General features: G+C 45.9%; 3 protein-coding genes across 15 annotated transcripts; 2 read left to right on the top strand and 1 right to left on the bottom strand.

Annotated features, from left to right (window-relative positions):
• Positions 1-1,495: 1,495 nt before the first annotated feature.
• Positions 1,496-57,691, bottom strand: MRRF (mitochondrial ribosome recycling factor). 3 transcript variants are annotated; one of them, XM_059073162.2, is made up of 7 exons: positions 57,363-57,691; positions 52,345-52,556; positions 45,186-45,341; positions 40,854-40,972; positions 33,361-33,452; positions 11,917-12,076; positions 1,496-2,051 (listed from the first exon to the last, which is right to left on the bottom strand). In XM_059073162.2, exons 2-7 carry the CDS (start codon positions 52,526-52,528, stop codon positions 1,974-1,976), a joined length of 789 nt encoding a protein of 262 aa, XP_058929145.1. In that variant the 5' UTR covers positions 52,529-52,556; positions 57,363-57,691; the 3' UTR covers positions 1,496-1,973. The 3 variants fall into 3 exon arrangements, 2 of the variants coding, with proteins under 2 accessions (XP_058929145.1, XP_066896887.1); XM_067040786.1 differs by lacking the exon at positions 57,363-57,691 and adding an exon at positions 54,906-54,923; XR_010841868.1 differs by lacking the exon at positions 33,361-33,452 and having other exon boundaries at positions 57,363-57,638.
• RBM18 (RNA binding motif protein 18) lies at positions 57,165-78,309 on the top strand. Of its 2 annotated transcripts, none has more exons than XM_059073165.2 (6): positions 57,165-57,584; positions 60,260-60,388; positions 67,307-67,433; positions 70,663-70,749; positions 72,436-72,521; positions 76,264-78,309. In XM_059073165.2, exons 2-6 carry the CDS (start codon positions 60,276-60,278, stop codon positions 76,421-76,423), a joined length of 573 nt encoding a protein of 190 aa, XP_058929148.1. In that variant the 5' UTR covers positions 57,165-57,584; positions 60,260-60,275; the 3' UTR covers positions 76,424-78,309. The 2 variants fall into 2 exon arrangements, with proteins under 2 accessions (XP_058929148.1, XP_066896888.1); XM_067040787.1 differs by having other exon boundaries at positions 57,241-57,584; positions 67,260-67,433.
• Positions 78,310-88,477: 10,168 nt separating this feature from the next.
• Positions 88,478-112,740, top strand: LHX6 (LIM homeobox 6). 10 transcript variants are annotated; one of them, XM_067040792.1, is made up of 10 exons: positions 88,478-88,683; positions 90,544-90,615; positions 91,012-91,194; positions 91,549-91,670; positions 100,561-100,781; positions 102,938-103,038; positions 103,255-103,350; positions 103,568-103,742; positions 107,554-107,657; positions 110,521-112,734. In XM_067040792.1, the coding sequence occupies exons 2-10, from the start codon at positions 90,547-90,549 to the stop codon at positions 110,539-110,541; spliced, it is 1,092 nt and encodes a 363-aa protein (XP_066896893.1). In that variant the 5' UTR covers positions 88,478-88,683; positions 90,544-90,546; the 3' UTR covers positions 110,542-112,734. The 10 variants fall into 10 exon arrangements, with proteins under 10 accessions (XP_066896893.1, XP_066896891.1, XP_066896895.1 ...); XM_067040794.1 differs by lacking the exon at positions 88,478-88,683 and adding an exon at positions 89,148-89,388 and having other exon boundaries at positions 90,463-90,615; XM_059073126.2 differs by lacking the exon at positions 88,478-88,683 and adding an exon at positions 89,206-89,388 and having other exon boundaries at positions 110,521-112,740.
• The last annotated feature ends 1,693 nt before the right edge of the window (positions 112,741-114,433 follow it).

Raw genomic sequence — 114,433 nt, forward strand, 5'->3', positions numbered from 1 at the left:
CCAGTACAAAGCACAGGGAGAAGCGCAACCCCGATTGCCTCTCGCACAGGACAGAGTCTGAGAGGCGTCAAACAGCAATGATAACTTCTTGGATGCTGCTCCGAAGGAAGGCAGCCAGGCCCTGCTGCTGCCAGAGTGGGTTCCTTTCTAAAGGCAGACATCTGGGGCTTCCCTGGTGGCGCAGTGGTTGGGAGTCCGCCTGCCGACGCAGGGCACGCGGGTTCGTGCCCCGGTCCGGGAAGATCCCGCGTGCCGCGGAGCGGCTGGGCCCGTGAGCCGTGGCCGCTGAGCATGCGCGTCCGGCGCCTGTGCTCCGCAACGGGAGAGGCCACAGTGGTGAGAGGCCCACGTACCGCAAAAAATAAATAAATAAATAAATAAATAAATAAAGGCAGACATCTGGCAGAACTGGAATAAACTTCCTACCTTCCACCCAAGACATCAGACAGCAGCTCAGGCCAGTGGCCATGCACCTCTCAGAGACAGGGGTCACATCTCACCCATCTTTGTATTCCCAGCACAGAGCACAGCCCCTGGCACAAAGCTGGTGCTCACCGTTTGTGACAGCAGCAGGATGAAGTGGGAGGAGCACGACTGAGATCAGGCCCCCACGTGCCCCCCAGGTCTGCCAGTTGCTAACTGTGTAACGCCAAGCAAAACAACGTAACCTCTCTGAGCTCTCCCCTCTCTCTGGAATGAGACTGACGTTGAATAAGGAAACCTCTAACACTTTGGGCAAGTTATCTAATATTGTCAAGTCTTAGTTTTCCTGTTTGTAAAATGGAGATAATACGCATCTTGTGAGTTTACTGTGAAGATTAAAAATATTACCTAGAACTGTATCTAGCTCATGATGGGTATATTATGAATGAATGAATGAACAAAAGAACAAAGGAAAAAAATTGCTGGGGGGGGACACCTAACTTAACCTACCTAGTACCCAAAGATGAGCCACAATAAACCACTCGTCCATCCATAACAGGTAGGCCCCGGGGACAGGGATCGCATTACCAAGTAAATGTTGAGGACAAAGGGAAGAGTAGAAAATGACAGAACAACCGTGTTAAGACCAGAAAGAAAGGGAAAAAAGCCAGCATTTGTTGAGTAGCTACTATGTGCAATTCATTCACAGCACATTTGAACGCCTACTATGTTCCAGGCGTTATGCTAACTTCTAAGGAAACTAAAAATATACAGACTAATTATCAAAAAGAACAATTAAGGTTCAGATAAAAGCAATGGACAGTGCTAGAAGAGCCAATAACAGGCGTCCTAGGTTGGGGGAAAAAACAAAGACTTCCTCAAGGAAGTGCTATCCAAGCTGACAGCCAAGGCTGAACGGGACCAGCCAGGTGAGGAGTGGGAGAATGGTCCAGGCAGAGACAAGAGCATGTGTGATGACTCAGAGGCAAAAGCACTGCTCTGGATGCTTTACACATAGGTACTTAGAGATCATTAACTCAGACTGATTCCATCCTTTCCTTTGCAGTTGTTATTCTTTCCAATCAATTTATTTAGATTTTATTGTTTGGTGAAAATGTGCCTCTAGCAAAGGTATCCAGGCACAGGTGAAGGCCCACATTGTCCCAAGCAGAGTTCAAAGGTGGGGACAGGGCCTGACTAATTGTTTGAAAAGGAGGCTACCAAGATGAGGAGCAGGCAGTGCTAAGCCTGCCAATGGTCCTGACAGCTCGGGGACGTCACAGTCAAGGCAAATGACCCAAGTAAAGGCCCTCTGTCAGCAACAGAGACTCTCTGAGGGCCAGCCAGGCCAGAAGGTCCAGAGCAGATGGGGTGGACAGGGGACAGGAGGAAGAGAATCAACAGTGTGTCACTGGAAGGCTGGGCTTTCCACGGACTGACAAGTGCATGGTGACAGCCTTCCGTGTGGATGGGGTAGAGAGGTGCCAATTTGCCACCCATGGGATCCACTAGAAACTGGGCTTGGGAGTACTACTGGCCCCTGGGGGTTTTCATCCAAGGAGTTCTTTGGTTTTCACTGCCAGATGTCTGTCCAGCTCTGCCACTGTGTCGTTGGCCATTTGGCTGATCTGCAGAAACACAAAATGAGACAACCTGATAACTGGGGCTGAGAAGGGGAGGGGAAGAAATATTCCAGAATTATGAAAGGTTATCTGGGAAATAATAATGGTGACAAAAGCTCACATGAATTGCATCCCAGCCAGGCACTGTACTAAGAACTTTGTATACATACCCTTATTGACTCCTAACGGCAAGAAATAGAAACCATGAGATAGTATTATCATTCCCATTTCACAGATGAGGAAACTGAGGCGGTTAAAAATCACTTGTTCAGGATACACAGCTAGAACGCAGCAATGACAGACTTTAATCCCAGGTAGTCTGACTGCACAGCCCAAAACAGTTAACTATTATTACAGAGTGCAGAGAAGCCAGTCTTATCTGTCCCTTAATGAACATCTAGAACTTCCTACACCTCAGACACTCTGCCATATAAAGCCCTCATACCAATTAATAAGGAGAATATTAAGATCCCAATAGACAAGCAGAAAAAAAGTACTGAAAAAAGATGAAGTACCTCTGGTTAACAAACATGGAAAATTCAATAGACACTGAAGAAATGCAAATTAAAACAGGATATAATTTAGTTATCATAGTTAAAAAATTTGATGTTGTGGTTTTTAATTATAATATTCAATGCCAGAGCTATGGTGAAATGGACAAACTCACATATCACTGATAGGAATTCAAATTGATGCAAATGTTCTTATTACCATTTTTTAACCCCAAACTCTCTCAACTGGGAAATTACCACATAAATGGAATCCGAGAAAATGTTCTTAAGTTCTATATGCAAAGATATATACCAAAGCTTATAATCATAAATCAGAAAATTTAAAATGACAGCACATGTAATTGAATACATACAGACGTTAAAAAGGGTTAAGACTGTCTATTTCTCATGGAGAGGGTATAAATATAAATAACATTCCAGTATATAGCTCTGAAATGTCTGTTTTATAACAAGCCTGGATTGCTTTTGTAATCAGAGAAAAAGAAATAATGTTTCAAGATATTATTTATAATATCATGGAAACATGCTCATGTTACCCTTGAATTAAAGAAAAAGCAGAATACAAAATGTGTATATACATAGTAGAAATGATCTCAAATATGTTAAAAATACACATATTTTTTAAACTAAAAGAAAATGTGTCAAAATGTTAATAGTGATTATCTTTTAGTGATGGGAAGACAGGAAATGTATTATTCATGTCGGTATCTGTCACATTTAGCATAAAACTTAGTACATAGCAAGTGCTCAGGAAATATTTGCTAAATGAATAATTATTAGTTTTCTGTGCTTTTCTATATTCTCCACATTTTCTGCAATAAACATATACTCCCTCAAAGAATGAAAAACAAAACACAGTACAAAATTTAGTGAGTGTTGCAGCCTCCCTCTCACGTGTAAAGGGACCTCAGGCAGGAAGCCTCAGGCAGGAAGTTCTGAAGGGGGCTGCGTGGTGCCCAGGATCTGTGTGCTCAGCAGCGCAGCGGCTGTGTGACATCTTTATTTGCAGACCACAGGCCCTGGCCAGGAACTGGGAAATAAATGCACTGGAAAGGATTTGGAGCAATTGGTCCCAGGCAGGGAGACAGCCAGGATCTTGCCATAGCAGCAGCTGCATATTTTGTAGTGGGGAGAGCTGGGGCTGCTGGGCACTCCAGAACAGGACCAGCTTGAAACAGCCGCTTGGGCCTCCTCACTCAGCCGACACAAGCCCTTGGCAGGCTTCTTGTGCCCCCACCCCAAGCGGCCGCCTTGCATGGGGTGTGGCGTGGTGCCCAGCAGCACTTCAGCACCTGCAGGGTGGCAGCCTGGGATGGCCAGGAACGAGGGCTGCAAGCCTCCTCTGGAAAAATGGTGTTTGGAGACAGAGACTGGGACTGGGGGGAGGGAGAGTACCTACAGGAACAATCTGATAACATGGGTCATGGGTTAAATTCTCAGTGGGGTGACAATGCGCAAGTTTCCACTTTGAGTCTCAGTTTCCTCATCTCTCAAATGGGGATGCTAGTCCCTTCCTCAGAGAGTAACTGTGAGGGTTAAACAAAATCATGAATATACAAGTACGTTTAAACTGGTTATTTGCTATGTAAATGTTGCTTGTGTTACTCTGATTTTTACTATCATTTTCTGATTTCTTTTCAAATTAATCAATTGATGAAAACATTTACTAACTCTGCCATAGTATGGGCACAAAATGCGCTTGGGACAGTCCACCTGCAAGTTCATCTTTTCCATCTTAAAATAACGATGATTAACAACAACAAGGATACCAACAAGAGCATCTATTTACTAGGAGCCAAACACTGGGCTAAAAACTTTACATCATTATTTCACATAATCCTCAAAATGTAAGATATATTATTATTATCTCCCTTTAACATACTGTGAATATTAACGATTTCACCTGACAGTTGCACAGTAGTTCACACTATGCAGAAATGTTTTGTCCTCTGTTACTTCGTTCAAATCCAACAATGTTACATACCTATACTATAAGGCAGGTGGGGCAGGTGTTACCCCATTTTACAGAGGAGTAGACCAAGGCAGAGGATGTTAACTAAGCGGCCCAAGATCACATAAAAAGTCAGTGGTATGACGGAGCCAAGAACTCACCCTGATTGCCAGTTTAATGCTACTACTCCCTTTGCGGAGCCCACAGAACCTGGCCTAGTCCTTCCTCATTCAAGGGAGGCTGTGCTAGACTCATTAAAACAGTTAATCCCATTCCCATATTCAAAGCCATAAGGTTGAGAGAGAGAAGACTAGGATGGACAAAGACGGCAATTACTGAAGACCAGCAACCATACTAGCTACTTGAAAGTATGTTGTGTCATTTGGTCCTCTTACCAATCCTGTGAGATAGGCATTACTCCTCCCACTTTACAGATGAGGAAACAGGCCCAGAAAGGTGAAGCCATTTGCTGACCTTAACAGCTGAGAAGTGAAAGAGCTAGAATTCGAATCCAGCCCGGTCTGACTCCAGAGCAAGAGCCCTTTCCATTACAACACGCTGCCTCATAAAGACGACGACGTCATCACCAACACCATCGTCACTGTCATGGTCATGATCATCATCGTCATCACGTTGGCTCCTTGTATGTTCAGGAAAATGAAAGGCAGAGGCAGAAAAGGGAGCCCCTTAAGAGCACACAGGACACCCCTGGCAGGGGGCGTGGCCTGCGGAGCAAAGCTCGGAGCGCCCACGGTGCCAGTGGGTGCTGCTCCCACCTACTGCCCCACTCAGTCCAGCCTGCCTGCCTGCCTGCCTGCACAGTCTGCTAGGAGCCCTTCAGCCCCACTAGCACCCAGCTTCACTTCAGAGCGGCTCTGTTTCTCAGAAAAAAGCGGCAGTGAAAGGATCTTGGCCGGATTTACCGGTGGTTTCTGCCAAGTGCTTTCATGTTCAGCAGACCCATTTATAGCAAACTAAAGTGAAGGTGAAACAGCAGGCTGACAGATGTCAGAGTCCCAAGTGGGAAGACCCCGGTCCTTCTTCAGCAGAGCTGGCCTGGGCTGGGGGTTGGGAAGGTTGTAGAGGAGAGGTGGGGATCAGACATGACTGCAGGAATAGGACCTACAACTGAATCCTTTTATTCTTATACACCAAAGATGAAACACCTTTTTTTTTTTTTTTTTTTTTTTTGCGGTACGCGGGCCTCTCACTGTTGTGGCCTCTCCCGTTGCGGGGCACAGGCTCCAGACGCACAGGCCTAGCGGCCATGGCTCACGGGCTTAGCTGCTCCGCGGCATGTGGGATCTTCCCGGACCAGGGCACGAACCCGTGTCTCCTGCATCGGCAGGCGGATTCTCAACCACTGCACCACCAGGGAAGCCCGAAACACTTTTATAATACAGTTTTTAAAAATCTGACTCAAAAGAATTTTGGAAATTTAAAAAAAAGGAAACTTCACAAAGAATAAAATTACAATTGTTCATAATCCAAATGACCACCATTAACATTTTGAAGTAAATAAGCTGCCAACTTTTTCACATACATGATACTTTTTCATTATAAAAATGGAATATTATAGTGTAACCGACCTTAAGAAAATACATTCCAAAAGCAATTACTGTATCTGTAAAGTATAACTGTCTATATATAGAGATTCCAGGGAATGGATGTAAAACAAGCTATTTTCCTACTATCAGAAATTTAGACAGTTTCCAGTTTTCTATTATACATAATACATCAATGGACACCGCTGTAGATAAGATTCTCGATAACTTATTTTAAATAAATCCCTAAGTCAATGAATCAGAAATTGTATGGGTTTTGGTATATACTACCATATTATCCTCTAGAAAGGTTTATGGATTTATAGAAAGAATAACTAAATATTTTCTGCAGAGTGTGGAAGTAAAAACAATACTTCTAAGATGAGCAACACTTTAAGTTCACATTAAAAATTCTAGGTTCAAATGTTAGGGATTAGAAAGGCAAAAAAATTTAAAAATACACATATTCTAAACACCCTGCAAGTGATTTAGACAGCACGTATCAAGAACCTTAAAAATATGTGTTCCCTTTGTGCATTAATTCCACACATGAGACTCTACCCTAGGGAAGTCATTTCAACAAAGATTTATCTATAAAAATATTCACTGCAACCTTATTTATATCAAAAAATGTTTAAACAAACTAAATGTCCAACAAGAGGGCTTATGAAAGTGAATTATGGTATAACCACAAGATGGACTATTTTGTAACCGTCAGAACGTGGCTGTTTACAAGGAGTTTTTTTAAGGAAAAGAAAATGCTAATAGTCAATGCTAAACATAAAATAAAAACCCGGATACAAAATTGTATGTAAACTGTAAGTTTTCAATCATGCTAAAAACTATGTAGTTAAAAAAAGGGAGGGGGGAAGGAGAAATATCCCCAAATGTGGGACTATGGGGTGAATTTTTCTCCATTTTTAAGACAGTCTTCTGAATTCTCTACATTTTCTACAATGAGCCTACACTGCTCAGAAACAAAGTAAACAAATACATTTACAAAAACTTTTTGATAAAGCAACAATCAGCCCCTGCCTTGCTTATTTAAAAAAAATAAATAAAAAATAAAAACAAAAAAAATCACACCCCAAACTCCAGATCGGTGCCTTCTGTTGGGGAAAAAGAACAAAATGAAGCGTGCAAAGACAACACACACACACACACACACACACACACAAAAGGATAACCATCGTTACAGTGGCTTTACTTAGATATGTGAAGGGAAAAAAAAAATCCATAAAGGTTAGACATAAAACGTATTCCCTCCCTCCCTCCCTCCTTCCCTTTCTTGGCCACACCACATGGCTTGCAGGATCTTAGTTCTCCGACCAGGGATCGAACCCAGAACCTATAAGTGAAAGTGCCGAGTCCTAACCACGGACCCCCAGGAAGTCCCAACTGAGTATTTTTCTTGTGCAAACTTTTAACCATATCACGGTAAATAAAGTTATTAACAACAATGGTAAGAACTAATATTTAAGTGATAATATCTTAAATAATAAAGATTATTGCACTGGATATATCATGTAGTATATATAGTATGATCCTTTTTCATGTAATATTACATATGTGTTTACAGAGATAACCTGAAGGCCTGCAAGTAAATGTTAACAAGGGTAATCTCTGGGTGATGAGATTGCAATTACTTTCTTCTTAATTTTTTAATATACACTAAACATCTATTAATTTAGTATAAGAAAAAAACGAATAAAGTTGTTTTCATTTTGGAAAATAATAATAATCAACAGTAATAAGCACGGAATAAAAAAGTCTAATCTGAAGAGGAAGGTGAAAAGGCAGGTGATAATGAGTGAAGGCTTCGGGTGAGATCTTTGTCAAGTAGGTTTTATCAAGAGTGCTGGTATAGGGCTTCCCTGGTGGCGCAGCGGTTGAGAATCCACCTGCCGATGCAGGGGACCGGGTTCGTGCCCCAGTCCGGGAAGATCCCACATGCCATGGAGCAGCTGGGCCCGTGGGCCATGGCCGCTGAGCCTGCGCGTCCGGAGCCTGTGCTCCGCAACAGGAGAGGCCACAACAGGGAGAGGCCCGCGTACCACAAAAAACATAAACAAACAAACAAACAAACAAAAAAGAGTGCTGGTATAGGGGCTTCCCTGGTGGAGCAGTGGTTAGAAATCCACCTGCCAATGCAGGGGACACGGGTTCGAGCCCTGGTCTGGGAGGATCCTACACACCGCAGAACAACTGAGTCCGTGTGCCACAACTACTGAAGCCCGTGTGCCTACAGCCCGTTCTCCACAACTGGAGAGGCCACCCAACGAGAGGCCTGCGCACCGCCAACGAACAGGAGACCCCGCTCGCCGCAGCTAAAGAAAAGCCCGCGCGCAGCAGCGAAGACCCAACGCAGCCAAAAATAAAAATAAATAAATTTAAAGAAAAAATAAAAGAGTGCTGGTATAAAAAAATAATAAAACTAAAAACCCAAAAAACAAAATTAGTGAACAAATCAAACAAAACAAAAACAAGCACACAGATAAACAAAATGGATTTAGTAGTTACCAGAGGGAAGCGGGGTGGGGGGAGGACAAAATGGGTAAAGGGGGTCAACTGTATGGTGACGGGTGGAAACTAAACTTTTGGTGGTGACCACACTGCAATGTATACAGAAGTCAAAATATAATGTTGTATACATGAAACATATAGTATTATAAATCAATGTTACCTCAATAATTTTTTTAAAAGTACAAGAAGACAGATCACAACAAAAAGAAAAACGAGACTGCTGGATATCTGATCATTCTTCCTTTTTTCAAGGAGCGTGGGCTCTGGTCCCTGAGGCAGATGCCCAGACTTGCTGAGTGAGGAGTGCCTGACAGGCCCCAGAGGTCCACAGGCTCACCACCGGGAAGCAACACAGAGGCCAAGTGTCAACTGCAGCGATGGAATTCCCTGGGAGATAGACAAGGAGCTGCCCCAGCTAGACTCTTACAAGGCCTGGGCAGTGCTCAGAAAAGGCTGGCCTAGTCTCTGAACCTCACGCAGGCAAAGAGGAGGGAACAAAGAGGTCAGGAAGGGCGCTCCGAGGGGCTAGGTGTCACATACTCTAATGGTACTTCTAGCATCCCAGGGCAACCCTTCAAGGGAAGAATTACAAATCCCTTTGTACAGGAGAAACAGAGTCCACGGAGTCAAGTAACTTCTCCAAGGTTATAAGACATCAAGTGCGGAACAACCTCTTTCTAACACTGGTGCCATTACAGGGGTATCGCTGCAATGCTTCCAGGTCACTACATTTCCTGTCTGCTTTCGCGTGCGTATCTGGGAGTTCTCTAAAAATGCACATTCCTGGGCTTCCCTGGTGGCGCAGTGGTTGAGAATCTGCCTGCTAACGCAGAGGGCACAGGTACGAGCCCTGGTCTGGGAGGATCCCACATGCCGTGGAGCAACTAAGCCCGTGAGCCACAACTACTGAGCCTGCGCGTCTGGAGCCTGCGCTCTGCAACGAGAGAGGCCACGATGGTGAGAGGCCCGCGCACCGTGATGAAGAGTGGCCCCCGCTTGCCACAACTGGAGAAAGCTCTCACACAGAAACGAAGACCCAACACAGCAAAAATAAATAAATAAATAAATAAATATATATATATATATATATATATATATATATTTTGGTGGTACGCGGGCCTCTCACTGTTGTGGCCTCTCCCATTACGGAGCACAGGCTCCGGACGCGCAGGCTCAGCGGCCATGGCTCACGGACCCGGCTGCTCCGCGGCATGTGGGATCTTCCCGGACCGGGGCACGAACCCGTGTCCCCTGCACTGGCAGGCGGACTCTCAACCACTGCGCCACCAGGGAAGCCCAAAAATAAATATATTAATTAATAAACTCCTACCCCCAACATCTTCTTTAAAAAAAAAAAAAAAAAAAGCACATTCCTAGGCAGACCTACTGAATCAGAAAATGCAGGAGCGGGCCAGGCATCCATCTAAAATTCTCCCTTGGGTGACTGTTGGGCCTGGTCGACGACTAGCATTCTAACTGCGAGTCTAAGAGAAGGGAGTAGCAGCCAGTTTACGGCCTCCTCCTGATGACCCCCTAACGGCTCTCCTAGCCTCCCGCATCTTCCCTCTTTACTCCCCATCCTGGCCACACTCCTGTTCATTCTTCCTAACATAATGCTTTTACTGTGGACGAGGAGGCTTTGGGAAAGCCCTTTATATTATGCTAAACATTAAAAACTCTATCTCCTCAAGACTGGTAAATTCATCTTCCCGTCTTAATTCCACTGGTACCACTCAAGTTCAGGCCACCATCATTTCCTGGTTGGAGTTCTGCAACAGCCTCCGGGCCTCCAGCTTCACCCTTTACCATCCATTTTCCACCCAGCCACCACAGCCATCTTTTGAACACAAGTGTGAGGCCCCACTGTCTGAAAAAATAATCGTTCAAGGGAGCTCCTGTTTCAGAATTACCTGGGGAGCATTTTAAAATGCATACCCCTAGGCCCCCCCCACCCGGCCTCACTGACTCAGTCTCTGGTAGTGGAGGGGGAGGGGAGGGGAGGATATACTTTTTTTTTTTTTTTTTTGAGGTACACGGGCCTCTCACTGTTGTGGCCTCTCCCGTTGCGGAGCACAGGCTCCGGACGTGCAGGCTCAGCGGCCATGGCTCACGGGCCCAGCCGCTCCGCGGCACATGGGATCTTCCCGGACCGGGGCACGAACCCGCGTCCCCTGCATCGGCAGGCGGACTCTCAACCACTGCGCCATCAGGGAAGCCCTCTATACATATTTTTATTAGGTCCTCAAGTGACTGGAATGCTGTGATGATAGATTAGATTATTGTTCAACAAGTATTCACTCCTTCCCCCAGGCCTCCATGAACATATATACTTCCCTGCCCCGGTGGTGCCGGGGTTGGCCCATGAGATTTGCATGGACTGTGGGTTGTGACAAGAGCAGGTGCTTAAAAGGTACTTGAGGAGCTGGGATTATGCTCTTGGCATCTGCTGTTGCCATGAAAAGATGCCCTGGGAAGCTTGTTGACTCCAGAAGATTGGAGAGATGTACAGCAGACTTGAGCCCCGTCCAAGATCTGAAGGCAAGTACACTGAGCCCAGCCTAGAACAGCTACATCCCAGCTGACCCACAGAAACAAGAATAAGAAATAATGCTTGATATATAAATCACTGAGTTTTGAGGTACTCTGCCACACGGCATCCTTGTGGCCACGGATGACTGATAAAGATGCACAGCCAATGTGGGAACCTCTGGACGTGTCTTCTCTGTCCATTCCCAGTGTCACCCCGGGTTCCAGCTACGGTTATCTACGTGAATGGTGTTCTTTTCCATCACCATACCTGTACACACGCTGTTCAACATTTCCCCCTCGCCTCTCACTATTTCACTCCAGTAGCTCCTTTAGGACTTGTTGAAGTACCACTACTCAGCACACTAAGAACAGTGCCAAGTCCCCGATTCTCCACACCCAGACAACCGAGCACAGACAGGAGAGCATCAGAGTATAGCCTCTGAGATCAGCTGCTGGGTTTGGATCGCACTGCTGCCATTTACCAGCAGTGTGACCTTGGGCAAGTTATCTACCTTCTGTGGACCTCAGTTTCCTCACCACCCACCTCACAGCTTTGTAGTGACGAGGATAAATGAAGTGCTGTAAAGCGTTCAGCTTAGAGCCTGGAACACAGTGGAAGGTCAGCAGCTTCCTCTCCTCCTCCTTATTCCCAGGGTCCAGTGAAGGGCCAGGTCCAGAACAGAGACTCAGCCAATACTGATCACATCAGTAAAAGAACTAGGAGTATTCCATTTTCATTCTCCTCACTTCAGACATGAACAAGTGACCTTCTGGGTCAGATACATAAGCACTACATGTGTTGGCAACGGTACCTGTTTCTCTATGAGCCTAATGGTGTCCTCCGAGGTCTTGTCCTTCGCCTTCTTCAGCTTATTAATTGCGTTGGTACGAACCTTCCGTAAAGAGTCTTTGGCCTTGTTGGTGTTCTGTTTAGCCAGTTTCACCAGCATTTCCCTGTGCTCCCTGGTTACTCTGATAAAAGACAAAAGAACAATCAACAAAATCATCCCACACGTTAACAGCCAGCCAAGAATTCAACATCACTTTGTCCACTAGCTCAGCAGTTTGTAACTTTACTCTCTGCCAGTGGAGGGTCTTCACTTTCCTGACACACGCCCACGGGGATGCTCAAGGTCAAGAAAAGTTCCTGGTGAGACAGCTGGGAACAGCCAGTGAGAAGAGTGTTGCTTAAAAGCATGAGCCAGGGAGTCTAGGCCTGAAGTCAAATCTTGGCCATGGCCCTTACCAGATGCCTAGCTGACTTCCCCTCCTCAGAGTTCCCATCTGTACAATGGGGATAGTCCGTCCCTGACTTAAATGGGTGGTGTGAAGATTATGCGATGATGCGTGTATATTGTTTAGCACTGACCTTGGCACATTTGAAGTGCTCAATAAAAGGAAGCAACTGTTAGCTAGAATTCCACCCCTTTGTCTCCAGCTAAAGAAAGCGGCGCCAATGGATGATGACACTACAGAAATAGCATCATCTCTGTATCTCTAAATCACCCAAAGCAAATAAGCAGCAACCTTCAGAATCTTAACTATTATTATAGCAGATGACTTGTGAATCACCTCAACACTGACCCAGACACAACATGTGAGAACCACTGCACCAGTTAACTTCCATAAAGTACCCAGGAGCGTGTCTGGCACATTAAAAATGCTTAATGTCAGTTATTTTTATTATTAATATCCTCATCATAATAATAACAAGCACATTGAAGGCCTATTATAAACACCTGCGACAGGCACTTTATACGTTTTTGTAAGTTGACCCTTACAACAACTGTATGAAGCAGTTATTATTCCTAATTCACTTTTAATCATCACAACAAGCCAGCAAAGTAGCCTAGCACGTTTGTCCTAACTTCATTTTTTTGGTCGTGTACGCGCTGAGTGCCTACTACCTGTCGGAGTGCTGGCTGTACAGAGTGTGCTACGATGAAGGTGACAGACCTCTGTCCTGTTCTGAGGGAGCTTAGCTAGGGAGAGAGCTAAGTAAACAGACCTTTACAATACAGCGTGTCTGAGTTTGGGGAGGGAAGACTTTCCTGAGGAAATAATATCTAAGCACGGTAGTCATTAGGTTTGTTCACTAATATTCTGGCTTTTATTCCTTCCAGTAGGAATGCACTTTCCCATCCCCTCTGAAGTTTGGTGTGGCTGTGCAACTCGCTTTGGCCAATGAGATGCGGGCAGAAGGGGTGTCGCCTCAGGGCAGAAGGTTTATAAGCCAGCGAGAGCAGTGCAAGTTGGGAGGGAGCTTCCATCAGCTTGGGCCCCAGAGAGACTATGGTGAACAGTGCCCCATGCATCACGAGCAAGAAATAAATTTGTTGTTTTAGCCATGGAGATTTGGGGGCTGCTTGTTACTATAGCACTACCCATCCTATCCTGACTAATATACCACAAGGATCTCAAGAATGAGGGCAAAGTTGCCAGTACAGGTAGGGATCTCCAGGAGGAAGAAAGAACATCGTACAAAGGCTTTAAGTTACAACGAGATCATGTGCATGTGAGGAGCTGACTGGAGCACAGATAACAGAGAAGGGAGTAACAAGAAAAGAGGCTGGAAAGCTGTATCACAGAGGGTCTTGTGAGATCACGAGCTCCATTTTATAGATGAAGAAAATAAGGTCCACGGGCTTCCCTGGTGGCGCAGTGGTTGAGAGTCTGCCTGCCGATGCAGGGGACGCGGGTTCGTGCCCCGGTCCGGGAAGATCCCACGTGCCGCGGAGCGGCTGGGCCCGTGAGCCATGGCCGCTGAGCCTGCGCGTCCGGAGCCTGTGCTCCGCAACGGGAGAGGCCACAGCAGTGAGAGGCCCGCGTACCGCAAAAAAAAAAAAAAAAAATTCCTCTCCCTCCTGGGTCCTGAATTGGAGATCACTGGCATATGGTTCCTGATCCTCAAATCTACGTGGTTTTGGTTTAGTAAGGATAATCCCAAGTTCTGGGTATATGTTCCGTGTGAAACAGTGACAAACAGGTGTTAAAGATTTAGTGGCATTTACCTGGTATTTTTTTCCTGATAGGATGAGAAAAAAAATTAAAGAATTTTGAGAAAGAATAAACTCTGAGGACAAAGTGGACAGCTATGTGATAACTAAATCCTTCTGGATCCAGCTATTTGAATTCTCAAAATTCTCAAATTCTTAAAACATTCTCAAAATAAAAATAATCCTGATTACTACCATTATTGAGCCCCTCAATGCCAGATGAGTACTTTACCTCACTGAACCTCACAACTTATCAAACTAGATTCTAAAATCGCCATTTTCCAATGAGGAAATTGAGGTACACAGATGGGCCTGAGTGACAGACCTGGGATTCAAATCCAGAATTTTCTAGCCTGTATTCTTCCCACTACTCCATGCTGCCTACCCCTTGCAATCTATTTCAAATAAATTACGCGCTGCTGCCGTAACTTCTGCTTCTAGGCACAAAGCTTTTTTCAAAGTCAGTAATATGAATCTTGGGACTGAAAAGGACAAAACCACCATGTCAGGAGTTTAGGGATTTGGATCAGATCTTGTTACTTTTATGGTTTTAAATTCATTGAACAAAAATCATGCTGACATGTTTAGGTCTCTTTTTTGTTCTGCCAAAGCATATGTCAGTATAAGGAAGGAACAGGAAAATTAAAACTTGATCCACTGATTCAAAAAACTTAATCCTGCTGAAATACTAGGAGGGGCAGAAAATAAATGCATCTAAGTCTGTAAGAAACCTTTTAACTTCTCTACAGAGAAGTATTTCAATCTTATGTTTCATATGTAACTTGAAATAGGTAGCCTGCCTTTTAGACAATCCTTAATAAAATAAAAAATTTATCTAACCAACTTCTTTTTCACTACATTGTTATATTTATATTTTACATGGAGAAATAAAAATCACACATTCAAAAATACATAAACTGGGACTCAAAAAACCCTTAAGAATAAATGGCTATATAAAGAAAACAAATTCATAATATATGTAATTTGGCCTTAATAAAGTGTATTTTTAATATTTATTAAGGTAATTGTGACCTTACTACACTATTAACACCAGTTTCCATATATAATAGTATTCAATTATTGACACTGACAAAAATATTTCAGTTTCAGGATGCAAATACAGAGGCACTATTCTAAGGAAATGGACAGGGGAGTGCAGTGGGGGAGGTGGGGGGAGGAGGGGGAGGGGACACCAGGCACAGGAAGGGCTGAGAGGAAGACAGGCATCTCTGCATGCTGGTTCCGGGTGTTGAGCTGAACGTGTCCAAATTCCAAGATCAGAAGCAGTCAGGATGATGGAAAGGCACTGGTTCTGAAGTCAAGACAGACATTCTATTCCTGTATCTATCACTCAGAAGCTGACTATCCTTGGGCAAGCTAATTAATCTCTCTCAGCCTCAGTTTCTTCATCTCTAAAATGAAGGTAATAAAAACACCTAACAGGGTGATTGGGAGATGCACACACATTATATAAAGTACCAACAATAAAGATAGCAACATATAGTAGCCTTGAATAAATTTGATCATGTTTATGAATGTTTTAATCAAACACAATTACTTTCTCATGAAACAACGAGGGCACATCTGTTTCAGAAAAGAAACATACTATATTATGCAAATATTTTAATTCCTTTCCAAACCAGTGATTAATACGTCTGATCATCTCCATCTCGCACTCACAGGGTTCTGTGAGCACAGGCTAGCTGTATTCCAGGCTCCGGGCTCAGCAGGTTGGTTCTGAGCACCGGCTCTGCACTTGGCATGCATTCACTCATCAAGCACTGGCTGAGGCCCTGGGGTTCCCTGCCAGATCCCGGGCTGGGCTGAGGAGCTCCGGAGACGAGGCAGGCCTGGTCCAACTTCTCCAGAGGCTCAGTCCAGCAGTGCAGACAAACTTGTCAACCTCTCCTTATGAGGAGACTGGCATGGAAGGCAGTCATTAAACAAACACACGCACAATTAATCAATAAGTTACAGTGGTAAGAAGCATAATAAAGACATGTTGAGCTCTATGAAAATAAGCGAGCAAGCTCTCCTGTGGGACTCCATAAGAAAATGTGAAGATATTTAAGTTAAGGGATATTCAAGTTAAGATGAAGAAGAGTGGAGAAGCTAGGGAAGATCATTCCCACTAGAAGGAATGGCCCATGTAAAACAAAGGCCTTTTTCCAGGTAAAGTTCTGGGGGAACTGAAGAAAGGCAGTGTGGCTGCAGCACAGAAAGCAGAGGAGAAAGAGTGTGCCCAGTGAGGAGGCTGGCAGGGCTGGCAAGGGCAAGACTAGTACACAGGCCCTTCAGTGCCGTATTCAGGCTTAGTAGATCCACTGATGGATGAATGGACACATAAATGGGGTAGGAACACACAGTGGACCACCATTCAGCCTTAAAAAGGCAGGAAATTCTGACACAGGCTACAACATGGATAAACCTTGAAAAGATTATGCTAAGTGAAATAAGCTAGAATCAAAAGGAAAATATTATATGATTCTGCTTATATGACGTACCTGGTATAGTCAAATTCATAGAGACAGAAAGTAAAATAGCGATTATCCCGGACCTGGGGGGTCGGGGAACGGGGAGTTGTTGTTTAATGGGTACAGAGTTACTGTTTTGCAAGACGAAAAGAGTTCTGGAGATTGGCTGCACCACAATGTGAATGTACTTAATCCCACTGAACCGTACATTTAAAAATAACTGAAATGGTAGATTTTTAATGTATATCTCACCACAATAAAAAGAAAAGAAAAAAAGGTGAGAAAAAGAGTCTTAGTAGTTTGTTTCTAAGAACAACATGGGATATCACACACGTGTGAGTGAGGCCGAGGAAACGTGATCAGACTTGTATTTTGTGCAGAAACCAATGTACGAACCAGATCTAAGGATATGGCGAGAGTCTGCCCAGAAGCCTCTAGGCCCGCGGATGGGGAGCTCAGGGCCTAGCCTGAAGCGGCTTCTCAGCTGGGTGGTGAAGACAGTAGCCTTTTCCGCCAGGGTCAGAGAGCCTCCCTGCATAAGGCAGGGGTTTTGGCTGAGCTGGGAGGGTCACACTTTGTTTGTACAAATTCCATCAGGCGGGTCTTCCAGTAACATCCTGGATGGGGGCTTCCTGCAAAATTCCTTGAGCATGTTCCCACGAACAATGAGCCGAGGGGCATGCCCCTCTGGTAACTCACAAAGCAGAGAGTCCCCCCGGCTGAAATGATACTTCCTATGGTTTCAACGAGAACGGGACACGTGCAAAGCCATTCATCAGGTGTACATCAGAGGAAGCTACGCTCAGTGTGGCAACTGCAGTAAAAACCAGTTATTGGGCTAGCCAAAAAATTTGGTTGGGTTTTCGTGAACATCTTACAGAAGAGCCCAAACGAACTTTTTGGCCAGCCCAGTATAATATGTCAGACTTCAAACGGATCTTTGGTCACTTAAAGGGGACCTAAAAAGGTAGAACGGACCCGTGTTAGAGCCAGGAAGACCTAAGTTGGCATCTCTGCCACTTGTTAGCTTCAGACCCGTGAGCGTGCTGTTCAACTTCTCCTGACTCAGTCTCTTCGTGTGTAAAATAGAAGTAAGAATATTACTAAGAGGGTGGAAGCAAGGGTTAAGTGAAATGATGGTGGCAAAGGGCTTGGCACATGGCCAGTGTGTATGCACTGCAGCAGCTCAGTACGGGGTGGCCGCCACTTTCCTTACTACAGAATCTCCAAGGCTGGGGGACGACAGGATGCGCGCGTTCGGGGAGAAGGCAGTCGAAAAGGATTCAGTCACTAGGAACTTAGGGTGCTGAGTGGCTGGTGGGCAGCGGGGGGCAGGACGGGAAGAGCACGAGCGGGCATGGGGGCCACGGGAGGCAGGAGGCTGAGGGAGAAGGGTGCCCCACTTGCAGGGAACAAACAGCCCGTGGAAGCGCATCTCTGACAGCTCCACCAAGAGCAAGCCTGCTGCCCGCCTCCGCACTGGGCTGCTGGGAGACTCCCGGCCAACAGCGCTTTGGCCTGCAATCAGCAGCAGACACATGCTCTGCTTTATTGTTTGCTGGTGGGCGCTGCCCAATGCCTTGGGGCCGCTGGCCCCGAAGGAAATGTTTTTGTTTGTGTAGCCCAGCCAGACTTCCTATGCTCCTAGGGACACAATTCTCCCTCCCCTCTTTCCTCACCACCTCCCCCATCCCCCCCCACCCCACCCCCCGCAGCTCACCAGCCTGTCTTACATGTCTCATAAAGACACGAGATGTCCTTCTAGCCCAAAGGAAATCATACACACACTTTGGAAGGATTTCTACCATCAGCAGTACCTTCGGTTTTCTCTGGGGACACAAGTGGGCACCTGCTTTCAAAGGCCTGTCCTATGACTGAGGCCTGGCTAAACCAGACATGCCATCCTGAAATACAGCCCAGCATGATGGAAAGAGAGACGAGGTTGAGGTCAGGGTCACAGCTCCACATTCCCAGCTGAGTGACCTTGATGAAGTCACTCACGTTCTCCTTCCCCGTCACCACAGAAGGCTGGAAACCCAAGTCCAGGGATATGTGGAGGTCACTCTTACCTCAGCTCTCGTGTACAGGACAAAGAGCACAGGTTGGGCGGTCAAGGCAGACTTGACTTCCACTCCCAGCTCTGCCACTTAGAGGCTGGGTAACTGTGGACAATTAACTTTTCCTCCCTAGATCACAAAGAAGGGTGTTTACTGAAGTGTTTAGGAGAACAGTCTCTGAAGCTAGGCTGCCAGCGTTTGAGGCCCAGATCTATCTATCATTGCTTAGACCTATGACCCTGGGCGAGTACTTTTACCTCTTTGCCTCAGTGTTCCCGTCTGTCAAATGTGTATAATACCACTAAGTTAATGGGATTGTTGTAAGGATTAAAAGAGTTACTAAATGTGCCGGTCATGGTGACATGCTCAAGAAACACTATCTGTTATTGTTTGCTCACCTGTGAATGGGGGCGGTGTGGGGGGGGTAGGTAATAAAAATGTTACCTTTCTTCGTCCACAGTTAGTGTTAAGAGCGAATGACAGATCATGGTTAAGGAATTCTGCATGTGTAGGTTCTGACTATTTTAAAAGCTGTCAATCAGATCAGTAATAAAAATAATAGTGAAGTCTCCCACTAGAGAGAGAGAGTAGAGCAGAGTGGCCACAGGCCCAGGCCCTGAGAAAGACGCCTGTCCTTCCCCTTACTAACCGTGGAACACTGGGCACAAAGAACTGCCCCCCCACCGTGACTCAGCGTCTTCATCTGTGAATAGGGGCAGTGACATACCTACCTCAAAAGATGGTTATGAATATAGCAGTTAATGTACAAATAGCGCCTGAAGCGGCAGTGGGCACACTGACTGCATATCGTGCTCACTGCACGCTGGCTCCTGTTTCAGGCTCTAGGGATACAGCAACGAACCAAACTGACGAAGCTCCAGCTACTCACATTCTTTTTTTTTGTTGTTTCACAAGCACACACTGTATTTTATTTTAACAGGAGATAAATAAACTGGCCTAGTCACATGCTAGTGAAGGAGAGAAGGAGTACACGTAAGTCTATAAACCGACACGTAAGTGCTGTGAAGAAAAGAGAGCAAGATAGGGAGAGAAGGAGGAAACATCCTGATCGCAGCAAGGGCCCACGGGTAAACTGCCTAGTCCTCTAGTCCCAGTGCCACCTGCTCCCCTTCAATCAGAATAACAATGACCAACGTTTGCGGAGCTCTTCCCACACGCCAGGCTCTGAGATGACGCCCACTTTGTGCATTAGCTGAGTGAACCTTCACATCATTCCTGCGACATCAGTGGTCTTAGTACCTGGTGTTTGCACATTAGAAAAAGGAGGCTCAGACAGATCAAGTAACCTGCCCAAGGCCACACAACAAGCTCCTGGTAGACCTGGGATCTGAGCCCAGTGCAGCCTGACTCGTGAATTCCAGGTCTCCCTGCTGGGGCTAGACAAATCTAAGCAGCTAATCTTACTAGCCGCAGTGACGTGGGGGGCACCGCTCGTTCACTAAGGCCTGCTTAGACACACAGTTCACTGCTACCCCTCCGGCTCCCCTACAAGTCTAAGCACAGTGGGGAGAAAGGAGAAAGTGAGTCCCTACAGGTGGACAGTAGAACAGTGAGCTGATCGCCAGCGGCCAACTGCCAGGTTCTGTAAGTAGGTGTAGGACACAAAGGGTGAAGACAGAAGAGGGGTAGCGGGAGGAGGAGCCTGTCCTTTTGGGCACAGCTTCTGCACAGGTGTTGACGGCAACTTTCTCCGCAGCCCATGCTCCGCTCTTGATTCCTGATTGCACTTTCTTGTGTGTTTCAGACAGAACATCTGTGCAGGGAGGGGGCCCCCATTCCACACACTTGGGACCTGAATGGTAGGAGGCTCTCCTAAAAAGCCACAGGCTGGGTGAAGAGAAAGCAGCCATCCTAAAACTGCACGGAGGCTCGCCAGGCTTGGAAGTCGAGAGAAACAACATACTGCCCTGGAAGTCCTCCAGCAGAATGAATGAATGAACGGCCCTGGAAAGCCGCAATGGCGAACAGGCGGAGGGCACGAAAAGGGCTGGAAAAGCAGCCACAGTTGCTCAAACGCAGTTGGTGGCTGCCCCAGCCCAAATGAGGTCATTAGGCGGTCTCTTCCGATTTTTTTCCTTTCACTATCACTAAAGGTTTATATGTATGTGACTTATGGAAGAAAAGGGTATTATCAATATTTCCTAGAATGTGCACCTTATACACACTATCCCTGGTACGAGATCCACAAAGCGATACAGCAGCTAGACAAAGAGGCCACCGAGCTGGAAGGAGGGAGGTTCCAGGTCAGCAGCCCGAAAAGCAATGTGACAGTGTGGCAGGAACGTGGGCTTTGGAAACAGATTCGATTTGAATAATGACTCCTCTGCTTATTAATCTGTGACCCTGAACAAAGTACTTAACTTTCTGAACCCCAGTTTCCTCATCTGTATTATACCCATCTCAAAATGGTACTTCTCTGCAGGCACAGAAACAATGACATCGCCATGAAAAGATGTACAGAAGAGTCTGTTAAGACAAAAAAAGCAAGTTGTGGCACTGCAAATACTTAATCCCGTTTATGTAAACTAAATATGTGTGTGTGTGTGTGTGTGTGTGTGTGTGCATGCATATTTTCTTTTTTTTTTAACATCTTTATTGGAGTATAACTGTTTTACAATGGTGTGTTAGTTTCTGCTTTACAACAAAGTGAATCAGTTATACATATACATATGTTCCCATATCTCTTCCCTCTTGCGTCTCCCTCCCTCCCACCCTCCCTATCCCACCCCTCTAGGTGGTCACAAAGCACTGAGCTGATCTCCCTGTGGCATGCGGCTGCTTCCCACTAGCTAGCCACCCTACGTTTGGTAGTGTATATATGTCCATGCCACTCTGTCACTTCGTCACAGCTTACCCTTCCCCCTCCCCATATCCTCAAATCCATTGTATGCATCTTTTCAAATCTGGAAGGATATATATTAAACTTACCAACAGTTACTTATGGGAAGAATATTTGGGGAACAACAAAATAACTTTTTATTTTTCTGTAGGATTTGAATTTTTGCAATAAATGTGTATTATTTTTATAATTAAAGAGATGAAACTCATATATCTGATAAAAGTCTAGTATCCAGAACATATAAAGATCTCCTGCACCTCAACAACAAAAGTACAAACAACCCAGTTTAAAAATTGCGTGAAGGACTTGAATAGACATTTTTCTAAAGATGTGCAAATGGCAAACAAGCACATGAGAAGATACTCAACATCATTAACATTAGGGAAATGCAAGTGAAAACTACAATGAGATACCACTTCATACCCACTAGCATGGTAATAACAGTAACAACAATAAGTACTGGCAAGGAGATGGGGAAATTAGAAGCCTTAAATATTACTGGTAGGAATGTAAAATGTGTGGTCCCTGTGAAAAATTTTGGCAGATCCTCAGAAAGTCAGACTTATCACATGGCCCAGCAATTCCACTCATATGTATATACCCAAGAGAACTGAAAGCATGTTCATAGCAGCATTATACGTAATAGCCAAAAAGCGGAAACAACTCAAATATTCATAGCTTATGAAAGGATAAATAAAATGTGGCATATCCACACAATGCAATATTATGTGGCAATAAAAAATAATGAAGTACTGATACATGCTACAACATGCATGAACCTTGAAAATATTATGCTAAGTGAAAAAAGCCAGTCACAAAAGACCACATACTGTGTGATTCCATTCATATGAAGTGTTAATAGGGAAATCTATAGAGACAGAAAGCAGACTAGCAGTTGCCTCGAGCAATCCCTAGGAGGGTGATTTGGGGTGAAGTGCGGAGTGACTGCAGGTCCAGGATGTCTTTGTGGGGTGATGAAAAATGTCCTAAAACTGAATGTGCTGATGGTTGCACAACTCTGAATATACTAAAAACCTTTGTATTGTGCACTTTAAATGGGTGAATTATATCTCAATAAAGCTATTAAAAGATGCCATATGCCTATCTGGTTCTCGTCATTGAACAGTACTTGTCTCCTAGGTGGAAAGCTTAACGGCAGGTAGCATGTCTCGATCTCCTCACCTGTGGGATGGCAGTAACTGCTTCCCCATAACAGTTAACAATCACCATGCAGAAAAAGTCATGGGAACGCTCAGCAACAACAGTTAACTTGATAAGGAAGATTTTAAAAATAACATTATTTCTCAGTTAGTGAATTTCTTTCCTTTCTTCACTGGTATCAGACCTGCATCCCGGTCTAAAGGCTCTCCTTGTCTACTCCTGCTCCCTCTCCCCTTTATCCTCCACAAGAGTTTCTCCCAATAACTTTTCAGAAAAGTAAATATTGCTACTACCGCATTTTACAGATGAGGAAACCGAGACTCAGAGAGTTGAAGCGACTAGGCTAAGGTCACACAACTCATTTCACTGGTTCTCTTATTCAAGTTGTTCTGACTGTAACCCTGGCTCCTCCAGGTATCAATTTCAGCTCTCCCTGGCTGCACAGCAGCTACCCCTCCCTGTTTCACGCAGCCTGGGGGCCCTGCTACCCTGCCGTACCAGCTGCTCTCCCTAGAAAAACCTGGTCATCATCCATGAGAGACTGTACATCAGCATGTGCTACGAAAAAACACCTGTGAAAGAGAATCCAGCCTAGGAGAACCACAACCCAGGGCTTTTTTTTTTTTTTTTAATTAAAGAAGATGTTGGGGGTAGGAATTTATTAGTTAATTTATTTATTTTTGCTGTGTTGCGTCTTTGTTTCTGTGCGAGGGCTTTCTCTAGTTGTGGCAAGCGGGGGCCACTCTTCATTGCGGTGCGCGGGCCTCTCACTATCGCGGCCTCTCTTGTTGCGGAGCACAGGCTCCAGACGCGCAGGCTCAGTAGTTGTGGCTCACGGGCCTAATTGCTCCGCGGCATGTGGGATCTTCCCAGACCGGGGCTCAAACCCGTGTCCCCTGCATTAGCAGGCAGATTCTCAACCACTGCGCCACCAGGGAAGCCCCATCCCAGGGCTTTTAACTGTAATCTGGTGAAACTGCCTGGTCCGATCCCAAGGAGAATTCCCCTCCATGCTGTCACCTTGGAACAAAGTCTGAGGGCAGGAGCCTGGCCTAGACATAAGGTCTATTGTCACTAACAACGCCTGAAGGAAAAGTGGGAGTCAATGATGGCAATTATCCAACAATTGTGAGGCCTTGGGGAGCAGTTCAGTCGGCTGAGGGTGTCAAGAAGAGCCAAGGTCCCTTGGCCTTTCCAGAAATACTACACAAATCTCACACCACAGGCAGGACTAGTCATCGGATTTGCTTCTTTGGGATATACCTTCCAGGGGCTCTTGGTCACCATAATTCATATTCAAAGAACAAACCAAGTACTCAACAAACAAACTACAATGTTCCCGAGCAACTTAAATTCCAAGATAATTACAACATAATGACTCAACTCCTCCCACCCCTAAAAATGGAGGAAAAGATAGGGAAAAAAAAAATGAACATGGGGCTGGGGGAGGGGGTTAGTGAGGAAGAGAGGGAAAGAGTGTTAAGGACTGAAAGAGCGGTCAGCAAACAGAAAGAAAATATCGTTGGCTTTACTCCCAAATAACCAGAAAAAGAATGTTTCCAAGAACTCCTTAACCAGGAGAATTAGATAATAACAAATACTATAAGAAAAAGGAATTTAAATTTATGACACACCAGGCCTCACACTAGGAGTATCACGTATAACATCCCATCATTCAAAAAAAATCACAGAAATAACGCCCATTTTACAGATAAGGAGGCTGAAGCTTGCAAAATTTAATGACTTGCCCAAGGTCACTACAGTGAGCACATTCCCCAGGCCACTGTCAGCCAGTGGCCGCCCGTGGCACAGGGACTCCTCTGATGCGCAAGCTTTGCTCAGGAACGCCCCATCAGCTCGGCTGACCTTCTCAGAAATGCACTGCAGTGTGAGGCGTCTTCCACCCAGTCCTCCTCTTTTCCTTTCTTCACCAGTGGCAGACCTGCACCCTGTCTCTTTCACAGGCCATTCTGCCCATAAATCTCTCGCACATCTAATCCTGTCCTGGCATCTGTTTTCAGAGGACCCAAGCTGATATACCCAGAGAATGAGAGAACAGGGATTTGAACCTAGGTCTGTCTAACCCCAAAGCCCTTGTGCTTTCCTTTATACCCAGAGGTTAACTGATAAATAAATCATGTTGCTAAATCCGATGATCAATTCTTAGACTTTCTCTTCCTTGACCTGTCAGCGATATCTGGTGTAGCTGTTGAGTCCTTCCCCTTTAAAACAATTCCTTTGTTTCCAGGACCCCACACTCTCCTAGTTCTCTGGCCACTTAGTCTCTTTTGCTGGTTCCTCCTTATCACCCTGACCCATAAACCTTGATGTGGACTGTCCAAGGCTCAGTTCCCAAACCCTTCTTTTCATTATCTGTATTTACTCTCTAAAATAATCTCATCTAATTTCATGGCTTCTTCTACATGTTCATGCTTCCCAGATTTCTCTCTTGAGCCCACACCTGTCACCAGAACTCTAAACTTACAGACCTAACAGCCTACTTGACCTCTCCACTTGGATGCCTAGTAGAATCTCAAAATAAATATGGACAAAACCTGCTCTTCCCTCACACCCAGCCTGTCCTCCCACATATGCCCCATCTCAGTAAATGACAACTCCATCCTTCCAGTTGCTCAGGCCAAAAACCTTGAAGTCATCTTTGAGTTCCTTCTTCCTAAATTTACAACCAATCTGTCAGCAAATCCTGGCAGCTTTTCCTTTAAAATGTACCCAGAATCTGACCACTTCTAACCAACACCATTACCACACTAGTCCAGGCACCATACCTAGATTACTACAATAGCTCCTAACCAGTCCCTGTTTTCACCCTTGCCTTCCTACAGTATAATTCTCAAAATACCAGGCAGAATGACCCTTTCAAAACCTAAATCAGATCATGTCCCTCCCCAGCTCAAAATCCTCCAGTGACTTTCCATTTCATTCCAAGTAGAAGCCAAAATCCTTATAAGGGTCTATTAGGACTATGATGGTTAATTTTATATGTCACAAGCATACCCAGATATTTAGTCAAACATTGTTCTGGTGTTTCTATGAGGGTGTTTTTGGATGAGCTGAACATTTAAATCAACAGACTGAGTAAAGCAGACTGCCCTCCCTAATATAGGCGGGCCTCATTCAATCAGTTGAAGGCCTGAATTAAAACAAAAATAATAGAGAATTCCCCTGAATAAGAAGGAATTCCTCCTGCCTGACTGCCTTCGAGCTGGAACAATGGTTTTTTTCTGCCTTCGACTCAAACTGAAACATTGGCACTTCCTGGGTCTCAAGCCTCCTGGTCTTTAGACTGGAACTACACCATCAGCTCTCCTGAGTCCCCAGATTGTCTCCCAAGACTGCAGATCTTGGGACTTGTCAGCCTCCATATTCACATGAGCCAATTCTTTATAATAAATCTCTTTATACACACACACACACACACACACACATCTACATATAGGTATGTATATACGTGTGTGTGTATAGATATATATATATATATCCTGTTGGTTCTTTTTCTCTGGAGAACACTGACTAATAGAAAGACTTTACATGATATTGGCCTCTCCATTTCACTCTGACCTCATCTCCTATTTCTCTCCCCTCCCTTGTTCTGCTACAGACACATGAGTGCTCTCACTATTCCCTGAACACCCTAGGTGGACTCTCACCTCAGGGCTTCTGCACTTGCTGCTTCCTCTGCCTTAGTGCTGAATATAAGCCTAGTCTGCTCTCTCATGTCCTCAGTTCTCGGCTCAGTTATCACCTTCCCCCGAAGCCTTCCATGAACACACTACTTAAAACTGCACCAGCTCACTACCCCCATCTATGACACCCTTTCTTTTTTTTTCCACTGCCTTGTTTTTCTCCACAGAGAGAAAAATATGGCCAGCTGACACTCACACTGCATGTGTGTGTTACTGTCCATTTCCCCAGTAGGAGTTCCACAAAGGCAGAGGCTTTGTCTAGCTTATTCACTGCTGTGTCCCCCATGTCTAGAACTATGCCTGACACACAGTAGATGCTAATAAATATCTGCTGAATAAATTTACAAATACCCTAGAAGTTTCACATTTCAGCATAAAAACTTTATATTCTCATAAATGCAGTTAAGTGGTCACCTGGGGCCACAGGACTTGCAAAGGGTCATGGGGAACTTTCAGGATGACTGAACTGGTCTATATCTTGACTGAGATAGTGGTTACAGTCAAGATATATATTTGACCTATATTTGTCAAAATTCATCATCATGTACACTTGAAATGGGTTCATTTTTTTATATGTAAGTTACACCTCAGTAAACTAAAAACAAAAACAAAAACAAATACTTCATATTCCAGCGTGCTTCTCACACCAAAAAGTGGCCATAAATTCACTTCAGATTATGCATCCTTATTTGAGCTTTGGCAATTATGCTCCACATGGTTTGGGTTGGTATATAATTAAATTTTAAAATACCAATTACTGCCCCTTATTACAAAAAGAAAAAGTGCTCTCAGAGGTCCATAGACGTTAAGAATAGACTTTGATGTCAAGCAGACCCATATTTAAATCCTGCACAACTCTATCCTTATTAGCTAAATGAACTTGAACAAGTTATTTAACCTCTCTCAGGCTTACTTAGCTCATGTATAAAAAATAGAGAATAACAGAATGACTTAAATAACATAGCATAAGGCCTAGAATATAGTTTGCATTCAGTAAGTAGTCACTTTGCTTAATATTATTATTGCCATGCAGTGAGCCAGGAAGGCCCTTCAAATATCAATGGGGATTCCTAAGACAGTGATGTCAAGTTTGGCTCTGAGGACGACTGGAGGGGTCACTCGGGTGTGTTGCAGATGGTTGTCTGGCCCTGAAGTGTCCATGTCTCCAAGAAGCTCAGCAGTATGCAGCGCACTGGTGCAGACAAGCACCGAGACAATCAAGGAACAAAAGCTACACCAAGGCCCCCACATTCCATTCACTTCTTCCCCAATTACAGTCCTGCCTCTACCACTTCCCACTCCCAGCAGAAGAACAGGAAGATCCTTAGGAGATCATTATGACACAGTTAGTAAAAGAGAAAAAATTTTAAATGACCAAGGTATTCAATAATTGAGAACGATTTAATGTTATACGTAACATGCAAGCACTACATATCCCTTAAAAAGAGTAAGGAAGAACTCTCCTCAGAGAGAGCAATGATACATTAAGTTAAAAAAAGGAACTGCAGGGACTTCCCTGGTGGCACTGTGGTTAAGAATCTGCCTGCCAATGCAGGGGACACGGGTTTGAGCCCTGGTCCAGGAAGACCCCACACGCCATGGAGCAGCTAAGCCCGTGAGCCACAACTACTGAGCCCATGTGCTGCAACTACTGAAGCCCAGGCGCTTAGAGCCCATGCTCTGCAACGAGAAGCCACTGCAATGAGAAGCCCATGCACCGCAACGAAGAGTAGGCCCCGTTCACTGCAACTAGAGGAAAGCCTGCGTGCAGCAACGAAGACCCAACACAGCCAAAAATAAGTAAACAAAAAATAAATGTTTTAAAAAAGAAAAGAAAAGCAACTGCATAAGCGTGCGCGTAATATATTCCCATGCCATTATAAGAAAGATGGAGAAGGAGATTTACACGTCTGAAGTTGCACAGAAAAAAATCTGGAAAATCACGGTGCTAAAAGTAATGCCCTATGGAGAATAGGATGGAGGTACTTTTAAATTTAATCCTACTTAAAGTAAAACCAACACAGACACTGACAAGAAATAATGAAAGAGGAGGACGATCCAGGAAGGATGCAACTTCGCGAGGGAATGAGTCAATCATAAGCACTTTCATTTCTTCGGTGAATTCACGATTCCTTACAGCTTTCTTTAAAGCCAGACATGAACTCAGTGCTCTCAAACCAAGGCACCCTCATTCTGCTTTGTGTGGTTTTCTCATCAATATTTGGTAAAACAGTAAGTAAGGGACTATTTGTTTGTTTGCTTGGGAGCATAAGGAAGATGTGAATGGGGCGGGGCCTCTGATCAAAGTAAACTGCTCAGAACGTTTCAGGGTCCCTGATTAAGAAGTGGAAGACTGACAGACCAGAAAAAGCTGCTATCTGGAGGAAAGACCAGGGAAAAAGGCAGTAAATGAGACGTGAGTTCCAACGTGCTTCTGCCCCTTGGTAGCCCTATGACAGCGGGCACTGACTCCTGGGAGCTTCATGTCTTCCATCAGGCAAGTGGGCATAAGAGCGGTCTCCCAACCTCAGAGCGGTGGTGTGAGAATTCAGGGAGAAACCCTCAAGCATTCAGCACAGTACCTGCAGGCATTACACCTATACTGCAGGTGGCTTATAAATGGGACCCAGAACTTGATTACATAAATAAGAAAGAAAAATAGAAAAAACGATTTCAGTGAATCTTGATTAACAGGAATGTTCAAAGAACCCGTCCGGTTGACGGACTGCTCTAAATGGAAGAACACACTGGCCAGAGAAGAAAACAAAAGCTATACACAGTGTCACTGCGGACGAACGTAACCCAGAGCCCGTAAGGTCCAATGTCATTTTACGGAGGACAGCCAGGAGAAAAATGTGCACACAGTCACACACACAGCTGGATTCGCAAAGGCTCTGAAAAGAAGGCTTGGTGATATGCACCACCCAGGCTCCAGAGTTTGACCTGTTATGGCTTTAGGATTTACTCTCCGCCTACTTCCCAAAATGATCGGAGGCAGATTATAGGAAGAGTCACGTACTCAGCAGACTCATTTAAATAAGAATATAAGAATCAGAGGAGTGTGATGAGGGTGAGGTACCAGCTGAGATCTGTTGCAACTGAAAATACAACTTAGCTCTGGGCATCATCCAGAGTGAAGGCAAAAAAGCAAACCTGCAGACTACCATTAGGCACAGGAAGAATCACAATCAACCAGGAAAGGTAAATTTTTATAGAACTAAACTTGAAATTGTAGCATCAGAAACGGATCATGGGAATTTATGCTTCTGATTCCCTCCCACCTCCCAAACTCCTAACATAAGCTTTAGTGTGTTATCTTCCTCCTTGCAGCTTTGCCAGTTACCAGCTGTGTGAGCTGGAGCCAATGCCTCACCGCTTGGAATCTCAGTTTCCCCATCCTTTGAAGGGAGGGATGCGCCTATCTATTTATGAAAAGGAATGAAGGAACATTTGCTAGCATTAACTGGGTGCTTGCTAAACATTAAAAGCTTTGTGCACATTATCTCACTGAAATCTCCCGATAACTATATAAAGCCAGTCCCATAAATATTTTACAGAAGAGCTCTCTGAGATTCAGAGAGGTAGAGACAGTTGCCATTGTCACACAGCTAAAAAGCAGAAGAGTCAGAACGCAATTTCATGCTTTTGTGATACCAAGGCACAAATTTAACCATTAGACTTTTCCACTTTTCCTGTATATGTCAAGCACCTAACAGTTCCTGGCACATAGTAGGTACTCAACATATCAGTCCCCTTCCTCACTCCTTTTCTCCTAAAGTAAAATTATGTATATATGGAAAAATTTATGTCTACTGAAATAATATTAGTATCTTACATTTATATAGCTTCTTTCCTCTAAGGAGATCACGCTACTTAATCTATTTTCTCTGCTACTCTCACCAAAGCTTTAGCTATCATTATGTATTATTTCATTTATTTCACAAATAAGGAGCTAGAAGGCAGCAAGCTGTTAGGGTGACATGCCCAGAGTCATATGGAAGTCACTGCCAAAACCAAATAAAAACCTTGGTCCCCTTTACATCTAAATCAGCCTTTATCCTCTCACATGACACAGCCTCCATAATAAAGAACAGATCATTCATTTTTTATCTGGAAAACTACCAAATGTATAATTCAGTGAGGGGCCTCATGACCTTACCACCTTGTCAAAGGGAAGAAAGTATATAAAAAATGAGGTTTGCAGGAGCAGACGGTTTTGGTCCGTCAACTTTCTCTTGGATTACACCCATTAACCAACATAAAATAATGCAAAATATAATGTAACAGATCCCCGTGTCTTTGGAAATTCAAGTTAAACTCACTGATCTTTCAAACTTATATACAACGCACAAGGGCAATCGTTAACTCGTGTGGGGCTCCAGAGGTGCACATTATATCAACGGGCTCTTTGAAAGAAACATATGATCTACAATGGGCCACTCTAAGAAGAATCCAAGTCAGCAATGAGCATTTAGTGGCATAAATTCACAGCATCACAGCATTCTGGAGCTCCAGAAGGGACCCGGCACACCACGGAGAGCAACCCCTCCATCCTGTGCATCAGGAACCCGAGGCTCAGGGAGGTTAAGTGGCTTTTCCAAGATTTCACGGACAGGAGAGCAAGAACGAAAAAATAAAGCTGCTGACTACTATCCATTCCACTTGCAAGTCTTGCTTCTGATATCCATGAGTACACTTGGCACTTTCCAGAATTACCCATCTATATAGAGAGTGCAGGAGAAAGAGCCTGGACTATGGTAACAGAAAAACTAGGATTCAAATCCTGACTGCTACTAACTGGCCATGTGATCTTCAGCAAGTCTCTTAACTTCTCTGAATTTCAGCTTTTTCATCTATAAACTATGGGTAAGAGCAAATTCCACAAGTAAGCTGCCAGTAATATAAACAAGGGGCCCGGCACAGCCTTGAATTCCACAAAGGCAAACATCAGGTCCACACACATCCTCAGCACCCAGCACAAAGGCTGGAACATTACACATTTGTAGAAAATTTGCTAAGCGAATCAATGAACTAACCAAGCAAACAGGTACTGGACTTGAACTCAGGTTTATTTGCTTCTTAAACACTAGGTTATATTGCTCCCAGTTAACGTGATTTCAAAGCAGAGTGTTAATTCTGACTTACAGAGTACCGAGTACACAATGGAATAAGGAGGCCGTTTTCTGGCCATAAAGCAAGAAACAAGTTCAGTGAGAAAGTTCCTGGACTCTCAGTGTTGGTATTAATTCTTGTTGCTAGCATGGGTACATCATGAGGCGTTAGAATCAACTAAACCTGGTTTAGGTCTCAGCTTCAGCATAAGCTGTGTGACCTCAGAGATATTACTTTATCTCTCTGAGCCTAAATGTCCACACCTGGGGAAAAACCTACTTTACAGAGATTGCGTGACAAGTGAGGCAATCTATATAAAGGAATACAGCATGATGTGTGGCACACAGTGACTCAACAAGTGTCACACTCCACTTCTCTTCCAGTTATTTGGAAGCTTCATTCATTCATTTCACTTAGGTCTCCGCTCCAACGTCACTTCCTTCCTGAACCTTCCTGCCTACAATAAAACCCCCAACTCTCTCTATCTCCTTAGCCTGCTTATTTTTTCTTCATAGTCCTTATCACCACCTGGCATTACATTATGTATTTATTTGTTTTTCTTTTTACTGTGCCTACTCGACAATAAAGAAAGCCCTGGGAGGATGGGGACTTCTTGTTGGTTGTTTACTGCCCTATCTCAACAACTAGGGAAGGGCCTGGCATGTAGTTAGTGCTTAATAAATATTGGTTGAGTGACTGAATGAATGAATTCAACACTTAGTTGGGACTTGCTAGATGTGAGGCACTGTGTAGGAAGAGGGGTTTGGAAACAACTAAGAAATGAGATTACAGAAGGAGAAACTGATTCTGCCTGCTGTGGAATCTGGGAAGATTTATATCTCACCGGGCCTACGGCAGCGGCCTCCCGACTGTGCTCCCTGCGTCTGCCCTGTCTCCCTCCATTCCACTTGTTAATTGGCAGCCAGAGAGACCTCCAGAAGGTCACCATCAGATCACATCACTCCTCTGCTTCAGTGCTCCCAATGGCTTCCCACTACAATGAGAGCACGGGCCACACTCCTCACCACAGCCTGCAATGCCTGAAGCGTTGTCCACTAGCCCATCAGCCCCAGCCCCACTCTTTCCCGCCCTCACTGAGTTTCAGACACACTGGCTTTCTCTTCGTCAAATATACCAAGGTCTTATCATTTCTTTTTTTTTTTTTTTAAAACCTTCTTTCTTTTTTTTTTTTTTTTTTTTTTTTTAACATCTTTATTGGAGTATAATTGTTTTACAATAGTGTGTTAGTTTTCCCTTTCATTTCTTTTTTAATTTAAAAATAAACATACATTTTATGCATCTGAAACTCTAAGTTCTATATGTTTACATAATTAACAATATTCTGTTCTTATGCCTAAAATTCTTCAACAAGTAAGGATTAATGGGAAAATGACTCTTCAAGGAACTTGGGTTAGAGATTTACAAGTGTCGAGATCTTTCGGACTCCGGGCCTTTGGGCTATCTGTTCACTCTGCCTGGAAAGCTCTTCCCCTAGGCTGGCTCTTCCTCATCATTCAACTGTCAGTAAAAACGTGACTTCCCTTAGGAGTCCTCCCCAGCTAAAGCTGTTCCTGCCACCATCACTCTCATCAAGGCACTCTCTACTGGATCACATTGCCTCTTCTTTCCTCATAGCATTTCATTATTTGGAATGACTTTCTCTATTTATGTGTCCTATCTTCCCAATCAGAATGTAAAATACATGAGGACAAGAACTTTGTCAGATGCTACATCTGAATAAGTAAACCAGATCTCAGAAGATGCCGGAGTCTGCCAGGATGAGACGTACAGGTAAAGTACACTATCAGTCTAACAGGATCATAGAGTGTTGGTTCCCTTCCAAAGACAACTGCCCCATTACGTCAAAATATGTGAATTTCAGCCAGACGTACTTGGGAATGGGTACTCGAATTAGCGTCTCTTTCACTTCTGGGTTCAGATTCATTCCACTTTCTCTTATAGCCTTGATAGCTGCAGCTGTACACTGAAAACCAGATCAAAAGGTAAACAGAATTAGTAAATAATTATTACCAGATGCAAGCCCTCCATCGATAACTGGCAACCCATCTTGGCAGAACATGGAAACATTTAGTTCTGTTACCAGTAAGATCAGGAAGTTACATTGGTGTAGAGTGCTTTGATCAAGCGGAATAGCAAACTATGTCCACTCCTGGTACTAGTGTACTGCAGGAGGGAAAAAGCAAAGAGAAAGAAAAAAGAAAAAGAAAACAGCTCTGCTCCTTTGAAAAGATTTCAATGGTTTGAGGCAACACAAATCAAAACCACAATAAATCCTCAAGGGAGGAGGGCTGATCTGTGCAAAGACTGGTGTAAAGACAGCTGAAAGATTTTATACGTTAAAAATTCCAGTTGACATTTTACACTCAAAATATACCAGTGCCGATTTGAAATGAGTAAATAAATTTAACTCATTCGCACCTATGCTCACACCAACCTCACTCATGTTTTGGCACGAGCAATGAATCTCTGCTGGTGTGTGCACCAAGAAAGGCAGCGTGAAAGATCTCAGCTCAAACCCCAGCTCCGCTAACCATGTGACCCTGGGCAACAAGCTTGACTTCTCTGAGCCTCCATGCTGTAACCTGAGACCCTGCGGTACTGTACCTCAAAGACGATTAAATGCGGTAACACGAGCCAAGCATCTTGTTCTGTGCCTGGGTGCCCGTAACACCCAGGCAAGGGGCGCTATTATATAAACATATTCAATAAATGAAGAACGCACAAAACCCCCAAATGATGACGAGCTGATATCATCACTTAGCTGATGCACTGCTGTCTTTTTGTTTGTTTGTTTGTTTGTTTGTTTGTGACCGCATCTCGAGGCATGCAGGATGCAGGATCTCAGTTCTCCAAACAGGGATCAAACCCATGCCCCCTGCAGTGGAAGCGCAGAGTCTTAACCACTGCACCGCCAGGGAAGTCCCTCTTTTTTTTTCCTTTTTTTTAATAAAATTTATTTTATTGAAGCATAGTTGTTTTACAGTGTTGTGTTAACTTCTGCTGTACAGCAAAGTAATTCAGTTATACATATTCTTTTCCATTTATGGCTTATTTCAGAATACTGAATATCATTCCCTGATGCACTGCTGTCCTGACATCCTCCAGCGTCTCTTCTGACACAGCCTTGCTCTCTAAAGTGCCAGGTGGCACACTGGTACACTGATCTCCCCAAGCGCCTCACCTCACCTCAAGCAACATTATAACCACACCTGGCCTGCGATCCTAAAGCATAGAAGAAAGCAGTGTGGAAGACAGATAATTTCACTGGCATGACAATGTGGAATTCATGAAAACAAGGCCTCTGACATTTTCAAAAGAATTTTAGGTTTGACCAGAGCCAATCCACATTGCTTGGATTCACAGAGCCAATTCCCAGCCTTGAGCTCCTCCCTAGACTTTCTGGTTTGAATAAATGGGGTCTGTGGCACACCTATTTTACTTTTCCAGGTTTTGTTTTGTTTTTCAAGCGAGGGCCTAAAAACCTCATCCATTTCATTTTTAAATGACCTGAATTCTACAGGGACATGACATGTTATCATAAGGTCAAAAAGACAAACCGGCATTCCACATGCAGACAAATCACCCCCTCGGGCTACAGAATTTACCAGCATGTCCACTGCTTAAAACTGTAAATTCTTAAAATGTACCTCTGACCATAGACTACTGTAGCTGGAAGGGACCTTGGACATAACCAGGTACAGCCCCTTCCTTACGAATGCAGAGACCTGCTGGTAAAGGTCACATCCCTCCTACAGAGATACAGTCCCTGAAAACCAACAGCAAGGGAGTGAAGACCTCGCCCATCATGCGTCCAGTTACCGGAAGAGTTAAGAGGAGACTTCACTCCTCAACTCTCCATCCAGTGATGTTACTTTGTCTCTGTTACCTTCCAGATCCCCTAGCTCAGTGTATTCAATAATTGTGGCACATGGAATCTGATTTTTTTCTAATAGCCAAACAGAATTTGGAACTAGGTCTGGTGTATAAAGGGTATGGCCAAGGTAAATAAAAGAGCTGGGTGAAGAAATGAAATTTTCCTCTGCAAGAAAACTGCCACCTTCCATAATAAAATGAAACACAGATTTCTAAAGTTAACAATAAAAGGAGAACGACCACTCTGAAGGAGCGGCCTGATTTCAAGTCTCCTAACCTTCCTTTTCCGAAGCTTCTCACTGACTGATAACTCAGCGGGACCATCCTACCACCACCACCACCCTCCGTTCACGCTCTGACCCAAGTGCTGCCACACAGCCTTCCCAGGCAAGCAAGGGAGCACCCACTGCTGCTTCCAAGCTGGGCAGGAACCAGGTCTCAGTATTTACATATTCCCAGTCCAAGGTTCGGGGCCTAGTGTGTGGTAAGCGCTCAGTAAAAGCTTGTTGAGTAAGTATATTATTAATGCACTGACTCAGACCTGCTAGAAGAATTCATCTCCTTACTTTCTACTTCATGTTTATAACCCCCCCATACGCACAAAACCCCTTATTTTATACTATTTTATACATGTTCTGTGTCCTTTCACATGCAGAAAAAATGTGAACCAAGAGAGGTTTCATTTGCAAAGAAATCTACTAAAAGAGGTAGTTCTAAAATACTCTAAACATGTATATTTTAGTTTGATATGGAAGGATTCAGAAACCCAGGGAATTATAGTCATTTTCCCAACATGACTTCTGAACTCTACTCGTGGTTCAGACAAAAAGGCATAGACTTCTGTCGCATTTCCCTCTCCTAGCTTTTATCCCCTCACTGAAGGGACGCCCACCAGTAGACTGGTCTCCAGTGATAACACTGACTCACTGGTTGCAGCGGCTTGGAGTACTGGGTCGAGAAAGATCACAGACCCCACCTGGGGTCAGACAGGCAAGCGTGCTGCGATCAATTAGCAATGTCTGCTATTACTGTTCTTAAACTAATAAATCTAACTCATTCGCGTCTATGTGCACGTCTGCGCTACAGGACGAAAGACGATGAAACTTTTGTAGACAGGTGAACAAATCCTTGAGAGTCTGGGTTTCAGTCAACAGCTGACTTGCAGGGACTCAAAAAATATTTGTGGAATAAACGAATGGATGGTGAAAGGAGCACAGCCTTTAGAGTCCAACAGACCCATGTTCAAAACTTGGCTCTACCACAACAGCGTGAACCTGCAGAAGAGATTCTACTTCTCTGAGCCTCAGTTCCCTCATCTATAAAATGGAATAAACTTTAATTTTAAAGAGTATCTGTAAAAGCTTTTGTACAGCAAAGGAAGCCATAAACAGGACGGAAAGACAACCCTCAGAATGGGAGAAAATATTTGCAAATGAAGCAACTGACAAAGGATCAATCTCCAAAATTTACAAGCAGCTCATGCAGCTCAATATCAAAAAAACAAACAACCCAATCCAAAAATGGGCAGAAGAACTAAATAGACATTTCTCCAGAGCATATAGAGATTGCCAACAAACACATGAAAGGATGCTCAACATCATTAATCATTAGAGAAATGCAAATCAAAACTACAGTGAGATATCACCTCACACCAGTCAGAATGGCCATCCTCAAAAAATCTACAAACAGGGCTTCCCTGGTGGCGCAGTGGTTGAGAGTCCGCCTGACGATGCAGGGGACACGGGTTCGTGCCCCGGTCCAGGAAGATCCCATGTGCCGCGGAGCAGCTAGGCCTGTGAGCCATGGCCGCTGAACCTGCACGTCCGGAGCCTGTGCTCCACAACGGGAGAGGCCACAACATTGACAGGCCCGCGTACTGAAAAAAAAAAAAAAAAAAAATCTACAAACAGTAAATGCTGGAGAGGGTGTGGAGAAAAGGGAACCCTCTTGCACTGCTGGTGGGAATGTAAATTGATACAGACGCTATGGAGAACAGTAAGGAGGTTCCTTAAAAAACTAAAAATAGAATTACCATACGACCCAGCAATCTCACTACTGGGCATATACCCTGAGAAAACCATAATTCAGAAAGAGTCATGTAACACAGTGTTCATTGCAGCTCTATTTACAACAGCCAGGAAATGGAAGCAACTTAAGTGTCCATCAACAGATGAATGGATAAAGAAGATGTGGCACATATGAACAATGGAATACTACTCAGCCATAAAAGGAAATGAAATTGAGTTATTTGTAGCGAGGTGGATGGACCTAGAGTCTGTCATACAGAGTGAAGTAAGTCAGAAAGAGAAAAACAAATACGGTATGCTAACACATATATATGGAATCTAAAAAAAAAAAAGTCATGAAGAACCTAGGGGCAGGACGGGAATAAAGACTCAGACCTACTAGAGAATGGACCTGAGGACATGGGGAGGGGGAAGGGTAAGCTGGGACAAAGTGAGAGAGTGGCATGGACATATATACACTACCAAATGTAAACTAGATAGCTAGTGGGAAGCAGCTGCATAGCACAGGGAGATCATCTCGGTGCTTGGTAACCACCTAGAGGGGTGGGATAGGGAGGGTTGGAGGGAGGGAGACGCAGGAGGGAAGAGATGCGGGGATGTATGTATATGTATAGCCGATTCACTTTGTTATAAAGCAGAAACTAACACACCATTGTAAAGCAATTATACTCCCGTAAAGATGTTAAAAAATAAATAAATAAATAAATAAATAAAATAAAAACACTTTTTAATGATAAATAATAATTAAAAAATAAAGAGTATCCGTGTTGATCACATGAAGCAAAACATGAGAAAGCAGTGCCTGGTCACACTGTAGACGCTCAGCACACATTTGCTTTCTTACTGCCACAAGAGCAATAATGGAGCCTGCAGAATTTTTTTTTTCATTTGCCTTGTTCAAATCATGCTGTGGTTTTTTTACTCCCTTCTTTTTTTCCAATCATTAACTCTAGCTGCAGGCAAGTTTATGGAAGGCAGCAATTGCATCATTTATCAAGCAGGAACACATGCTTAACAAATGCAATGCAGTTTTCTGTCCTTGATGCATCTGAAAAGATTCTGCATGTAAATCTGCATCATGTCTCTAGGGCATGACACAGAAATGCTCAGGTTTGAAAAGAAAGCCAACCGCATATGAAACAGAAAGGAATTATATAAACACAGTGAGGATTAGCTCAGCATTTTGAAGCTATAAACCTGGGTACTGCATGGACAGCTTCTAAACTGGAGGAAGGAAATGTTTAGTTAGAGCTATTTGTTTAATATATACACCAGATGAGATAAAGGAATTCAAAAGACAATGTAACTCACACTTCCTCACTCTGTCCTTGTAAAGAACCTCTCTAGTGAGATGACTGTAAATGTTTTTTTTCAAAACCCACAGAATTTCAACTTGGAGAAATGGCAAAGATGCTTTGCTTGAAAAATGAAGACATACTCCAACTTCCTAAGAAAAAATTAAGCTGTTAATACCTCCTCCTGCCTCATAAGATGCTCTGGTGGCCAATCAGGTGCTTCTTCTGTGAATGCCATTTGCTATTTAATAACAGAAGTGGCTGGCTCTGAAAAGCAATCTACCTGATGAGGTCTTCAAACTGTGTAATTAGGAGGCTATTCCCTAAATTGGCCCACAGTGCCTGTGGGATTAGATGAACAAGGCAGAGAGGCCTCAGTGGTTCAGAGGGGCCAGAAAGGGAAAGAACTGACAGTTCCCTTTTTGTCCATGACTCTGCTCCTCGGTAACACCAGGAATGAGTGTCTCCCTTCCATCAACCTAATGACAAGTATTCATCCATTTGAGGAAAATTTACTGAGTGCATCCATGTGTCAGGCACAGTGTTAGGCGTAAGTTAAAGCAAGTTAGATATGATTCCTACATTCCAAGCTTACAATCTAGTGAAAGTGAGCTGGAAAATTAAGATGTAAATAACTGTATGACTATTGATAATGACAAGTACAATGAAGAAAAAGAACTGTGCTGTATAAAAGTGGTAAATGTGGAGGAATGATTGAGATTGGGTAGATTAGGGAAGACTTCCCTGAGAAAGTAATATGTAAGCTCTGATCCAAAATATGAGTAGCAATTAGCCAGACAAGAGTGTTCCGAGCAAAGGAAAGAGCATATGCAAAGGCCCTGAGGATGCAAAGGGTTTGAGGAGTTGAAAGGCTAGCGCGGCTAGAGCCGTGTGCAAGGGTGACAGTGGCACAAGACTGGAGAATCTGCAGAGACAGGCAGGGGCCATTTCATGCAAAGCCTTCTAGGCCACAGTCATCTTTTACTTAAAGATTACTTGAAGGCACTGATAAACTCGGTGCCTGGGAATGACATAATCCAATAGATACCTTTACAAGTTTGCTCAGGCTGCAGTATAGAGAATAGATTGGTGGAGTAGTGAGTAATACCCCTCACAAATGTGCCCAGCACATCAGCTACAAGAGCCCTCCTATTTGAAACAGGCTGCTCATAGCAAGGGCTTTCTCTTACTCATATCTCTAACCCAGTTCGTCAAATCCAGCAGTTTCAACTTTGGTCTCTGTCTTTGGGCTAGAACTACTGAAACAGACCATCGGAATAGGGAGAGACTTCAGATTCCTTTACCTCATATTAACAGATGAGGAAATGGAGACCCAGAAAGTGACGCAACCTACACAAGGTCAAACAGCCAGCTGGCGGGACAGGTGGGACCAGATTCCAGGTCCTCAAGGATTCCCAATCCAGGTCAATTCTTACTGGACCAATAAGGAAAAACCCATTTACCTTCCTCAACCAGACTTAAAATCATAGCCTCCAGGTTGCAATGATCTAATGCAACCCACCTTCCAGCCTTGGAAGCACTGTGCTCTGTGCAATATTCTGCAATGGTCAGTCCAGTTTGAAAGGAATGTGAATTCCTGGAAGGTCTGCTCCAAATACTAATGCAAAAGTCACAGACTGGTGGCCCACAGAGCAAACGTGGCCCGTTAGGTTTTGTCATAGTCTTAAAACAAAACACACAAAAAAGGGAATTAGTTATCAACATTTAACAAAGATCTTACATAAAAATTTGGGTTACTGGCTTCCTCTGTAAACAAACATCTTGCACCTGGTAATATCTAATTACCAGGCCTGCATTTCTGCCCGGGAAGGGTCAGCAGGAGCTGGGCAAAGGCTGCTCCTTCAGACAGGGCCCGGGAGCTACAGTTTACCCCAGCCCTTCCCATCGCTGCACGGCCACTACCATTTGTCTTAGGTGGGGCCCCGTGTCAGTATTCAAATTACTTGCCTGGCCTCTATAGTGTTTGAGTTAAACAGAAAAGGAATTTACAAACAGGAAGAGAGCTTTTCTTATCCTTAAGTTCCCATTATTATGCCTTCTCTCTTGTTTCATCCCAAACTAGAGGGAACACTTTCTCCTGACCCGACTCAGCCTCCTGCATTCCAAAAGAGACCATGCAGAGGGACCCCTTTAGCAAGGCCACCTTACCTCTGGGAAGCTGGCCATATTCACCAAAATCAGCTGTGGCGACTTCATGGAGATCTGGCCAATCTGGTTTAGAGCAAGTTTCCCATCAGCAGTTACCACAGTGATATGATCAAGGGATCCTAAAAGAAAAATTAATAAAGGGTCTTCGAATTCAGAAGGACTTTAGTAGCCCCACATCTAAGTCTCTATCAATTCAGATTCAACTAATGTTTAGGGGTCCCTTACTAATGTGGCAAGATGGTTCAAGGCGCTTCCACTGGAGCCGTGGTGTCATGTGATGGAAAGAGCTTTGAAATGTTGACAAAACTAGGTTGTAACTGTTTACCAGCACCAGGGTAGCCAACAGTCCTGGTCTGCCTGGCCCTGAGCGGTTTCCCATGACACATGACTTTGAGAGCTGAGACTGGAAAGAGCTGGTCACCCACCCCTCCAGCAACACTGCCATTTACTAACATGAAACCTCAGGCAAGTTAGTCATGTTCTCGGTACCTCGGTTTCCAACTCAATTAAAAAATACTTTACAGGATTAAAGTGGGGATTATAACTAAATGTGAACAAGCAAGTATACCATAGGCGCCAAAAAATAAACATAAAAATAGTTACCACTTATTAGGCCTTTAGTTTTCACAACTAGTCTGTAACACTATCACTGTCTCCACTTGACACCAGAAAAAGAGACTTGGGGAGGTGAAATGGGCCAAATCACAGAGCTCACGAAAGGAAAAAGAGCAAGAGCCAAGCTCCAACTCAGGTGTGCTTACTTCCAGTGCTAATCAAGGCTCTTTCCCTTATGAGCGGAATTCAAATTTGCTTGTGCATCAGAATCCCCAGGGAGCTTTTCCACGTAGATCCCTGGGCCCCACCCCCAGAGAGCCTGATTCTGCAGGGGCTTGGGAGCCTGTGATTTTGGGGAGCTTGTAGTTTTTTTAAAGATCACCACATGATTCTGACATGCAGCCAGGTTTGGAACCGTTCCCTGATACCACCTTGATTTTGGCACTTAGATTCCCTTTAGGAAGAAACACAAACAAAAAACGTAAAACAACCCCCCACCACCAACAACTATTACCACTTCACTGTTATCCTGGATCTGATCTTTGTCTCTGTCTGAATTATGGAAAACCCTGGGCAAAATTTTCTCGTCAAGAAGGCAAGTATAGGGCTTCCCTGGTGGCGCAGTGGTTGAGAGTCCGCCTGCCGATGCAGGGGACACGGGTTCGTGCCCCGGTCCGGGAAGATCCCACATACCGTGGAGCAGCTGGGCCCGTGAGCCATGGCCGCTGAGCCTGTGCATCCGGAGCCTGTGCTCCGCAACGGGAGAGGCCACAGCAGTGAGAGGCCCGCGTACAGCAAAAAAAAAAAAGAAGGCAAGTATATAGTTACAGATGGAAAAGGGGTGTTATTCAAATTCCCTGATTTCCTATGCAAATGAAAACTAAGAGGAAACATTACCATTCACTTTAAGAACTACTCACAGATGGCTCATTCTGATACACAAAGAGTAAAGGGTTGGGGGCTGGAGGTCAATTTTTTAAACAAATTGGGAGTTGTCCCAGCAAATTGTTGTTAGAATAATGTAGTACCATACCATGGCCCAAAGATCTGCTTTGAAGCACAGTACGCAATTCACCATCACAAGATAGAAGGCTGTTGACACCACTGGCTTCAATCTGGAAAAGTCCACGATTCTGAAAACCAGTGACCTGGGTTCAAATACCAACCGTGCCACTTCCTGACTGTGTGACCTTAGGAGGGTCCCTTCAACCTTTTGGGTGTCTGTTTCCTGATTTCTAAATGGGGCATTAAAATCATACTTCTCTCACAGAGTTGTTATGAGGATTAAATGAAAGAGTTTATGGAAAGCACTTATAATTGTGTCCTGGCATATGTAAGTGCCCAATAAATGCTAACTATTATTATTACTTCTCAACTTTCTCCTATATTTTAACCAAACTAACCTACTTACAATTTCTCTAATACAGCGTGTTCTCTCTTGCCTCAGGATCCTTCTACTGAGGATGCCCTTTTCTGCTCAGATAACTCCTGCTCACTCTTTAACACTCAGCTAGGATTGTATCTAATCTCAGAAATCCTGTCTGACTGCCTAGGCTGGATTACAAACCCTTTATGAGCTCCTGAGGATCCTATGCACACTTCTACAATAATGGCAACCAATATTTACTGAACACTTCCCCTGGCAAGACAGGGTGCCAAATGCTTTCTGTAATTTATTTGCTTTCATTATCACAATAACCCTATGAGACAGCTCCACCATTTTACAGATGTGGAAACTGAGGCACAGAGTATAACTTGTGCAAGGTCACAAGAGCTCTTAATAATGGAGCCTGAATTCAAACCCAGGTCTGATCAACTCCAAAGCCATGGTCTTCACCACTTTGCTTTGCTATATGGTTTTACACATGTTGGTTTACTTGTCTATCCCTTCACATTAGGATCTAGGCTCTTGGAAGGTGGGGACAATGTCTTTTCTCTCTGTATCTACAGCATCTATTAATCAGCACAGAATAAGTGCTCAATAATGCTTTGATGAATAAATGAACGTATGGATGGATGGATGAATGAATGAGAGGATAAGAATGAACAAAGAAATAAACCTGTATTTTAGACAACTATTAAAAGCAATCAACTATCTTGGAGACAGAAACTGCTGGTAGATGGACGTGTAAGAGGAAACGTGCCTGCTGGTTCAGATAGTAATGAAAGATGGTATGGAAGAATCTGGCAAAAAAATAAAATAAAATAAAAGACTGGCTAAGTCTTTGGCCAGTCTTTATCCTGTTTCACCCAAGTCTCTTCATGGCCCCAATTTCCACACAGAACATTGAACAGACATAACCCTGGAGAGAAAGAAGCAAAGAGGAAATACCAATGGGAGGCCTTCTGAAAACGGATCTTAATTCAGCCTTCCTGATTTGCCATAAGATCCTTTGCCACAGAAGTCCCAACATGGGCTTTTCAGTACGCACTTGTGGTGGTTCCCATTCCCTAAATCCGTATCGACATAATGCATCAAATCCTTTTCCCTCAATCTGTCCCCAGCGAGAATCTCCCTCAGCCTCATTCCTGCCCCTCATTTTCGCAGAGGTTAACATTTAACAAATTACACTCCCAACCTCTTTCCAGGCCCATCATCTTTTTAAGTTCAACAAGAGTGGAGCTTGCTGGCTAATTTTAAGTATCACATTTCTCCCTGAGCTCCTCTCAAACTGCTCTCTGGTTTCGGCTGCAGAATGTTAACAGGCCAGAAAGCACAGGGGAGACAAAGCACTTTATCAGCTTCATACCTAAAATAATAAGCAAGTTTAAAATAAACAGTTGGGAGAGATTGAATGGCACGCTCTACTGTCAGCAAAGGCAGAAATGCCCCAGTCCAGGGCTGACAAATGACGGAATGGTCTTCTGGTTTCACACTGGATCTCGTCTCTGAACTCTGTATGTTTCTGCTGGTGTTTATAAATGAAGCCGTATACTTTTCACTTGGTTTTCTTAAGAACAAGTTCACGAAATACTTTCTAGTTTCCTTGTGAACTACCCCAAGCAAGATGTGAGTTGGAGCAGTGCACGCTCCCACAGATACTTTCCGAGGGGGTCCCGGGCTTGACTCTAGGATGATGACAATTTCCAAAAGGCCAATTTAACAGCAATTGGATTTTTCCTGCCTGCCTGCACCATTAGCTGACAACTCACTTCTTCCATCACATCTGCAAACAGTTCTCCTAGACAGTTCTGACATTTCCCACTTAGGAAAGCCACTTTCAGGAAGTTATTAACCCAAACGGAATCTTCCTGGTCAAGCTCAGGGGTACAGAAATGCCTCAGGTGGGCAGGTCTGCAGCCAGTTGGTTCCCAGTAAGCGATAAGAACGGCCAAATAGGACAAATTGGAAAAATCAGACCAAAGGTGTCAGTTACTGTGCGACTGAATACCTACAAGTGTGTAGAGTACAGCAATAATAAAATTTCCGTTTTTTGAGAGTATTATTCCATGAGAGCAAAGACCATACCTATTTTGTTCACTGTATACCAGCACAATGCCTAGTTCATAGCAGGCAAGTATTTGCTAAATGGATAAATGTAGTGTTAATATGTGCTGGGCACTGTGCTAGAACCATTGCACATGTTACCTCATTTATTTACCCATCCCAAAGCTAGAAGGTAGGAATTAGACAAGGAAACCGAAAATCAGAGAAGTCAAGTAACTGCCCATGGTCACCACTTAGTTAAGTGATAAAGCTAGGACTAAAATCCAGCTCTGCCAAAGCAATGTTTCTGCCACTATGCCCCTCTCCAAAACACAGCTTCAGTCACTAACCTGGTGAGGTCCTTATATTGACAGTCTTATTGAAATTATCCTTGAGCGCTTCTATCACCGACTTCATTTCTTTATCCACCTCTTCCAAGCTGATTATATCCTCAACCAAGGTAGTGTTAAGATTCATTCTGGTTTGGGACTGTCCTTTCCCTTTGGCTAGAAAGTCAACATTCAATGAATTAAAAAAACAGCAGCATAAACAGAGACAATAAACAATGAGTTAAGAAGTACCTACTATGTGCAGGGAAAAAAGCCAAGTGCTAGAAACTTACAGACCATTGTCACTGCCCTAAAAAAGAGCCTACACTTACTGTCAACCTGGGACCCAGCATCACACAAAGCACTTTCTCAGATATTAGTGAAGGCACAGGTTTTATAATGAGACACCCAGGTGAAAATATGGGTTAGAATGCATACGACCTTTATGACCTTGAGCAAGTTACTCTACTTCTCTGATATCAGGTTCCTTTCCTATGAAACAGGAATAATATCTATACTGCCAGGTTGCTGCAAGGATACAAATTAAGTAATTCAAATACCTAAAAAAGCACTATCCACATGGCAGACACTCCAAAAGTGAATGAATTCCTTATTTTTCAGAAAAATAAACAGAAGATGAGAAAGGTAGAGTGACTTTGCCTAATGTCACAAGGTCATGAAATAGTAAAGACAAGGTTTGGTCCCAGATGTGCCTAATTTTAAACCCATGAACTTTCCATTAAATTGTCTTCATAAAACGTAATTGGAGATACATAAAATATATTAATTCATTTAAAAATGAATCCTAAGACAAGGATATGCAAAGTATCTGATGGCTGGTACAGACAAAAAAAACAACGGTAGGTTAGCAACATTGAACACCGCCGGTAGTAGTGACAATGGCTTATATTTTAGAAAGCTACAGTACTGAGAACTGAATAAAAGTCTAATTTATATCTAAACCATCATAGCGATTTTTCATATGCATCTATAATGTGTATATGCATAGATCATTCCCGTGAGTATTGCAAATAGTCTTGCATTTCTTTAAGGAGGGTGTGGGAAGGAGAAAAAGAATAAAAATATTTAAATAATATTATCCTACACTAGTTCATTTATTAAGTATTCAACAAACATTTATTGAGATCATTCACAACAAATTTTATTGAACATCTACAGTGAGCTAGATCCTGAGCTATTTGTATACCATATTACAAGTTGCAATGCAATTTCAAGTACATTCTTCTTTTAGATATTCAAAGCAGCTCTTTGACGTAGGAAGAACAGAGATTATTATTGTCCCCGTTTTACAGATGAGAAATTTGAGGCACAAGCCATTTAAATGTTTTGCCCAAAGTAACCAACCAGTTAGCAGCAGAGTGATTTTTTTTTTTGAACATTTACTTGCTTGTATCACCATCTTGCTTGAAATCTCACTGGTCTTAAGTTAGCAGGCTAATGGCTTAGAATTGTCAAAACTGATGAAAGAGGTGAATCTTCAGATTTAGAAACACAAATTCCAAACAGGATAATAAAAGTAAATTCATACCTAGACATTTTGTGAATGCAAAAAACCAAGGACAAAGAGATTGTGAAAACAGCCAGAGAAAAGACAAATTATCCATAAAGGATCAAAATTTAGAATAGTGGTGACAATAGAAGCTAGAAATAATTTCCAAGAGCAACAACAGAAGCTAGAAACATGGAAATAATATCTTCAACTTTAGTGTTAGACCAAGTATGCATGTTAAAAATTTTAAGTTATGCCCATCAATATTAGAATGGATAAATATTCTTTATTGAATGAAGTACTATACAACCAGTACTATACAACCGTAAGAAGAAAAGATCTACAACTACAAAGAAGAATTTAAATGAATCTCACAAACATAATGTTAAGCAAAGAGGCTAGACAAAAGAATCCAGACTGTACAGTGCAAAATCCAGATACAATAACATATACTAAACGGTATAACAGACAAAACTATATCATTAGTAGTTAGAATAATAGTTACCTGCAAAGGGTAGAAGGTGGTAAGTTACTAAAAGGGAGAAAAAGGGCACTTTTGACATGCTGGGAATGCTCTGGTTTTTGGTTTGGATGCTGATTACATAAGTAAAAATCATATAAGTGAAAATTATCAAGCTATTTTCTTATGATAGCTGCACTTTTCCAGAGGTGTTTTATTTTTATAAAAACATAAAAAAGAAATTAAAAGTAACCACCAAAACAATAAGAAATAGAATGTATACCTTCCAAATCAGCAGAGATGAAAAAAGAATAAAGAAACTTGATTAATCCAATAGAAAGGAGGAAAGAAGAAACAAAGAAAACCTCAATAAAGAGGTAGTACAAAATAATAGAAACACAAGTACTCAGACCAAAGAACCAGTTAAAAGTTAGAGATTCTCAGTAAGATTTTTTGAATCTAGTCGTATATAATATATACAAGAGATTTTACAAAAATACAAGATCACAGAAAGTTTAATGTATGGGCATGAGAAAATAAGTGATAACCCTAGCAAATATGAATCAAAAGAAGGCTGGTGCAGTTATATTAATATAAGACAAGATTGACTTTACAACAAAATGCATTATTAGAAACAAAGAGGAGCGCTTCATAAAAACAGAAAAAATTCACCAGAAAAATATAACAATTCTGAGCTTCAAAACTACTTATGGACTGAAGAAAAATGCACAATGGAATTTTAAAATATTTAAAATGACAATAATAAAAATACTACACAACAAAAGCTTGTAGGAATTACCTAAAATTGTATTTATAAATTTACAGCCTTAAATGCTTACAAGAAAAGAAGTCGAAAATTAATGAACTAACTGTCCAGCTCAAAGGATATAAAAAGAACAAGAACATGGGAGGAAGTAAACAATATAGAACAGAAGTCAATAAAGTTTTTAAAAACAGAGATCAAAAAAATTAAAAGCTCTTTTTCTAAAAAGGTGTATAAAATGGACAAACTTCTGTCAAAAATAATTGATTAAAAAAGGGAAGTAGGGACTTCCCTGGTGGCACAGTGGTTAAGAATCCGCCTGCCAATGCAGGGGACACGGGTTCGATCCCTGGTCTGGGAAGATCCCACATGCCATGGAGCAACTAAGCCTATGCGCCACAACTACTGAGCCTGCGCTCTAGAGCCCATAAGCCACAACTACTGAGCCCATGGGCCCCAACTACTGAAGCCAGCACACCTAGAGCCCATGCTGTGCAACAAGTGAAGCCACAGCAATGAGAAGCCCACACACCCCGCAAGGAAGAGAAGCCCCCACTTGATGCAACTAGAGAAAGCTCGCGTGCAGCAACAAAGACCCAAGTCAGCCTTAAATAAATAAATAAATAATTTTTAAAAAGGGAAGTAGACACAAATAAATAATACTAAGAAAGAAAAAGGGGACACAGTCACCAAAACAGTAGAGATTTTAATAATCTTAAGAGACTATTATGGACAACTTTATGCCAAGAACTTCCTATAAACATATAATTTACTAAAACTCACTCAAGAACAAAAAGAAAATTGGGGAGTTCCCTGGTGGCCTAGTGGTTAGGATTCTGGGCTTTCACTGCCGTGGCCTGGGTTCAATCCCCGGTCAGGGAACTGAGACCCTGAAAGCTGCATGGTGTGGCCAAAAAAGAAAAAAATAAAAAAGTATTCCTATTCACCAGCAACCAAAAAGAACACACAATTTTTAAAAAGATATAAACTTAAAACAATGAATCTTGTATAAAATAATACAGAATATATTTATGACCTTAAGGTAGGGGAAAATTTCTTAAAAAGGAAAAAAAGAGCACTACTCGAAAAAGACTGATAAACTGGTCTACATTAAAATTAAGAACTTCTGTTCATTAAAAAAACACTGTGAAAAGGCAATTATTAACAGCAATTCATATATATATGCATAAGTCTTATCTTTAGAATACATTAAAATTCTTACAAGTCAATTTTTTTAAATGGGCAAAAGACTGGAAAGAGGATATCCAAATAACCAATAAACAAATAAAAGGCGCTCACCATCATTATCCATCAATGAAATATAAATTAAAACCATAATGAGATATAACTGCACACCCATCAAAATGGCTAAAATTAAAGAGGCTGACCATACCAAGTGTTCACAAGCATACAGTGGGTATTTAGCAAATAGAAAGCTAAAACACTCTGGGAAGGAGTGTAACCTGACATGACTACTTTGGAGAAATGTATGTTCTGAAACTGAACTGAAACTGAATATATGCATAACCAAAGGCTCAGCAATCCTCCTCTTGGTATACACCCAACAGAAAGGCAAACATATGGGCACCAAAATGCATGTTCATAGCAGCATTATTTATTTTAGGTCAAAACTGGAAGCAATTCAAATATCCATCAACTATAGAAAACACACATAAATCGTGGTATATGCATCACTCGGGTACTGTAAAGAAATAAAAATGTACCAACAACTACTACAGGCAACAACATGTACAAATCTCACATGAAGATTGCTATCAAAAGAAGCCAGGGGCTTCCCTGGTGGCACAGTGGTTGCGAGTCCGCCTGCCGATGCAGGGGACACGGGTTCGTGCCCCGGTTCGGGAAGATCTCACATGCCGCGGAGAGGCTGGGCCCGTGAGCCATGGCCGCTGAGCCTGTGCTCCACAACGGGAGAGGCCACAACAGTGAGAGGCCCACAAAGCACAAAAAAAAAAAAGAAGCCAGGCATGAAAGAGTACATCTTGAGTTCAAAAAGGGCAAAACAAATCTGTGGTGGTGAAGTCAAGAGAGGGGGCTGTCTTTTGAAGGGTGACAACTGAAAAGGACATGAGGGAAGCTTCCAGAGTACAAGTGACGTTCTATATCTTAATCTGGGTGAGGGTTACATGGTTGTGTTCACTTCGTGAAAATTCACTGAGCCATACACTTACAATTTATGTACGCACTTTTCTGTGTACATCGCTCAAAAATTTACTTTAGTAGAAAACATCATATACAAAAGTGACAAAAATGATGATAGCCTAGAAATAAATCTGATTAAAGAACTGTGCAAGATCTTTATGGAGAAAACCTGACAATATAAGTTTCATAGAGAAGAGCAAAAGGTCACGAAGAAGAAAAAGAAAAAGCTAGTGTGTTCTGAGGGGAAAGATTTGTACCACTAGATTCAAGACTTGTGATTCAGGCATTAAGGAATTTAGGGCAGGGAGAGATGAGTAGTTCAACACATCAAGAACTCAGATATAAATCATACATATAAAGAAACCTGACATATGACAGAGGAAGCATTACAAACCTGGGAGTAAAGAAGGGCTACTCAATAAGTGAGGTTGACACACTTATTACCCATTTTAAAAAGAAAGAAAATTAGATTCCCTACCTCACATCATATTCAGAAATAAATTCCATATGGATTAAAAACCCAAATGTGGGAAGTAAAAACCTTTAAAAGATTTAGAAGAAAATACAGAAGAATAGCTTTATGACTTTCAGATAGCTGAGGGTTTGTTAAATAAGACAAAAAAAGCACATATGATAAAAGAAAGAACTGAAAAATATGACTACATTGAAACTTATGTTCAATGAAAGACATCATAAAGTAAAAAGGCAAGGTAGATACTTGCAACATATACAATCAACAAAGGATTAGCATTCCTAATATAGAAAGAATCCAATAAATCTAAAGGAAAAAGTCAAACAACCAACTTAAGAGGCAATCAAAGAAGACAAAAACTGAATAGCCAATAAAATATGAAAAGATGCTGCTTACACGCTGCAGCTAACATCTAGTGCACTAGAAGACTGCAATGCTGTGGACATCAGGAGACCTGGATTCCCGTTCTGCCACTAACTCGACGTGATCATGGGCAAATGTCTTACGTAGGGACCTCAGTTTCCTCATTTGCAAAATGGTGAGATCTGTGCTTCACTAGGTAATTAGAAGAATTTCTTCACTGGATAATTACAATTCCTTCAATGGATAATTATGAGGATCAAATTAAATTATTAAATGTATGTGAATTTAAAAAAATATAACGCAACCTATAGATCAAAAGTTATTAACTGAATATAAGGCTTCTATGCATTAAAGCTCTTTTGGCAACTTGTTAATTTTCCTATTAACAGAAAAGGAAAAGGTCTGTATGAAACCATAAAAGAAAAGCAGTGGGAAAAATATTCAGTAGGGTATTTCAAGCACCATCCTTAGTTGTGGACTCCCTGACCCACCACTGCAAATAGCAGGTCTGCTTGACAATCTTCTGTCACTCATTCATTCCTTCAACAAAATTTTTTGATACATACTATGTGTCAGGCCCTGTTAGTTGCTAAACAAAAAGACATAGACCCCACAGGGTCCAGTATGGAAGACATAACAAACAATAATTAACTAATTAATGAGTGCTGTGCTTAAGTACATCAAAGGTAAAGTAACAGTGTGCACAAATGCAAGTAACAAGGGAGCTGACCCAGCCTAAGAGGTCAGGGAAGGCTTCCCTGAGGAAGCGACATTTAAGCTGAGACCTGAGTTCTATCAAGGTCTCATTCTTGAATGACACAAGCCATTAAGATCATCCATCGGGCTTCCCTGGTGGCGCAGTGGTTGAGGATCCGCCTGCCGATGCAGGAGACATGGGTTCGTGCCCCGGTCCGGGAAGATCCCGCATGCCGCGGAGCAACTAAGTCCGTGAGCCATGGCCGCTAGGCCTGCGCGTCCGGAGCCTGTGCTCCGCAAAGGGAGAGGCCACAACAGTGAGAGGCCCGCATACCGCAAAAAAAAAAAAAAAAAAAAGATCATCCATCTAAATCCACGGCTCTAATAGCTCCTCACCCAACAACCTTCTGCTTTTAATATTATTTCCAACACAGATCTTCCTATAAGAAGAAGGCAGGTTGATCCCTACCACAAGTATTCTGATTTGCTTGGCACTGACACCTCTAATTCTAAATCTAAAAGAAATCAGGCATTTTCTGAGCCATAATAACACGAGAGGCGGCATGGCAATGACAAAACAGGTTCTAATACCATCTCTGTCACTGTGACCTTTTAAGCCAATCAACAGAACCACCTGAGATACCATTTCCTCATGAGGCATGGGGAGAAATTCAGAACATCTCTGAGATCCCTTCCAGCTATGATAATTCAAGGGCTAAATATAAGACAGGGGTGAGGAGGTCATGCCTCTACCTTTGGCTTTCTTGGTAGCAAAGTGACGGATTGGTCCAGCTGGACAGGCCAGGTATTGCCCGTGGTCATTCTGTCTTCCACTCACTGTCCTCAGCGTAACTTCTGAAACAGGTCTGGTCAAGGCTGCAAGGGAGTTGCAAAAGGCAGGGTGGACCAAGCGGAAGCACCTTACACCCAAGGCCATGACTGAAGACAATTCTTGTGAACACCCACTAAAAAGAACAAGACAAAAGGGAGATCAGAGTAAAACAGACCCTATTACAACTTCGGAAAACAATCTGCACCAGTTAGCAAGCAAATCCTATCAGCAGAGTCTATCAATCAGTTTTGAGTATGTGCTAGGTAACTTAAATACATTATCTCTAATCCTCCTCCCAACATCTGTACAACTTAATATGATTAGCCCCATTTTATACTACGAAGAAACTGAGGCTCATGGAGATTTAAGTAACCTGCTCACAGTCTGTATGTAGGACTCCAAATCGCCATGCTCTTTCCACTACAGCAAATGCCCCTTAGCACACAGGGAACAGTTAAGTAAATGTAGAGCAGACTAAATCCTTAATGATGGTAATTAAACCCTTATAGGAGAAAAGGCACAAAATCTTGATAAAGTTATACTATAAAGAGGAAGGGCAGAGCACTGGAAGAAGACTTTAAACTAAATAAAATTATTTCAATAGGCATAAAATGACTGGAAAATTCACACAACAGCATTTAATTAAAATTTTCTTTGGTTCCTTATGCACCGATTACCAATTAGAATGCACTTTACTGTGAGTCTGAAGCACGGCTGAGGTTTGAGGTCTCCCATGTTGTAGAACTAAAGCTCTGGGAAATGCCACCCTCCTTGGTGTTAACGCAAGTTACACATTATACTTCTGAGGGCTTTGACCATGGAAAAGATGCTAGAGCCTACAGCTACCTCTGGGATAGAACACAGTTCTAGCTTACTGGCAAATGTAGCATTAATAGCTTCTGCCAGAATCTGGCTATTATTACTCAGCTAAAAATTAAGCACAATTAGTATCAAATACCTGGAAGCTACCGTCTTTGAAAAACAGCCCCATACCTCATTAAAAAAATAAAAAATCTCATCCTAAAATTTTGATGCAGTATAACAGACTGAATAAGAGCATGGGATTTGCAGCCAGAACACTTGGAATCCAATCCCGTCTCCACCACTGACTAAACAACAAAGATTGGGCTAGACAACCTTTGACCAAATGCCCCTGAACGTCTCTGCACCTTGATTTCCTCAACCGTAAAATGGAGATAATTATAGTTATTTCCTAGGTTTGGGAAGAATAAATAGGTTAATATAAGTAAAATACTTGGCACAGTCTCTAGCAGACAGCAGGAGTTTCCCAAAAGGGTACCTATTGACAGCTGTCACCTTTCCTTTCCAAGACTTCCATGCCAGGGTCGGACACAACAAAGAAATCGTACATGTCATTACTAAAGTACAAGGAAGCCTAGAGTCAGTCACATCTAGAAATAAATTTCAACTTTGGGCAATTCATTCCACTTACTGGGCATCATGTTCTCCATTTGCAAAATGAGAAAAATAATCCTGTTCTTAAAGTAAAATGAGATAGTGAGTGCATATTAAAAACCTAGTAGAGTGCCAGGAATATAGTACCTGTTCAATAAAAGCTGGCTATCACTATCACTATTTTTTTAAAGAAAAGCAAATGAGTTGCACAAAGGCAAATAACTTCTCCTGATGGAATTTTTAATAGCAAGAGATGCGAGATGTCAGTGATCAGTGTGTGGACGTCAGTAGACAGAGCTAGATTAAAAAAATAAAAAATGTTTCCCCTTTTACATTATTAATACCTACTATTAATGGAGGTCAGGCCTGGGTGGCCTGCTTTATCCATATTATTCATTGAATCCTCTCAAAAATGCCACAAAGAGAGTATAATAATCTTGTTTTTATAGATGTAGAAGCTGAGGCTCAAAGAGACTGTCACTGACCAAGGACATGGAGCTAATAGTTCTGCCCTGTAGCAGCAAAACTGTTCACAGAAATGTGCCTCTAAGTGAGGTTTCTATATCTAGGTTTTTGCCTAATACAGCCAATGCCTAACCCACACTTATATCCAAATATGGCTGTATAATATAGTGTGGGTTTTTTTAATCTACAGGGTCTCAATCTGGCTGTTTCACTAAGACAGGTTTCCTGGTATTTCTGTTGCAGGTCATAACCAATCCACAAAGCAACAGGAAATCAAAATGGGTTAGAAATAAACAACCTTTGACAGAAAACTCACCCAAAAGCAGACCCGGTACACGTGAACCGGAAGATGACTCTATAAATAAACCACACTGCTGAAATGCTTAAGGCCTAGATTTTAATTGCACAGAAGTCAGGAAACTTCAAAGTGGAAGGTCAATAAAGGCAATCCCTTGGACCCTTTACCTTAAGAACATGCATATTAACACTCAGTTCAGCAAAGAAGTAAGGTCGAGGAAAAGAACCATTATGGGAGCCCAAGTATTATACAACAAAATTAACCTACACTCAGAAAACAAAAATGCAGCAGGAAATATCTGACCTTTGGATGCGGTCTTGAACTGGAATCTCAGTTTGCCCATTTACTAGCTGTGTGACCTTAGGGAGATCATCAGTTTCTCTGAGCTACAGTTTCCACTGCATCTTTCTCATGGTGATATTAATGAGACTTTAAAAAGGTAATTATAACAATAATAATGAAACAATAGCTTATAATCATATAGTGGTAACTATGTGCCACAAACAATTCTAAGTGATATATTGCATATATTAACTCATTTGATCTTCATGACAACCTAGGAGATACGTACTTATTATTATACTCATCTTACGGATAAAGAAACAGAGGCACAAGATAAATAATTTGCCCAAGATTTTATTTCAGGCACTTTTGTTCCAGAGTCTGTGCTCTTAAACACTATCCTAGATTGTGTACATAAGGCAGTATAATTACTGGCATTATTTTCCCAACTGTTGAAACATTTTAAAAAACTACTTGAAGCACATATTCTTTATTCAAAGTCAAGGTTCTCAAAACTTGAATTTTCCTATTTTTTCATAGAAGGTGAACTTTAATTTTGTAAAGAAATAGATGAGGAACACAAAGTCCTGGTTTATCCACTGTCCCAGCAACCTCTACCAATCCAGCTGTATATTAGCTTATGATATGCAGACTTTTATAAATGTGGGTGTGCACACACGCAGGCCCTTGTTGTATATAAAATACTTTCATGTGTTAACCTGGTTCTCACAGTCACCAGGGTTGTGATAATCACCCACATTTTACAAATAAGCAAATTGATCTTTCGTTTCCTTGAATACTCTTCCTGCTCCAGGGTCTTCAAAAATACTGTTGAATCTACTTGGAATGATCTTCCCTCACCTCTTTAATGAACTCCTCACACTTTTCTTTCAGATTTCAGCTTAAGCATCACTTCCTCAGAGGATGCCTTCCTTGGCTATCTCCTCTAGCCCAATAGGTCAAATGTCCTATAGCCCACTTTTATAGCACCCTGTACTTTTTCATAGCACTTAACAATACCAGTTTAACAATACCAGTTAATATTTGTGTAGTTATTTGATCATTGTCTAATTCCCTCCATAAGACTATATGCAGTACAAGGACTAATCTATGGTTGTCTTGTTCACGGCTGCATCCCCAGAGTCCTGAACATAGGAGACACTGAATAAATGTAAAGAATCCACGAGCGAAAATCTATAAAGATTAAGTCCTTCCTCAAGGTCACAATGCTGGCACCAAAACTGAAATCTAAGCCTCAGACAGTAGGTCCTAGGCTCTACTTCCCACTACTTCCATTATCTCTTGGTCTGCCAGATTTTTCACTTAGAGATAACAGGGCATGTTCTCTAAATTCAGTGCCATGTGAAGGCATTTATAGTATCTGAGCCTATGCAGGATCATGTCCCTGGCACAGCCAAAGGAAGGATGAAACGCTTTAACAAGTGGAGAAAGAGCTTTTGCCTAAGAGCTAGGAGGGCTGGATTCCAATATTCCTATCTCATCACTCCCTGCCAGCCATCCTTGTTAGATTCATAACTACCTTGTATTCAAAAAGCACTTGTGTAAGCTCTGCTGATGACCTGAGACTTGTATCAAGTCATTTCTTCTACCTAGGTTTTCCTTCCTCAACTATAAAATGAAGGGGGTCAGACCTGGTTTTCATTCTTCCTAACTATAAAGCTCTCCAAGATTCTGAGAATGTGAGAGAGTGGGGTGACAGGAAAAAGACATCAAACTTAGAGAAGACCTGGGAAAGAGTGCTGGTTCCAGCACTTCTTAGGTATGTGACCTTCGATAGGTCAAAATCTCTGGGCCTCCATTTCATCTGTAGATGACAATAATATTTATCAGGGTTATCAGGACGATCGAATAAGATAAGAGCTGCAGAAGCACTCTGTAAATATAGAAGGGCTATTCAAACGACAACTGTTTTGCCACTGGGCCGCACAGAGTAATGGTTAAAAGTTGAGGCTTTGGAATTTGGGCGCCATCACTCACTAGCCACGTGACCCTGATGAAGTTATTTCTCTGAGCTTCCCTTTCTCCAGCATGCGGGATTAAAAATACCTACTTTCCTGGGAGTAAGGGGCGCGGGTTCGATACTTGGTTAGGGAACTAAGATCCCACATAACACGCGCCCCAAAAAATAAATAAATAAAGGGTCTGGACTTAATTCTATTAAAAAAAACCTACCCCCAAAAGATTGTTATGAAAATTAAATGCTCCAGCCACGTGGCAAGCTGCTAAGTAGCTGCCACTATTTAGTAAGCCCCGCCTCCCATCCTGGAAGTTCCTAGCAGATGAGATGAGCCCCGCCCCCAGACTCGCTCTGATCAGCAGGTCCCGCCCCCAGCTGTAAAGGTCAAGCCGGATTCGAATGGAACGCGTCCGGGTGTTCAGTCCCCCAGAGGTCCTTGAGTAGAGATCTCTGGCACCCGGGCCCCGCGCGCGCCTCGAGGCCGTGCCGAGGCCACTCACCAGCTAGCGCCCAGTCTACCAGGAAGACTCGCACGACCGCGGCGACGGCGGCGGCGCGGGCGTCGTGACGTCACGGGGCGAGGCGGCGGCGCAGGCGTAGTGCGTCACGGGCGGCCTGGCAGCTGGCTGCGCAGAGGTGGACGCGTCTATAGGGCTGTCTGACCGTGGAGTTGGGGCTTGCTTTGGGGGCATGAGCCGAGGGGACTACGCCGAGGTAACGAGGTGAGTCCAGCTGCGACGCGCCCCTGCATCTTAGCGCCGGCCCCGCGAGGGGCTCCCAGAGGAGGCTGCCCTAGAGAGACGGCTTCTCAGGCTCCGCCCCGGATTGTCCCGCTGCTGGCCCGGAAATAACAATGCGAGTAATGACCCATCGCATCTGGGAATTCGCGGCCAGGGATCGGGAAGCCGGGATTCCAGGCTTGACCCCACAGTTACCGTTAGCTTTTAGGAACAAGCGCCTGCTTCTCTGCTCCTCAGTTTCCCCAAATGACTTCGTGGCTTCCAGGGTCGTTGCAGCTCAGCGGGGGAGGAGGGTGGTGGGCGGGAGCGTTTTGTGAATTCTGTGACTATAAGAGGTTGTTGCCATTGCGAACCCAAAGGGTGTTTATTGTCATATGGCATCTTGATCACTTACCACACTTTACCGTTCCTCAAAAAGTGCTGTGCCGAGCTGTCACGTGTATTGTCATATTTAAGCCTCATAACAACCCTTGAGATAGGGATAATTATGCCTTTTGTAGGAAGGAGAAAGAAACTGAGGCTCCGAGTGAGGAAGTGGCTTGTTTCATTCATTCAGTAAGTAAATACTGAGTACCAGCCAGGAGCTAGGCAGTGTACTAAGTGCGGGGAATAGAATCATCAAAATAGGTAAGGCCCTGCCCTCCAGTAATTTACAAGGAAACAGAAGATAAAATAGTATGTGATACATTGAGCTGGTATTATGTGGAAAGAAAAAGGTAGCTGTCATAGAGACTAACAAGATGCTCTGCTCTATTAGGGAAAGCTTTTCTGAGGAGGGGACACTTAAGGGGCAATCATGATTTTCTAAAGTCACAAAATAACTGGGTGCAAAAGCCAGGATTTAAGTGCCTCTCTTTTGGCCCCATATCCTGCACTCTTCCCACTAAAAATGGTTCCCTCGTGTGATACTATTTCCTGTTGGTATTAGTATCAGAAGATTTTATCATTCAAGTCTTATCTCAGATGTCATCTCCTATAGGTCTTCCCTTTCCACTAATTCTAAAGTAGCCCATCCCTAGACTTTGTCAAATCGCCTTGCTTAACTGTGTTTGCGGCACTTATCACAAATTACGTCTTGATTATTTATTTTGCTTTTGTCTTGTCCTGCCCCTCTTCCAAATATAAGCATCCAGAGGGCAGAGACGTTGCTTGTTCACTGCTCTGTCCCCAGTACCTAGACACTGCCTGGAAAATCGAGGCTCTATAAAAATTTTTTGAATGAATGATCTGTAAGTAGAAGGAAAGGACAAAATATTTCTCCTCTCCAGTTTCCACACCTGGGATTCTATTTATGCCTGTTTTACCTTTCTCCCAGGAAGTAGGAGCAAGAGCTATGGCTTGTTCAGCTCTCTATTTTCAGCACACAGCCCAGGGTTTAGCAGTTATTAGTTGCTTGTCTCACATTATGGAACAGATTGAACGTGTGAATGAGAGAGGAAGAAAAATACCCTCATGTGTGGAGGTAGATAAACACATTTAACAAACAATCACCTTAGGGGCTGCTATGTGCTAGCCTGTATAAGCTGTGCTGAGTTGAATAAGAGGTAATGGCAGTGTTCAGTATGTCAGCTGTTGTTACTAAGACACAGTTCCTGCAACACTGATCTCCGAGGCACTTCTGGTTTTACAGGACATGTTTTCTCTAGCAGGGAGTTCTAAAGTCTGTCACAGCCTGCCATCTTCCCAGCCCTTTTATTTTTCTTCCTCTACCACATTATACCCTCTACGACATTATACATTAAAGCTTTATTTTACATCTGTTGTGTCATTTTTGGTCTTCTCAGCAACTCTAAGTTATAAGCAGGGCAAGGTTTATTGTGTAGAGGTGAGGAGACTGAAGCTAAGAGTGAAGTGATTTCCAATGGAAATGCCAAAATTTGAAATCAGGCTTTCTGACTGCAAGGTTTTTGGTCTTTATGTGACTGGCTCCATCATAACCCTCATCCTCCTTTTGTGGCTGTGAGATGAGACATTTCAGGAACTAAGTCGGTAAAAGTTTAAGCTAAAATTAATTGAATGCTTCTTAGGTGCCATGCATTTATTGTTCTTAATGTTTTTGGTGTATTAACTCAGTGAATCTCTTTATTATCCCCATTTTACAAATGAGGAAACTGAGACACAGAGTGGTTAAGTAACTTGCCCACCGTTACAGAACTAGTAAATAATGGACCTGGAATAACTACGGAGCAAGTTAGTCTCTTCTTCCCAGTGTCTCCCAAAATATTAGACATGATGATAATAGCTAATTGATTACTTACTATTGTTCTTCCCCACCCATACCCTTAAGGGTCATTAAGACTCACTTTCTGGTGGTTTCCAAGGCTTATTTTGGGTGACGGTTGTTGAACTGGAGTATCATGTAGTAGTAGAGACTTTGGCCTCCTGCCCAGTCAGCCTCTGGCTTCAGAAGAGAAAAACTAGTTTCTACACACAGAACCACGCCCCTTTCACCTTAAATGGAAGCTTTTGCTCTCTGGCTGCCGGAGGAGCTGTCCCAAGGGAACTGGTGCTGGGGCCCTGTTTGTGGAATAACTGAAGCCTTTGAAGGACTGCCCAGGGCATGCCCTCCTTGAATAAATGTTTGTTGAATTGAATTTGAAGTCTCATGTTCACAACATGTTGCTCCTTTCCTGTCTGAATGTTCACATTTCCTTTAGTATTTCATAGAGATTGATGGAAGCAGAAACCAAAACTCTTCCCCTGGAGAATGCATCCATCCTTTCAGAGGGTTCCCTACAGGAAGGACACCGGTTATGGATTGGCAACCTGGACCCCAAAATCACAGAGTGAGTCTAATATATTTTAATTCATTACCTACAAAATTGGGATGCTTGTGGTGAGGATGTTCAGAAGAATTTTCAAGGGATGTAGGCTATATTTTGGCCCTTTTATTTATGTTTTAATTATCTTTGAAGGGAATATGTTGTTTTAGCCTGTCATCTTGTCATCCTGTCATTTTTCTTACATTTGGACTCTTCTACTGCATAGACACAGACTTGGATACCCTTTAAACCATATATTACTTGTTTTTCCTGCTTGCCTAAGATGTTCTCCTAATTTTCAACTATTTCGAATCCTTGTACCCAGTGACTAGGAAATTATTTCCTAAAACCAGCCATGGGCATACTTTCGTTCCCCAAAATGAAGGAACAAGCAGAAGAAGTATCAGTATTTTCACAAAAAAGGCTGAGAGGTACCACTTGACTCTAATTCATGTTAAGCAGCCATGGAACCAAGGAAAGTCGGAAGGAATCTTAGAGATACCTCAGTCACTTTGGTTTTTATTCATTCATTAAATGATTTGAGTTCCTGCTCTGTGCCAAGTGCTGTACTAGGCAGTTTTCAGTTTCTAAATCTGAGGAGCCTTGTCTTATTAAAGTACAGAACCTAGATATAAAATAAAAGCTCAGAGTTGCTCTGATTAAAGGGAGGACAAGGTGTACTCAGTGCCTTTGGGCAGCAGTCACCCTTTCTTTGGCAATCACTTACAGGACTCGTGGAGCACTCGTGAAAGACTCTGATATATTCCAGCTGTTTTATCCTACAGCAGAGGAAACTGAAGCCCAAGAGATGGAAGTGCCTTGTCCATGGTGACAAAGCTAATTGAATTGTCTTGACTCCCCACTCTTTGTTTTGTGGATATTATAGTGGAGTGAAATTTCTTAGCAGAGAGAATTGAGAGGTTTTTCCTTCCCCCAGTCGTTCGGTAGGGACAGGTGGTGGTTGGTGGCAGGATAGCCAAGCGTGAGTGGATTGAGCCGTTTGGGGACAACGCTTAAAGCAAGCATGGGCTACAGCCTCAGTCCTAGAAGTTACTCCCTATGGAATAGTGTTAAAAGCAAGGAGAAAGGAAACAAGGGAATCTGCTTGTTGGAGTCTGGGGTGAGAGGAAGTGTATAACAGGGTTGGGATTATGAGAGAGGAAAGAGATGTAAACTAACATCAGGATCGTGACAGAATGTTTCAGTTCCTTAAACCTGCTCAAGCTCCAATTGGCTAAGTGTAGACACTGTTGGATCCCTCTAGAAATTATGATGGTATTTAAGGTGTGTTGCCCCCTAATTATGTTACCTTGGTCACAAGGGCCCTTAAGTATAGTATATACTTAAGTATATATATATGCATTTATTTTGGCTCTCTTTATGACTTATGGCTTTGAGGATGAATGTGTGAACCTGCCCAAGCTCTCAGTTAATGAGGGAATTAAACAGAGGAGCTGTTTCCATCATCTAAAACCCAGGCTGTGAGAGGATGCTTCCAAGAATGATTTCCATTCCCACCTCTTCTTGTCTGAATGGAAATCTGGAGTGTGGAAACAATGTTCATTGTTTTAGCTGGGTTCCCTGTAATGATACTCTTGTTATAATTGTATCCTGCTGCTTGACAGGAAGGTTCAAATGGGCATCTGCCACCTCAGTTTATTTCATAAGTGGGAGTATGTGAATGTTTTCTTTAGTTAGAGCATTAACAGGAACACTGAATCAAAAACTCTCCCACTGGTATCTCTGCTCTTCTCATATCAGGACAAAGGTGGACATCCAGTACTAGACTACAGATCAGGGCCTTGCTGCCTCCACCTGTGACTTCCCACCTCTGTACTACCAGAGATCATTTCTACTGTATTTCGTCTATGGATTCCTTGTCTTAAAATATTTTCTGATTTATTAAATTTCTTCTTAATGACATAACTACGAGTTGTAGCTTATGGTTAGCATGAAATGCATAGTGTTACTTCATTTAGTTTACTTAATTACAGCAAAGAAACCTAACATTATAGTAAGGTAGGTCTCATCTTGTAGAAATATGTGATTTTCTTCCAAGTTTTTGAAGTACATAAACTTCTAGATCCTGTTCCTTTCAAGATGTAGGTAACAATGGACCTAGACTAATTATTAAAATACAGTCATTCCCAAACACTGAAGGGCTGCGTGATGAAACTTGTGTGAACATGTGGTACCCAGCTTGTAGTCCAATCTCAGAAAATATTATTTGAATCCAAATCTCTAAAGTTCTAATGACTCTTGACAGAAGTTTTTTAAAGAAAAAAACCTTTTCCACTCAGTTTTTCAAAGTTTATTTTATAATAATTCTATTCATCTTATGTGTGTGTGTGCCTGTTACTAATCTGAGTTATGTTCAAGATATAGTAGGATGTCCATCAGCCTCTTCTCAACAGACTACACATTGCTGACTGACTGTCTAGCACCCTGGTACCCTGTTCACTTTGTAGTTGCAATACTGACCATTTTAGGACCATGTTACATGCCAGGAATATCTGTATAACTAAATAGATCTTAGAGATCTGGATTTAAGGGAATGATGACATACTCTTATTCATGGAGGTAGCAGATTCCAAGCCTATGTTCTTTCCACTATATTTGGATTCCTCTCAACTATATTGTACTTCATAATTCTTACCTATAAAGTGAGACTGTTCAACTAAATGCTCTGGAAATGTCTTTTAGCTCTAATATTTCATTAGTTCCTCTTTTTTAAGCTTGCAACAGTCTTGTGAGGCAAGTAGAACAGACAACATTTCCCTACTTTTTTTTTTCCCCTACTTTATAAGTAAAGAAAGGTAAAGGGAGTTGACTCAGTTCACTTAAGTACTTAATGATAGGACTAAGTTCCTGGCACCTAATATAAGGCTCTTTGCACAAATATTCTAACAATCCATGTAACTGGACAGTCAACCTAAAGTATTCTCTTCTAAATTTTTCATTGTAAGGACTTCCTTTAAATGTTATGGGACCCAGTCTAACTGTAAAAGTAAAAACAACAACTTTAAATATCATTACTAGTGCCTTCAGTAGAGAAGCTGAACGATTTAATGTCTTTAGACATCTATTTTCCATACCGTGGTTTCTTCTGAGAGGGTTAATACTGCTTTCTTTTTAAAATATTAAATGTGCTGTATAGAAAGCCAAATTAATAGCCACTGCGTTATGCATAAGGAGAAGTATGAAAGAGAACAAGGCCAGTAGAAATTCTAAAAGAAAGAACATTCTAGATGGAGGGTGAATCATAAATAAAGGAACATAAGTAGGAATAAGAAGTGTTGTTATGGATGAGTCGAATATCGGGAAGACCTTTTTGACTAAAGGGGAGGTTGAATACTAAACGATAATGAAAATAGTAGTTGGAGAGAGAGAATGCTATCAGATTAAGACAGGGTCTATAACATTCATTCAGACAAGTTTGAATTTCACGTAGAAGAGACTTTACGTGAGACTCTACGTCTCTTGGTGTTTGGCGGGGACCAACATCATGAAAGTGATGTTTTAGTAGGAAAATCAGACATCAGTATTTAGGATGAATAGGAGGAGCAAAGACTGAAGAAGAAGATTAGCTGCGGACCTGCCATTAATATCACCTAGATAGAGACAGTGAACTTGGAGACCACTGGGTGGAGTCTGCGAGATGAAGAAGGTGACTGAAGAGGAGCAGAGAGCTAAAGATGATCCCGATGTTTCTTGCCTGAGAAATGGAAAAGAATCATGTCCACACCGGCCAGCGGAATAGCTGGAAAGAGGCATAGTTTGTGGAGAGGAGGAGGTCGGGCCTGGCGTTATTAAGTAAACTTAAAAGCAATGGCGAGCCACCTGGGTGGAAATGTCCTTCTGATGTAGACTTTCAGAGCTAAACTCAAGGGATTATAAATGCATGAGCATGTAAGAACAGAGTGTTTCCCCCTGAAGACACCCCTGCTTCTCTTTCAGCCCATTCCTTGTTTTTCGTCCGTGACCTGTGCTGCTTCTTATGCTTTGGTTTACATAAAACAGCCTTTACTATTTGCTTATTTAAATTTGAAACAAAGTAAGAGCATTTAAAAACATATAAGGCATAGAACATAAAGACCCACCATATAGTAATTTCTGTAAGTTTATGAAAAAAAATTTTCTCTAAAACAAATTGTGCATTAAAAAGAACCTTAAATGTCATTTCGTTGGCTTCCCAGTACCTACAGCATCACATTAAAATTCCCTCCTGTACACAACATCTTTCCCAACCTGTCCCCTGCCTACCTTTCAGCCTCTTCTCTTACTGTCTCGGAGCCCCCACTGTCTGCCGTTGGGTCAGTCTTTCTCACCTTTATGTCTTTACACAGGGTATCCACTAACTGCCACCTTCCCGGCACAGCTGGCCCTCTGCATCTGTGTGCTCACGTATATACCTCTGTGTGCAAGCTGCACACTTTTAAAATTGCTTGATTACATCTCTCTCTCCTCGAACCAGAGTGTCAGGTCTTTGAAGACAGAGACTTAGTTGTATTCATTTGGAGAGTCCAAGTGCCTAATACTACAATTCTTGACACATTTGTAGGTGTCTATCTTAACCTAATCTAATTCATATAGACTAATTCCCTCTGTGCCATTAGGCAGGAAGGCCATTTGAAAGACCCATTACATAAAACACTAATTATGTTGCAGAAATAGGTATGGGACTGGTGTACTAATTCTCCGGCTCCCGACGGCTGCAGGGCCCACGTTTCATTAAGTGAAGCAAGGCTCTGATGAGTAGCGAGCTCTCCCATACTTCAGCAGATGAAAGTGCTTGCAGATGTGAAAGCAAGATTCTTCAGGCTTTTTTCACTATCAGAGCTTGCAGTCTCCATCTCCAGGAAGCAAAATAGTAAACATTTCATTCCTTTTGTTTCGGTGTTCCGATAATTTCAAGAAATTATCAAACAAGGAAAGAAATCCTGGAGAAGTTGAAAGACACGGACCTAAGCAGATGTTCCTGGAATCTTAAGGTCGCACTTCTCGGGCAGAACGCATTTGTTAGCTTTTCAAAGAATAATCTGTCGGAGTTGTTTTTTTTTTTTTTTTCCCTGAGTAAATTAAAATTCATTTCCTAGGAAATGCCGATCGCCTTACCTTCCTGCTATTAAGCAGAATGGAGTTAATGAAAAGATGACCGGCCCACAGTAGCCCTTAGGTTGTTTTTTTAAAAACTGATTTGACCCACCATTTATGGCAAGTGGTGCAGTGTTGAGGTTTGAATGGGTATAGTAAGTGGAAGATGCAGCTGTGAATTAAAGACCCTGAGAGAGATTCTTCTAGCCCTTCTGTGCACTTGAGAGACCCACCCTTGCTGTAAGCATATTCAGAAAACCAAGTAAAACGAGAAATTTGCACTTTAGGTGTCTCCCTTTCCCCTGAAGAATCACGTCATTCATTCTCACCAGCAGTTCAGGTATCGTGATAGGAATTGAGAGTTTGGAAACTAGAGGGTTATGGTTGTTTTCTCTTTCAAAACAGATCTAAAGACCAGATTAAAATCCACTGTATGCCTTGGGATCCTTGCACCCTGCCCCAGTATAAGACCTGTGTTATGTCTTCGTTGCTCCACTGTGTCAGGACCTGATCCAGGACAATGGGCTTGCTTGTTGATGTGCACTAGTCTCAAATTTAGTGTAGCTTATGATCCATTTCATATCTTCCTGCCTCCCAAAGGAGATTCTGACTCAAGAATAAAATCTTGATGAGTTTTCTCCTAGAAAACAATGTGAATATAAATGTGGCTGTAAAGACAGCTTTACTGACTCCCTGTGGGGTAGAATTCCCAGTAATAACAGATTTAGCATGTGGGCTGATACCTTTTTAGTATCACAGGGACAGCATTGTTTAGAGAAAGCCTTGACTCCATTTGAATAGCGTGGAGGATGCCAGGAGGAAGGCCAAAGGAAAAGGAAACGGGAGAGCTGTTGGTTTGTCTCACCCTTACATCAGATGACAGGAAGTCGGAATTGAGATTGGCCACAGCAACCTGTTAAGGCCACATCTGTTTGAATAACTTAAAAGCTCTATGGAAACCAAGTAAGTTTTAGAGAAAGGACTCCAAGAAGAGGGTGAGGGGCAGAGTGGCAAGCAAGGGCTTGGGGTGAACCTCCTGCCCAGAGTAAGCGGCTTCCTTGGCCAGCCGGGGTCTTTGCTCAGCCACACTGCGGAGCATAAATCGTACTGAAGCAACGAAGTTACGTGGTTACCTGCAGTGGGATGATTTACAGGACCGGCCAGGTTCCCCTGCCTGTGGGAGACCAGCCTCCTTGACGTTGCCGTTCCACAGTGTTCCACATTGTCCTGTCAATCGGTCGCATCAGGGATGGAAACTCTCGAGCACTTATGGAAGTGCCACTAGCTGTGGTTTGGCTTTTGGCAGAATTTGTCTCAAGTGCAGTTTGGGGCTAATGATTAACTGTGAAAGCTAATGAGGAAGTCTTCCAGGATTGTTTTTTTGTTTGTGTGAGTGTGTATGTGTTACTTTGTTTATTGTTGAGGTAGGGTTGGCTTTTGCATTTGGAGTGTGGGTGTGTGTTTGGTGTGTGTTTCTGATGGAGTTGTAGTTATTCACAAATACTATTTCATTGCCAAGAAATTGAAAATAAATAAATCGACAGGATTTTTGAGCGGTTCTCCAAAAGAAAAACAAATGGTGCTTGTGGGCCAGACAGCTGTTTGTTACGTGTGGTTTTTTTTTGTTTGGTATTTTTGTGTTGGACAGACGCATAGCCATGACAATTCTAGTTCCCATTCCAAATAGAGGCAAACAACTCTGTTTGCCAAATAAACTAACAGGGCAGTTTGGAGGAAGGCAGGGGGCAGTGCTGTGAGATTTTATCCCTGGGGTAAATTATCTCCTGCTTTTATCTCGCAGGCTGACCAAATTCCCAGAGTGTCTCAGGGGCTGTTCTTTCTCCATAGATACCACCTCCTCAAGCTCCTGCAGAAGTTTGGCACAGTGAAGCAGTTCGACTTCCTCTTCCACAAGTCAGGTGCTTTGGAGGGACAGCCTCGAGGGTACTGTTTCGTTAACTTTGAAACTAAGCAGGTAATGGAACTTCTCCCCCTTTCCCAGTACTTATACTCTCATAATTATCTGTGCATCCCTCTTGACTGCTAGAATAGCAGTTCCTTGTGGGCAGGAGCCATGTCTGATTCATCTCTGCGTGCTGTGCTCTGAGTCCTAAAGGAGATCCTCGGCAAACAACTGAACGAGTGAACAGCTTTCAAGGTCTGCCCTCCCCGGGCTGGCGGTCTCAGGCAGCTGACCTGCTTTTCTGGCCAGATGCTTTGGGATGCCCACATGAAGCACGTGGACATGCTCCTCCCTGTTCTCTTTTGTTTGCTCCCTTGGTGGCTGGCCAGCAAAGCCTCCTTTTCTTTCAGTACTTTTGCCCCGTGGTGCAGAAGCCCTCCCTGTCTGTGGTGAGCCGCCCACAGACTCTCTTTTATTTTTATTTCTTAAAAATGTATCCTTCTTCCCAATGTCTCAGAATAAATGTGGACAAATTTGAATATATACAGGGAAAGAGAACCTCCAGCTTCAACCATGATGTATCCATGTATCCGTAGTAAAATTTAGTCCTTGGAGGGGACATGCATTGATAAAAGAATTGAATTTGAATCTTACTAAATATGGAGACACTGCTTATAGCTCTATAACTTTATTATTGATGTGTGAGAACATTGCCTAGTTATTGTTTTATTAATAATAATTGTATTTGGATGTTTTTCTTACTGTAAAAATGATACCTGTTTCTTACAGATGAAAATGTAGATAAGTAACTTCATTTATCAGCCTAAAACCCAGAAATAATCACTGTTTTTAATATTTAGTTGTATATCTTTGTAGTCCCTTCTTCTTTCTTCACATTCATACACACATACACACACACACACACACACACACACACAAACACATGTACACAATTTTTTAAAAATGCGCAGCTTATAACACACAAACAGAATCATATATCCTGTTTACCACTGAAAGAAAATTAAAATTTTTTCTGTCATCTAATATACATCAAGATAACATTCTGTATCATATTGTGGTTTCACTGGTATAGCTGTAGATATATGTAAAAATTCACTGATCTATATCTATAATACATTTTATTATTTAGACCTCAGTTTAAAAACTAGCCAGTGTCATCTTTGATAACTGCATAATATTTTATTCTGTGAACATATGGTAATTTACTTAAGTAACCTCCACATGTGTCAGCAGTGAAGTGTACATCTCTTTAGCTCTATGTACATATTTACTATATTCATGGAAATGGAGTGGTGTCAACAAAGGCCACAATTTTTTTTGTAATATGACTGCCAAATTGCCTTCAAGAAGTGATGTGTCAGTATGTTCTGAAACTGTCTGAGAGTGTCATGTGTCCTTACCAGTGCTGGGGATTTTTTTTTTAATTTCCCCCAATTTTTGCAAATGTGATAGGCAGTTAAGTGATTCATTATTGTTCTAATTGTTCAAGGTTTTTTTTGGAGGGAACTGAAAATGTACTCTATATGGTTAGCATTTTAAAATACTTTATTCTTTCCTAATGATAGAGCACTTTGAGGATTTTTACAGACAACTCAAATCAGTGGTCATGTTGAGGACAGATGCTGGTTTAAAAACACTCAACTCGAAGTCACAGATCTTGTTATTTCTGACTCTTTTATTTATTAACTTTGGGCAAGTCTCTTTAACTTATTTTGACCTCAGTTTTCATCTAAAAGTGGGGATTGGGCTTCCCTGGTGGCGCAGTGGTTGAGAGTCCGCCTGCCGATGCAGGGGACGCGGGTTCGTGCCCCGGTCCGGGAGGATCCCACATGCCGCGGAGCGGCTGGGCCCGTGAGCCGTGGCGCTGAGCCTGCGCGCCCGGAGCCTGTGCTCCGCAATGGGAGAGGCCACAACAGTGAGAGGCCCGCGAACTGCAAAAAAAAATAAAATAAAAAATAAATAAAAGTGGGGATTAAAAATACACACCCTCCTTACCCTTTAGGAAGTGGAGAGAGTAGGTAGGTGAGGGTTTATAGGAAAACACATTTGGCATTTAATAATATTGTTGGATACATGAATTTTGAAACAAGTTACAGAGACAGGAAATTATTATTATTTTTTTTTTTTTTAGGAAATTATTTTTTAAAACAGTTATCACCTGCTGGCATCTTATGACTGTTGATGCTACAGAATTAATGGAGAGTGTCATGTAAATTCTAATTCACTAAGTGAAACTTAAGAATAAAATGTCTCATCTGTCCTTCTAACTTTGCGTGCCATAGTGAGGCAAGGATGCCAGGGATGAATACTTGACACATAGTAGGCACTCAGATATTTGTTGAATGTCATGCCGGCAGGATCCAGAGGAATAAAGAGTCACTGGGAAAGCCAGACTGGAATGTCCTCCACTGAGCCTCGGACTCTCCTTGTTCCTCTTCCTGTTCCTTAAGGGCTTCTTCACTCCCGGTAAACGTGGGTTACGCTTGGCCGAATGCCTCATGGATACAAATGGAGCAGAGAAGGCTTGGCAGGATGGAAAAGTACAGCCAGGCTTCCTGGGAATGTCCTAGAGTGCCTATTACCCAGCCTCAGGAATTCCTTTCAACCTCGTTGCTCCTATATCTGATGGGGAAGGGGTCAGGGAAGTTCTGGCTCTGAAAACCAGGTGCAGAGATTGGCCCACAGAGATACCTTGCTCGTAGTCTCTTTGACTCACTCCTGCTTTTTCCGGCCTGGTTTCCTTCACTCCCATATCCTTTGAAGCCATTACTGTTTCTCACTTTGGATTCAGGGAGTATAAGCCCTAGTCCAGGATATAGTTTCAGTGTTCCTGGGGGAGTACAGTTTCTTGACATAGTAGGTGCTACTCTAACTAACAGAAGTATGTAGAAAGGTATCATCACCCAATAGGCAACACAATAGTCAGCTAATAAGCTGACGTTGGTTGAGTGTTTACCATATGCTCCATGCTCTACATGCACTCTTTGACCCCTCACGACCACTGAGGAACAAACAATATCCATATTTTACAGGTGAAAAAGATAATATCCAGAGAGATAAACTGACCTGCTAAATATTACGCTGCCAGTAAGTGGCGAAGCCAGGATTTGAATTTTTGTTTGACTGAGATTACAAAAACTCATACCCTTTTTACTATTCTGCCTTTTTTTTTTTTTCTTATAAGCCCTTTGCCACTTGTTTAACAAAACAGTTAGAAATTCAGCCGTCAAAGCTAGTGAGGCATTTGACTCTGACTAACATTAATCCCTTTCCTGAGCAGGAAGCAGAACAAGCCATCCAGTGTCTCAACGGCAAGCTGGCTCTGTCTAAGAAGCTGGTGGTGCGATGGGCACACGCGCAAGTGAAGGTAAGTCTAACAGGCTAGAGAGACAGCATCAGCTCGTCCTGAATGAATCTTCCGAAAGACAGTTGTCCGCTTGCCCATTTGCATCCAAGCCTCTGCACATCTGGAACAGCCATACTCTGGTCTCCTACTTGTATTCACCATGTGTGTTGCCAGATTTTTCTTTTGAGAAACATCTCAGGAGGGATTAAGTTCCTTCGTCGTTTCCCTCCGCATACCCACGGATTCTGGTTTTGATTGATTCTTCCATGTGACTGATACGTATATTCAGACCTCTATCATTTTTTTGGTGGGGGTTGTTCTTTGGAGGAAAAAATGTATTTATTTTTAAAATTAGTTGCTTTAGGCGTTGTTAGACTCTTCCCAGCCTCTCAGTTCTTTGGAGAGTTTGAATTGTTTATTCTAAATGCTTGCGAAATGGGTAGTTTGTAAGAGTGCTTCAAGCACTGACATTTCCTTACTCCAGAGATTTTAAGAGTTATTTGTGGGACTTTGCAGTGTCTGTACTGACTCCAAGGCCCAAGCAGTGGTGAACTGCTGTGTTCTCTTGGGAAAATGCACTGGAAAAGCTACAACCACTTTAAAAAAAAAAAAAAGAAGAACAGTCTTCTGTTACAGCCAGCACAGGTGAAGTATGTGCACTGGATCAATCCCCAAAGTTGATTCTTTTCCTCTTGCAGTGTGGTCTTTACAGACCTGCCTGCAAAAAGATTTGTGACAACTAGATTTGGAGCCTCAGTCTTTAGCTAAATGAGCATGAGCTTTGATCAGAGACTGTACCCAACAAGCTTCCCAGTAAAGAGTCACAGAAATAAGACATTTGAGTTCAGTGTCCAAGCTGAAAAACAAAGCTCAGACACTTTGGATCTTTATGAGTATTACAGGTAATCACAGAGCCTTCTGAATTTCTAGGACCCATTGCCTTAAAAATAGAAACAGCAAAGAGAATTACCAAATGCTTTTTTACTCAAAAGAAAATCAAGTCTCATTTGCCAGACTGGCTGTCATTTTCTCATTCTGCATCTCATTGAAAAGACATGCAAGAGAAATAAATCATCCTTCGTTCTGTCTTTCATTTGAGAATCTCTGTGCCCTGCAGTTCTCTTCTCCTACATGTCTTTTCGACCAGAGTCTCTTGATTGCTCTTCAATATTGTATTTACCTTTTAAAAGAAGTATATAATTATCTGACATCAAATAAACTACTCTTCCTGGAGAATGTTTTCTATATCAGTGGCTGAAAGCTGTTACTACTTTTCTTCTCCACTTAGATCTGTTAAGAGTTGAATGTTATGGTTGGTACTTTGCAAAAATCTAGCAAAATTTTAAAGTGCTTGGAATAAAGCAAAATAAATATTGTAAGAGGTGATGTATGACAGAATAAGAATGTGAGAGGGCAGTCCTGCTGTGTGTCTGTACCATCTGCGAATTTAAAGGCTGAAATTCTTTCCCTACCAAATAAGGAGGACTAATGGCTAGATGGGAAGCCTCTTCTAAATTTCTCAGTTTATAACTTTTAGGCCAAAACTGTCTGGACATCTACATTAATTCTAAACATAAAGCAGTCCTAAGATTGTCGAAAAATAATCTAACGATACACTGATGGGGTTAGGATTTCTGAACACATGCACTGCAGTAGGGGGGCTGGTTTCTGCCCAGGTGAGGTAATTTGCCTTTTTCTTACTTGCAGAGATACGATCATAACAAGAATGATAAGGTCCTTCCAATTAGTCTTGAGCCATCCTCAAGCACTGAGCCCGCTCAGTCTAACCTGAGGTAAGAAGGTGTACTATAGGAAGACGCAAGCAGGTATGCAAGAGCCTGAGCCACCTCTTCATTCTAACCTTCATTCCCGTTCTAGTAAACCTTCGGACTCTTAATATTTTTTTTTTTCTTTTGTGGTATGTGGGCCTCTCACTGCCGCGACCTCTCCCGTTGCGGAGCACAGGCTCCGGACGCACAGGCCCAGCAGCCATGGCCCACGGGCCCAGCCACTCCGCGGCACGCGGGATCCTCCCGGACCGGGGCACGAACCCGCGCCCCCTGCATCGGCAGGCGGACCCTCAACCACTGTGCCACCAGGGAAGCCCTGGACTCTTAATTTAGAGTGGAATCTACTAACTTTTGACACGCCAAGAAGTGTGTTCAGTTAGTCTCCAGAATGTATACATTTCACCTCCTCCCATACCCCTAAGAGTGTGTACCAGCCATTTACAGAATTCACACACTCAAAAGAGGCTGGGTGTTCTTACCATGTACCTGCCATTATACTTGGCACTGGGAATACAAAAGTAAAGCATATTCAGTCCTTGCCATAAAAACCGGCATTTCAATAAGGCCTTGATTATCTTCAACATTTGTCGTTATACACAAATTCCTCCCCAACTATGAGTTCCTTTATACACAATTTGGGTTTGTAGCACTTTAATTTTATCTACCATTTCAGCAAATATAACAGTTTTGGTTCTAGTAAGTACAAATTATCATTTCCTTCCTTGGAGTTAATTCAAAACAGAAGGAATTGAGGGTTGAGTAGAGAAAGCGGAAGTTAAGTAGATGGGTGAGCAGAAGTAGAGGGTTTACTTTGCATCGTGGCCTAGGGAGAAATGCTAACAATAACAAAGGCCAGGGTTTATTGAGCTCACCGTGAAGCAGGCTCTGTGCGAAACACTTTACATGCTGTATGTCACTGAATCATAGAAATTCCGGTAAAAGTACAGTTGTACTCACTTTACAAATGAGAAAACTGAAGTTTAGAGAGGTAAAATATCTTGGCCAAGATCACGCAGGTAGCAAATAACAGAGTCCAGATTCAACGACAGGTTTACTGGCCTTAAAAATTCAGTCTTTTAATTACTACTTTAAAGAAACTCCACGCTGTAAATGCAGGAGTACAGTTCTAAAGCCTGTTCCAGAGGAGGGGAAGAAGATATGTGAAAGAGCATCAGTGTCGCATAAGGATCAGAAATCAACATGTCTATATGGGGAAAGAATCTAAAAATGAGTGGATATATATATATATTTGTATAACAGATTCACTTTATTGTACACCTGAAAGTAACACAATATTGTAAATCAATTATACCCCAATAAAAGAAAAAAAAGAAATCAACAATGTCATGAAGTTAGGAAAGTGATGCCTATTTGGACAGAGGGCCAGACAGGAAAAAAAAACAAAACCTTTCCTGTATATTTGCACCAAACAAAACAGATGTACAAGCATCTCATTAAACTGCAGGGGAAGGTGATCCTGAAATGTTTTCAGGAGCGATAAAATTGGTAAATTAAAATTAATTTTATAGTTACTAATTTGTCTAATATCGTTGATATTTCTTAATTTTGTGCTGCTTTATTTTATACTCCCAATTTTTTTTTCCCCCCTAACCAATGACTTCTGTAGATTCACTGGGAATTTACTTCGGCTATCCTATTTTCCCCATGAGATTAAACCTCCTTGATCACAGATTGGTTTCATGGAGGTTTTCATAAATCTGACTCCTGTTAGGAAGGGATGGCTGCATTTATGCTTGTTGATCTCCATGGTACAGTGAACATGTCTTTAGTTTCTTATTTTCACTGTTTGCTCTTTTTACTAGATAATCTAGCCTGGTGTTTTCCATTTATTTTTTAATCCAGAGAACCTCAGTTTACATCTTTCCATTAACATCTATGCCTAAGTAGAGAAGGTTGTTTTCCCTGTGACTCATACAGAATGAATGGCTGGCTGTTAATTTTCCATTAATGGAAAAAGGTGCTGGAATGCATCTCAGTGAGACCTCAGGGTTCTTTTTAATTGCAACTTAGTCGTGTTTTGTTTTTTTTTTTCAAGTTCTACCTTTTAATTTAATTTTATTTTTTAACATCTTTATTGGAGTATAATTGCTTTACAATGGTGTGTTAGTTTCTGCTTTACAACAAAGTGAGACGCAACTTAGTTTTTAAATTTTACGTTGCTAGTGTAAAATCAGGAGTATGTGCAGATGTGTGCCTTTTGAGGATCTCTAAAAGGCCATGTGCACATTCCCTCCCAAGTTTCTGTCCCGGACTGTAGACCATTGACAGCATCAGAATGGAAAATAAAGGGAGTCATGGGCCAAAAAATACTCTGCCTAAGTGCTTTGCATTCTGGTCCAGGGATAGCGGTGACCTTGATCAGAAGGGAATTCCTCACAACTTCTGCAGTGTCTCCTCACCCCTTCTCTCTAATACATGGCTACTCAGCTCCCAACCTAATGGAGAGGAGAAAGCAAGGGCTTTGATGATAAACCGGGCTTGAATCCTGGCTCCACAATTTCTTAGCTGTGTGAACCTTGGGTGAATCCCTACCTCTATGCGTTTGTTTATCTGTAAAATGTGGATCAAAACCCTTGCAATATTGTTGCAAGGATTAGAAACAATATAAGTAAAATGCTGGACCACTGCCTGGCTCATTGTAAGCACTCTAAATGATAGCCTGAACACACATTTTTCAGTAAACAGGGACTTTGTAGGAGTTCCAGGATTTTTTTTCCATTATTATTTAGTGATTCAGAAGGTGGTACAGTGTAATAGCTCATAGTATGGCTCCGGAGTCCAATTGTATTCAAATCTCAACTCTGCTACTCACTAGCAGTATAACACTGGCTAAGTTAACCTTTCTATGCCTTGTTTTCTTTATCTGCAAAGTGAAAAATAAAACGTACGTGAATCATTTCTTCCATTTTTTCTAATTGTGGTAAAATACACATAATATAGCATTTACCATCTTAACCATTTTTAAGTGTACTGTTCGACGGTATTAAATACATTCATAATTTACAACCAGGACCGCCATCTGTCTCCATAATTCTTTTCCTCTTGTAAAACTGAAGCTCTACACCCATTACACATTAACTCCGCATCCCACCTCCCCCAAGCGCCTGGCAACCACCGTTCCACGTTGTGTCTCTGTGATTTTGACTACTCATTTAAGTACCTCATGTAAATGGAATCATACAGTATTTAACATTTTAACATTTGTTTAACTTAGCATAATGTCCTCCAGGTTCATCCACATTGTAGCATATGTATATACCACATTTTGCTTATCCATTAATACTTCGATGGACGCTTAGGTTGCTTCCACAGTTTATCTATTGTGAATAATGCTACCATGACAAAAATAATGCTACCATGAACACGAGTGTACACATCTCTTCCAGACTCTGCTTTGAATTCCTACACAAATTATTTTAGAGTGCCTACTATCTACAGACACTAAGGTGCTGATCAGTGTTGGTGTCTGAGGTTTAAATGTAGCAATATGCAAAGTACTTCTAACAGTGTCTTACAGAAAAAACTTAATAGATGGACCAGACTTGATCTCTTTCCTAAAATGAGAACACTAATTGTTTTTATATGTGTTTTCTATGAAATGCTTGCACGTTTGTGTTTGAGTATCTTGTTGCTACTCTGATGTGCTTAAGAGGCACAAAGAAGATGAAAGACACAGGTATTCTCTGAATGTACCCACTCTGATCCTCTGCTGTCCTTTTTCCAGTGTCACTGCAAAGATAAAAGCCATTGAGGCAAAGCTGAAAATGATGGCAGAAAACCCTGATGCAGAGTATCCAGCAGCACCTGTTTATTCCTACTTCAAGCCACCAGATAAAAAAAGGACTACTCCTTATTCTAGAACAGCTTGGAAATCTCGAAGATGATGGTTATGAATTACCATAACAGCAAAAGCAAATTGGTCTCCACACCTGAAATCCTCTGCCTTTGTGCTTGTAGCTGTGAATGGTACTATCCGACAGAGCACAGTCACATGTTAGAATTTGGTAACATGACGTCTTTGGATGTTCTTATGGATGTTTCTTCCCTGAAGTATGTGTGGAATTGAGCATCATCCAGAATAAATAGGATTGTATCCAAAACTGTGATTTGAACACTGGGATGCTCGAGTTGGCTGGTTTGTCTGGATTTGTAACTCCAGAAACATTATATAGTGTGCCAGAGAGAAAGGCAAGCATAAAAAATGTTACTGTTTAAATCAGGAAACTTAAGTTATTAATATCCATCTTAAAAAAAACAAACAAAACATTTTTCTGTACTCAAGTGTCTTTACAACATAAAGAAGAAGTAAAAGACAGGGAGGGAAGTGAGAGATTTTTGAATCATGTTCAGAACTGCTGTTCCAGAATTCTCTATGGAAATCCCTCCAACTGGACTAAAAGAAAAGGTTCTTGGCAAAAAGAGCTGTTTCTTTGAGCAAATGTTGTGGTAATCTGTTTAAGAATTATGCTTATTGTTTCAAAATCCCAACTAGGAAAACATGGTGTATATCTTAAAAAATTATTTGCATTGACAAAACTGTAGAATGAAATTTAGCCTTTTATACCACAATGGAAGTTCTGTTTGGAAATCCAGTTTTTCTACTGGGATCATTTTTTTAAGAATCTAAATAATCCTGCCTCTATAATACCAAATGTCATTATTAATATGGGACTTTTAAAATTGCATTTATTGCATGAGATTGTTTTTAATAGCATGAGGATGTTCTATTTGGAATTGTATCATGGTCAATCTAAATAGAAAAGCAAAATTTCTTTGAAAACTTAAACAGTGCTATATTGATCTCTAACAAACATTATTTATTAATAATTGTGTGGAGGTCTGAGTAGAAGAAATCAAATTCTCTTATGTGGGGTGAGGTGGGGACATGCGGTGGACACAGAAAGTCAGTGGAGCAGGCACTGCTCTGGCACCGAGATTGTAATGACCTCATGTTTTATGTGGTTTTTAAAGGCTTGAAAGACTGCCTGACTTTAAAACGATTCTTCATTTTTAGAACCTACTTCTCCCCAGATATTTTTTGCCTCTGTGAACATTTTAAATATAACAATAGAGGAAGAAAAAGAAATCAACAGATCTGGGGGTGTGTTTCTGTCAGCAGTGTTGGCTGGCCATTTTGGTGCAAGGTTGACAGGCTTGTTTCATTGGGCAGCACCACTGCATCTTTACCAGGTAAATCATTTTGTTACCCAACGTGCCGCTGTTAGTGAGTACACACTGTTTACCGTCATTTTTCCTAGCAAGAGGAAGCTTTCATTATCGGAACTTAAGTCTTCCTCTGAGCATAAATGAATTTAAGACACTTGAACCGAAACTTCAGCATAGTGAGGTTTCAGAATTCACAGAACTGGTTCAGAGAAATTCTTATCACCTTTCCCAAGGTAATACTTTTCAGATATCTTTAAATGTTAAATACTTCCTGTGTTTATGAGCTCAGTCTAAGATGCAAGTAACTCTCTTTCCATTTGGGGGATAGGTCAGGGAGGTAGGAGCATTATCTCCCATTTTTCTGGTGACTTCTGAGAGCATAGAATTCACCATTTTATCCTTAAGTCCTCAGAGAGTTATGGTGGAGTAGGACTTATTTAATGCAAAATAGTTCTATTTTTAATAGGAACTTAGAAAATACTTAACTTTGAATTATCTAGAGTTGTTTCCTTTAGAAACCAGAGCTATTTATTTGTATTTAAAGCAATGTTTGTTATTTGTACCGATTCTTATTCCTCTGTGTGAATAAATGCGAGACAGTGTCTGCAGTTGTGTCTTCTCTCGTCCGTCTCCTGCAGTGAAGACCACTGCTCTCGGGGGGGCTTGTTTCCCCGCAGGACGTGGGCCAGTGTGTCCAGGCGGGGTGCTCTTTCTAAGTGCCTTCTCAGACCTCAGAAGCAGTTCTGTCCACCTTTTCTGCCTGCCTACTTCTGTTAGAGATGAGAAAAGAGAATAGCTGTTCTCACTATAAATCTATTTGAAAAGAAGGTGTTTTTTTTTTTTTTTTTTTTTGTGGTACGCGGGCCTCTCACTGTTGTGGCCTCTCCCGTTGCGGAGCACAGGCTCCGGACGCGCAGGCTCAGCAGCCGTGGCTCACGGGCCCAGCCGCTCCGCGGCACGTGGGATCTTCCCAGACCGGGGCACGAACCCGCGTCCCCTGCATCGGCAGACGGACTCTCAACCACTGCGCCACCAGGGAAGTCCCTGAAAAGAAGTTTTTAATGGAAGTCCCCTGAAGTATGATAATGTGCTTTAGGCCCTTTTTCAAAGTAGGTGTTTCAAAAGAATAAATGTGTGTGTCATAAATATGCTGAAAGCGGTTTGATGAAACGCTTGTAAAATATAAGTGTTAACTTGCTCAACTGTTACGAAGTTACCTGTACTTTAAAGTTATTTATTGGTTTACTGTTTTGCTAAAATTAAGTCACAGGTTTGATTTGTAGAAGAGTGAAGAACTGAGGGGAATATCTTCTTAATCTCAGCTTCTATTTTATCAAATGCAAACTATAACCCTACCCAGTTGATTTTCTATAACGGCTTCTCAGCATTAGGGAAAAGAATCACATGAGGAAAGATTTTTCAAAGCATATCAAAAATCAACCGCCAAAGTTTTTAAAACCAAATATTCTAGAGCTTTCCCTTGTCTATTAAGGTATGTACAGTTAATTTCTAAATCACCAAGTATATCTGTGTTTTTTTAATCCTACTATGTAAAAGAATAGGATTAATTCTTACCTTACAAGTTAATGTTAACTATTTCCTTTATGTAATCATTATGTTCCTAAAATATGATTTGATTCCATCATATTTTTCCTTGATTTCTCTTTTTCTCTTCTGCCCCTCGTACCCAGTCCTCCAACAAATCCTGCCAGGTCTACTTTCAAAACACATCTTGAAAAGACAAACAAAAAATCTTGAATCCAAGCACTTTCACCACGTTTCAGCGCTACCACTTTTGTTCAATCCATTGTCTTCTCTTGCCTGGGCTGTTGCAGTACCTTCCTAATTATCTCCCTGCCTCCACAGTAGCCAAACCTATCCTTTCCAAATCTGAGCGTGCCATTTTCTCTCAAGGGCTTTCCATCACACCTAGAATAAAATTCAAAGACCTAAATCCAAAGGCCCTAAATGACCTGTCGCTGACAGCCTGCCTGACCCGACAGCCTGTTTGTCCCTTTTGTTCACCGTGCTCCAGCCACACTGGCCTTGCTATTCTTTGAATACGGGGAGCTCCTACCACGAGGCCTTGGCATTGGCTGTTCACAGAGCCCACACTCCCTCATTTGTTCAAGTCTCCATTCATAGGTCCATGTCCAAGAGGCTACCTGACCTCCCTTTCTAAAATCACAGCCCTGTCACTTCCTAATCCTTTTCCCCTTCTTTATTTTCTAAATAGCCCTTAGCACTACCCAACATCGTATACAAACTCATTTTCTCTCTTTTTCTTTTTCTTTTTTTTTTTTTTTTTTTCCGTTAGAATGTAAGTTCTTTGGGAGCAGGAGCTTCTATTCACTGCTATGTCCCCAACATTGAAAACAATGCCAGGTATGTATAGATGCTTAATAAATATTTGTTGATGAAAAATCAGAATCGTGGTACTTGAGAACTGAAGGACCTTGAAAGGCCATCCCAAGTAGCCCCTTCACTGTCCAGATGGAAAAAACACAAACCCAGAGAGACAAAGTGACTTGGCCAGGATCATGTAGTTAACAGAAGAACGTTAGGTCGAATCCTAGTCCGGTGTTTGTTGCATCAGCAGAGTGGCCTGTGCCCTCTTCGTACAGCCCACAAAGCTAAGAATGGGTTTTACATTTTTTTTTTTTTTTTTTTTTTTTTTTTTTGTGGTACGCTGGCCTCTCTCACTGTTGTGGCCTCTCCCGTTGCGGAGCACAGGCTCCGGACGCGCAGGCTCAGCAGCCATGGCTCACGGGCCCAGCCGCTCCGCGGCACGTGGGATCTTCCCGGACCGGGGCACGAACCCGTGTCCCCTGCATCGGCAGGCAGATTCTCAACCACTGCGCCACCAGGGAAGCCCTACATTTTTTTTTTTTTTTAATTTTTTTTTAATTTTTTTTTGTGGTACGCGGGCCTCTCACTGTTGTGGCCTCTCCCGTTGCGGAGCGCAGGCTCCAGATGCACAGGCTCACGGGCCCAGCCGCTCCGCGGCATGTGGGATCTTCCCGGACCGGGGCACGAACCCGTATCCCCTGCATCGGCAGGCGGATTCTCAACCACTGCGCCACCAGGGAAGCCCGGGTTTTACATTTTTAAATGGTTGAGGAAAAAGTCAAGAATACTATTCTGTGACGCGTGAAAATTAGATGAATTTTGAATTTCAGTATCCACAAGTTGTACTGGAACATAGCCATGTCCATTCATTTACATATTGTCCATGGCTATTTTCCCACTACAGTTACAGAGTTTAGTGTAACAAAGACTGTATGGCTCACAGAGCCTAAAATATTTACCATCTGGCCCTTCATGGAAAATATTTGCCAACCGCTGCTCTAACGTATATTCCATTTGTGGAAATGGCTTTCTAAACCTTTGCAGTGTCAACAGTTCCGGTGTTAAGAGCAGAGAATAAAAGCAGCACAGAGGCGAGAGAGTGGTGTCAGTTCCTTATCACATCTCTGGCCCCCTAACTGGCTGTCCAAGTTTAGTAGCATCACTACCGAAAAAAACTATACAAATGCAGGCTAAATTCCCTCACTGTACAGGAGGAAGCTTAAGACCCAAAGAGCTTTGGTGTTCTAGCCCCAGCTGTGCAGGCAGGTTAGTCAGGACTCAGTTCAAGTGACAAAAACCCTACTCCAGCTACCTTCTGGTAGGAAATTTATTGGCTCATGGAACTACAAAGACCAGATGTTCGAATGATATGGTCAGGAATCTGTCTATCTCTTGATTGTGTTTTCCTCTGGGTTAGTTTCGTTCTCAGGCAGGCTCTCCTTAACGGTCTCTGGAGAGAGACTTGAATCCCAAGTTAAAAAAAACCAGACCTCTCAGAGTTTCTCCCAGGACATGGGCCTTCATGTTCCTTCCCCTGCTTTCAGTCTTACTTGGCTAGGATTTCTGATTATACAGAATGGCGTTTTATTTTCGATATGCCCTGTGACCTTCCTAAGGTAGAAATAGAATTTAAAATTGAACCTTAAAAAACAAAATTAAGTTTACCTTCGCTGAAAACAGGCCTCTCCCCATTAAAAAATTCTGGCCAGCGACCTCAGCAAAAGGAAAGTGGTCCATCCATTCCTCAAACATCTACACATGGCAGGCGTGGAAGGTGTAAAGATGAGGAGGCGTGGTCCCTGTGCACTCTCGTGTGTCTTGATAAAGTGGGAGCTGCAGCAGCGCGGAAGGTGGGCCCTTAACCAAGCCAGAAAGAGAGGTGAGGGCAAAGGTGACTTCCCAGGGGAAGCAGCAGGTGAGCTGAGCGCTGAAGGGTGTTTAAACACTAGCCAGGCAAAAGGTTTAAGAAGAGTGTCAGAGGGAGAGCAAAGCCCAGTGAAGAGAGCATGAGAGCTAATCATAAGAGGAGTTCAGACACTTCTGAATACCTCTACCCACAGGATAAGCCAGGAGTATGAGGCCTTCTGCAGTGTGCCCCAATGCACATCCTCCCCCTAAGCAGACAAAAGTGCTTGTACACCCCAACACCATGCAACCTCCCAGTTCCCCGTGTCCTTGTACAAGATGTTCCTTCTACCTGCAGTCTCTTCCGTGCACCTCGGCCCCATTTGTCTATCAGACACCTCCCTACCCATCCTCACACCTCCCAAGGCAGTTCGCTGCCTTTTGCTTCTCTTTTTTTTTTTTTGCTGTACGCGGGCCTCTCCCTGCTGTGGCCTCTCCCGTTGCGGAGCACAGGCTCCGGACGTGCAGGCTCAGCGGCCATGGCTCACAGGCCCAGCCGCTTGCTCCGCGGCACGTGGGATCCTCCCGGACCGGGGCACGAACCCATGTCCCCTGCATCGGCAGACGGACTCTCAACCACTGCGCCACCAGGGAAGCCCTGCCTTTCTGCTTCTTAAGTGCCTGGTTCTGCTTTAGGACTCATCACTCTATCTATATAGAGATTTATTTATTTATAATTTAAAAAATGATTCTCACTGAAAATAGACGAGCCTTGAGGACAAGTTGCTTCCCCATGAACTCGGAAAGTACACCATTCAACTCTCTTCTGTATGTGGACTTAATCCTGGATGCTGGAAATTTTCAACTCCTTTGGCTTCAACTGCCATCCCTGCACTGATGTCTCTGAAGTCCCTTTCTCTCTTCTGAGCTACAGACCTAACTGTCCGGTTCACTCCTGGGCACCTCCACCTGAGTATTCCCCTGGTACCCGAACCAAAACCGAGCTCGTTACTCCCCCTTGCCGCCCCCCAATTGCTCCTGTGTTCCTTGTTAAAAATAAATTAAAAATTAGAAACCTGTGAGTTTTCTTTGACATTTTCCTTTCCCGCACTCCCCAAATCCAATCTCCTAGTCAACTGTATATATTAAAATTATATATGAGGTTATATAGAATCATATATTACATCAATATTTTATATATGATCCTATGTAATATATACAGCTTAAATATATAAAGATTAGGAAACGATGTGTTATTGTTATATGTATAGTTATAATATATAATATATGATAATATATAACATAATAAAGTGACATATAATAATTAGCTTTTCATTATATGCCCTTTTTCCATCCTTGTCCCTGAAGCTGCCTCATCTCCTCTCCCTTAGATTATTGCAGTATCTTCAGGACTCAGGGAAGGACTTATCCCCTTCAAATCTATCCTCAAGCGACTGCTTAAGTCATCTTTCCAAGGCCGCAGTTTGACCGTGGCCCTTCACACTTTATATTTTGAAGTTGAAATGCCTTAGCATGCTATACAAGACTTATCCCAGGCTAGCCCACTTTTAAGCCTCATCTACCCTCTGCTGGAAAAAGATTAATAAGAGAGATTCATTTCAAACAGTGTGGCCAGGGCAGAATTCTTTGAGGAGGGGACATCTAGCACCTTGGGGACACCCCAGTTAGCTAGAGCCTCCTGTGCCCCATTACACCATCTACTTACAATGATGATGGCACTCGGTGACTGGGTGCTTACCGGATGCCAGGTCAGTGCCAACTTCTCAACTCAGAGATCCATCTTGCTCTCTTGGAATCATCACAGCACTAGTAGATCGGTTTTCTGTTAAGGCCTATTTTGTGGTTGGGGAAACTCAGGCTCACAGAGTCTGTCACCCACCTTAGGTCCCGCAACTAGTGTGTCATAGACTCAGGTGTTAACTCAGGCGACCCGTCTCCAAACCCAGATTCCCTAACCACTGCATCATGCTGCGTCTGCAGGGACAGGATGCTGCTTCCTGTAGAACTGTTGACTCGTAGACCCATAGCTTTCAAGGGGAATCCCAGCTCCTCCGCTTAGCACTCAGCCCTCCCCGATCTGGCTCCTAGCCACCTCCCCAGCTCATCTCCCACCACTGCGCCAGCAAACCACTGACTGGGCACCCACCCTCCATCCTGATCCAACCCCTCCCAGCCCTAACCTGCCTCAGACTTACTCATCCCTCAGGACTGCACTGAAAGGTCACACCCTCTAGGACGACTTTTCTAATCCCTACCCCATGAGCCAGTTTCAATGCCCCTCCTCCTTGCTTCTCTGGCACCTGTGCTCCCCACTGTGTAGCACCTGTCCTGCTGCACTGCAAATGCTGGCTCTCTTCTCGCCCTGTAGACTGGACTCCTCGTGGTTTACTGTTTCCTGTGCTTCGTCTGGAGACTGGCACAGAGTCAGTGCTTCATAGATGTCTGGGGACTTGAATTTACACAGTGGACGTCAGAACTGAAAGAGCACCGAACGACTTTGTGATCACAGCTGCTCACATTTGCAATATATACTTTGAAGTCTAAAAGCCCTTGCACACTGATCATCTCATGTACCCTTTGAGGTTATTTATTATCCCCGTTGTTTAGGAAGCTGATAAGTGACTTGTCCAAGTTCACCCAGCCAGGAAGTGACTGGGCTGGGATTTGACCTCAGGTCTATCTGACTCCAAGGCTAGTGGTCTCTCCATCACTTCCACAATCATCTGATTCGAGTAACGCACACACATTTTACCGATGAGAACGCCGAGGCCAGGAGAGGTCAAATGCTTGCCTAGGGTCATGTGGTCCGTGCCGCATCCTGTGCTCTTTCCTCTACTCAAACAGGAAGTGCCCGGGAAGGTGACAGGTGAGGACTGGGTCCTGAGCCAGGGAGGGGAGCGCTGCCCGTGTCTTTTCCTGCCACCCTCTCCCATTTGTCACAACCTGTATGTTTAAATATTGTATTTAGTATTTACTCTGAAATGCCTTTCATCTGGTGTCCCCCCGTGCTCACCAATTTAGCTGTCAGAGTAAATAAATGTGAAGTTGGGTCTCCAGCCTCCCCCAGCTCACATTACCTTCCTAGAATTACTCCCCGGTGGGGCGGAGCCGCTGCTGGGGGCGCTCCCACAGAATTCACCAGTTACTAATGAAGCCTCTTCTTAAACCCAAATCTTGGACCGTGACTGAGGTGGAGGAAGATTGCAAAACTCACCCCAGGGGGTGGGATGACCGCATCCTATTTAGTGACCGGGAGAAAGACTGAGGTGAGAACTAGAAGACATTATACATGCAGGGTGCCTAGGACGTGGTACCTGTAGGACGCTGATGACATTATATATGTCGACTACTGATGGCGTTATACACGTAAGGTGCTTATACTGTGCCAGAAGTAGAGGCAACACTTTAAAAATATTAGTTTTTAATATACGGCTAATCGTCTCCACAATCCTGAGAGGTAAGTACTGTTATTCCCTTTTTGCAAGTAAGGAAACTGAGGCTCAGAGAAGCTAAGTGACCTGCCCACAGCCTCCCATAGGAAGAACCCCAGGATTCTGATAGAACGTACTGAATTTGCTAATCCTGATTTTGCCAAGGTCACTCCTATCCGGACTCTCTTTCCTGCTGGAGTCAGAAGTTGCTGGAAGAGATTTTTCTTTCAGATCAATTTCACTTCTGTCCTCTTTGAAGTCAGGCAAGCCCTGGGTCGGAATAATGGTTCTGCAGTTATTCAGGAGAATATTTGATTCTTTGGTTGACTTATGCCCTGCCTTCCTCCATAAAAAATTTCTTTGATGTGGCACCTACTAGAATAACAACTGAAAAAGGCAGCCAGTCCACAGTAACAATGGCTAATATTTATTGGTTGCTTTCTGTGTGCTAGGCACGGTTCTGAGCCCTTCTACCTGAATCATTTGCTTAATTTTCACAAGCATAAGAAGTGCACTCTGCTATCATTCCCACTTTACAGATGAGGAAACTGAGACTGAAGAGTGGCTGAATAACTTGTCCAGGGGGGCAATGTCAAGACTGGCACCATGGCAGTTCCACTCCAGAGTATTTGTGCTTCCCTAATGCCTGTTATTCTAGTTTTGATTTTCTGAGTGCCATATCAGAATTCAGGAGCAGAATTGCATAGTAGGTAAGAGTTTGGGTTCTGGAGTCTGAGTGCTAGAGCTTGAAATGAGGCTTCTGTAAGCTTGTTTCCTCAACTATGAAATAAGTATAATAATATAACCTCCATGCAGAGTTATTGCAAGGGGTCAAGAGGATAATGCATGTACAACAGTGCTTGGCACATAAGTGCTCAATAAACAGTAGTTTTATTATTATTATTATTATTATTATTATTACCACCACCACCACTTAGGGAGCGAATCCTTCACGTTCCTTCTCATAGGACAACAACAGCTTGTTGGTCCAGCCTCTGAATCTTGGCCGTCATCCCTCTACCTGGAATAATTTCTTCTCTCCCATGAGTGCATCCATATTTCATCTGCCCTTTCGTTTTAGCTCAAGCCTCTTCCGCACCTCTTGCCTGCAAAGCCAGTACCATCCTCATGGCCTCTTCTTTCCTGGAGTCTTTCTGCACTCACACATCTGACATATGTGCAGCTTCATAGAATGTTCAGTGACCTCCCGCTTCCCCCACCTACCCAGAGGGGAGGAGAACAAGGAGATAAAGTCGCCCGACCATTGTTTCCATTTTGAAGATGACAAAGCAAGCTTAGCCTGTGAATGATGAGGCCAGGAGTCATAAGCAGGTCTTTTGACGCATAATATGGAAAATGTGTGTGGGTGGGGCACATGTGTGTCTGTGTGTATGCACAGAGTGGACATGGTCATGCATGTAGCCTAGAAATCAAGAGCATAAACTCTGATGTCAGATGAATCTGGTTTTGAGTTCTCGGACCTGACAATTATTAGCCATGTGGCACCATTTTGGATGTATCACATGATCTCTCAGAACCTCAGTTTCTTCATCAGTGAAATGGGTACAATAAGAGACACTACCTCATAGGGTTATTGTGAGAAAAAAAAATAAAGTCATGATTGTAAAATGTTAAGCCTGTCCTGGAGTAAAGTACCAAGGAGTGGCTGCTGGGTTTATTATGTTCAAAAAAGATATTTGAGGAGGAAGATGTTGTTTGTCTGTGGTCATGTGGATGTTTGAGGGTGCGTGTGTATGTGTGTGCGTATGCACCAGCTTTCACACTGCAATTGTGCTCTTAGTAGAAAAGATTAGGGTCCAGGGACTTCCCTGGTGGCACAGTGGTTAAGAATCCACCTGCCAATGCAGGGGACACACATTCAATCCCTGGCCTGGGAAGATCCCACATGCCCCGGAGCAGCTAAGCCTGTGCGCCACAACTACTGAGCCTGTGCTCTAGAGCCCCGCAAGCCACAACTATTGAGCGCTCATGCCACAACTACCGTGCCTCAGGCGTCTCTAGAGCCCATGCTCCACAACAAGAGAAGCCACCGCAATGAGTAGCCCCCGCTCGCCACAACTAGAGAAAGCTGGTGCACAGCAATGAAGACCCAACACAGTCAAAAATAAATAAATAAAATAAATAAATGTATATATTAAAAACAAGATTAGGGTCCGAAGAGAAACTTTTCACTCTGAATGTCAGTATCTGAGAGCAATAAATGGCTGGAAATGCAGCGGGTGGGAAATGCCATTGGCTGAGGCTGGGACCATTTTCGTGTACCTTGGTGTCTGTAAAAAAACAGATATTTGTCTCTTTCGAGGATACAGGTGTGAGTCTTTAGTATTACACCGGAGGGCAGATACCCTTGTCTGCCTGTGTCTCTTAGGATGTGCCTGTGTGTGTGCATGACTGAAGCCGTGACTGCTGGGAATCCTGTGTCTGCCGAGGTGTGTAGGCTGTTTCTGACCATAAATGGTTACCTTGCCATCTGTAGGGATACGTGTGTATATTTGAGGGTGTCTGAGTCGAGGACACGGGGTTTTCCATGGGTTTGGAGCTCCGTGGGAGTCTGTGCTCTCTTAACTATGGATGTGTGTACACATGTAAGAACAGTTGTGTGGGGTGTTTACATTTGTAAAAGAGGGCAATTAGGGAGGTGATGGTATGTGCGACTTGGTGGAGTTGGGGTGTGTAGTGTCTGTAGGGCCAGATCTAAGTGTGCATTTTTGTTTTCAGAAGATGATGTATATTCACATGTCTCCCTAAGCTCAGTTTGTGTGGGAAGGGCATTGAGTCTGTGAGTGTCCACTTGTGCGTGTATGTAGTATGTTAGTGTGTGTAAGGCCTTGTCTTTGAGTTTGAGGCTTTTGTGTCTGAGTCTTTGGGGGCTGTGTCTCCTATCTAAATGCCTGGGCCTCCTTGCTTTCCCCACCTCTCTCACTATCAGTAGAACCCTAGAGAAGGTGAGATGGCATTAGACTGGATAGCTCAGCAAATTCTGCAAAGAAGGGGGGGTCCCAGGCAATCCCTCCCTGGAGAATTCAGGGGAACCCCCCCAACCCAGCCCAATCCCATTTAGGATGGGATGTAGCCCAAGCCCTGAGGAACTGGTGTGCTTTTTAGTTGTCATGGAGCAGAGGCAGCGCGCAGGTGTGTGAGTATGTGTAGATGTCTTGTGCTCCTGTAAATGATGCGAACAGAACAGGTCATCACTTGCATCAGATGTACACAAACGTAGGAGGCGTGGATTGCATCAACGGAGTATAATGTGTGACTTCATATGAAACCCAACTCGGCCCAAGGTGTGACCATGGGTCCCTCTTGTACCGGTAAGTGGGGCTGTGCCTGAGGTCTGTGGGTGCCCCTTGAGGGAGGGGCGGTGGTGAGAGCTGGGTGCGTGTGTGCCTGAGGATGCCTTTGTAAGTCAGCGTGTCTCTGAGTCTCTCCGTCAGCAGCTCTGAGTTTCTGTGTGTCTATATGTCTGTGTGTGTCTCTGGGTCGCCGCCTCGCTGCTGTGTCTCGCTCTCCCTTGGCGGGGAGGGGATTGGTCACGCATGACTCATCTTGAACCAAGCGGGGCTCCAGCGGCAGGGCAGCCGCCGCCGCAGCTGGAGGGGGAGGAGGACGAGGAGGAGGGAGAGGAGGAGGGAGAGGAGGAGGGAGAGGAGGAGGGAGAGGAGGAGAAGAAGGAGGGGGCGGGGGCCTCTCCAAGTTTGTCGGGACCTTCTTCCGAGACAGCGGCGGAGGCAGCCGGGGAGGCCAGGGCTGCGCACGGGCCGGGGTTAGGGGCGGGGGCGGGGGCTGCGGCCGGGACCGGGCCCGGGGCGGCGGGGCCGGCGCCTCCGCTCTCCTCCTGCTCCTGCTTCAGCCTTTGCTCCCCCTGCGGCCGTGGCCCCCCTTGGCGCGGCTCTCCGCGCTGCGCGTCCGCTGAGCCCGCCGCTCCCCGGCCCATGTACTGGAAGCATGAGAACGCCGCCCCGGCGCTGCCCGAGGGCTGCCGGCTGCCGGCCGAGGGCGGCCCCGCCACCGACCAGGTGAGCGAGCGAGAGAGCGAGTGGCTGAGCCGTCCGGGCCGGGGTCGGACAGCGGCCGAGACCCAGCCGGGCCGGGCCGGGCCGGGTGGCGGGCGGCCGCCGAGCGGAGGGGTGCTGGGGCACGCTTGGGAGTGTGTGTATGTGAGTGTGTGAGCATGCAGGAGCGCGAGGGGGGGGTCGCGGAAAGCGGGAACACATTATGCAAATGTTGAAGGAATTTCTCAAAAAGCGATTTAGCAAAGACACAGGCGAATCAAGAGGAGGCGAGGCGGGTATTGTCCGTCTGAATAGGCGCTGATAGCGCCGATGCGCCGGGGGTTGTGCGGACGCAAGGCTGAGAATCTCGGCGCGGGGCCGGTCCCGGGCGCTCCGAGGGGCTGGAGGGTGCTTTTTCCTCTTCTTGGACGCCTCCGTTTTCTCTTTTTGGTCCCGTTTCGGCCCCGATCTAGCCCCTGTTTTGCTCTGGGTTTCCCTCCGATTGGCCCGCGAAAGGCGCCTGAATCCGAGTCGGTATCGCCGCACCAATTCCGCCGCGCGCGCGGGGTGGACGGGCTGATGCTCCCAACGCTCCCGGTTTTATTTTCTTCAAGCGCCCACCCCCCATCTCTTTATTTTCTTTCTTTCTCTCTTTTCTCCTTTTTGCATTTTGTGTCGAGAGGAGGAGAAGGGAGCGAGGAAGGGGGTGGGTGGATGGAGAAAAAATTCGATTTTTAATTACTACCATTAAAAAATCAAATTTGCAATTCTTTGGGCGGCCTGATGGATCTCACTGATTGACAGTTGGAATTGACACTCTGGCTACCTCTTATCTTGGGCATTCACGACAATTTCTAATTGCAGGTAGTTTGTATGTGTGCGCGTGTTTTTTTTCCCCCTCAGAGGCTTGTATTGCAAGGGAACTAAGCGATTACTTCAAGAGCCACGGGTTAAGTGCAGGGAGAGGGGGAGAGAGAGGGAAAAAATCCAATCCAAATTCAAATTGCTTCATTAGAGAGACACCGCTTTTGTGGGGAAGGGCTTTAAATGCCCACTACAAAGTTAGGACTCATTGTTCCACGCCGGTTTATATAACAGGCGCGGGGAGGCGCTGGGCTCAGGCTGCGCGGAGCCAGTTCTGCAGCCGCCGCCGCCTGCGTTCCCTCCCCCCTCCCCCAGGTGATGGCCCAGCCAGGGTCCGGCTGCAAAGCGACCACCCGCTGCCTTGAAGGGACCGCGCCGCCCGCTATGGTGAGTTCGTTCGGCCCTGCTTTCGTTTCCCCGGTCTCCCGGCGGCCGGGCCCTGGGCAGCTGACCCGGCTTTCCGTCCCCGAACAGCTAGCTGCCCGTGCGCTGGGGGACTCCCGGAGGGCGCCGCCCCTCTCTGAGCCTCGGTTTTCTGGCCGGGAATGTGAGCTTTGACCGGTCCTGGCACCTAGGAAGCGCGTGCTAAAAGTTGGAGCCGTCCTGTCCTCTCCAGTAGGCCCTTCCATTCCTGTCCTGTAGCCCGTGGCTTGTCGTTTCGGGGGCATTTCGTTGTTAGTTGGTTCGCTGAGGCCCCAGATTTGTCTCGGAGGCAGCAGCAACGCTGGGCACCTGGCTTAGCCCTCAGCTCAGAGCGCGGCTCTCCCTCTTTCCCCACTGCAGGCTCAGTCGGACGCTGAGGCCCTGGCAGGCCCTCTGGACAAGGACGAGGGTCGGGCCTCTCCCTGTACGCCCAGCACGCCATCTGTCTGCTCACCGCCCTCTGCCGCCTCCTCCGTGCCGTCTGCCGGCAAGAACATCTGCTCCAGCTGCGGCCTCGAGATCCTGGACCGATATCTGCTCAAGGTGAGACAGGGGCGGAGTGTTGCTTGTGTTGGCGGGGTGTGGGTTGCAACCCAGAGGACTGCAGGGGAACTATGCCGGCTCCAGGTCCACTAAATTTGAAACCTGGCTCATCCCTGCCTGACTGCGTGGCTTCGGGCAAATCGTAGCATCTCTCTGCGCTCCCGGGTTCCTGTCTGAAAAGTGGGCAGAGTTGATTTCTACCTCCCTGAGTCTGTGTTAGAGAGGAAAAGCGGGGAAGTCCCATGTACCTTCGGAGCTCTGGCGTATCTGTCTGCAAATGGGGCCGGGGAGGCTGGGGCCAGGCGTGAAAAGAGGCCCGCGCTGAGCCACCCCCCATCTCCGCCCCCTCCCCAGGTCAACAACCTCATCTGGCACGTGCGGTGCCTCGAGTGCTCCGTGTGTCGCACGTCGCTGAGGCAGCAGAACAGCTGCTACATCAAGAACAAGGAAATCTTCTGCAAGATGGACTACTTCAGGTAGGCTGCGGCCGCTGGGCCAGCAATGTCGCCGCAGGCAGGCCACCGGCGCGCGGAGGCCGCCTTTGCGACGCGCTGTCTCTGGCTCCGGAGCCCCCGCGTCCCGAATGCTCTGGCGCGCGCCGCGAGGGCCCAGCCCACCGGCTCTCAGCGCCACGAACCAGGAGCTCCAGGCCGAGCGCGGGTGCCGGCACAGGTTCGGGCCGGTGATCCGCCTCCGGTTGCTGTGGCCCACTCGGGTTTGGTCGCGTCTCTGGCTCGGTCTCGGATCCTGCCCGAGTCTCAGGCTCAAGTTCCGACCTCCAGCGCGTTGGTCGAGCTCTGATGTCCCCGTCTTGGCCCGATCCGCTCGTATCCCAGCCGACCTGGCTGCATCTGCGGTGCGCTCCGGCTCTGGGTTCCAACCCTACTCCTACTCCAGCCAAGCCGGCGTCTCTCCCGGGCAGGACCCTGAGCTGGGCTCCAGACTCTTGCCCTGGCTCTGGTCTCGGCTTTGACCCCGGCCGGGTTCGAGGCTGGATTCGAGTCTGGTCCGGCCCCAAGCACTAGCCTCGCATCGGTCTCGGATCCGAACCCATATTCAAGCTCATCGATCTAACTCCCGACCTCGGTCTCCGGCTCCGCCCGCCTCAACTCAGACCCCCGCATCGCTCGAGTATAGTGTTTCGAGTCTGGGGTTCTGCCTGCACCCCAGGCGCCTGTTCCAGTCCCAGCTCCGTCGTCGTTTCGGGCCCCGACTCCAGCCTCTCTGGGGTCTAGGCTCTGACTTTGGGCCGCCGGGACGGGAAGGGGGAGTGGGGCGCGTAGCCAGGGCCCCGAGTAGGGTCACCCTGGGCTGCGCTCTCTGTGCCGCGGCGCCGCGTGCGGCCGCTCAGCTCTCAACAGCAGCCCGGCTGATCCTCCCGCCGCTTCTCGGCCGCTTGCGCCTGGCTTCTCACCGCGCGGCTCGGGCCTGACCCGGTCACGGGGTCGAGGTCACTGCGAGGTCAGAGGAGCAGCGGCTGCCGGCCCGATCCCGGCGGGAAGCGTGAAGCAGGCCTGAAGCCCGGCCAACGGGCCTACGGAGTCCAAAGAGCGTAGAGTGGGATTGGTTCCTGGGCCGCACGCCTGTTCCCAAGGGCTTTCTCAGGAAGTGGAGAAAGCTACTCCCCTATAACCACCCCCCCCCCCGCAAGTCCGCCGACATCCTTCCCATCCTTGCCTCGGGAGAGGTCTTGGCTTCAGTCTTCCTGGGAAGACCCCAGCCCCAGAAAGGTCCCCTGAGTCAGGGGATGCAGTAGAAGGCAATGCCGCCCCCTTCCCCGGCATTGAGTCTCTGGGAACTTGGAAGGAGAGGACCTTGAATCTCGGAAGAAGCTAGCAGCACTGGGGGCCGGGGTACTCTGAGGAAACCGTAGGAAGCCTGGTTCGAAAAACGGACTCTTCCTGGCGCATGGCTGTGAGTGGCAGGGCAGCTGGGGCGAGCATGGGGAGGGGTGGCTCTGCCAGGTGGCCTGGGACTCATGGGGCTTAAAGATGCTCGTGTGCCTGTCTTGTCCGGATCTGTGCAGTGGCGCTGGGGGAATGTGTCACTGAGCAGGGTGAGGGGTGTGTGGACAGCATAGGTGTTCCTTTACAACAAGCATTTGTCTTTTAGTTTATGTGTGAGTGTAGACTGTGTGGCTGTGTGAATGTCAGGACCGTGTGTGTGTGTGTGTGTGTGTGTGTGTGTGTGTGTGTGTGTTGTGCAAGGTGGTCAGGACAAGTTTATATCTGGGCTCTAGAGGTGAGCAGGTGAGGATTCTGAAATCCCTTCATTACCCATCCCACCACACAGCCCTCCTCCGAGGGGCATTTCTGCTTCCGGCCTTAACCCAGGCATTGGGGGCTCAACGGTGTGAGGTGAATGTGGATTTGTGGATGTGGGCTGTGGTGTGTGTATGTATGTGAGAGTGGGGTTATCGTTGTGTGGTGTGTAACCAGAGTGTGATGTCTCCCCTCCACTGTCCCATCTGACACTTAGCTGGCCAGGGCAGGAGAGGGAGGTTAGGGTCTCTGTGTAGCCAGGGCCCTGCTCTAGGCCTGACTCCAGTTGGTTAAAAAAAAAAAAAAAAAAAAAAAAAAAGCCAGCTACTCTTTCAGGGCTCCTTGGGGTCATCAGCTATCCAGGGACATGGCTAAGGCCTGGGGAACCCAGCAGGCCTCTTCCCATAGAGTAAGACAGGCCTGGCCCCCTCTTCTTGCTCTCCTGGTGGGGACGGACCTGCCACCCTGTGAGCCACGTGTCCTTGCTGCATCTCCAGCCCCAGCTCATGCCCAGGCTGGACCAAGCCCCCTTGGTTGATGTGCTTTCCTAGACCTTCAAGGATTAGTCAAAACTCAGAACTTGATCTCACTGTTCAGCACCTCACTGGCTGTGGGGTCCCCCCTCCTACTGCAGTGGGGTGGGGAATGGGCCGTCCAGCTGTTGTGGAGACACAGAGACCAGGCTCCATCAGGCCAACCCTGGATCAGTGTGTGACCTTGGGCAAATCACTGCATCTTTCTACCCTCAGTGTCCTCCTACCAGGGTTACCTCTCTGAGCTGCCAAGGAGGCCAGTGAAGGGAGGAAGGCTCGGTAGAGGCTCCCTAAAGTGTAGGTGCGATGGGTGTCACCACTGTGGTGACAGGATTCCAGGCAGAATCCCCTGGTGGCATTTCCTCGGGCAGTCTGGGAGCAAGGATGGGGATGGGCCATTTCTGGGCTGCAGGTTCTGAGCGCTAATCCTTTCCCAGCAGTGACAAGAGCCCCCAAAGCAAAACTAAAACAGATTTTTGGTTAAGAAAATGGAGAGAATAAAAGCTCACATTCCTTGGGATGAGAGAAGAATTGGGGCTCTTCTGATCATTTCTCCCCCAGCCAGGTCTCCCTGCAGGCATAACGCATCCCTGGCAGCCCCACCTGTAACAAAAATAATAAAACCCACAGAAAGGGAGAGAAAAAAGCAGGCGGAGTGCCGGGCAGGGACTACTGAGTGCCCGATGTGGCAGCCCAGGCTCTGGGCGGCTGCTGTGAAGGAGCCCTTCCTGGAGAGAGCAGGAATGGTGGCATGGGAGACAGAGACCCTCTCTAGAGCTGAGGCTCAGGGAAGGGCTGAGCACTCAGATCCTCTAGCCCTGTGTTTCCTGAAGCCCAAGGTCGAGAGTCTGATGGGAAGTGGACTGGAGCACTCACCCCAAAGAGAGGCCAAGATCTCTGGGCAGGATGCAGGGAGGGAGGAAGTGGCCAAGACCCCCTGGAGGGGGCACTGGTAGCTTCCGAGGTCCTCTGGCTCTGGTCTTATTTCCCAGAGAAGAGTTTCCTCTCAGTTCTATCTCCTATCTTGCCCCTCCTTGACACTGGCCTGTAGACCCCTCTTTCATCTCCTTTGGCAGAGCTGGCAGCGTTGGGAATCAGGAAGCTAGAAGGTAGGAAGGCACTCCAAGCGCATCGGGGCAGGAGGCTGCAGAGCCTGGGAGCCTGGGTGGGGAGGTGGTCCAGAGGTCCAGTGCTGCTCCTGGCTTTGCATTGTTGGAAGGGATTGGTTTTCCACTGGCTGTGTGTCCTCAGTGAGGTCGCTGGACCTCTCTGCCTCAGTTTCTCCTTTTGCCATCCAAAGAGGGACCTCACCAGTCTTTGTGGCTTCAACCAGATTCCCACCTCCCCTAACCCCCTGAGTCCTAGCGGAAAAAAAAAAAAAACAAAACTACCACCAAGAAAATGTGTATTGCTTTTAATTTCTTCACTTTTTTGGTTTAAGACTGTTTTGTTTCTTTTTATTTTCTTCCAAGAAGTGAAAAATAAAAAGTCCTGGGGGGGGAAATAGTGTTCCTTTCTGGGACATTCATGTCTCCACTGCCCTCAGCAATCAAACCCCCAGACAGCTGCCTCCTGCCCACCAACCTGTGGCTGCTGCCCCCCAAAGGCAGGCATGGACTGAGCTGCAGTGCCCTTCCAGCTCCTGGCCTCCTAAAGCATCTTGCTTGTTGTAGAGTTGGGGAGACGGTGTCCTGAGAGAGTGGAAAGTGCTGTGCCCAGGGTCCCACCAGCGGGAGAGTAAAAGAGGGGCCAGACAGGGGTGAGGACGCCGCCAGGAGACATACAGAGCTCTCCTCTAAGCCAGAGCTGTGTTAGCCCTTTACAGCTCATTGGTTTATGTCACTGACCCCTCAGATCTCCCCTGAGAGTAGGCTACTGTCATAATCCCTACACTATAGGAGGGGAAACTGAGGCCCTGAGTGGTGAGGTCACACAGCTAATAAGCGGCAGAACTGGAATAAGCCCTGTGGCTGCCTGACTCACCATCCCCGTGTCTAGATACTCAATACTCTTCTTCTATGGCCGAGACACGTCAGCAGCTCCCCTGTGCAAGGTGGGGCCCATGCAATGGCAAAGGCCACCTGCCCCCACCCCCCACCCCGTGGCCCTAGCGCTCCCACAGGGAGCACCTGCTGTGCTGTGTGACCCTCCGTGGGTGGGCCCTGGGAGTACTAGGGTTGGAGTGAAGTGACCTCCTCAGAGCCCCAGTGACTGGAGCAACTTTGCTAGGATCGGGTCACCAGGGTGTCTAGCCCTCTTGCCTCCTGATCATGGGAATGGGGAGTAAGGGGTTAACTGCCTCTCCTTGTGTTTATGCGGGCGGGGGTGGGGTTCAGAGAGTGCCCCGGGCTGGGCCTGGGAGGGGCCCTGCCTACTGCTGTCCCCAGCTTGGCGCGAGACACTTAGGGCCAGCCCGCAGCCTTCTTTGCCTCCTTGTGCCCTGAACCCAAGCTCAGACCGCGGACTCCAGCAGAGAACCCCACCCCACCCACGGAGCGAGGGTACCCCGGGAGGCTCAGAGCTGGGAAGCCGCCCCCCACCGCGGCAGAGAGCAGCCCAGCGGCCGCCAGCTGTTGGGGGACAGATGTTGGGGGAGCTGAGAAAGGCGTTCGGGGAGGGGCCTTGAGCTGGGACCTCCGAGGAGTGGGCCGCTTTAACCTCTTAATTGCTGGTTCTGTTGTTTCTGGCTTCTCCTCCTAATGGTTTGCCGGGAAGGGAAGAAGCAGAGGAATAGGAAGGGCTCCGCCTCTGACCCCCCCCCCGTCCCCCGCCCCCCACTCCCCGCTCCCCGCTCCCCAGTTTGCTTCATAGACTCTCTCTAAGGCCCTCAAGCGAGCGTCCTGAAGCAAAACAAGTGAAGCCTGGTTTGAGTGTCAGCTCCTTGGCTCACTAGCTTCTTAATTGACATTGGCCTTCCCACTCTGACCTTCCATGCAGAAAAGGGGTAGCTTAGCAATGGGCAGGGGTCTCAGTGAAATTCCGATGGGCTCTTTCGTTGAGGCTCATTCACTGCAACAAATGACTTCCGAGCTCTTACTCGGTATCCAGGAGAGGTAGGCCGGGAGAGCGAGCCTGACTTGGTCAGTGGCGCACAGCTCCCTCCGCAGAGCCACTAGCACCCAGGTGTCTCCGTTCCCTGCTCCGGGGAGAGAGAGCAAGGCGGTGCGCGTCGCCCACTCCGCTCCTTTCAGCAGTTGCCAGGATGCGCAGCCTCCGTCCAACATGTCTCCATCCTCAAAGCGCCTCTGTGCTTTGAGCCTTTGCCCCGCGGCGCGCGCGGGGACCCAGGGAGGGGCGCGCACAAGGCTGGGGGTGGCGGGCGATGGCCGCGCCCCCTAATCGCTTTGGCGCTCCCTTCGCAGCTCCCGAACACCCCTTTCTTGAAGTTTCGTTGTCTCCGCCGCCGATTTCGCTGCTTCCGGAATCCGGCGGCTCGGGCCTCGCAGCCCGCCTGGGAAGGAGTCTGTCGGTTTGTCAGAGCCTGGATCTGTAAGCCTCCTCGTGCCCCTTGTTTGTGCCACTGACCCCTTCGCCGGGTGGGGGACACGCTTCAGGAGCGGCCCGAAAACTGCAAAACGACCCCCCAACCCCATCCAAGGATCCAACGGGAGGATGATTTCGTTGACTGGGCGGAGACACGGCGAGCGCAGGGAGCTCCTAGAGCTGGGGACAGCTCCTGGCGTTTAGGGCGACACGCGGAGGGTGAGAAAGTTGCTGACAGGTCGCTAGCGGCTCCCGCCTCGGAGCAAGGGGATGAGGGCACTGTGAGCCGCCAGCGTAGGCGCAGAACGCGCCCGGGCGTCGGGGCTCGTGGAGCGGGAAGATCGGGGATGCGCGGGGAGTCTTGGATGCGTTTTGGCCGAGAATGAGGAATCCCGCAGAGCCAAGCGCCAGGATCGGAGATTTTACACTCTGGCTCAGCGCACCGATCCCGGAACACGACAGGCTGGAGACGCAACGGCTCCTGCCTGCCTCTGAGGGCCCGGACCTTCCCCTCCCGGCTCCTTCAGCTCCCTGGGAACGCACTCCCAGCTTACTGGAGCCTGAGGGTCCCTAGGCCTTGCGCGCGGGAGTTTCCAGGTCCTAGGGCCCGGAGTGGGGATGCGACTCGGTCAGACCAGGCCCCTTTCCTGTTCATCCACCGGGATTCAACTCTACGCATCTCCCGTCCGGCTGCGTTTGCAGGTCCTAGGGGTTTTTTTTTTTTGCACTTCGGAGGGGACCTCAACCCCTGCCCCACACTCCGTGTGGTCTTGGCGAAGTCACTTGTCCACCCCGAACCTCCGATTCCACGTGTGCAAATTGGGTGCCAGAGTCCCCATTTCACGTGGTTGCGGCGAGGGGGATGCAAAGGAGTTGCGCCCCAGGGCCCTGGAGCGCAGCGAGGGTTCTGCACCCGGCTGGCCCTTCTTCCTCCCTTCAGAGGCCCGGAAGTTCTCCCAATCCTGCGCCGGGCCTCGGAATTTGGGGTCGGCCCCTCGGCAGGAGTAGGCTCGGGTGGGCAAAGCGGTTTCCTCTCCTTTTTACTGAGAGGTTGGGAACGGAGACCGCGGGCTGTGCTGGGGAAGCCGAATTTCCGGGGTCGGGAACCACTTCTGTCTGGGGGGCAGTTGACCGAACCCGCAGAGGTGCGCAGCGCTGCCTGAGCCAACCGCGCCGCCCGCCGACAGGGTCCCCTAGAGCTCCTTGTCTGACAGAGCGGCATGGCACTGGGGGTACGTCTAGAGCCGGGGCTGGCAGAGGCCTCCGCTCTGCTGCACTCAGTTCAACCCGAGACCGTTTATTCAACCGGCAGTTGCTTGCATTTGCCAAGGCAGGCGAGGCTGTAACCAGGGCGCATTTGCTGGGCTGGTTCCTCCACGCACTCAAAGGCATTTCCGAGTGCTCTTTTGTGTGGAAACGTGCCTCTGGGGACACAGAGGCAAATCTTCTAGATCTTTTCCCAGGAATGCCAGGGGTGGAAGGGAGAGCCAAGAAACCTGACATTTACAAACCGGTGTGATCATTGCTGAGAAGGTGGTGCTGGGAGCCGCGGGACTGGGTGTGTGTGGGGAGGGAACCGCCTGTGCGAAGGCCTGGGGTGCGAAGGTGCCTCAGAGGGGGCCATAAGACCTGGGACCAACCTTCCACGGTAGCTGACTGGGGCTCATGCTCGAGTGTAGGGTGAGGGATCTTGAGGAAAGATAGGGAGGAGAGGAGCCGGAGAGGATGTGGTCTGTTGAACTTTGTAAACTCCCAAGGATCTTGGACCAGATCCTGAGGGTAGAGTGGAGCCACCAGAGGATTTTAAGCAGGGCAGCGGACTGGGTAAAGTGTGCATGCTGGAAACTTCCCTGTAGCCACTATGTGGAGGATGGGTGTGGAGACTGGCAGTGAGGGGTGCATGGTGGGAGCCTGGTTTAGGAGGGCAGTGGTAGCAGTGGTGAGGAGGAGATGTGTCCCAGAGATACTTAGGGAAGGGAACCAACAGCGCCTGGTGATTGGTTGGATGGGGGGTTGAGGAGAGGGAGGAGTGTATGATTTAGGTTTCTAAGCTTGAGAGTGAAAGCACCACTCCCTGAAACAGTGTGCACCAGAGGAAACTGAGGCTCAGAGGGTCTGGACAGGGTTACAGAGTGAGTCATTCACTTCAAGAACAAATTTTCCCTGGTGCTCTGGGGACAGGCCTTGGGCTGACTTCTGGGACAGGGCAAATCAGACTGCCGCTTCCTGGAGGGGCTCCCAGTCTGGTGGTGGAGGCAGCCACACCCAAAGAGCCACACCACAAAGGGGGAGGGAGAAGGGGAAGAAGCAGAATGAAGGAAGGCTTAAGGGAGAGTGGCGCATTTGATCTGGGCTTTTCTGTCTTGTTAGAATGACACAGGACTCCAGAGTCTGGGACTAGCTGGTTACTTAATAGACTACAAAGCACTAAACAAATAGCCGTAGCTGTTGTCACCTAGTTCAGCTCAGGGCAAGGAAAATGAGAACTCAGAGAGGTTAAACAATGTGCTCAGGGTCACAAAGTTAGTAAGGGCATATCTGTCTATGCTTCCAAGAAACTCTGAGCTTCTCTACAGCTGGGTTACAGTTTATTCATCTCGGGAGTCATACTGGCTAGGAGTTCTATCCTTGCAAGCTGTGTGACCTTGTGCAAGTTACTTTACCTCTCTGGTCCCCATTTTCCTCACCTGCAAAATGAAAATTACTTGGGACGTTCAGCATAAAGCACTTAGAATCTTGCCGGGCAAGTGGTTAAGTGCTCAGAAATCTGCCTATATTGTTACTACTATTAAATTTTCCCTAACACCTATATTTTAATGAGCAGGTTAATACTATATACAAATGTTAAGTGATCATTGAATAAAATTTGGAAAATTCAGAAAAGCACCAGGAAGAAAATAAAAACCACCTACCAGCTTGCCTTCTAGGTGGGACTTGGCTGCAGGGGGTGGTGAAGCCAGGCAAAGGGAAATGCATGCGTGAAGGCCCTCAGGAACCTGGGCAGGGCTGGGCCACTAGGATTTGGATGGCCTGTCTGAGCCTCGCCACCCCCTCCCCTTCGCCCCCCACCCCCACCCCGTGTCCTTCAGCCGATTTGGGACCAAGTGCGCAAGGTGCGGCCGACAGATCTACGCCAGCGACTGGGTCCGGCGGGCACGCGGCAATGCCTACCACCTGGCCTGCTTCGCTTGCTTCTCGTGCAAGCGCCAGCTGTCCACGGGCGAGGAGTTTGGCCTGGTCGAGGAGAAGGTGCTCTGCCGCATCCACTACGACACCATGATTGAGAATCTCAAGAGGGCCGCCGAGAACGGTACCCAACCCGCCCCATCCAGAAACTGGCTGCCCCTCGGCTCCCCAGCCTTCTCTGACCGCCCCCAGCACCCCAGGGACTGCCCACACTTCTCTAGAGCCAGTTGCCCCCTTTATCACCTGGAGGCAGCACGGGGGTGGGGCTGCACACGGATCTGGCCGCTTCTGGCTCCACCATTTGCTTGAAAGTTGGAAGGTCATTGCCGGTCCTTGCAAATTATGTTTCCTAATCTGTAAAATGGGGCTGATGGTAGGACACCTCAAAGATAGATGAGCCGATGTGTTGTAAGCCGAGAGGCACTCAGTGAACCCTAGAGATGATTCTCATAATCGGGCAGCCTGCTCCACGTTTGGACAGCTCTGGTTGGCCTGGAGACTCATCCCCTCCAGTTTCCTGGAACCAGGCTTGGGCCCGTCTGTGAGAGCTGAAGTGACCCTCTTCTCCCAACTCCTGCCGCAGCAGCTACAGGCCAGAGATTGGGGGTGGGGTTTTCATCCTGGAGAAGGAGAGAGGAGAGAGGCCTTTGAGTCTGGAGACCCAAGCTTCAGTTTTGCTTCTGCCATGTTGTGCTGACATACAAAGTTTCCTTTTCTCTCTGGGCCTCAGTCTCCCTAGTTTCAAGATGGATACTGGACTAGAAAGATCCCTAAATCTCTTCTGGCTCTGACACTGTGATTTCCCAAGACACTTAGGCTCAGGGACAGGGTCCAGGTCTTCCCGGGATCATGGGGGCTGAGTCATAAAGTGTCTGCCCCGTCCCCAGTGCCTCTGAGGAGGAACTAGTCAGACGTCCCCAGAGCGTTCTTGGCCATGGCCACAGCACAGCCATCACTTTCTCCAGCCAGGATCAGGGCTGAGTGGGTCTAAGTGGGGAGCAAGTGAAGCTGGGGTGCTCTGAAGTTACCTGCAAGTAACTGGGCAAGACAGTTGTGGAGCTGGGATGGAAGCCCAGGAGTTAGAGGTTCCCCCACACCATGGCTCAGGAGTGACTCCAGGCTCCTTCCATACCTGGACCAACCAGGACTACCCCTAGTCACAACCTTGCCAATTACACTCCAGCTCTCACAGTCAGGCCTGACTCCAGACTCCTACCACGCAGGGAACCTGAAGGCTTATGGTCTCAGAACTCCTTTACTGACCAGCCCTCAGTTTGGGCTACTGGTTTACTTTTTAATCTTAAACACACACATGCCCATTACAGAAAATTAAGAAAAGATGGTTAAGCAAAAAGAAGAAAATAAAGACCACTCTGAACGCCACCACCCCTCATATTTTAGTGTCTACCTTCCCAGATTTCGTTCTATGTATGTATGTTGGCGTGTTTGTTTAGTGTTTTTCCTAATTAAAAAAATTATGAACAGTGGTGGAATTCCTGGAGATTTTTATTTTCTTCTTTGTGCTTATCTGAATTTTCTGCGGTTTTGGCAAGGAGCATGTATTACCTTTGCATTCCGAAAAATGAGGTACTAAAAACTAAAATGGGAATACGTTTAGTGTGATTATAAAAGTAATGTAAATGGAAAGAGAATAACTAATGTACACTCCAGTTAACAAAGTTAAACCTTAGAGAAATAAGGTGACGAGACACGTGATTGTTGAAAAAACTTCAAAAGTTGCAGAAACATTGAAAGTAGAGTCTTCATAATTGCATTCCCTCCTGCTAACACTTTGGTGTATATCCTTCCAACCTTTTTTGCTCCCATCCGTTTTTACAAAATTAGGATCACAGTTCTGTAACCTGCCTGCTTCCCATCTCCACCAGCCCTTGGTTTCCCCAGTTTATCAAGGAGGGAGCCCAATTTGGGGCGCTAGAGTCAGCCAGCTGTCAGAATACCAGTCGAAAGGTCCAGAGCTGGGATTTTCTTCTCTCTGAACCTCAGTTTCCTCCGCTGTAACACGAGGATAATGTCGCCCGTGCTCAGGGCTGTGAGACATAAAGGGCACACCGAAAGAGAAGCGTCTGGTACTGAGCAGACGCTCAGAAGTGGAAGCCCCTTCCCCAAAGACTGAGCTCAGGGACTAGGACCCTGGGATCCCCCCTCCCAGCCAACTCCGCTCCCGACACTTCCAGGGACCAGCTCCCCCCACCCCCGTCCTTTCCAGGCTGCCACTAGAAGAGATGGGGACGCGTGGTCAGCCACTTCTGTCGCCCTCAGGGAACGGCCTCACGCTGGAGGGGGCAGTGCCCTCGGAACAGGACAGTCAGCCCAAGCCGGCCAAGCGCGCGCGGACGTCCTTCACCGCCGAGCAGTTGCAGGTACCTTGGCGGGCCGCGAGTGGCCGGGTGTGGGCCGGGCCTCGGAGTGGGCGGGGCTGAACGGGCCTCCTGACTCCGCCCCTCTGCCCGACCCGCGGGTGGCGGGGAGGGGCTGTAGCTGTCTGGGGCGTGGCCTCCGAGCCGGAGCCTCTGATTGGGCCGGGGCCTTGGCGACCTCGGCGGGCTCGTGCCTCACCGCCCCGCGGCGCCTGGCAGGTTATGCAGGCGCAGTTCGCGCAGGACAACAACCCCGACGCGCAGACGCTGCAGAAGCTTGCGGACATGACGGGCCTCAGCCGAAGGGTCATCCAGGTGGGGCCGGGGGTGGGCGGGGCCTTTGGGTCTGGGGCGGGGCCTAGGGACCTCGTGGGTGGGCCCTCGAGCGCGTAGCTGGGCTGTGGAGCCGCGGGTTCGGGGCGCACGTGGCCGCCCTTCCTCAGTTGGCGACGAGGCAGTCCCGCCTGGGGTCCCCCGGCGGCGCGTCCGGCTCTTTTCCGCGAGGCTGAGGCTGCTGAGGCTGTCGTTCCAGGTGTGGTTTCAAAACTGCCGGGCGCGTCATAAAAAGCACACACCACAGCATCCCGTGCCGCCCTCCGGGGCGCCGCCGTCCCGCCTCCCCTCCGCCCTGTCCGACGACATCCACTACTCCCCGTTCAGCAGCCCCGAGCGGGCTCGCATGGTCACCCTGCACGGCTACATTGAGAGTAAGTGACCGCCACAGCCCGGTCGCCCGGCCTGTGGGAGAGGGGGGTGTAAGATGAGAGCTCGTGGGCGGCGGAGGCGTGAGGAGGCCTTGATGGGCCTCGTGCGTGCAGACGAGGGTTCCGCAGTCCCTCGGACCTAGTGGTTGTGGAGAGGAGTTAAGTGCCCCGGCTCTGTCTTAGAGGGGCTGGACCCTTAGTAGAGGCAAGCCATTAAGCCGTTCAAAAAATATTGATACTTTCCAAACATCCACTCTGTGCCAGGCTCCGGGGACTAGGGAGAGAACAAGATGGCTAAAGTCCTGTCCTGGGGAGCCTGGGTTCTGGTGGGAGAGACGTGGAACAATACAAGATAGATGAGCGTGTGGTGTTAATTGTGGTGATTCCTGTAGTCAAGACGCTGGATGGGAGTGTCTGGAGATGTTTCCTATCAGTGGGCTGAGACTAGAAGGATAGGTAGGAATTAGTGAGACACAAGGAGTGGGGAAATAGGGGTGCAGGCAGCAAAGCAACCGAATGTAGGCAGAAAGCGTGGCATGGGTGTGTTTGGGGTTGCGGAAGAAAGCCAGGGTGGCAGGAGTACCCAAGGTTGTGAGGCCGTGGGCAGATCACCTGACCTCTTTGAACCTCACTTTCCTCATCTGTAAACTGGGACATTAATAATGCCTACTTCACAGGGTTATGAGGATCCACTCATGTGTTCAGTAAATATTTTTTGAGTGCCTTCTGTGCCTTCTGGGATACAACTGAAAACACAACAGATCAAAGTCTGTGTGCTCCCAAGGCTCACGCTGCAGGATGGGAGAGCGGGGAGAGAGAATAAACGAATAAAGGATGGAGGGCAGGCATGTCCGTGGGGACTGAGCACTGTGGTGGAGAGGGGGTGGCAGGTTGTGGTGGAGTGACCTTCGAGCAGGAACCGGGGAGAAAGAGAGAGAGTAGCCTTGTGCATTTCTGGGGGATGGACGTTCAGTGAATCTGCTGTTGAGCAGGTGCTTATCACAGATTTTCTTTCCCTTTGAGGTTGTTTCTGTTGATTGTTTCCTCAAAGCTGGGCATGACCAGAAATATAGCAGTGATGACAACATACCCGCAAACTCAAACCCTCCCTCTCTGGCTCCAAGGAAAAGAGAAGGGAGGTCAGGGAGAGCACAGCTGTGTCCTGAGTCCCTGCCATGTGCCAGGCACCGTCCTGCCACATGTTTCTAAACATCACCATCCCATTGTACAGATGAGGAAACCAAGGGCCCACAGTAAGTTAGTGGGAGCCAGGTTCCTTAATGATCAATTGTGGGCTTTAGCATCAGACTGTGGGGCTTCGGATCCCGTCCCTGTCACTTACTAGCTGTGTGACATTGGGTAAGCTTCTTAGCATCCCTGAATTCCAGTTTCCTCATCTGTAAAAAATGAGGACAGTAAGAATCCAAGCTCTTTTAAAAAACGGAAAGAATACCTATCTCAAAGCAGTGTTGCGAACATCAGATGAGATCATTGACTTAACGTCCTCAGCATTTAGTAAGTGCTCGGTGAGTACTAGCTGCCCTTGTGGTGGTGGCAGTGGTTCTGGCTGGTGGAGCTGGGAGTGTAGAGTCCTGCTCACCGTGCCAGGCTATCAGTTGGAAACTGTGTCTCTTTGTTCTGTTCCATTTCTGAACTATCTGCTTAGTAGGAGGGACTTTTTTCCCCCTTTCTTTTTGAAACAATGACATGTTCAGGCTGCAGAGAGCCCACTGACGATGTAGTTCATCTGTTAAAGGAGCCAAGGACCAGGGGCTCTCTAGGTACCAGGAGTCTGGGCCACCAGCCAGCACTTGCTGTGGAGTTGGTAACGGATCTAGGTGGCCCTGTGGGGAGTGGGGCCATGGCCTCCGGAGCTGTGCCAGGACTCTGCCCACACAGTTTGTTGGCCAAGTCTAGAACTGTCTTGGACACCTAGAGAAGGGGCTGAGGTGCCCTTTCCTCTTCCCCTTAAGGCGAACCCAGCTCAGGGCAGGAGGCATCAGGGGTGTTTGGACCTGCTGCCTCTTGCTGCATGACTGCAGGTCACCCTAGCAGTCTTCTTCGCCGTTCACTAAATTCACAGGTTCCTGAGTTTCCCGGAGACTTCGAACTTGGAATATGATAAAAAGGCTTTGGAATCAGATTCCAGAAATGTGCGCACACACACAGTTTCCCATGTAATCTCAGGCTGTTCTTGGACCCCTAAAACCCCCCAGGTTAAGAATCCCCCATCTTATACAACCACCTTATTCTACAGACGAGGGAACTGGGGCTCAGAAAGGAACAGTGACTTGTCCTAAGTTACATATCAATTGTAAATCTCTGTACAGAGCTCTTTCCCCTCTGACCAAAGAGGATGAAGTGCAGAGAAGAGCAAGGCCATAGACTTCTCCACTGTAGTGGTAAAGAGGCTGAAGCATGAGAGATTTGGGTCAGACATAAGGATGGACTCCCCCCAAGCCCGCCACCACCATTTTAGATGTTGTACAGAGACCCATTCAACAAATTAGATGCCATGCCTCATTCTAGATCCTGGAAATCCACAAAGATCTAGAATCTAGAAAACAGACAAAAATTCCTGCCCTCATTGGAGCTTGCATTATAGCTGGCAAAGGCAGATAATATCAAATAAAAAATAAAAATATACAGTAAGTCAGATGATGGTAAGTGCTAAAGAGGAAAAATAAAGCTGAGAAGGAGGACAGGGAGGGTAGGGTTGGTGTTGGGTTGCAATTGTAAATGGATGGTCAGGGAGAGCATCATAAAGAAGGTGACATATGAGTGCAGAGTCCTCTAGGGTTTGGGGGTAAAGGCTTGGTGATTCTTGGGGGATAAGAAGGTACAGTGCACCAAGGGAGGATTCTAATGGATGGGGTACAGCCTTGTGTGGAGGAGGCGTTCTGTGCATATTCGTTTCTTTTTCTTTTTTTACTTTTTAAATTTCAGTGTTGATTTACAGTGTTGTGTTAATTTCTGCTGTACAGCAAAGTGATTCAGTTATATATATACATATATATGTGTGCGTATATATATACATGTATATATATGTGTGTGTATGTATATATATATACATACACACACATTCTTTTTTTTTTGTATTGTTTTCCATTATGATTTGTCAGAGAATGTTGAATATAGTTTCCTGTGCTATACAGTAGGACCTTGCTGTTTATCCATTCTATATATACTAGTTAGCATCTGCTAACCCCAAATTCCCACTCCACCTCTCTCCCACCCAGCCCCCCTTGGCAACCACAAGTCTGTTCTCAATGTCTGTGAATGTGTTTCTGTTGCACAAAAGTTCATTTGTGTCATATTTTAGATTCCACATATAAGTGATATCATATGGTATTTGTCTTTCTCTTTCTGACTTACTTTACTTAGTATGATAATTTCTAGGCCCATTCATGTTGCTGCAAATGGCATTATTTCATTCTTTTTTATGGCCGAGTAGTATTCCATTGTACACATGTACCACATCTTATTTACCCATTCATCTGTCGATGGACATTTAGGTTGTTTCCATGTCTTGGCTATTGTGAATAGTGCTGCTATGAACATAGGAGTGCATGTACATACTCATTTATGAGTGTTTCTTTATCAGTGAGCTAGACAGTTATCGTGTAGCACTTTATAGCTCATAAAGACTTTCAGGTAGAAAAACAGTACCCTATTGAAATTTTGCCCAGGGCCACCCAGCTGGTAAGTGGCAGAGGTGAAACTGGCCCCAGGGCTCCAGCCTACCGAGCCTGGGGCTGGTGGGGTCCTGCATGGAGGCTGGGGGATGGGCTCCAAGGCATCCTCTCGTCCACAGGTCAGGTACAGTGTGGGCAGGTGCACTGCCGGCTGCCTTACACCGCGCCCCCCGTCCACCTCAAAGCCGATATGGATGGGCCACTCTCCAACCGGGGTGAGAAGGTAAACGGAGCCGGGTTGGGGCGGGTGGGTCAGAGCCACCTTGCCAGGAATGGCTTCCTGGCAGGATTCTCAGCGCTGAGCAGGCACCGTGCCACTTTGTGGCAGACCCTCTGCCCAGACACTCAGGCCTCCACTGCACCCCCGAGGTGGTCCCTCAAGCAGGCACCAGTGTGTTCAGTGCGCATGGCCAGCCTCCTCGCAGCACGCCCGCCCGTGGCTGGCCTTCTCTTTTTCAGATTTGTGGATTTAGTTACTTTGCTCAAGCTTTGCGGTCCCGAGGAGGGCTTATATCACACACCGCCCCGCCTCCCACTATCTCACGGGTTTCTCCTACTTCCTCCTTTGTATTCCTGTCTGTTGGGAGTGAATATCCCGAGCTGGTGGGGCCTGGGGACAGCAGGCCAGCCAGTGACCGTGGTCAACTGGTAAGGCCTCCTTTGTGGAACCCGATCTCTGGTTGTCTCAAGCATTAGGACTGGACACCCAGAAGGGTGCTTGGACATCGCCCAGTCCAGTGGCTTGAAAACTTTGTTTTAAGCCCGGGAACCCGTTTGTTTACTCTTTTCCATAACGCAAGATGCAGATGAAAGGGGGTGGAGCCGCTCTGGGTGAAAGTGCAGAGGGAGCGGGGCCCTCACCTCCTGCTCAGCTCCGAGAGCCTTGAAAGCCACTGCTCTCAGACACCGAAACAGAGGCTCAGAGAGGTGACACGACTTGTCCGGGGATGCAGCAAGTCTGTCAGACTCTGAGGTCCACCTGGCTCAGTAGTGACCTCCTTCTGTGGCGCACTTTACAGTTTACACGGCGCTCTCTCTGACCTCGCCCTTCACTGTCTCCCTGGGAGGATGACTATGGTTGATGCCATTTCATAACTGCAGAAACTGGGTCTCAGCCAGAGCAGCAGCTTGCCCAGGGTCACACAGTGAGCGTGGGTACAGCTGGCCTCCATCCGGGGACTGCCTGCCTCAGAGCTGCCCCCGTGCTGCAGGAGGGAGTTCGTGCTGTGAGGCCTGGCACCCGGACTGCGGAGGCGAGCTGGCGTGGTCCCCGTCCTCGGGGAGTGGGTGGGTGGCTTAGCGCAGGAGGCAGGCAGCCACATCCCAGCTTGACAGGGCAGTTGAGGTGAGGGATGCACGTGGCCTTCGAGGACTCAGAAGAGGGCGTGGCCAGCTCTCGGGAAGAAGCAGGGGACACGAGGAGCCCGTGCCGAGGCAAGGAGGCTTGGAGGGACCTGGATTTGAGGGATGGGGGGGGGGTTAGTGTGGCTGAGGCCTTGGGTGGGGTGGGAGCTGACAGGGGGTCACGTAATGAAGGCCCTGCACCTTCAAGCAAGGGGCCTGGGCATTATCTGGAGGGTAGAGGGGAGCCTTGCAGCGGATTAGGGCTGGCCTCAGCTCTTGGAGGCGAGCCCTTGTCTCCTGGTTTCTCAGCTAAGCCTGTGGTTATGTCTGGTTCAGCCTGAAGGATGAGCCGGTCTGGGGTCTGGCAGCTTTGGCTGTGGAAGGTTTCTGGCCCCTGGGTTTGGCTGCTGAGCCAGAGTTTTTCTCTTGCCATATCCCCAACTTCATGTCCAGCGGCTCTGCAGAAGAATGTCTCCTCCTCCTGCATGACCTTCCGCCCTCTCACTGTCAGACCTTCCTGCCAGCTGCCAGGGACCTTTTCTGTCCACATCTTGCCAGCCTGGTGGGCTGTGTGTATGGCCAGTCAGTGTAGAACTGCATGGGCTTTCTCCCAAGTCCCTCCGGGCCTGAGCCAGCCTAGCAAGGAGGAGACTCAGGGCCCCCTGGGGCAGCCCCCTGAACCCACTCATCAAGACCAGCACAGCCTGGCCCGGAGAACAGTGCTCTGAGCATCTAGGGTAGCACCCTCTGCCTCCACCACATCATCATTTGTCCACACCTGCCTGTGAGCTTCCAGGACCACATTTATTCCCAGTCACGGGCCCAGATCTCACAGTTCAGAGCTTGGAAGGCTCTTAGAAATCAGGGCCCAGCCGTCATCAATCAGATGGAGAGACTGAGGCTTATGGAGGAGAAGGGTCTTTCAGAGTCACCCCTCTTGAGAGAGCTTCTGTTCGGAAGAGTCCAAAGTCAGGCAGGCATCTCAGAGACCAGAGGAGAGAACGGCCCAAGGTGGGGTGAGTGGGTGAGGCCGTGTGACGTGGGCTCTGGAGTCAGGCAGACCGGACCCCAGCTCAGCCGCCTTTTCTCTTTGAGACCTGGGAACGCACCCACTGTGTGTCAGGCACCTGGCGTGTCTGAGCCACCTGCCTGTCGAGGTGCTTGGCTGCATGAAGGGCTTGGCCTGTTGCCTGGTGCTTGGTAGGCACCGACGGTAACTGTCAGGGTGGCCTGGAGAGGAAGAGGCAGTGGGTCTAACGAAGAGAGCTTGTTCTAGAGCCTAGGCCTGGGTTGCAGTGCTGGGTCCACCTCTTCCTGGCTGTGTGATCGCGGGCTCACTGATTTTCACCTCCCCGGCCTCACTGGCCTCCTCTGTAAAGAGGAGATGATGGTGGGACACCCTCGTGGGGCCGAGGTGAGGCTTCTGTGAAATCAGGCAAGTGTGCACTGTACCCAATGCCGGGTACGGTGCCCGGGAGACACTTGCTGCTGCTCTTGGATTTCACCAGATCCTCGCCATTCTGAGAGAGAGGTGTCATCCCCATTTTACAGATGAGGAAACAGGCTCAGAGAGGGGGAGTGAGTTGCCCAGGGCCCCGCAGCGAGTAAGTGTCTGCGCCAGGATTTGAACCTAGATGTGGGCCCTGGGTCCCCCTCCTTCTCCATGCCTTCGAGGACTTCTGGGGGGGCTACCGGGCGGGGCAGGCCCTGGCTCAGCCCCCTCCCACGCCCTCCTCTTGCAGGTCATCCTTTTTCAGTACTAACGCTGCCGGCACTTCCGCATCTGAGCATGGGCGCCGGGCAGCTGCCCCTCAGCCGCTGAAATCCGGAGTCCGAGCCGCTGCCAGGGATCCCCCCGCTCTGCCTCCACCCCTCATCCACCATCCTGCCCACCACCAGCTGGGCCCCTGGGCCTGGCCTTCCCCTCTCCTGCCGAGAACCAGAACCCGCCAGGAGCACCGCGGAGCCCTCCTCCCTGAAGGCAGAGCTCCCTGAAATTTGGAGCCAGGGTGAAAACAGCAGCCTGTGTTTCCCATTTAGACAGGAGTCGTCTTCAACTTAAGCTGATTACAATAGCAAAAGGCCGAATTGAATCGCACCACGCCAACAGCCTTCCAACTTACAGGTTTTCTTTCCTCCCATATTGGCCTTTATTTACTACTTCCTTGGAACCATCTCTGAATTCTGAATAGCCGACAACCCCCAATGTTATCCACTCTGTTGCTTTTGTTTGGAAAACTCTACAGTGTTTGTGGGATGTCCCCAAAGGAAAGCTATGTTCTAATTTTATCATTTCCATCTGTCTGGTTATGTCAAGTTAATTCAGAGAGAGAAGAGACACTGACCAACCCTGAGAGGCCCAATAGGGCACAGATGGAGGCCTGCCCAGACCAAGAGGCAGGGGGAAAAGCGGGGGCTGGGGGGGGGGCGGGGCAAGGACCCCCATTCGTTTGGAGGCCCAGGAGAAGGATGCGGCACGCTGGGCTGGGAGAAGCACTAGCCATTTTAAGGAGAGGAAAGAGGAAACTCGGGGTGTGTGTTGGGGACCCTGCTTTCACCTAGTTATCCAGCATATGTGCAGGAGACATAGCAGAGGTGGTGTTTGATCTGTGTGGTGACATTTCTGAACGCTTGGACACGTTAGAGTTGGGGACCCTCGTTGGCTACTTGACTCCTGATGGGGGTGCTTGGGCCATGTCTTCTTTGGGAGGACCTCTCATGGGGGAGCTGGGGAACAGAGCCCAGGGAAGGGGCAGACTTTCATTCTGGACCCACCTCTGAGTAGAAAGAGGGTGCCTGCTGCCTAGGTGAGTGTACCAAGCCCAGGATTCGAGCTGGCGCTTCCGGGCTTCCCCACCAACCCTGCCCAGAGCCAGTCCCACTCACTCCTGAGAACGCAGGCCAGACACAGCTGTGCTCACATCCACCCTGTCCTGCTGCAGCTCTTCCACCCCAAACAAAAGGGCTTGGGCTATACAAGACCATGATTTATGTTTTCAGGGGACCCCCGTTTGTCCCAAGCTAATCCTGTAATTTTAGAATGACTTGGGTGTCCTGATGCATTTCCCACTAGAGGCTGCTAGTAAGCATGTTTCAGCCCAAGTCCTCCTCCCTGCTTTGATTAACCCGATATGTTGCTTTTGGAAGGAGACTCTAGGACAGGGAAAGCAAGTTCATGGTACCTAGGTGTCTGCTGTCCCGGTTTCACCCACGGCAGACATCGCTAATCAGTCGCCGTCCTCTCTATCTCGCTGAGTCTGGATAAGGGTTCGGAATCCAGATGCTTGAAGTTGGCACTTACAATGAAAAACGATATGCTGTTCTTGCTCTGGGACCTGGAGGAGGGCTGGGCCTGGGTGCAGCCCAAGAAGGGAACTCGCTTCTTTTCCCTTTCAAAGACGGTTCCAGCTGACTCAGGGCAAAGGAAAGACACCCCTCAGAATGTGATCCGTGCAGCTCGGGTCAGAACTCACCCAGTGAATAAAGTGTGCCGGGCCCTACACTTGGAGCTGACGTTAGCGGAGCAGCTTGGGCCCAGTTCCCGGTGACTGGGGAGCTCTAATCTTTCCTTTGATTTTTGCTCCCAGCGATCGCAGCCCCAAGCACCATCCCGTGGTGAGTGGCCAGCCGAGCCATGCCCAGGGTCACCCGGCACCCACTCTGCCTTGAGCCTCCCCCCCAGGGTCTGTTCCTTGCGTGGATCACACGGTTGTAGCATGCTGCGGTTCAGACACGTCTCCACTAGCCTGTTAGAACAGCCTGGGAACATACAGGCCATCAAGACTATTTATTTAAATACAAAACAAAAGGAGGAAAACACACACACGGAGAAAAATTGTAAGCACTTTTTTGTAAAACCAATGTCTGTTTTGTTACATACCTTTCATGTTGTGCTTTGTAAATGTCTTATTTGTGTAATAAATAAAGTTAATGCAAGTAGAAGTGCTGGCACTGACATCCGGAGCACGATGGGATTCCATTTCTTTCCTGCTCTCTGGTTAAGGGCTCAGGCTCAGGCCTGGCCCCCAGAAGTATCTGGGCTGCTAGACAGTGAGTGAAACACCTTCCCGGAAGACTGGTTCTGTTTCCCAGCTAGGAAACTGAGCGTTGTAAAGGCACGATGGTGGGTTTCTTCTCTAATCTGAGCTGTGTAGGAAATCAGGCTGGCTGCTGTCCTCCGTCCCACTCCTGACCGTGCTCTGCTGGGCCCCGTGCCAGCCCTGCAGGCTCAAAAGGGTCCAAGGGGGGCTCTCTCGGCCCAGCAAATGCTGGAGACAGACAGACCCCTCCGACGTGCTGTCAAGACGGAGGGGGGCATTTGAGCTGTATCCTTGGATGAGAAGTTCACAGAAATAAGTTCAAAAGAGGATTTGCTGGGGGACCAGGGAGGGAGGCACAGAGGAGCCTGAGTGGGAGATGGGGGAGAGTCTGATATGGAGAAGTGAAAGGGAACATGCGATGGGAGACTGGGCCATAGGGCTCCAGCTTCGGCACGAGTCTGGGTCTCATACTGGCCTCACTGGGTTCCAGAGCCACCCTGTAATCTGGGGAGTGAGAGAGCCCATCCTTCTGCCGCCGCCGCCGCCGCCGCCGCCAGATGTTCTTGTAGCCGCAGAACCTTTTGTTCAAACCAGAGCGCACCAGGAAGGGAGTGGAATGGCTCTGCCTGGTGCAGAGGCTTCCCCAGCGCCCCCGCCCCGCCCCGTGGCCCCGCACAGAGTCACCCAGAAGCCTCAGCTCAGGGTGTACATGGCCGTCGCCCCTGCACGGCCCCCGGTTAGTTGTTGCGTTCTCCATCCCTGACCCCATCCTTGTCCCTCCCCCTCCACTCTTCCAATCCATTTATCATTTAGATATTTAGAGATTTAGATATATGTGTATCTTTGAAAAGGGAGTTTGTGTGTGTGTGTGTGTTCCTGTGTGTGTGTTCCTTTACATGAATATACTTCATTTATTTTCAAAACACACTTTGGGAACCCCCAGTGGACATCAGTCCTGTCATTCTACTGAGGTGAGTGACTGTTGCCTTGGCGGGGAAAGGTGATCTCCCCCATCCCTCTGCGGCGCAGCTGAGCGGGCCCAGGTCTCCCTTGACTCCTGGCTCAGCCCCAGCAGGCGGCTCATGGGGCCCTAGATCAAAGGCTAGCTTCCTGCCCTTTGCTACCTTGACAAAGCCCTCCCAGGCCCGACACCCTCTCCTGAGCAGCCCTTGGCGAGCCAGGGGACAAGGCGCAGGGGGCTGCAGGTCGCGGCAGCCTCTAAGGAGGGAAAGTTACGCAAAGATCCAGGTGATCCAGGTTGCTTGTGGTCCAAGCATAGCCCTGGAACGTGTTACCACTTCCTCTGCTGGTTTTCAGCTGACACATGAGATCCCTGGGGGTGATTCTGAAGAATAATTACTCTGTATGCACAGCTAACGAGTTAGTTTTTAAAGCAAGCGCATATTGAATACCTGCTAAGTGCCGGCTCCTTTATTGTATGATTTCATTCAATCCACGTAGCTACCCTATGGGTTTAAGCATCATTATACATTTTACAAATGAGGAGACTGAAGCTCAGAGAAGTGAAGTGACTTGCCCGAGGTTGTATGATACCCTGTGATTGAGCTGGGATTCACACCCAGGTGTGTATGACGCCAAAGCTGCATTCTTTCTG

This window comes from Kogia breviceps, chromosome 8, assembly GCF_026419965.1.
Source record: "Kogia breviceps isolate mKogBre1 chromosome 8, mKogBre1 haplotype 1, whole genome shotgun sequence".
NCBI lineage: Eukaryota > Metazoa > Chordata > Mammalia > Artiodactyla > Physeteridae > Kogia > Kogia breviceps.

What these genes read in the sequence shown, in the direction of transcription:
- RBM18 (XM_059073165.2), top strand. Translation starts at nt 60,276, where the DNA reads ATGGAAGCAGAAACCAAAACTCTTCCCCTGGAGAATGCATCCATCCTT. An exon ending in GGGCACACGCGCAAGTGAAG is followed by an intron (nt 70,750 to 72,435) that starts GTAAGTCTAACA and finishes TCTTACTTGCAG; the next exon opens with AGATACGATCATAACAAGAA. An exon ending in CCCGCTCAGTCTAACCTGAG is followed by an intron (nt 72,522 to 76,263) that starts GTAAGAAGGTGT and finishes TCCTTTTTCCAG; the next exon opens with TGTCACTGCAAAGATAAAAG.
- MRRF (XM_059073162.2), bottom strand. Translation starts at nt 52,528, where the DNA reads ATGGCCTTGGGTGTAAGGTGCTTCCGCTTGGTCCACCCTGCCTTTTGC. An exon ending in ATATGGCCAGCTTCCCAGAG is followed by an intron (nt 33,453 to 40,853) that starts GTAAGGTGGCCT and finishes TCTGGTTTTCAG; the next exon opens with TGTACAGCTGCAGCTATCAA. An exon ending in TTAGGCTCATAGAGAAACAG is followed by an intron (nt 2,052 to 11,916) that starts GTACCGTTGCCA and finishes GTGTTTCTGCAG; the next exon opens with ATCAGCCAAATGGCCAACGA.
- LHX6 (XM_067040794.1), top strand. Translation starts at nt 89,305, where the DNA reads ATGTACTGGAAGCATGAGAACGCCGCCCCGGCGCTGCCCGAGGGCTGC. An exon ending in TGCAAGATGGACTACTTCAG is followed by an intron (nt 91,671 to 100,560) that starts GTAGGCTGCGGC and finishes CGTGTCCTTCAG; the next exon opens with CCGATTTGGGACCAAGTGCG. An exon ending in TCAGCCGAAGGGTCATCCAG is followed by an intron (nt 103,351 to 103,567) that starts GTGGGGCCGGGG and finishes CTGTCGTTCCAG; the next exon opens with GTGTGGTTTCAAAACTGCCG.